Genomic DNA, 144,179 nt, shown 5'->3' with positions numbered 1-144,179 from the left:
AGGCCTCTTTGCTGGGGCCTTCCCACAAACTCATGAACCTATCTGCTTGCCTGTGTCCTTTCTCCTCTACTCTAACTGTTCTCATCAACTTCCCCCCCACTGCATGTGACTTAGGCTTCACATAAATCACTGCATGTGATTTATGCAGGTCACATGAGTCTATTAATGAATGAGAAAGATTTTCCCATTTAAATTACCATCACAAGTATCTATAAGACATCCAGTTTGATATATCCAATGGACAGTTGGAGATGTGAGTCTGGAGGTCAGGAGAGAGGTTTAGGCTGTGTAAGTGGATTTTGAGAATCATCAGGGAGAATAGGAAATTGGCCAAACCACAGCTCAAATTAAAGAAATGCACAGACTGGATTGTAGACCCCATATCAATTTGACCACATATTGGAAAATGGATCAAATATTGTAACTAGGGCATTAATAGACACTAGGGCAGAGGTCTCCCTTATGTATGGAAACCCTGATAAGTTAAAACATGGAACTCCTATCACCATCACAGTACTGGAAGGGGCTGAAATATCAGCCAGACAAGTTAAACTAACAATGAAAATTGGACAATTACCTAAGAAAGAATATACTGTGATAGTTCCTGAATACATCATTGGAATAGATATATTGAGAGGTATGACTTTAAATTTACCTGAGGGGAGATACCAAATTGCAGTAAGGAAGATAGGAATTAATACAGTTTTAGTGGGTAAAATAAAAATGGACCCAATAACTTTACCTGAAGGTGGGCAAGATGAAATTACCAATACTATAAAGGAGTATATTGAGATGGGAGTGTTAGTTCCTACAACCACTTGATGGAATAATTCTGCCTGGTCAGTATGAAAGTCCGATAGGACATGGAGGATGACAGTGGATTACAGACAATTGAATAAGGTCATTCCTTCCTGTATGCTGCTGTTCCAAATACTATTACCTTAATGGGAAGGATCCAGAAATATGATGAGATTTGGTATGCAGTTATTGATTTAGGTAATGCTTGATCTTCTGTCCCAATAGATTATAAAAAATGGGACCAATTTGTTTTTACTGGCAGGGCCGACAATATACTTTTACATGCTTGCCACAAGGATATCTGTGTAGCCCCACTATTTGTCATAGGATTGTGGCTGAACATTTAGATGAATTAGAGCTAGCTGGTATACAGCTTACCCACGATGATACGATACAGGGAAAAAATGTAAAAGAAGTGGAGAAGGGTTTGACACTTTTAATTAAGCATATGAAAAGCAAAGGTTGGGAAATTAACCCTGCAAATATTCAAGGGCCAGCTCAAACTGTAAAATTTGGGGGTATACAGTGGAATAAAGGATTGCAAGAGATTCTCTCACGAACCCAACAAAAGATTCAGGATTTTCCTATCCCCACCAAGAAGAAAGAGCCCCAAAAGTTTATAGGATTATTTGGATATTGACAACATCACCTACCACATCTAGGACAAATTTTGAAACCCTTATATAACATTACTAGAAGAAATATGAATTTGATTGGGGACTTGAGCAGAGTAAAGCTTTTGAAGAAGCAAAGGCTGCTATATGATTGGCCCCAGATTTATGGCATATATAAAGTGGCCAGGTGGAATTACAAGTGATTGTACAGGATGAATATGCAAACTGGAGTTTATGGAAAAAAAACAAAGCTGAAATGTAGCCTTAGGATTTTGGTCTAGGAAACTCCCTTCATCTGAAATTCAATATACCCCTTTTGAAAAGCAGTTGTTAGCTGCATGTTGGGCTTTGGTAGAGACTGAACAACTGACTTTGGGCGATGAGGTAATATTAAGACCTGGAATCCTGATTATGACTTGGCTAATGAGTACCCCAGCTTCTCGCAGAATTGAGCTTGCTCAAGAGACTAGCATAATTAAATGGAAATGGTATATTCAAAATAGATCTAAAACATGCAAAAGTGGAGTTTCTGCTTTACATGAATCCAAAGCAAACATATATACTGACAGAAATGATACACTCCCTGAACTAAAGCAGTAGTTGGTACAGTCCTTGGTAAAATGGAATGAGGGATATGATGGATTATCTGAAAAACAAAAGAGATGTGCATGGTTTACTAATAGTACAGCAAAATATTTGGGCCACAAAAGACATTGGAAAGCAGTAACCTATAACCCATGTATGAGGTGGACTTTGGAAAGTACTGATAGGTGGAAGTAGTCAATATGTTGAACTTATGCCAGTACATCAAGCTATTAAAACAGAACAAGGAAGACAGTGTCATATATTCAGTGATTCATGGGTGGTAGCTAATGGGTTAGCTACATGGATTCCCATGTGGAAAAATAAAAATAGGCAAATTTATGACAAACAAGTCTGGGGCAGAGAATTGTGGGAAGATATATGAGGCATGTCTTTGCCAATTTGTCAGTTTTTCCATGTAGATGTTCACGTGGCCCTCACAACACCAGAATGTGAGTACAGTGCACATGCTGATCGACTAGCAAAGATTGCTACTCAACATATTGTCCCTATTCTGATACCAACTGATGATCTAGTACTTGCAAAATGGGTCCATCAAACAGCTGGCCATTTAGGAGTCCAGGACACACACCAGAAGGCACAAGACTGAGGTGTTAGTATCTCTCATTCATTGTTAAAACAAATAGCAGAGGAATGTTATATATGTCAATTGGAAAAGGAACAAACTGTTCCTCTGGTAGTAACTGGAGAGATATCAAGGGGAAAAGTACCAGCCCAAGTTTGGCAAATAGATTATAATGGACCTCTACCCCAAGATATGCAAATTTATATGTATTTATGTCAATATCTATTCAGGTGTACTAGTAGTGGCTTGTCCCTATAAGAATATGACCCAGAAAAATACCTATAAAATTCTAAATATTTAAAGTCTATATTGTGGAACCCCAATGCAAATTCAAAGTGACAATGGGTCACATTTCAAAGGTAATTAAATGAAGAGGTATTGTGCATTAAACTATAGAACAGATATGTCATATTCCATATTATCTGCAAGCATCTGGGTTAATTGAAAGATTAAATGGATTATTGAAAGAACAGTGAAGGAAGTTAAGTTCTAATAATTCTCATCAACATTGGAAAGATAATTTGTTCACTGCTTTACATAATTTGAATAATAGACCATTGGGAGGAAGTACCCTTCTAGCCAGAATGATGACCCCAAGTGTGCAAATTAGAAAACAACAAACACATAAGATCCCAAATATTAAGTATTCAGCGGTGAGGCCAAATATCCCAGCACCATATCCAGGGACACCTGGTTCAGCAGGATATGATTTACATTGTTTAGAGGACTTTTGGTTGGATAGAAAAGAAATAAGAAAAATCTCTACTGGAATATGTTTGAAAATTCCTAAAAATCATTTTGGACAATTTACCTAAATCAGGATTAGCAGCCTGAGGAATACATGTATTGACTGGAGTGATAGATTCTAATTATGAAGGAGAAATTATTATGACATCCCAAAACTTGGGTGAGGAATACATACAGTTTTGTAAAAATGATAGAATAGTTCAAGTGATTATTATTCCTTGTGAAACAATACCCCTTGTGAAAACTGACCCTCCTACTGAAATAACTAGCAGAGGAACCGAAGAGTTGGGTTCTACTGATAGAATAAAATTGGGAGCTAAAGTATGGATAGAATGGAAGCCAGACGATGTTCCAAAGGCTTTGGAAATTATAGCACATGGGAAAGATAATACTGTAATTGTTGTTTATTCAGGAGAAGATGATTACAAAATTGTACCCTTAACTCATATATTCTATTGTGAATGAAGCTATGATAGTGGGTTTTTGGACTCCAGAAGCACAGCTGACCCTGTATCCACCCTGCTTCTGGTATTGTCTCTTGGCTTCTTTTTAACTTTTTGTTTGTTAAACTTGTTTGCTAGGTTTGTTTCTTGCAGGCATAGTACCCTCCACCTGCAGATGCCTGATTGCTTAAATCAGGTGTCGTCCCCCACCACTGTCCAGTGTGTTGTGTCACCCCTGTACCTAGCATCAACCAAGCTCCAGATGCCAGCTATACAACTGATCTCTCTAATGGGACCTCTTGAGGCAGGGACTGCTTTACCTCCAATTTCAGCAGAAGGTAGTTATGGAAGAAGAGACCTTCACTGCTTACCCCAAGATTTTGGGCCCCATTCATTCAAGGATGAATGATGGGGTGCTTGTGCTGAAGCCCCACCCTAAAATATTGTTTTATGTGCTTATTTTGTATGATCCCTGTTACACTGTTGTAAAGTTCTGTTGACACCAGTTGCCTAAGATATTGTTTTATACGCTTATTTTCTGTTATCCCTATTACAATTCTGTTGATACTAGCTGTCCCACCAACCTATGTAATGAATACAAAAGATCTTGGGGCCATATGTTCATTAATAGGCCCATGTGACCCAATTAAATCACATGGAAGCCTAAGTCATGTGGTGGGAGGAGCTTGCAGAATGAGTGGAACAGGGAGGGTAGAGCAGAGCTAGGAGGAAGTTGGTGAGAGCAGTTAGAGTGGAGAAGAGAAGACAAAGGCCAGTAGGTAGCTAGGCTCGTGAGTGTTTGTTTGTGGGAAGACCCCAGAAAAGGGGGGAAGGTTTGGGAATGGCTTTGTCCCCTGTAGTGCTAATGTGTTCTTGGCTACTTTGACTGATTTGGCTTTCTGGTATTGGAACTTGGCTTTCTGGTGTCTGAATAAATGATTTTCTTCTGCCTTCTATATGGAGAGTCTCTTATACTTTGCGATTCAGAACTACATGGGCATATTCATAGTCACTGTTGGTGCTGTGAATATTGCTGTGGTGACAGAACATCTTAAACTCAACCTGCCCTAAACCAAACTCATTATTATACCCCCAAATCATTCCCTTCTCCTAACTTCCTTAGGGCACCACCATCTTCCTAGTGACTGACTCACAACATGAGTGTCATCATCAGCTCTTCACTCTCTCACCCCTTGTATCCAATCTGTTGCCAAGGCCTATTGATTTTATCTGTGTTAACATCTCTTGCATATTTCCTCTGACACTGCCACCACCTTGGTACAGCCTCTTATCACCTCATACCTGGACTATTACAATGATTTTCTGGTTGGCCTGGCTTCAAGTCTTCCCCCATTCCAATACATCCTCCACTCAGCTTATCAGAGTGATCATTTTGAAGAACAGATCTGACCATGTCACCTACTCAACGAACTCTAGTGCTCCCAGACACCTCTAGAATGCCCAGTACCTAGCGAATACACAATATGAACAGCAGTACAGCAACCATAATAGTTGCCTGCCCCCCTTGCCTTGTTGATGTAATTTTCTAGGACTCTCTGTTTTTCTCCATCTCTGTCTTTCTTTCTCTTTCAGCTGATAAGTGGTCTCCAGTCCTCCAGTATGTAGTTCCTGTCAACTTGCCCTCCATTGTCATGTTCCTTCCCCTTGATTTCTAGGAGACCCCCCCTCCCCCTACTGTGTATCACATCTTGGCTCTGTTTGTTGACTTTGGTCCAGCTTATCCAGTTCTCACCTCTTCTGACTTTCCCCAACTTGGATTTTGTTTATGTTCTGGCTTGATCAACTCACAGCCTCTCCCTTAATGACCTCAGACTGTTTTGACTTTGATTCCACTTGAACACTAAGCCCTAAGGGCCCTAGGCTCTGAAAGTCTCAGGCTTTGATTAGGGTCTGGGCGTAGCTTAAGTGAAATCTACATGATAATATTTTGAATTTTAAAAAAAGTTTTAGCTAAAAAATTCTTAAAGTGCCTCTAGTAAAATGAAGGGAAAATAAAACCAGCAGTAAAGCAAAACTGCTTATTTTGGACTAAAACTAGGCTGTGACCTTGTTTCTGTCCATCCTTTGTTTTCAAAGAGGACCAGTGACATCATGGGTGATATTTTGATTTGCTCTCAAGTACTGGATTTAAATGAGGCCGAGTTGCACAGCCTCACTCACTTCTAGAGTCATCAAAGTCCAATGGCAAGACAAAAGTCAGAATGACTGTCTACAGCCTGGGATCCTGGGATGCATTGGATGACCTTGGCATCTTTAATCAAGCTCTAAGTGACCCACAGCACCTGCTTCAGCCATGTGCATGGCCATTGGAACATTTCACTGGGAAAAGTCTTTACATGCTTCAAGTAGACATTCCCCTGACTCATTGACAGATTTGAGGCCTATCAGTTACCCTCAACTTGGTTTAGCCCATCTGCCAAGATGATTTTAGTGATGTGCATGCTACAGTTTCTTAGAGCTGTAGGTAAGAGTTGAGTGCCAGGTGGATACCAAAGATGGACAAGCAACTGTGAAAAGGGCTCAGCACGTCCTCATACCAGAGGTACCAACCCTCCTTGAACACCCTATATCAGTCAACTAATCCCTTTGGGAATCAATTTCTCAGTCTGTTAACTGGAGAGGATTTGACTCTGAGATCCCTTCCAGTTACAAATCTATGATACTAAAAAATAAAAATTATACAAACATTGACAATGATAGAAAATGTTTAATAGAATTAAGAGAGATTGATAACTTGGCAAATTTTAGGCCCGTAGGTTTGAGTGGAATGGTTTTGGCTCCTGTGAAGATGGTCCAGGAACTGGCAGGGACTATCACTACCAGCAGGGGTCACCAGAGGGCCATCTGAGTCAAACTTGAGCTGCTAGCTAGTCATTGACACCTGCGCTGGGGAAGATGCTGACCTTAGAACACAAGAAAAGTGAAGTAGAAAAGTCTGGGATTGGGAGAGGGGTTTGGAAAGGGTCAGAGGTATTGCAAGAGAGGTGATTGAGGTCTTGTCTCAGTAAGCCAAGAAAACAGATTCAGAGAAGAATTCAGAATCACAGGGCAGATTCTAGAGGAGGTACCAGATTTGATAGGTTCACCTATTAAACAGGTTAACCCCTGACAAGATCCTGTAGAAGTGGCAACGTTGTGGAGGCACATTTCACCCTTGTGGTCCACCTTTCACCAGTTCTTATAGGAGTTGCTTCCTGGCATACCCATTACCTGGCTGGGATTTAAGTAGAGCTTGGTAGGAAATGACCAGACTGTTCCCTTATCCTCCCCACTCACCAACTCCACCCATCCCTGAGTTTTTAGGTTCATGTGAGTTGTGAGGACTCTCACCTCAAATTTATTTTGAATGTGAGGGACATTTTTGGAAAATGGTACCAAACTGAGAGAGACCTCTCCCACAATGATTCTCCTTCCCTGGATTCCCCAGAAAAGTCCCACAGCAACAGAGGAGAGATTTTTGAAAAGGGAGGGCTGAGGAGATCAAGAAACTTGGCAGCCCCTTCCAGCCTAGAGACAAGGACTCACTCAAAATAGATCGGCGGGAAATGGAAACATGGCAGAGCATGAAGGCAAGGTCACAGAAAGGGTCAAGCGAAAGCTTGGCAGGTCCGAAAAGAGGAACCAAATCACTTGGTCTTTGAAATCTAGGGCACAGGGGAAGGCTTAAAGGGAGCGAGCGCCTGGCTCCCCCACCTCTGAGAAACCAAAGATGGATTAGACATTTCTATGAAAACATATACTAAAAATAAACATTCAAGTTACCAAGGGACATTGCAGACTCTCCTTTGTTAAGGATCTCAAAGAAGGGCCAGATTCTTATCTGTTTGAGGCCATTTAGTTGGAGCCTGGTCAGACAAGGGGAGTCCAAAGTTCCTTCCAGCCCCAAGAGTCTATAACCCAGTGGAGCGCCCAGCTTCCAAAAGTCTGACATAAGAAAATGACTGCTAAAGTGGAAAATATGACTGTCAAGAATGGGAACCTCATCTTTGTGAACTCCTAAGAAGTGAGGCCCCTTTCTAATGCCTCACCTCTGTAAGAGTCTCCCTGCTTGTGGCTGTGGACCAGCACCGTAGCAGGCATTTGAAGGCATTGTCCTGTCCTGGAACATGCAGGCACCAGCTGAGATTCCACTCCCTTCTCTCTGGTTACTTAGATTTAGAAGGACACCCTCATTATTTGAGACTCCACTGGTACAAAATCCCTGCATTCCTGCTAAAGAGGATGCTGGAATGACTCATGATTCTTTATTCCATTGTAAATTATATGAGAAGCAGTGAGGCGTAGTAGAGATACAGGGCAGGCCTCTGAGTCAGAAAGCCCTGGGTTCCAACCTTGCCTCTCTGTAGCATACTTATTACATATAAACTGTCTGACCATGAGAAAATCTCCTAATTTCTCAGTGCCTACAAGTAACTCCCTAAAACTGCTATTCAGTCCTATCTGACTCTTTGTGACCCCATATGGGTTTGTTGTTTTGTTTTTGGCAAAGATCTGGGAGTGGTTTGCCATTTCCTTCTCCAGTGGATTAAGGCAAACAGAAATTAAGTGACTTGACCAGGGTCATGCAGCTAGTGTCTGAGGCCAGATTTAAACTCAGGCTTTCCTAACTCCAGGCCCCAGTGCTCTATCCCCTGAGCCACTTGGCTGCCTCCCTTTAAATTGTAAGGTACATGTAAATTGGTGACACAAATTTATGGAAAGAGTTTCCATACTGGGAGAGCCCCACACTAGTGAAAACACAGAAGGATGGAAGACCATCCTTCCCCTCCAAAAAAGAAAAAATGCATATCAGGTAAAATGGAGCCTGGGAAACCCTTGCCTTATATCTTCATATCTCAGGTCATTCTACCTAGTGTTTAGGGTTGAGGACTAAGAGAACCTTTCACTAGATACACCCTTGAGTGAATACAAACTACCTCTGTGCAGTGCCTGCTGTCCTATACAAGGCTCATAGCATAAGCTGATCAACCATGGATGTGTTCCTGGCACTTCAGAGGCTTTTGAATGTATGAGCCTTTCCTTTTGGCTGCAGAATAAAAAGCAAGAAAAAATTCCTCCTCAATCTTCCATGGCTTGAAACCATGGGCTATTTCTGGAGGATTTAAATGCCTGGAATTTGCCATAGAATCATAGAATCTCAGTGTTTGATGGGACCAAAGAGATCATCTGGTCCAACACTTCCCTGAAGCATGAATCAGGAATTCTTAATTTTCTCCTATTAGGTTGAAATCTTTCTCCCCATGTTGTTCTTAGTTGTGCCTTCCATGGCCAAGCAAGACAGAGCTAATCCCTTTTCCACCTGGCAACTCTTGAAATATCTGAATGCTGGCATCATATACCTAAGCTTTTCCTTCTCCATGTCACGATCCACAGATGCCACGGTTTCTAGTCCCTTCAGTTCTTGGGCTGCCCTCCTTTAGGAATTTAGAGTCAACATCCCTTCTAAAATATGGTTCCCAGAATTGAACATTTCAGATGTTGTTGTCATTCCTGTTGAATCATTTCAGTCATGCCCAACTCTTTGTGACCTCATGTGGGGTTTTCTTGGCAAAGATACTGGAATGGTTTGCCATTCCCTTCTCCAACTCCTTTTACAGATGAGGAACTGAGGTAAACAAGGTTAAGTGACTTACCCAGGGTAATACTGCTAATAAATGTCTAAGACTGGATTTGAATTCAGATCCTCCTGACTCCAAGTACTATCTACTGGGCTGTCTAGTTACCCAATATTCCAGATATTGTCTGACCAAACAGGATGCAATAGGGGGTTGTATTCACTCCCAAGACACTTTGCTTCTGTTAACACAAATGAAGATTTCTTTAGGCTTTTTGGCTGCTGTGTCACATTGGAGACTCACAATGATCTTATAACCACTGAACAGTAGCAGCAGCAACAGTTAGGTTGTTTTTACTTGACTTTCTAGCTATGTGACTCCTCTTCCTCATCAGTGCAGTTGATTTAGTGAAACCCAAGTGTAAGACTTGATATTTCTCCCTGTTAAGTTTCACCTTGTTAATTTCATCTGGTCTTGTCTCTCATCCATCCCAGATTGATGTTACCCACAAGTTTGATAAACAGCCACCTATGCCTTCATTGCTAGTTATTAGCAATGCTGTGAGTCATTGGTAGAAGTGGCGAATGGAGTGTGGTCAGGAACAGATCCAAGAGTTGTGCTGGAGATCTTCTTCTATGTTGACATTGGTTCATTAATTAATTAACTCTTTGGATCCAACCAAGCATCCAGTTCTAAACTCATCTAATCATATGCCTCCATTTGGTTCCCAGTTATATTGTAAGAGGCAGAAGCAGACATGTATTATTTCCACAGAAACCTTCAGGTTGGATGATATGACTTTCGAGGTTCCTTCTGACCAAAGTTCTATTCTGATTCCTCTGATATGGGGTGATCTTCAGTTCTTAAGCTAACAAGACTCTAGCTCTGTTCCCTTTGCTCCATGCTTTGACCTCTCTAAGTGTATAGATAAGTTGATTACCAGTAGGCCAGATGCTAGGTGATGAATTCTTTGAGTATGGCAACATACAAAACAATGTATTTTTTTTTTCTTAGTCAAGGTGATGGGGTGGAAGAAACAACAAAAGGGGGCATAGAGTCCTGCTAGAATCCTGCCACTTTGAAGCTGTCGGTAAAGACTGTTGGTATTCTAAATATAAGGTCCTTGTCCAATCACTAATAAGTCAACCCACCACTGGAGGAGCAATTCTGTTAATTTTGATATTTTCAATTTAAATGAAACCAGGAGATAATAATGAGGTTGCAGCTAGGTAGAATTACCACTCCTAGATTTTCCTTGGAGGAGAAAATTAAAGAAGCAGTAGAGTTGGGTTTTAATGCACATCAATTTCATGAGATTCTTGGTCATCCTCCATTTCACCGCTCATGATGAGCATACACCAAAAAACTGCCATAGAGGTCATTGTAGTTAATGTGCATCTCTTGCAAAGGAGACTACAGTAGAAAAAAATCAATGAACAATGAAACAAGACCTCTCAAGGGTGTGCTAGTAAATATTTAATGATCAGATTTCTGAAGGAAAAAATGAAGTATACTTGACACATTTTAAAGTTTAACATATATTATCCCTTTCTTAAATCTAGACAATAAACGAAACAATAAATCAAGTCATGGTTTGTAGCTTTGGCCCATTTATGAGGTATAAATGTTCACATGGAAAACTTAACAATTTTATAATCCTGTGCCCTCCCCAAATTAAATCAACAAATACTTTAATACTAAGTGACCTATACAAAAGGGAAGAAGGTAAACAATGTGTTAAAAACATATATAACTTAAGATAAAAAAGCAGAAGAGAAAAAAAGATTGTAGACTGCAGAGAAGTTTTATGTCTACTTATTATGTGTATTTCCTCCAAAAACACAGTCAGTAGGCATTGGATCAATCAGCAATATTTACACTATTTGCCAGACACTATGACTAGGTGTTTTGTACACAAGTACGAAAGCAAGACATTCCTGTCCTCGAGCCCATGCCCCAAATTCTACTAGACAAATCACATCAAATAACACCACAATATCTTGGCAATATTTTAACATACAGAAATTAACTAATCACAAACAAGGAGGTTTTGTTTTAAGCAGCTGCCAGTGTTTCATCAGAGCATGTATTTGTTGGAGCAAAGGTCAAAGTGAGCACCAAATTAAAAAACGAAAAATGAGAAGATATAGTCTGCAATCCATACAAAATAGCTCTTACCTGACCTATTTAAACAATCTGTTTGATGACAAAAAAGAAATAGGTAAAGGAACAAACAACAATACAGCTGATCTTCATTTCCTTCAGAAATTTCACTTATGTAAATCAATTACAGGCCAAAAGGGATTAGAAACTGCCTCAGCCAGCAACAACTTGATCTCCTGGAAAGATCTGCTCTCCTTGTCAAGGAGAGAGAGTTAGCAAACAAAGCAAACACTGGATCAGGTTATAAATCATTTTGAAACATCTGACAGAAAAGGATGGGGGAAGAAGATGAGTAATATTGCCTCATAAGACAGTGAGAAATAGTGTCAGGCAAACAAGTTTTAAGACAGCTTGACCTGAGAACCAATTAAGCCAGATCATCCAAGAACATTTAAAGACGAACTAGAAGAAGAATAATAGCAAATGAAGTGGAAAGATCTTTGAACCTGTCTTTCACAAACTTTATTTTCCACCAGTAGTAATTGTCACCATATCTGACCTCTAACAGTCTCCAAGTGTATTGCTTCATCATCATCATCATCAATCATCACCATCACTGGCATGCCATTCTCTGAAGTTGGTGAAATACTTCACATACACAATGTCTCATCTGAGCCTACCTTAATGTAGTTTGAGATCAGGTTTAGGATTCCAAAGTGTAGTCCAAGGAAGAGCAGGAGACAGAATCAGCAGAAAAGAAAGAAGTTTTATGGTAGGGAAATATTCACAATAAGAAAGACCTATGAAGGACACAGTTCTGCTGGGAGCCTCAGTGGAATTGGACACTCTAACCATGGAAAGTGTGGATGGCTTTTATAGGGTTCTTATCTGAGTTAAGAAGGATGGGGCTTTGGGAGGATCGAAGAGAGAGTCCTAACTAGGTTGTTCAGGTTAAGATTCTTGGACTGGTTCTGATTTGTATGGGGTAGGAGGGAACGCTTGAAAAATTGGTGATTAGTTAATATTCAACTCCTCAGTAGCAGGAAAAGGGTTTTCAGTCATTCCTGCAGTCCCTACTTTGACAGGTGCTCAGGAGGAGAAAGTGAGGTTGGTGACCTTGCGTCCCTCTCTCACTCAAAACAAAGTCAAGTGCAAGTCATGTCATCATTTCTCTGATGTCATGGTCTTCTTCGAAAACAAAGGATAAACACAGACAGACTTTGACAGGTGACTCAAGAGATTTAAACCTCCTCAGTCATCTTTGGGATGGGGAAACTACTGCAGCATTCCTAGAGTCTCATGAGGAAGTGGAAATGATAGGAAAGAAAGCAAAGCTAAGAAAAGCAGGGCCTGTTTCATTTTCATTTTTCTTTTGAGTAAAGTTCCTGATGTCCAGTAGCAGATGTTTAATGAATTCTTGTTGAATTTAATTGAATAGAGGACATGACTTTTAAGACATATAAGAAAGAGAATTTTTCCTGTATAGAATAATCGTGTACTTCCTTGATTCCTGCATACAAACAGAACATAACTTTCTACTTGTCACACTCCTCTTTATCCCCAATGTGCATCCATACAAAGGAGAAGGGACTAAAAATAAAACTAGTAGAGTAGATGAATAGGGTAAATATTTGTTGTTTAGTTGTTTTTAATCATCCAACTCTTCTTGACCCCTATTGTTTTGTTTTGTTTTTTGGCAAAGACACTGGAGTGGTTTGCCATTTCCCTCTCCAGTTCATTTCACAAACAAGGAAACTGAGGCAAACAGAGTTAAATGACTTGCCTTGGGTCACACAGCAAGTTTCTGAAGTCAGGTCTTCCTCACTCCAGGCCTAGCACTCTGCTGGGTCACCTATAATGTAAATGTATTTTACCTGTAATTTAGCAAAGTATGTGAAAAAGCTCTCGTACTCTCCTTGTGGAAAAGATAGAAAGATGGAAGTAAAATTAATGTATTTTCTAAGCTGGTTGCTTGACCAGATTTAGAGTAAGCATTGATGGTTCAACTTATCTTGGAAGGAGAGCTCCAGGAGAGTATCCCATGGATCTGGGCTTAGTCCTGGGCTCTTTAATATTTTTGTCCATGACTTGGGTCAAGGCATACACAGCAGGATTATCAAATTTACAAATTATGAAAAGCTGGAAAAAACAGCTGATGTATTAGATAATAGAATTAAAATTCAAAAAGAACTTGACAGGTTAAAACAGTAGTTTGAATCTATGTAGTCTTATACTTGGGTTCAAAATAATCAATTTCATGAATACAAGATTTGATAGGTAGCAGAAAAAGATTTAGGCGTTTTATGAGGCTGTATGTTCAATATGAGTCAATGTTGTGATATGGCAGTTAAGAAAGTGAATGCAATTTTAGGCTGTGTTAAGAGAAGTTCAGGGTCTTCACCTAAGGAGGTCACACTCTTTCTCTAGGTCAGACCACACTTGGAATTTTGTGCCAAGTTCTGAGCACCACCTTTTTCAAAAGACAGTGACAAACTAGATAGTGTCTAGAAGGGTACAAGCTAAGATTGAGTGAACTAGTTTAGCCTGGAGAAAAGACTTATGAAACAACATGATAGTTGTCTTTAAGTATTTGAAGGATCATTGCATGAAAAAAGAGATTATCCTTGATCCAGTTAACCCCATGGAGCAGAACAAGGACCAATAGAGAGAAGTTCCCTTATTAACTCACTATCCCACGATCTACAGCAGCTCTTCCAAATCTTTTCATCTCTCCTCAAACCTCCCGTGACTCTCCTCCCCCACCCTTTCAGTTTTTAACCCTGCTTTATATTTTACAGAAAAAATTGAGAACATTTGCTGTGAACTTCCTCTTCTCTCTTCCTCACTTCCCATCACTCAGATGCCTTCTAGCACTATCCCATTTACTCAGTCTCATATGTTGAAGTGGCCTTACTCTTTCCCAAGGCTAATGCCTCTACTTGTTCAAGTGGTCTCATTCCATCATGTTTCCTCCAACAGATTGCCTTCTCTATCATCCCCATGCTTCCACTTCTTTTCTTTTCTTAACTTTTTTTTTTACTGAAACTGAAATACACAATACGAAAAGAGAGACATATAATAAACTGAAATATTGAAATTTAAATATAAAATAAGAAAAGAACAAAAAACATGTCATGTGCACAGCAGAATGTAAGAGAGAATTCAAAATACATAGTGATAAATTTCCATTTCCAGAAAGTCTATATAATAAATACTCCATGTTGTGTTGAGAGTTGTCCATCTTTTCTTTGCTTTTTTGTTAGTTTTCCTTTTTTCTCTGTTGTGTACTTTTTACTTTGTTTTGTTTTTCTCCTTCCTACTCCACTTCCCCAGAAGGCTACAAGTAAATATGGATATATTTATGTATAAATATAGATATATAGATACACATATACATATACACATACATACATTCATACATACATATATAGACATATACTTTCTCTAACAAATTCTACTTCTGGTCTTTGATTTTATGTTTTTGTGTATCTCTTCTTTCCTATCCTTCCTAGCTCATACACTACCTTGGCCCATTACTTAACCTGCCCTCCTCCCAAGGATCCCTCTCTTATCCTCTCATTCCTATAAATCTAAACACTAGTCTATACCCCCATTTGACCTATTCCCTCCCTCTTTCCTAGCTTCCTCTTATTTTCAATCTTTCTCAATCAACTGGCTTCTTCCCTACTATCTGCCCATGTCTCCTCCATCCTGAAAAAATCTTCTATTTTCACTAATTGTCATACTATATATCTTCTTGTAGCTAAACTCCTTAAAAAGTCCATCTAGCATAGGTGTCTCCACTTTCCTCTCCCTCTCTTCTTAACCCCTTATAATCCAGTTTCTAACCTTGTCATTCCATTGAAACTGCTCTCTCCAAAGTTACTAATGATCACCTTGTTGCCAAATTTAATGGCCTTTTCTTAGTCATCATTCTCCTTGACCTCTCTGTAACCTTTGACATTGATCACTCTCTTCTCCTGGATATTCTCTTCTAAGTTCCTGGGACAGCACTCTTTCCTGGTTCTCCTTCTCCCTATCCCACTACTCCTCCATCTCCTTTGTTGGATCCCCTTCCAGCTCATAACCTCTGATCTCAGACACTTACTAGCTGTGTCATCTTGAGCAAGTCATTTAACCTTGTTTGCCTTGGTTTTCCTCATCTATAAAATGAGCTGGAGAAGAAAATGGCAAACCACTGCAGTATCTTTGCCAGGAAAACTCCAAATGGGATCCCAAAGAGTTGGTCAAGACTGAAAAGGATGAACAACGACAACGGCAACAACAAATTTCCCAAATGCAACCCAGCCAGTTCTGTTCTCTTACTCAGTTCTAGGTCTGACTCATCTTCCGTGAGCAGTACTTGTCCTAGATTTAAGTACTTTCTTGTGGAAGGTGGGGTTTTAGTTGTGACTTGCAGGTGGATCAGAGGAACAACTGTTAGATGTATTTCAGCTGAGAAACACCTTTAGGAGCATGAGTATTCTATCCTAGGGAGAGTTCCCGCTATTCCATTGGTATTCTGTGGAAAATTGTAACCCTTTATATATGGGGGATTTTTCTTTAGTATGTAATCCTGCTATTATAATCGACTGCTTTTAGCTTTTAATGACTACTACTTCACTTAGTGTGGTATAAGATATATTGGTAAAAGCTAAGATATGATTGAACCCCAAATTCCACAAACCTGGATCTATCTGAGATGGTGCTCTGGGCAACACCAGTAACTTGGCTGCTGCCATGTTTCTTTGTGAATGAATACTTGCCTGATATGCTATCTCTTTCCCACCAAAGGAACTCGTTTCCCCACTATTAAGCACCAGTCTTCTTGTGATGAACCTCCTAGTACCAATTACTGAACCTCTCCAAGACCAAATACCTTCCCAGGAAGATAAGATAAACAAACTGACCTCAGCAATGAAACTCATCATGTATTCAGGGCAAGGAAAAACAGAGTAAGCCTAAAACATTCTGAGTTTGTCAGAAGGTGGTGTTCTCAAGAGTGACTTTTATTCCCCTCAAAATTCATGGTAGAATTTTCTCTATAGGAAACTGTGTTTTCATTCTTTGGTTTCTCGGGTAACAATGTTTTGTTTATCTGATGTCTTTTTTCTATTTTTGGAAGTGTACAGGGCCCTCTTTCAGATATTTGATTCTCCTGGAGGGTTTTCCGCATGTAATGAGAGTTACTTCTTCTTCTTGGCCTTTTGGGGAAACGCATTTTGTGTTTATGATCCCACAATGTACCGTTTGCAGAAATGGAGTCAGGCAGTAGATGTTTAAGGAAGTCATTTGGAGGATGACGGTGATGAGTTAGTAGGGCATCTCAGACAGAGGAATGGAATGGTACTTGCTAAAAGGTGTGGAACGTGGGATACCTCCAGTACATGTACCTGACTAAAGGAGAGAGACTGAGTCAGAGGCTAATGGGAGATGAGGTTCGTTAGATCACTGGGATCTAACGAAGAACTTGATGCAACAGTAGGGCAATACTTACTGGACAAAGAACCTTTCTACCGTACTTCCTACCATACTTTGTATCCTAAAGAATTTTTCTACCCTATTACCCTAGGTGGCATAGTGAATGGAGTGTGGAATTAGAATCAGGAAAACCTGAGTTTAAACCCAACATCAGAGACATACTGCCTTTATGACCCTGAACAAGTCTTTCAGCTTCATCTATAAAACTGGAAGAATAATAGCATCTACCTCACAGGGTTGTGATGAGGATCTATGTAGGGGACAGAGACAAGATGGCAAAGCATCAAAAATGTTTATAACTGAGCTCTACCATACAACTCCTCCAGACAGATCTAGAAAATGCACCTGATCGGCAAATAATAGCTAGCATTCAAAAGCACTTTGCATGTTATCTCATTTGGTACTCATAGCAATCTGGAAACTAGGTGCTATTATTATCCCTATTTTATAGCTAAGGAAACTGAGACTCAGAGAGGTTAAGTGATTTATCCAGGGTCACATAGTGTCTGAGGCAGGATTTGAACACATGTCTTCCTGATTCCAAGCCCAGTCCTTTATCTATTGGGTCACCAAGCTGCTTCTATGAAAAAAATAATAGCGAGTCATTTTCTCAGGCTAGGTTGGCAAAAAGAGAGAGATAGAAAGGTCTGCATAACTGGGGATAAAGTTTAGCCATGTAACCCAAGTACCAAAGTCTCTTGGTAAGAAACTGTCTCCTCATGGTGAAGATCAAGGTCTTGCATCTGCATGAGTGGTGATGTGTTGATGAGAGAGGGAAAGAAGAGAAAACTGGTCTCTTCAGGCTCTTGAGTCTCTTCTGGCTTCTAGTTTCAAGAGAGAAGATGGATGATATCAATACAACTTCAAGTTTCTGAAGAGAGAAAAGATACTGGGAAAAAGCTGACATGAGAGAAGCTGGGAGTCTCCCACTGTGTTCCTTTCCGCAGTTTTCTATACTAAAGATTGGGAATCTATGTTCTTGGTGAGCTCTGGTACACACAAACACATTTTCTTTCTCTCTCTCTCTCTCTCTCTCTCTCTCTCTCTCTCTCTCTCTCTCTTTCTCTCTCTCTCTCTCTCTCTCTCTCTCTCTCTCTCTCTCTCTCTCTCTCTCTCTCTCTCTCTCTCTCTCTCTCTCTCTCCATGAGAGCTCCTTCACTCTATATAGTCTGATATATATTCTCAAATGTATACTTTTCTCTGATTTCAGTTTTACTCTTGACTTGGATAAATCAGTTTCTTTGCTATCTGCTAGGTATACGTTCATTATGGAACTGACATTTGGTGGGAAGGGAGTCAAACCTTGGTTATAAAGCTTGGGTCCTCTTTCCCTGTTAAATAATAGCAATCAGGAAACTACATCCCCTAGACTTATAATATTTAAGATAGTAGATAAATATAATTCTAGTTGGGTACTTTCTCTCTCTGAGGAGAGCAGTGTCCAAGCTTCTAGCCCCAACCTCCTGCTTCCCTTCCTTGCAGGAATTAAAGTATTTGTTGGAGAAGGATAGAGGGAGATGATAGAGACTGCTATTTTTTGACCTCCCTACAAGCCACACATAACATTCTCATACTACATGTAGGGGCCACCCTCCATAAAGCCAGGCATAGCTATGTAGAACATTCCATCACAGGGAGACACAGTGTACCAGGTTTAAAAGAAGTCCAAGGATCCAGCACAGAGGGATTTGACCTTGTGCAGTGAGTAGAATTAGTACCAACTGGCCCTTCTGTTACTCTCCTGTTCTGGGTCACAGATCTAGGGTAAATTGAAAAGAGAACTTGCTCCTAGGATCCAGTCTCCAGCCCTGTCTGAAACCTATAGCAGAATAACCAGGGCAGGAATCCCAGACTAAAGGTGATCCTGTAGTTCTGACACTATGTACCAACAGAATTTTCCAGCAGTCAGGTGGTTGAATCCAGCACTAGTCTACTGGAACTCCAAATGAGGCAAACCCATAGGCATGTTGCTCAGACCAAAACTCAAGGTAGGAACTTGCAAAATTCAGACCAGGAACAGTTTTGTCAGATCCTAGCAGATCCACTTTGTCCTAGATAAGACTACTTTGGAAGTACTGAGAGTTTACAGCTGGTGGCTGTCAGCTGTCTCTGAGATCCTAGAATAACACAAAACTCAATAGTCAATGAAAGCAGCTGCAAGACCGAGAAGACACAAGCTTAGACCAGACATTCCCTTATGAGTACATAGAACGTGACCCTAACATAAGGTTTAAGACAAAAAGTAGACTAGAAGAAAGAGTAAACAAATAAACAAACAAAAAAAAAGAATTTCACTATTAAAGACTACCTACTATGATGACAGGAAGGCTCAAGCAACAAAACCAGAGAAAGAGAATGACTTTAAAACATCTACAAAGGAAAATACAGCTTGGATACAAGGTCAAAGAGAATTCCTGGAAGAGATAAAGCAAGAATTTTTAAAAAAAGAATTAAAAATAATTTTGTAAATGAAATGAGAATATCATAGGGGAAAAAAATTAAGAGTTATGGAAGAAAGAATTAGATAGAGAATTAAAAGCACGGCACAAGAGATATAAAACTTTACACAAGCAACAAACTTCCTAAAAAGTAGAATAGAACAAATAGAACATAACTCCATGAGACAACAAGAAATATTAAAAAAGTAAAAAATTAATTTATGTACAGTGTTTTGTAAACTGTACAGTACTATACAAATGCTAGCTATTATTACATATGTCTAGCAGTGACATTGCTAGGTCATTGGATGTCCAAATTTTAGTGACTTTTGGGATATTGCTACATTGCTTTTCAGAAAAACTAAACTAATTTACAACCCCCACAACAGTGCATTAGCATTCTTGTCCTTCCACAAAAACCTCTGATAATTGTAAATTTCCACCGTTTTTTTTTTTTGCCATCTTTGCCAATATTATGGGTTTGATATGGAACTTGAAATTGTTTTAATTTGTATTTTTCTTATTATTTGTGATTTGGCACATTTTCTTACAATTGTTGATAACTTGATTTCTTCTCTTGAGAACTGCTTATTCATATTCTTTGACCATCTATTTACTGCTGTTTCATTAGGTTCTTGTTCTTATATATTTGAATCAGTTCTCTATATGTCTTGGATATAACACTTTTATAGGAGAAACGTTTAAAGATATGTTTCTCTCCAATTAATTGTTTCCCTTCTTATTTTATCCACATGTGTTTTTATTTGGGCAAAAGCTTTTTTTTTTTTAGTATGTACCCCAAATTATTCATTTTATTTCTTGTCATCCTTTTTCTCCTTTGTTTGATCAAGAAGTTTTCCCCTATCCATAGTTGTAAAAAGGTATCTCCTATTATCCTCTAATTTGTTCATGATATAATCCTTTATATCTAGTTTATTATTGTATATGGCATGAGGTAGTGGTTTAATGTTAATTTCTGACAAAGCTGCTTTCCATATTTCCCAGTAGCTTTTGTCAAACAATGGGTTCCTACCCCAGTAATTGGAGTCTTTGGATTTATCAAACACTAGGTTCCTATGTTCATTTGCTTCTGGATCTTAGGTTCCTAATCTGATCCACTGGTTAAATTTTATATATTTTTAACCAGTACTAAAAAGATTTTGGTGATTACTACTTTGTAGGATAGTTTGAGATCTGTTATTGCTAGGCCTACTTTTTTCTCACTTTTTTCTTCCATGATTTCCCTTGAGATTCTTAATCTTTGTTCTTCCAGATGAATTTTACTATTTTTTTCCAGCTCTCTGAAGTAACCCTTTGGTAATATGATTGGTGTGGCATTTAATAAGCAAATTAATTTAGATCTCATTGTTAATTTTATTATATTGGCATGGTCTAACCACAAGTAATTAATATCATTCTAATTATTTAGGTCTGTCTTTATTTCTGTATAGAATTTTTAAGAACCGTGTTCATAGAATTTCTATATGTGTCTTGGTAGGTGGTTTCCCAAATATTTTATATATTCTGTAGTTATTTTAAGTGGAGTTTCTTTTTCTATTACTTCCTGCTCAATTTTTTTGATAATACACAGAGAGATTGATGATTTGCGTGGGTTCATTTATATCCTGCTACTTTGATGAAGTTGTTAATTATTTAAATTAATTTTTTACTTTAATCACTAGAATTCCTTAAGTAGACCATCACATTATCTGCAAAATCAATAATTTTGTTTCCTCTTCACTTAGTCTTATTTCCTCAGGTAGTTTTTTCTTGTTTTATTGATACAATTTGTATTTCTAGTGCTCTATTAAATAGTGGTTGTGGCAATGGACATTCCTGCTTTATCCTTGATTTTATTAGAAAGACCTCTGGGGGTGGAGCCAAGATGGCAGAGTAGAAAGATGGAACTACTATAATGTTCCCCCCCAAAACCCATAAAATACCTGTAAAAAATGACTTTAAACAAATTCTATAGCAACAGAAGCCACAAAACAGAGATTTCCAGCCCAGGGCAGCACACTGGGCTCAGAGTGGAGTGCAGCCCATGTAGCTCAGCTCATCCTTGGCCATGTGGCATAGCATGGACAGGGCTGGACCAGGCTTCAGGGCACAGAATTCTGGGTAGCAGCTGCAGTTCTCACATTCCTCAACCCACAAATGCCAAAGATAGCTTCAAGGGTCAGTGTAAAAGCTCTTTCACCTGGGTGAGAAGGGAATGCAGTCTGGCCCTGACCCCAGGGCAGCAGTAGTTGCTGAGGTATGAGTGTCCATTTTAGAAGCCCTCAGCCTAAAGATTCTGGGGGAATCAAGTGACTGATCTGGATCTCAGCCCTAAGTGGCAGTCCTGGAGTGAGGATGAGGACTGACTGGTGGAGCTGGTGGAGGCTCTCAAGAGGGAATTCTACTTGAATTCTGCCCATATCCTGGGCAGGAAAGCTTGTGGTTGCTCCCAGACAGTGCGCAGGCCAGGAGAGGAATAAATTCCTCTCCCTTGATTGTGCCACCTTGGAGGAACTGAGAACTTACAGGTCCCTAGAGTGTACCCTCCACTTGTCAAAGGACTCAAAAGTCAAGAAACTGACTGAGACAATGTCCCCAAAAAAGGAAAAAACAAGACTATAAAAGGTTACTTTTTCAGTGAACAGATATTTTCCTCCATCCTTTCAGATGAGGAAGAGCAAAGGATACCATCAGAGGAAGACACCAAAGTCAAGGCTTCTGCATCCCAAACCTCCAAAATAAATATTGCAATGGTCTCAGGCCATGGAAAAGCTCAAAAAAGATTTTGAAAATCAAGTAAGAGAGGTGGAGGAAAAATTGGGAAGAGAAATGAGAGTGATGCAAGAAAATCATGAAAAGAAAGTCAACAGCATGCTAAAAGAGACCCAAAAAATGCTGAAGAAAATAATGTCTTTAAAAATAGATTAACACAAATGGCAAAAGAGATCCAAAAAGCCAATGAAGAGAAGAATGCTTTAAAAAGCAGAATTATCCAAATGAAAAAGGAGGTTCAAAAGCTCACTGAAGAAAATAGTTCTTTAAAAATTAGAATAGAACAGATGGAAGCTAATGACTTTATGAGAAATCAAGAAATTATAAAACAAAACCAAAAGAATGAAAAAATTGAAGACAATGTGAAATATCTCATTGGAAAAACAACTGACCTGGAAAATAGATTCTGGAGAAACAATTAAAAAAATTATGGGGCTAGCTGAAAGCCCTGAAGAAAAAAAGAACATAGACATCATCTTTCATGACATTATCAAGGAAAACTGCCCTTATATTCTAGAACCAGAGGGTAACATAAATATTGAAAGAATCCACTGATCACCTCCTGAGATATAAAAAGAAAAATTCCTAGGAATGTTGTAGCCAAATTCTAGACTTCCCGGGTCAAGAAGAAAATATTGCAAGCAGCCAGAAAGAGACAATTTGAATATTGTGGAAGTACAATCAGGATAACTCAAGATCTAGTAGCTTCTACATTAAGGGACTGAAGGGCTTGGAATATGATATTTCAGAAGTCAAAGGAACTAGGATTAAAACCAAGAATCACCTACCCAGCAAAACTGAGTATAATACTTCAGGAGAAAAAATGGTTATTCAATGAAATAAAGGACTTGCAAGTGTTTTTGATGATAAAACCAGAGCTGAATAGAAAATTGACTTTCAAACACAAGAATCAAGAGAAGCAGGAAAAGGTAAACAGGAAAGAGAGATCATAAGGGACTTACTAAAATTGAACTGTTTACATTCCTACATGGAAAGATAATATTTGTAACTCTGGAGACTTTTCTCATTATTTGGGTAGTTGAAGGGATTATATACATATAGACAGAGAGCACAGGGTGAGTTGAATAGGAAGGGATGATATCTAAAAAAATAAAATTAAGGGGTGAGAGAGGAATATATTGGGAGGAAAAAGAGAAATGGAATGGGGCAAATTATCTCATAAAAGAGGCAAGAAAAAGCTTTTTCAATGGAGGGGGAAAAGGGAGGAGGTGAGAGGGAAAAAATGAAGCTTACTCACATCGCATTTGGCTTAAGGAGGGAATAGCATGCACACTCAGTTTGGTATGAAAATCTATCTTACACTACAGAAAATTAGGGGAGAGGGGGAGAACTGGGGTGTGGGGAAGATGATAGAAGGGAGGGCAAATGGGAGGAGAGAGTAATTAGAAGTAAACTCTTTAGGGGAGGCACAAGGTCAAAAGAGAGAATAGAATAAATGGGGGGGCAGGATAGGATGGAGGGAAATATAGTTAGTTTCTCACAACATGACTATTATGGAAGTCTTTTGGATAACTACACATATATAGCCTATATTGAATTGCTTGCCTTCTCAGTGGGGATGAATGGGGAAAGAGGAAGAGAGAGAAGTTGGAAATCAAAGTTTTAGGAACGAATGTTGAGAATTATTTTTGCTTGCGACTAGGAAATAAGAAATACAAGGTAATGGGGTACAGAAATCTATGTTGCCTTACAAGAAAGTAGAGAAGATGGGAATAAGGAAAAGGAAGAGTGTGACAGAAGGGAGGGCGGACTGGGAGAAGGGGCAATCAGAATGCACAGTGTCTTGGGGCAGGGGAGGGGAGAAATGGGGAAAAAATTTGCAACTCAAAATTTAGTGGAAATGAATGTTAAAAACTAAAAATAAATAAATACATTTAAAAAGAAAGGTCTCTAGCCTTTCTTCATTCCATAAAATAGCGTCTCTTGCTTTTAGATAGGTACTATTTATCATATTTAAAAAACTGTTTATTTTTATGTTTTAAAAAATTGACTTATTTATTTTTAACATTCATTAATTTTTTTTGTTCCAAATTCTCTCCCTCTCATCCCTCCCACACCCATTGAGAAGGCAAGCAATCAATTTTACATGAGAAGTCATGCAAAACATATTTTTGTATTAACCATGTTGAAAAAAAAGGCAAGAAAAGTGAAGAAAGTGAAAAAAAGAAATGCTTTAGTTTGCACTCAAGAGTTTCATCAGTTCTCTCTCTAGAGGTAAATAGCATTTTTCATCATGAGTTCTTTGGAATTGTCTTGGATTATTATATTGATTAGAGTAGCTAAATCCTTCACAGTTGATCATTATTATATTACTCTTATTATGGAAAATGTTATCCTAGTTCTGTTCACTTCAGTTTTCATCAGTTCATAAAAATCTTCCCAGAATTTTCTAAAACTGTCTCACACATCATTTCTTATAGCACAATAGTATTCCATCACAATCATATGTCACAACTTGGTCAACTATTCCCTAACTGATGGGCATAACCTCAATTTCCAATTCTTTATCACCACAAAAAGCTGCTATAAATGTTTTTGTACATATAGTTCCTTTTTTCTTTTCCTTTGATCTCTTTAGTATACAGACTCAGTAGTGGTATGTCAAAGGGTATGTACAGTTTAATAGCCCTTTGGATATAGTTTCAAATTATCTCCAGAATGGCTGAATGAGTTCACAACTCTACCAATAGTGCATCAGTGTACCTATTTTCCCTTATCCCTTCCAGCATTTGTCATTTTTCCTTTTCTTAGCCAATCTTAGGGGTGTGAGGTGGTGCCTCAGAGTTTTTTTTTAATTTGCATTGGTCTAATCACTAGTGATTCAGAGCATTTTTTTATATGACTACAGATAGCTTCTCATATTCTTTAACTATTTACCAATAGGGGAATGACTCTTATTTTTATAAATTTGGATCAGTTCTCTATATATTTGAGAAAAAAGGCTTCTATTAGAGAAAGAGAAACCTTATATTTTTCCTCAGTTTACTGCTTTCCTTCCAGTATTGTCTACATCAGTGTTATTTGTGTCAGAACTTTTTACATTTATGTGATCAAAACTATCCATTTTATTTCCCTGTTCTTTTCTATTTCTTGTTTATTCATATGTTCTTCCTTTTTCTGTAGATCTGTTAGGGAAATTTTTTCCATTTTCTCATAACATACTTGTGATATCATGTGTCTAAATCACGGACCCATTTTGAACATATCTTGGTATATAGTGTAAAAAGTGGGTCTATGTCTAATTTCTGCCAAATTGCTTTCCAGTTTTCCCAGTAATTTTTGTTAAATGGTGAGTTCTTGCCCCCAAAACTTAGATCTTTGGGTTTATCAAACACTAGATTTCTATGGTCATTTACTACAATACATTGTGTACCTAATCTGTTCCACTTTATTTCTTTGCCAATGCCAGATTGGTTTGATGGTTACCACTTTGTAATATAGTTTGAAATCTGATCCTTCTAGATCACTTTCTTCACATTTTTTTAGTTGATTCTCTTGATATTCTTGACCTTTTATTATTCCAGATGAATTTTGTTATTATTTTTTCTTGCCCTATAAAATAATTCTTGGTAGTTTGATTGTTATGGCACTGAATGAGTAAATTAATTGAGGTAGAATTGTCATTTGTTATGTTGACTTGGCGTACCCATGAGCAATTAATATTGCTCTCATTATTTAGATCTGTTTTTATTTGTGTGAAAAGTGTTTTGTGTTCATATAGTTCCTAGGTTTGTCTTGACAGGTAAATTACCAAGTATTTTTTACTGTCTGCAGTTATTTTACATGTTATTTCTCTCTCTCTCTCTCTCTCTCTCTCTCTCTCTCTCTCTCTCTCTCTCTCTCTTCTTGCTTCTCTATAGTTATAGAGAAACATATCCAAATTTTACTGTAACTTTCTGGGAAGGAAGGGGAAACAGAACAAAGTAAAAAAGTGCACAACAGAAAACAAAAGAAAACTCACAAGGAAGCAAAGAAAAGTTGGACAATTTCAACACAGCATGTATCATACAGGCTTTCTTGAAATGAAAATTTATTGTTTTTCAGTCCTTTTCCATGTTCTGCTATGGACATGATATGCTTTTTTTCTTTCTTACATTTTTTGTACAATATTTAAGCTTATGCTATGTTTTTGTTTCTTTTCTCTATTTTGTATTTGTGTTCTGACCTTTGAGTCTAAAATAAAATATAATAAAATAAAAGACTCGTTGTCCCTATCTTGCCCTGGCTAGAAAGTACAAGGATCCCACTTTGACTGGCACATGAACTTTGACGTCCTGTTGCTGACTGGGGTTGTTTTGTCCCTTCTTAGCCGCTGCTCCTGAGGGTTTACTATATTAATACCAGAGGATCAGCATGGTCCACTGCAGTTCAGAACTCCTGAGGGCAAGAGATCCATCAACCTTAGCCTCCCAGTAGATGAGATTGAAGACATGCAGTCACACACTAGGAACTTCAAAAAATGGTGTTGTTGTTTTCAACAGAAATTGCTGTCAAACATTGTCAAAAGCTTATTCTACATGTATTGGTGTAACCTTTATTTTTTTAAATAAAGGCCAGCTATTATATTTATAGTTTTCTAATATATATCAACGAAATGTTGCATTCTTGGTATAATAAATACTTCACCTCTCAGTCAATAGCAGCTATGCATAGATCTTAAAGTTTAAAGGGACTTTACATCTAATCCTACTCAATTATTTTACAGACAAGGAAACTTAAGTCATTTCATTTTAAAATTTTTATTCCTGAAGACAGATAGGTTTTTGGACTTGGAGTCAGAGGACCTCGGTTCAAATTCTGACTCTGCTGCTTGGATCACATAATTTTTAAGTGTCTGAAGCATGATTTAATAATAATACTACTTACATGGGGCTTCATATGTGCCAGGCACTGTACTAAGTGCTTTATAATTATTATATCATTTGATCCTCATTCACAACAACTCTGGGAGGCAGGTGTTATGATTATCCTTATTTTTAGAGCAGAGGAAATTGAGGCAAACAGACGTTAAGTGATTTGCCCAGGGTTACACAACTAGTGTCTGATGCTGGTTTTGAACTCAAGTCTTCCTGACTCCAGGCCTAGCACTCAATCCATTGTGCCGCCTAGCTACCCCAGATTTGAGCCTAGATCTTACTGACTTTAAGTCCTGAACTTTTAATTACCGCATCTCTGAATTTAGGCATGGAAGATGGGGCGTATATTTTTACATAAATGAAGAGAGGCCAGGTAGAAGTAATCTAGGGAGGTTTTTTGGAGGATGTAAGTATGGAGTAGTTTTTGGAAAAAATATGAACTCAGTGAGACAAGAAGGAATAGCCAAAGGTAGATGTTCTAATAAAGTGTTGAGAGAAGAGCTTTTCTGAGTAACTCACATTGTAGGGTGTGTACAATGGGTGTGTGTATACTCCAAGGGAGTTTACAATGTTATGGAGGGCTGTTTGACTGGAACAGAGAATACAAAACAAGTTGTGATTACTAATAAGGAAAGTTTGCTAAGAAGGGGAGAATTGGAGCAGTCCCAATTGTACTTTTAACATGATAACAACAAAGCTAGCAATTATATAGCATTTTAAGGTTTGCAAAAGCACTTGTACACATTATCTCACTTGATTCTCATAACAATTGTGAGATGTAGGAACAATTATTATCCCCATTTTACAAGTGAAGAAATTGATCTCAGAAGAAGTTAAGTGACATGTCTGGGTAGTGAGTATCCTAGGCAGGTAGTGAGCTAGTGAGTGTCCTAGGCAGGATTTAAACTCAAGTCTTCCTGACTCTAAGTCCCGACTAGGAGCCATTGCAAAGTTCTAAAAAGGAGAGTCATATGTCCAGAATTACCTTTAACTAAGATAATCCCTGTGGTCTTGAGTAGTACAGACTGCGGAAGGAAGTGTCTGAAGGTAAAGAGGCTAGTAAGGCTTTTGCAATGGCCTAGCTAGGCATTTGTTGGCTGCCAGTCAATAACATTTATTGAGTGTTCACCACATGCAGAGTACTATAACTAGGTACCATGGGAACAAAAGGCAAAAATCAGACCCTACTGACATCCTGAAGTTTACAATTGTGAAGTCCCTGGTCCAGGGTCCTGGATGTGGGAATGAGGAGAGTCACATTTAAAGAAAGAAATGGCACATGGTAACAGAATGGATGTGTGGCATGGGGAGAGAATTGCTGAAAGTAGTGGCAAGTTTTTGTACCTAGGCAGAGAGAAAGAGAATTCTCTAGACAGGAAGGGCAGGAAGGGACTGAATCTAAGTGGATTCAGTCAAAGGGCCACACTTGATAGAGGGCCATGTGTGACCTTGAGGTCAAAAGTTCCCCACCTTTGGAGATACATTGCAGAGAGAGAAGATGAAATATAGTGCTGGAGAGAATTTGACAAGGATTATTGTGAGAATCATTCACATATAAGAGATAACTGAAACCAAGTGTGCCGCTGAATTCTCTGGAATAAGTGGTGTGGAATTGAAGCAATGAAATTCCTGATATGGGGACAATTAGTGATAATGGGAGAAAAGGGAAGAGAATAGACCCTGATCTGTGTGGTCAGAGAGATGCTGGAAAATGATAATAAATGTTATCCAATCTGGTAGGTACAAAATAATATCTCAAGGTTGTCTTAATTTGCATTTTTCTAATCAATAATGATTTTATGTGACTATAAATTGTCTTGATTTCTTCATTGGAAAACTGCTTATTCGTATTATTTCATATATAATCATCTTTTTTATTATATTATGAAAATGCTTGTTTTATTCTGTAAGTTAAAAGCAAAATAAGAAAGAAAATGATAATAATCCCAATTTTGAGACTAGAAAGGGTTTTAAGGAGGAGAGGATGTTCAGTCTTGTCAGAAGCAACGGACAGAGCCTGGTATATTTAATCTTGTCCAAAGGAAGTCACTGCAGACCTCAGCAAGAGAAGTTTCTGTTGAGCTCTAGTTGTGAAACCAAACCTGTTTTATTGAAATGCGTGGGCCTGTGTGGGCTCATGAAGGCAAGAAGGGGAGTCTTTCAGAAGAAAATACAATATGACTGGGCTCCCCTCTAAGAAAATCCAAAATCCCCAAACCTCAATTTACAGAACTCAATGAGGGGCTATTTTCAAAAGGTTTTCTTTTGCTTTAGCAAACCATTCATAAAAATTTGGTTCATGCACAGGGTGAAGTAGCTTCTACAAAACAAGGTGTACCAAGACAAGAGAGTCTTGGACTACACCTTCGATTTTGTTGTTATAGGGAACTCTTGATAAGGAAACTCCCTCCAGTGGGCAACTGCTCGCTAATTATAGTCTTAAGGAGTTGTTAAGGGCATTGAGTGGTTAAATGGCTTGTCTAAAGTCAGAAATGGGACTTGAGCTCTGGTCTTCCTTCAGTTCACTAAACCACCATAGGGTTTCTTTCATATTGTACTGAATGAGCCCAATTCCAGAGAAGTAGTGAGCGTACTGTCCTGACTGCTGAAACTATCCTCCATATTTTTGGAATGTTTTTCTGTGTAGGATTCCTGCCTACCAGCTCTCTTACGTGACTTTGTCCTGATTGTTTCTTCTAAAGCAATAAGACCATTCTTCTCTAATATACCTTCTCCAACTTGTGTTCACAGGTCTGTAGTCTAAGCAGGCTGCTGTTGGAGACTCTTTGTAGGAGGGTAGGAGGGGTGTTCTTCCTGCTGTCTGATCCAAGCTTCCAGTTTTCAAAGAGGAAGTGAGGGCGGAGGGGAGGACAGAAGGGAATGCAGGAATGACATCCAACTGACTGTGGGCTTCCCAGACTCCCTCACCAAGGCAGTACTTACTCAGCTCTTGGTTTTGACCTGACAGTATTTTGTTGCTTTCATCATTGAAGGAAGGAGTGTTTCAAGGCCTTTTCAACAAGGATCTGAATTCAAATAACTCAAAGCCTAAATTCAGAGGGGCTATGGAGAAACACCATCTCCTCTCCACACTCCCCACTCCTTGTCAGTGAGCTGACAGGTTGATTACAGTGCAACTCAATCTTAAGACTGTAATATTATGTTTGAGACCCTTATACAACACTCAATAAATCTGCTGGAACTAAATAAATAATGAATTTATTTAAGTCCATGTACAAATGAAATCCAATACAGCTATTACAAAGCATTTTTTTTTTTTGCAAAAAAAAATATCCATACAGTGATGTGAGCTACTTTGTTACACTAGGATTTTATTGGAAGAATACTGTCCAAAACACTTAGTGGCACACACGCATTCACAGAGATTCCATGCAAGTGGAATGTGAAAAAGGGCACCTCTGGCCCTCTATAACCTCCCTTCTCCTGCATAGTGGCTTTTTGCCTTGACACATTTAGATAGCTAAGACCAAAAGGATGACTGGGATTGAATGAACTAGGTAATTCCCTCAGTTCTCTACTTCACTTTCTGTGTGAGTCTATTATGGCCTCAGATTGTGGAAGGGGAAACCAATTACTTTTCATACAGGACACAATTTTAAAACCTATTAAATGGGAGCACAATAGAAATAAGTGCCTAGAAGAAAGCAGGGGCTTACTTTGCTCCCAAAACCAGACTTCTATTTACAAAAAGCCAAAATTCTCATTTACAGCTTGGTCTCTATAACTTGAGGCAATGGTAAAGAACTTGTTCCCGCTATCATTAATCTACTTTAGAATTCAGTTTTTCTTTGAGAGCAGCATAATGGAAAAGATATAACTTTATCCATAAATATGGAGTCATGTGTGTATGCATATATATTAATTTTTCTTTTTTATATAAATGTATATATACAGATAGATATGCTCTCTATATAGCAAGTGCATATATACTGTGTGCATATCTATATATCTATAATCATACATTGACATAGATATATATGGACTGTATATATGAGGAAAGGCTTGCTTTTAAAGTAGTAAATAATATTAAAGACACACACTTTATTATGACATCTGAAAAAAAATCCAATGAAATGTTGCTGATTGTTATACCAGTACAATGTTAGAAAGCAAATACATTGTCAGATATACAAATTCACAAATTACAAAAATAACCTCAAACAAACCCAAACAACATATCTCTTACCTTTCCACTAGTGTATCCTCTACACTTTCTCACCTTAACCAAAACCATGAGTCTCAATTGCTTACTTTACACTGTAGAACACTAAAATTCATTCAAGGTACTGCCTAACTCTTACATAGTGCATCCCAAATGTTTAATCTTTTTTCCAATTGAAAAGGTGATTTAACTGTTATGAATATAGCTTTGATGGGGATGTAGGAGTTAAAAATGTCCATTTTCTCAACTCAGAGAGCAGTTTGTCATAGTTACAACACTTCCAATTAATATCATGCCATTCTCTGCTCTTTACATGACCAACTCACAATAAAACCCATACACTATCCTTCCAATGTGGGAGATGCCCATTTTAGAGATCAGAAAACTGAGGTGCAAAGAAATAGACCTCAGGGTCCTAGAACTAGGACCAGACTCCTACCATCAATCCCCTGATCCTACCCTCTTGTGCTTTCACCTCCAAAACCACCCACTTCTCCACTATGATTCCACATAGTTGTTGGCTGTATGCCAAATGAAGAGGATTCTTTTTCTTTAGTTTTACTTGAGGGGTATCATTGCTATAATGAAATGGTAGCAATTCACCATGTTTACCTTTCTCCACTTTCCTTTTTCCCTCAGATCTAACGTTCTTTTGAGTCATTGAATTAGGAAGCTGGAAAGGGACTTACAGGATAACTTAGAATAACCTCTTTACAGATGAAGAAAGTGAAGCCCAGAAGGGTCATGAAATAACCATGATAATGCCACCAGCTTGTGGCAAGAGCTAGCATTAGAAGTGATGTCCCATCAATGTCTCTCTGGTTCACTGCTCTTTCCACTAGGTCACATGACTCATGTAGCTGGGTCTCAGGCAGAAAACCACCTAAGTTTCCTTTTCCAGGAACAGTAACAACACTCAGACCAACAGCCAACACTCAGCACCATGCTACTTACTGCCTTTCCCTCACTATGTTCAGCGCTACAACACATATTAAAAGGAAACATCCACAACTTTGCAAACCATCTAGTAATGAATAAATTATTTTTAAAGGTTACAATGCATTACATTCACTCTGGACATACATGACCTATGCTCACAGATTAGCTATCAATAGTCTGACAACTTTCTAGAAAATGATTGGAAGCACCAACAGAAATAACCAACAAAGTTGTGACAAAAATCATTAAGATCATTTGAGTAGAGATTATTATTAGTTGTTTTTTTTTTTTACCAAAAGAAGGCCTCATCTTGGAATTATAAACGTAAGCAGATATAAATTTATCTTTCTACAAATATATATATATGTATATATATATATACATATATATATGGTTTTTATGGAGTACATAAAACAGCATTCTAACTGAGAGGTGGTAGTGGCCTCAAACGCATTCATTAAACATTATGAGACTACAGTATTTTTTTTTAAAAGACCTCTCTGTAGAGCATCATGGCACAACTTTGTAGCTGCACCCACACCTGAGAACTAGAGCTAAATATTTAATAGAAAAGAAAATAATATTCTTTATGCAAATCTGTAAGGTGGGGTTTTTAAGTGAAAAGCCATTATAAATTCAGCACATTTTCTGTTTTTGAATGGATATGCCAACGCTTCACTTCAGAAGGAAAGATGACCCCAAATACTATAATTAGTAAACGGATGAATACACTCTCCCCTTTCCCTTCTGACCCAGGCCCTGCTGCCCCCCTCCCTTTCTCCATCCCTGGAGACACAGTTCCCTGGCTTTGCCTCCTGACAGAAGCTCAGCTCCTGCCTCAGGACTGGTGATAGTGATGGTAGTGGTGGTGGTGGTGGTGTTCATGGTGGTGGTGATGCTCGTGTCTCTGAATGACCGGGATGACGTAGCCCTCATTGGTTAAGACAGGGGGTAAATCCCGGATCACCTCATGCTCCAAGACAGCGGGCTGGGAGTGAGTGGCTTTCAGTGGGGAGTGGGCATCCTTGGCCTTCTGCCGATACTTCTTGTGAGGGTGTGGTTGCTGCTGGAGGTGGTACACGTCCTGAGCTGCCGGGGAGGGCGTGGCTGGCAGGTAGTAGTTAAATCCTTTCCCTGGCTTCCCACTCCCATTGCCACCTGTCATGGCTGGCATTTTGCCAGAACCCTTGGGCGACTTCAGGAACTGTTTCTCTTGGCCTTTTAACCTTTGTTGCATCTCCAGGACCCTCGGGCTGGGCTCAGCAGCCGGGACAGAATAATCTACAAGCACCTGTGACCTCCGGTGATGCACCATGTGGGCCTCGGACTCCTGGGAACGTGACCTGTTTTGGGAATGGGAGGGTCTGCCATGGTGTTCTTGTTTGGGTTGTGCTGGAGGAGAACCTGCAAATAGAAGGGGATAGAGAGTCAGGGCCTTTCTCCAAAGCTCCCTCTGTGTGGGAATATGAAAATGCATACAGCCAGTGCTTGGCACATAGAGGTGCTTAGTAAAAATGTTTACTGATTGACTGCTTGATTGTCATCTTGCGGGCTTTACATGCATTCACAGATTTTAAGCTTGAGGAACCCCCAGGGGGCACCTAGCCCAAATTCCTCATTTTTTAGGCAACTAGGAAGCATTTTGGATAGAGCATTAGACCTGAAGTCAGGAAGGCCCAAGATCAAATCCTACCTTAGAAATTATTAACTATATGACCCTGGCAAATTCCCTCCGCCTCTTTGCATCCCTATAAAATAGGGACAATAAGTAGCACCTATCTCCCAGGGTTAGGATACTGGTTAAGGATAAAAGAATTTTTGAGAAGTACTTTGTAAACCTTACAGCACTATATAAATGCTAGCAATTATTATTCAGATTAAGAAAGTAAGCCCCAGTGATATTGAATGCTTTTAGTGGGTTCTCTGACTCCAAATGCAGCACTCCCTTGCACCATGACATTGTATCAAAGGTTAATTTTCAGAAAACTGGAATTGACTCCTTAGATACATAAGCTATGGAAATGTCCGAGAAAAATTGCCTGAAAATGGCTTTGAGTACCTGTGTCTGTCATTAAAGGTTTTAAACGCAGATTCTATCTTGAATAACATAGGAAGGAATCCTTTCAAGGCAGATCATTCAATAGTGGGCAAATTGTTTATCCATTTTTAAGAATTCCCTTCAAGTCTCCTTTTTTTTTGTCTTAATCTCTGAACTTATCAGTATAGAAAACTCCTGGTGAAGACTTCCCCTCCATCAATGCAGATCAACAAGTGCTCTATAATTTATAGCCTGAGAAAGTTTCTGGCAGTAATAAAAGGTTAAGTGACTAATCCAGGGTCATACCAACAGTGATATCAGAAATGGGTCTTGAATCTTCAGCATTCTGACCCTCAGGTTGTTCCTTTACCTCCCATGCTGTCTCTTGAATATCCTTCAAATATCTTACATGAAAGTCAGTTTAAATTGATTTGGTACAATTTTACAAAACAGGTATCATTCCTTTCTAAAGTGTTCATTTGGTGTTCTTTCCCCCCTCTACGCACAAATCCCACTGTTGATGGAAGAGGTATCCGGTAGGAAATACCCCTTTAGTAATGCATTTATCTGACCTATTGTTAGAAAAACAGGATGGAGAAGTCAAACTGTTGGTACTTCCCGAAGGGGGAAAAAACTTCTAAGTTTAGTTTGGATTTCCAAGTAAGTCATTAGGTGCTTTGGATGTTATGCCTCACTGTTTTGCTAATCCCCTGGGTCAGGATATTTCAAGAACATTTCTAAATAGTGTTTCCACTCCATGCTATTTAGATTAAAACAATCCCTCTGCTTTTTCCCTTTTGCTTTTTTTTGGATCTTTAGAGACTAACAAAATATAGCAGAAAAGACTAGAAAGAACCAAGAGCAAAGCAGGAAGCCCTTTGCTAGAAGCTCCCTTTTAATATGTTAGAATAGAACATACTGGGTGAAGAAAAAGGTCAGGATGAAAACGTTTTGTTGTACGTTAACAAAGGACCACCCACACCTATGTGTGTTAGTTATTTTCTACCCTAAATGCTCACTTGAATTATACAATGATAATAATGATCCTTGGCATTTAGAAAACTTTCATTATTATCCCCATTTTACAGATGAGGAAAATAAGGATGAGAAGGGTTAAGTGGGGCCACACAGTGAGAATCTAAGATGGGATTTGAACTCAGAAGGATTTAAATATAGGTCTTCCTAATGCCAAGTCTACCATGCTATCTACTGCCCCCACAGTGGTCTATGCTGCACTTAGCTGTCTATGTAGACGAGGCCCAAATAAATAACAGAATCCTCTCCTTCTCCTTAAAAGAATGACTGTGCAGTATAATCTCTTTATCAACTGGAGTATATTGACTGGTGCTTAGTTACCCATCATTATAGATTATCTTTACAATGGCTAACTGACCATTTTTTTGGCCTGCTGTACAGGGGATTCTTGTTTGGGTACCAGGTGTATTAGATGCTTCTGAAATCCCTTTTAGATTCTGAGTTTCTGTGAAAATTTATTGAGATAAAAATCTGGGAAAATCTAGAAATTCCACGGGATCTTTCTTCCACCTCTTGATAATATTATTATTTGACATAATAAAACAATAGGTTGCCTTATAAGCTGGGATGAAAGGATGCCATTGGCCTTTTCCCACAGGGTACCCCATGGAGAAATGTCCTGCTACACTGAGACTTGTTGGTATATGAATACATACTTTATCGTAGGTAGATAATTTATATTATATATAAGCATATGGAGGCAGCTAGGTGACTCATTGGACTTAGCGCTGAGTCTGGAATCAGAAAGACTTCAGGTCAAAACTGGCCTCAGATACTATCTGTGTGACCTTGAGTAAGTCACTTAACTTGTTTGCCTTAATCTGCTGGAAAAGGAAATGGCAGACTACTCTAGTGTCTTTGCCAAAGAAAACCCCATGAACTGTATGGTCCCTGCGGTCTTGAAGAGTTGGACATGACTAAATCGAGGGTTAGGGTTAGAATCAAGTCATAGGAAAGAGAGGCTAGAAAGATGCAGGTATCCAAGTGAGCTTGCATTAGTTTTATAAACCACATATTCAATAAATAAATATGGCACGAGCTTCCCTGAACTCTGAAAGTATTGATAAAGTTCAATTTTATTTTAAAGGAGCTCCAGAAATCCTATTCCTGGTTAGCTTCTGGATAATCCCCATTTGGAGGTGGCTTGTGTCTGGTGTAGAGTGTCTACCTGGCCCAAACTTTGAAGTGTAGTTTTCAATTCCGGCAAGATCAAGGTAATGGTTCCTTCTCTCAGTATTTTCATCAACGCAGTACTGCTCCCGCACGGTGTAATGGTGGTGGTCATTGTTCGGCCTCCTGTGTGGGTAGGAAACGAACAGGACATGGATAGGGTAGTTACAAGACAAAAGCCATACTGAAGTAAAAACCTGCACACACGCATCCATAATCCCTACTTAAGTGTCTGTAAGAGGCTGTGTGATAAAGTAGAAGCAATGTTATTCTTGAACTCAAGAGGTCTACTTGGGAATTCCAACTCCAATATTTATTATCTGTGGGACCATTGTTAATTCACATAACCTTTTTGAGTTTTATCTGTCAGATAAGGGTAATAACATTTGTACTAGTAACCATGCAACTGCTGCATGAGGAGTAGAGAAGAAGGGTTTCCAAAAACTTAAGAGTGCTGTATAAATGCAATTTACGAGGATGATGATTTTGTTTATACTTAAAGGTTAACAGAAGGCTAGTTGAGGTGTTAAGGCATTACATAGCTTGCAATGAGATAGGTTAATTTTGGAAGCTAAAATGATTAGCCTGAGATCGTTGAATTAGTAAGTAGTAGAATTGGGGGGAAAAAAAACCTGGGAAAAATGAACTGAGAAAAAAAAAAAGAGCTGCAGCTAAGTCCAGTGCTCTACAGGCAATGGACAAGTATTCATTAAGCACTACTATATGCAAGGCACTGTGCTAGGTTCTGTGGATACTTAGACAAAAAAGTGAAAACAGACCCTGTGCTCAAGAAGCTTATATTAGAGTGGGGTAAACAGTAGATATGTATAGAGGTGTACATAAGGTGCATTCAAAGTAGACCCAAGAAAACCTTACAGTGGAAGATACCAGCATCTGGGGGAATGAGGAAAAATCTTCTGTAGAAAAGGATATGAGTTGAATTTTGAAGGAAGTTGGGGGAAGCCAGGAGGTAGAAATGAGAAGGAAGAGCATTCCAGACACGGGAGACATCCAGAGCAAAGGCACAGACATGGTAGATAGAATGTTATGTCTGAGGGACAACAAATAGATCAGTATGACTGGATCATAGAGTGTGTTAAAGAGGATAATGTGTAACAAAAACTGGAATGACATGAAGGGGCCAAATTGTGAAGAACTTTAAATGCCAAATAGAGTGATTCACATTTGATCCTTGAGTAAGAAAGAACCTCGTGAGTTTACTGAGGAGGGAGGTGACATCGTTGGATGTTCACTTTATAAAGATAACTTTGGCAATGGAGAAGAGGATGGAATGGCCCAGGGGAAGACGAGATAGGTAGACTAATTAGGAGATTACTGTAATAATCCAGGGAAGAAGTGATGAGGGTTTGAACTAGAATGGTCATAGAGAGAAAGGGAAAAATACAAGAGATGTTATAGAGCTAGAAATGACATAATTTGGCAATTGATTGGTTACGTGGGGTGAATGTGTATAAGAAGTCAAGAGTAATACTGAGATTGTGACCCTGGGTGACTGGAAGGATAATGTAATTGAGAAATGTGGAAGAGGCATGGATTGGGGTGGGGAGAAGATAATGAATTCTATTTTGAATATACTGATTTTTGAGCTGACAATGGGATAGCTAGTTTGAAATATGTAACAGGCAGTTGGTAAAATGAGATTGAACCTCAAGAGAGAGATGAGACCTGCATAAATGGACTTGGGATAAATAAATAAGGAGTTGGATAAATAGATGCTCAATTTCATCAAGGTGACAACTGTATTTATGGGAACTGACGAGATCATGAACTGAAAGAATATAGAGAAAAAAGAAAAGAGGGTCATTGGAGAATCCACTAAGAGTAGTCAGTGTGATGTGAATGCAAATCCAACGAAAGTGACTTAGAAGGCACAATCAGAGAGGTAGGAGAAGATCCAAGAGAGATTAGTATCATGAAAACTCAGACAGGAAAGAAACCCAGAGGAGAAGGAAATCAATAGTGTCCAATTCTGTAGAGAAGTCAAGAAGGGTGAATAAAAGGCCATTGGATTGGACAATTAAGATCACTGATAATTCTGGAGAGAGCAACTGAAGTTGAATGATGAGTTTGGAAACCACTAAACTTAGTTTTCTCATATCAAGTTGAAAAGGAGAAGAGAGATACAGGACAATAGCTAGCAGAGATAGCAGCATCTAGTGAATATTTTTTTTAAGAATGAGGGTGATTTAAGTGTGTTTAAAGGTAATAGAGAAGGAACCAGTAGACAGGGAAAAAAATGAAGATTAGAAAGAGAAAGAATGATAGTAGAGTCTATCTAAAGAAGATGTGCAATATTGCCTATAATGGAGAATCAACAATTTACAGGAAACAAATCACATGATAATACTGTAAACACTGATATTTTGGGGGATATCATAGTAGTAGATTGCTACAGTACATTTAGACACTTTAAATAAATAACACGTATAAGAGGAAAAACAAGGAAGAAGTGAATTATTTAAGGGAAGTATTTTGTGTTTCTAAATATCTTTTGATCAATGGACACATACACCTGCTCATTTAGGGCCATTCCAAAATGGAAGACTGTCACTCTTTGAAAGAGACTGGTAATAATGCATATGCCATCATCTCTTAACTTAAGCCTAATGAACACATCAATGAACCAACTAGAAAGCTTGTTTTGATTTTTTTGAAAAGTAGAGAAAAACCAACAGGGCAGGAATTTGTTTATTTGACTGAGCTTAAATCAGAAACCATGTGTTCATAAGAAGAATGGAGCCCCTGGTTCTTGCATATGAAGTATAATGATCAGAGGGTCATCCTGAACTTGCGACATCTTTTTCTGGTGGGCACCATTTTTTTAGTGTTGGGGCTTCTCACTGTGTGTGACTTGATCAAAAATGGAAGCTTAGCCCTGTTTGCTACTATCTCCATGACCCTTCCTCACATAAGATGAAACCAAGGCACCTTCTAGTCAAAGGACTACAAACTTTTCAGTGTCTTACCTGACATGAGCAGATAGTCTCTTGTCTGCCACCCTCATTTCTTCAGGGTGCTCTCCTTCGGTTTTACAACGAATAGCTTCTCTATCTAAATGACACATAATTAAAACTGCTTTACAATGAAAAGTGACATTTGGCAGTCCACCAACACACCCATATGTCAGGCACACTTACCTGAATGTCCCTCCTTCCTCTTGTTGGAAGGTTCTGGGCTCACAGTCAGTTTCACTCGGAGTGTCTTACTATTGGTGGAGGAATGGTTGACTGAAGCATCTACAACTTCATAAATGGTGTGCATCAAGCTGGACATATCCTTGTGTAAGGATCAAAACAAGAGAATATCAGTATCCAGAATTAATGAGCATCTTCTCTCCAAAAACAAGCAGCTAGGTGATGCAGAGGATAGATACTGGGCTTGCAATCAGAAGACCCATCTCTGCGAGTTCAAATCTGGCCTCAGATATCAACAGTTGTGTGACCCTGGGCATGTCATTTAATTCTGTTTGCCTCAGTTTCCTCATCTGTAAAATAATTGGAGAAAGACATGGCAAACTACTGCAGTATCTTTGCGAAGAAAACCCCAAATTGGATAACAAAGAGATGGACCTGACAGAAATGACTCAACAACATATATCTCTAAACAGCTTAATGTTAATCAAGCAAAAAAACTCATGCACACATTCTCCACTTTGTTTTTCATTTTCAATTCAGTGAAATAGCTCTGATAGAACTCTAGCATTATCTATCTAGTAGTCAGGGATAGAATTTCATCTTTTTTATAGCCTTGAGTTTAGTTCCAGCAACTCCAGAGAAAAAAGAAGTATTCTCACTGCTGCTGGCATGACATATCTCTAAATGACTGAAATTTCAAACAGATTTTGGTCTCAACACAGGTTTGTTTTTCTCTTACTCCTAGCCCAAACCCGAGTTCTAGATGCCTAGTTCATTTAGGAGGCTAGGGTGATCATGTTAAAGTGCTTTAGCCATCTGAAGCTAGGGAAAAAAGATCGAAGGACCTTCAACACATGCCACTGAACTGACCGTGGGCACTTGCAGGGCCCTGCTAAGGGAATCACTGCTATCTGAGGAGGAAATAAAGCAGAGCACCATCAAAGGAGGCCATTGGCATGGGCACAGAAGAGAAAGAGAAGAAAGTTAAATAAGGCAGCTGTTGTGTTAGGGTGTGTTTGGGATGCCTTTTGACTGTTCTAAAGGTAGCTAGGTGACTCAGTAGATACAGAGATTTAAGGGAAACCTAATTTCAAAATCTGGCCTAGAAACTTAGTAGCCATGTGACCATGGGTAACTCACCTAAACTCTGTTTGCCTCAGTTTCTTTTTCTAGAAAATGGGGGTGATAATAATAGCACCTGCCTCTCAGGGTTGTTGTGAGGATCAAATGAGGTAATAATTATAAATCCCTTAGTGTGGTGCCTGGCACATGGTAAGCTCCATATTAAATGTTAGTTATTATGATGCTATACATCCAAATCTTGGTTGATTCTGACCACTCCTACAACTACAACCAAGCAAAGTTGTAGTCTATCCTTCCAAGTGGTCAGTCTATTTTCCAGGTCAAAACAAATGTTACCTCTTTGGTTACTTTTCCACTGTTGTCAAAATCATACAGGGTAAATGTCCATTCCTGACGATTGCCATCTTCCACTGAGACATCACACTGCAGTTCCTGAAAATAAGGATTTCTTTTTTTTACTAAAAACCAAAAATCCTCAATAGAATATGCGACATTTTTGCCATGTGTAGTAAAAAGCAGGAGCATGTTTCTGTGCTAGTTTTATAGAACAAAATGGGAGGGTGGACAAAGTGAACAATTTCTTCCATTTATTTTATGATATGCATATGCTTATATGCTTTCTGTTGATCTATCTGATCTTGTTTAATTATAAACAAATACCTAACTAAGCAGATATGATATATGAAAATCCAAATTTATAAAACAGATTAAAAGATTATTTTCTTCCTTTAGAGTATTTTAATAAAATTATTCCATTTACAAAAATTCATTTGGCATTAGGTAGCACAGTGGATAGATTGCCAGTCCAGCAGTCAAGAAGGTTCATCTTCATGAGTTCAAATCTGGCTTCAGACACTTACTAAATGTGTGACCCTGGAAAAGTCACTTCATTCTGTTTGCCTCAGTTTCCTCATCTGTCAAACAAGCTGGAGAAGGAAATGGCAAACTGTTCCAGTATCTTTGCCTAGAAAATCCCAAATAGAGTCACAAAGAGCTGGACATGACTGAAATGACTGAACAGCAACAAAAACACTGGACTGGGTCAAGAGTTTGGGTCATGTCCTAGGCCTTCCTCTTACTGAGGTAACCTCATTTTCTCATCTATAAAAATAAAGTGTTAGATTAGATGGTCACTGAGATTTCTTCTGGGCCTTGATATTTTATGTTTTTTTCAGAAGATGTCTACTGCATGCAGTGAAGCATACCTCTATGGTATAAAATCTATATGAGTTTTATGTTAGAGTAAGGCCTTTAATCATTTGTAGAAAATAACCTTTAAGGACTGAAGGAAGGTCTCTTGGGCTTGTAATTTAATCTTTATATTACTTTAAGTAAGAACATTAAATATTCCAACAGAAAAATCTTTACTTCAGAGAAAACAGTGGACTAACATCTTTTCCCACCTCATTCTGGATGGGGGCTAACATTTCAATTTATCAGATGTGGAATGCAGAAACCCCCCTTTCTGACTTTCTCTTGGAGTTTCTACTTTGGCTATGTAGATTCATGTGTCCTGACGTTGTCAGTGAAATCATTATTCCCAATTTGCAGCTGGGAAAACTGAGCCTCAAAGAAAATTAAGGAACTAAGTTATAGTACGGAGAAGAATGGGGGAGAGGGGACTAGGAAAATAACTCCTACCTCTGGGTGCCACACTAATGCTGTATCCAGCAGTCTGTTGTATACATTGTTGATAATGCCAAGAAAATGGGTTATCTGTCACATATTATAAAGTTAATAATTAATGAGCATCACTTTTTTTAAATTTAGAAATGGAGTAGAGGGAAGAAGGAAAAGCAACATCTTTCATTTCCCTCTTCCCCAACTGTAGCTTACCTTGCAAAATAATAACTTTTTATTCCAATAATACCAAATAACTTACAATGGGCACCTTGTGCATGAGCCAAGGAATTCTAAATTGTTTGCTAAAGTTTACTTTATATCACTTCTGTAGTGCAAAATGTGTAAAGCCAAGCAAAATACTGAATTTCAAAAATATTTTAATGCAATGCAAAACAATTTTAGCCTTATTAGCAAAATTCCATGGCAGAATCCTTTACCCCCTACAAACCTGCCAGAATTTAAAGTCAATTCCATCACATTTTAACACATTGTAATTTGCTAGAGTATAAAAGAGAATTCCGTTCCTGAAAAAAGTCAAATTGGAACCCAAATTTGAGGATCAATAAGTATTTGAAACACATTCAGAACGTGATGAACTAATGTAGAGAGAAAGAGACATAGTACAAATAAAACAGATAGACACAACATACATCAATATTTAACCGCTTCTTCCCCATTCCTCGGTTTACGTCTTTATTTGCAATTTTTTCTCCATCTTCTAGATTAAAAGGCTGTATGTAACCTTCACATCCTTCTACTTTCTCAGGAGGAAGGGCAACTGTGAGACCAAAAAAAAAAAATTGGTAAGAAGAAGAGTATAGAATCTCTCAGGCTTAGTTATTAATTCAACTATGCTGAATAAACGACAGTGGGGGCCAAGTTAGGACCATTCTCCAAAGATTCCAAGGCTGTAACTACTGGTTGGACTAGCATATTCAGTCAGGAGTCAGAAATATGGATCTATGTTCTTGCCTTCTTAGCTTCTCTCACCCTAGCCCTTCAAGGCCAGACTCTAGGCAAGAGAAGAATAAGGAAAAGAAAGGGTTTCCTTAAGCCTCCTTTACCAAATAACTTTGATTGGCTCTTTTAACAAGATAATGAAGATCCTGTTGGGGAATAAATGGTTCACCACTAAGTGGATGGTATACAGAAGGAATGGTCCCAACTCATTTACAGAACCTTTTCATCGGCACCTAGAGATATGATCTTGTCTCTCATGGTTCCTTCTCTAGGGTAGTAGAGAATAGATTTAGGGGCATAAAGAGAGAGGAGAAAAGGGAAACAAAATGGTAGATGGGCAAGGTAGTATTTACCAACTCACAAGAACCTCATGAATGATCACAGAGCTTTTGTAACTTTTCCCCTATTCCTCACTCGTTCTATTTAGTTAGTTTCTCACTCCTTCCAATTTAGGGTTCACATTAAGGGACTCTAGAGTAGAATACAAGGAGTACTCTAGAGTGTAAAGTGAGAAGATCTGGGTTCGAATCCTGGCTTCTACAGCTTATTAGCTGTGTGACCAGGCCAATCATTTAACTTTTCAAAGCTTTAGTTTCCTGCTCTGTAAAATTCTTTCAAAAAAAAGTTTCATTGTTGCCTTTTTTTTGGTACCACAATCATTTTCCTTTGATCCTTCTCATCCTAAAAACATCCTAACAAGCAAAAATCCACAGCGAACACTTAAGCATGGCTGACATAGTAAACACACTTGATGTTCAACATTTATAGTCACCATCTCTACACTGAGAGGAAGACTGTTGCTTCTATCATAAGGTTGTTATGAGGGTCAAATTTTGAAAAAATTATGTAAAAGAACCTTGTGACTATTAGTTACTATATAAATGTAGACTTCTGTTATTGTTATCACACATCATCCAAACTTATAAAAATCAGTAAAATTATTCTTAGACAATTCAGGCAAAATTTTGATTCTCTGAAAGTTCAGGCCTGTAAGGTACGGGGAAATAGTAAATGCTTAAAGCATATTGTAAGCTGCTTTTGAAGAAGGAATTACTTAAAATGAAAATAACAAGTACGTGAATAGAAAAAGGTTAGCACTAAATGCTAGTTAGTTTAACATCTTTAAATTGCAAGCACTCTATATTTTTAACCAAGGCATCAGTCCTAGCTCTGCTTAGGATTTAAATGTAGGAATGCTGGTTATTTGAAAAGCTGATGAGGGTCTGCATCTCAATTCAGATTTCCAAAAGGCTATTAATGCTTCCTCTAACTCTTGAATACACTTGTGGATGTTTTTAAAGTACTGGACAGGAAAGTGGACTTTTGAGTTTTCTCTCTAGCTGTGAGAGCAAGATTATGTACTTACCCTCCAGGGGGCATTGGTCCTCCCGAAAATGTCCCTCTTTCAGATCTCCATTCAGTAGCTCCTGCAGGGAGAACAAGGCCCAGCTGTAAGTGAATATGCAGGATTTCAGCTGCAGCCCCAGTGAAAACAAACAGTTACAGGCAGAAGCATTTCCTACATCTAGAGGTCTGAGATGGGAGATCTGGGAACAAGTCCCATCATATGAACCGAACATCTGCAAGGGTTATTGTGTTACACTGTCTGGGTCCAAAAAATTTAACAACTGCCAAATCCTTTATGCCTCATTCAAGTTTCAGATTTTCAGAAATCAAAATACCACACATACTCTATTATATCGTCAGATTTCATTGTGACAGTCTTTATGACAAAAATAGGTTTGCTCAGTACATGCTGGCTGACATGTCAAAGGAGGCAATTAGAGAAAACACTGGTGAAAATGACGCAAATGGCCTTCACTCATCCTTGCACCAAAAGAAAGAGCTTTGTACTCCATCAGCCTCAGATTCTCCATGTTGGCCACACATTTTTCTATCATCTGATGACAATGATACAATACAGCTGAAGATCCATTGCTAAGGAGGAGAGGAAGAGGGAGGGAAGGAGGGAGACAGAGAAAGACAGAGAGAGAGAGAGAAGAGAATGACAGAGAGAGAAACACACACACACACACACACACACACACACACACGCAAGTTTTGGCAGAAAGCTCGGCCCCCTTCCCATCCCTGACCCGCCTGATGACACTTTCTTCTGGAGTAGAATGTAAGGAACTTAATTGTCCTGCTCAGTGATGCAGTTGCCATGCGCAAATCTAGGGATGCTGAATTTCTCAGGGCAAAAAGTTGTCTCTGAGTATGAGGACATGAAAGGTGAGCCCTTTTATGGATTTCCATGGGGTTTCTAAGGGCCAGAGTGAGGAAGCCCCTGCCTTAGAGAGATCTCTAATTCACTCCTGGTAACAGATTTCTGGATCAGATATGGGTGTGGGGGAAGACTTCAAACACAGGTAAATTAAGTTAGCCAAAAAACAACATATAAATCTGATAATGACAAACAATTAATAGATTCCCAAATGAGAAAAAGTAATATAGGAAAATACTATTTTGAAAGCACTCTTAGAAATCCTTAAACAATAATTAAAAACAATGTAAGACTCTTGCTCCACAATTAGCACAGAGTTATTATTTTTCACCATCTTTCTGTTTTCATGCAAACCCTAACTACTAACACTATGTTCTCAATAATAGCCAAGTCATGCTCAGAGGACTGGCCCATGCCATGTAGTGGGGTTCCATCCTAAGACAAATCCAGTAAGGACATCCTAAAAGTTGCTGTGTAGATGAGAAACTGATCTTTTTGTTCCAAGCCTTAGCTGAAAATATCTCCACTGGATGAATATTGGCCTCTGAAAATGTGCCATCTCTCTCAGGTTGTTTCGGAGTGAATAATTACTGCGCTTGCTTAACTGCTTCAGACATTACTATCATAATTCCTACAGTTTTATTATTTCTTCCTGACAAAGAGCTTTATTCTGTGTAACTTGAGAAACCTCATAATCTCCCTTTCCGATCTTCTGTGTGGCTTAAGTCCCAAAGCATCAGTGGCGCTCCCCGTAGAATCTGTCTTGGGCAGGAGGCCAGAAGGATTTACCCCAGCGAGGGCTTCTCAATTCTCCAGCTGCCTCCCTGTCGGGGTATTGCATCATGAAAATGGTTTTATCTCCAGCCAGATGCCCATAAACTGCACGCTGCCCACAGATGGAGGTAAATAGCCAGAGAGCTCTAGGTCCCTCCTGCAAGCAGCTGTCATTAATCAGGGTCCCCAGCAGGAGAGCAGCCAGGAATGTTCCCCAGCACCAGACAGGGCCCTTTTACAGTTGCCCTCTGCTGAGTCCACATGGATGTTTATGAAGGGCCAATAAACCAGAGCTGGGAGGACTCCCCAACCCCCCCCCCCCCCCCCCAGCCAGGCTTCAAAATCAATGTCTCAATAAAATCACCCCTCACAGTAAATTTTGAGTATGCCTTGTTATTTAGTTAACTAGAAGTTACCATATTGATCCATCTCTTAAAAAAAAAAAAAGAGAGGGGATGGGGGTAGGGGATGGCAGAACGGGCAACCTTTTCAACTGAAAGGTTAAATTCCAGGAAGAAAGCTGCTGCATTAAGGAAGCACCGGCTTTGTGGGTTCCAGGCCAACTACTGCCTAGTGTATTACCTCACCATATGGTTGGGGTGGCTCTGGGCCCTCATCTTCTAAGGGTTTCCATTCTGTTTTGGAATGACAAGTATTTGTGTTTGCCGAAACTCAATGAGGGAGGCCCATCTCCCCAGAAGGGCAGCCAGGACTTCTAATGAAAGAAATGCCAATCTGCAAGGGTTTGGCAGCCCAATTGGGCCCGGATGGAGGAGTGAGCCATCCAGCCTTTAAGAGGGAAAGCTTGACTCTCTCCTCTTCTGCTTTTGTCTCATTAAAGACACACAAACCCCCAAAGGACACCGAAACGTTAATGAAATCCATCACCTTTGCAAATGACTGGTTGAGCCTTTGTTTATAGTGAAAGCCGGTTAGGGCTTTATTCTACAGTTACACACAGGGGCTGCACCACAAGGACAGAGAGAGGTCTCTGATCGGGCTGATAGGCACTTGGAAAACAAACAAAAGAATCAGCTGGCTGTTTGTTCCTGTTTTTGCAACATCACTGCCAAGCATCCTTCAGCCGGGCCTTTTACCAGCCTTTTAAGTGATATCGGATTACTCTGAGGTTTTCAATGCTAAGGACCCGGTGACATCAGCCAAATCTTCAGCTCTCTCAACCCACCCCCGCTGGTTGGGGGAACACTACAGATCTTTGTTTCAACCTTTTCCTCTCAAAGAAAACCAGGCAAACTTATCAGACTATCAGAAATTCCACCTTTGGGGACTTGCACATGTCAGTCAGCAGGACTTAAAAAGAAAGGCAGCAGACTCCACAGAAAGGTTGAAAATGCAAAGCTGCTTAAAAAAATAATTAGGTGGCTTTGTGATAAATGAAGAAAATAATTACAGGAGTAACATTTTCCTTTGGATGATGCAACAGCTAAAATTAAACTGAAAAGAAAACCCTCCCCTGACCCTGTCCCCCTCTCCTGCAAAGTGTGCAAGTTGTGATTTTACAAAAGTTTGGAGGAAGAAGATTTTAGACCATTATATAAGATAAGAGGTCCCATTTCTCTCTCTCTTTCTCTCTCTCCCTCTCCCTCCCCCCCCCCCCCCACTGATTTAGCACTCAAATAGCTACACAGCATGTTATAGGCATCATCTTATGTGAGCCCAGAGGAGCCAGCATAAACCAGCTAGTAAGAGCCAATTGTTAAATTTTCAACATGATCATTTACACCTTAGAAGCTGGCAAATACTACAAATTGGGCCTTGATTTATTATTGTTCTGCTGATTGTCCAAACTTTGGAAAATGATGGAGAAACAGTTAATAATGCGGATTAAACTTAAAAATATATTATTCTGGGGCAGCTAGGTGGCACAGTGGATAGAGCAACAGCCCTGGGGTCAGGAGGACCTCAGTTCAAATCTGGCCTCAGATGCTTAGTAGGTGTGTGACCCTGGACAAGTCACTTAACGATGATTACCTTGAAAACAAAGTACAATATTACTACACTACCCCTTCCTGAAAGCCAGTTGTTAAATATTTACCACATATCCCTCCGTGAGGTCCGTAAGCCAATAAGGTATATTTTAGATTTATAGGTGGAGAGAGAGAGACGGAGAGGGAGACAGAGACAGAGACAGAGAGACAGAGAGGAGTGGAAGAAAGGAGAATGACTTTTCCAAGGTGCAGTGGCTGCTAATATCAAAAATACAGGGGAACCCAGGTCTTCTCGATTCCAAGACCAACACTATAGCGACTCTACCATTGTGGAAGTGCCATTGCTCCAAGTGAAAATGAGGAAGAATACAAGGAGTTTTCCTTAAATGACTGAGAAGCAAGCAAACTTTGGAATATTTTTCAAGTAAATAGAAAAAAGGTTCTTAATGTATAGCAGGTCTTGACCATCAGTCAAGGAAAAGCGTGGAAGGTTAGATGTTTCATGTGACATCCTACTACTGTGAATGATATACATTCCTTACTTGGAGGTCCATTAGATTTTTGCAGTATCACTGTTGTACCATGTCAACGTAAGGTCAGAAAGAGGTCATTTATTAGCTCAACTTTAGCAGTCAGGAAGAGTTCATCCAATGCCTTCAAAAACTCCAACCCCTTCTCACCAGTGTGAGGAGTCTATCATTATATAAAGCCCTCCTATAAATATTTTGTGGGATGAAATTAAGCATGCTAACTTTGATAAGGGCAAAAAAGCAATTGTGATGAAAAATGGGATAAAATCTCCTGACAAGATTTCTGAGATAATCTTCATAGTACCTCCTCCCAAACCCATACCGTTGTTATTGTTCTAGGTCCCTTTTATGATTGTGGATGATACCATCATGTATGGGTTGACATAAATTTGGAATCAGTTCATTTCCGCAGGCAATAAAAGTACATGGACTTGAAATGTCATCCATTTTTCTTATTTTTAAGCATTATTTCCTTTCTTCCATTAACACTGCCTTGTCAACCTAGAAAAGTAGCCAACTGAACTTCAAAAGGCTCTGATTTACCACACCAGCTCAAAAGACTTCAAATATTTTGGCTAGAGTTACATATCTAATGAATTTAACTTGGGGTCATATCTAAACAAGTTTCTTACTTAACAAACAACCTCAACTGCCCAGAACACAGGCACCAGAAAGATGTTAAGGGTTTCTTTGGGTTATCTGACTGCATTTCATCAAGAGTTCATATTCTAATGGATTAAAAAAAAGCAGTAACTTTTCAAAGAAGTTGGCCCTTTTTTCAAATAGCCTGAAGATACTTTATGAAAAGTTTTTTGTGTATATTTTTATAGAAAAAAACAAACAACCTAACTTGTTTGTGGCAAGGAATAACTGTACTCCTCATCTGTGACTGCCTGGATTTAGATGAGGGGGTGGTAAATCTCACTCTGTGAATGGATTATAGTCCAGAAACTAAAGTTTTGTTTGAAAAGCTCCTTTACAAGTAGACGGCCTGAGCCTTGGAATTCAGTCTTCTCCACTTGAACAATGTTTAAACAGTTTGCAAGTCAAACCACAAACACCTATTGAACCTTAATGCACCTGAATTGTAATTCTAATAATAAGATGGAGCCTTACCAGGATAGTGTCCTGGATCCAGAGTCAGGAAGCCCCAAATTCAAGTCCATTCTCTCATACTTACTAGCCCTGTGACAATTAATAAGCCATTTAACTTTACAGGCAATTCCATAAGGCTATAAATTATAGACCATTTGTGATTTGCATTAGTGGAAAGAGTTTCCATACCAGCTGTTCCAGTACCAAGGAAATAACATGTCCCTGAGTACGATGATACAGATGTACTCCCAAACTGGGATGATGTTAGGAACACATCCCTAGCACTCTAAAGAAGTACCTTTCCCAAATTGCAAGAGCGGTTCTGTTGGGCCTCAAGTCTCCCTTGGGACAGTGGCTTTTGGTGGGAAACATGCCAGTGGTAGGAAACTGGTAGGAAACAGGAACTTTGCCAGTTGCTCAGATGTGGGGATTCTAGAAGCTGAGGGGGAGATGTTCTGGAAATGTATAGGTCTTTTGTGAACCAGGAGTTGCCTAAATGTAGTTTTCATTGAAGCCATGTGGATTTTATAAACAGTTCACCCCTGGTCATGCTCTATTTTCAGCTGATTTGGGAGAGTCAATATTCTCAATTCTCAGTACTAGGATGAATCTTTAATAATTAAGGATGAATTGGTTAAGATGAAGGATCCTTCAGTCATTCCTCTGTAATATCACCTAGAATACAGTTTCAGCTCTAAGGTCACATCATCCAAGAAATGCTCAGTGTTGTCACAGTATTGAGTATGTATAAATAATTTTATCATGAGATAACACAACATAGTTGAAATTTTAACATCTTTTAATAATGGTAGCTTCAGATATAGAAAGAAGTTTTTCATACTTTGAAAAATGATCATAAATTAAGAAACAGTTTGGGAATTAAAAAAACAGGAAAGATGGTTTCTAGATTAACCAAAAGGTAAGCAGATTTCAATCAATCAGTTGACAAGTGTTCATTAAATGTCTATGATATTCTAATCACCGTGCTAGGGTTGACCTTTCATACAGGTCTGGTTGATGAAAGCTTATTGTTGTAGCTATTATTAACAGTAATAAGGAAAGGCAGCAGCCTTGAAGCTAGAAAGACCTGCTTTCAGCTCCTGATTAGGACACATGCAGTCCATGTGACCTTAGGCGAGTTTTAGCCTCTCGCTATGAGCAGCTCTAATGCTCAGAGAAAGGGACCATCTGTGATGGTAGCAAGAGCATCCTTACTTGGAATTTCCCTACCCTGTGGCTTCAAGGCTACGTGGAGCCTTATAGGTCCTTGGGTGTGGTCTTATGACTGAGTCCAAGTTTTACAGAACAAATCCTTCTATTAAGGACCTAGAGGGCCACGCATGGCCTTGAGGCCACAGGTTCTCTACCCCTGACAAGTCTAACCTCTTCCTATTCCTAATAATGATAATAAAAAGAAAGTATTTACATTTATGACTAAAAATTTAATGCTGCAACGATTTACTTTGTAAACTTACTTTGTGTTTGCTGTTAAGAAAAATAACAAGAAACTATAAATTTATTGTTTTAGTTAGGTAAAACAATTTAAACGTCTTTTTGGAAGGGAGTGATGGTTTTCCTAAAATTGGCAAAATATTATCAATATACCTATGATCAATTACTGAACTGGAGATGGTTTGCTCCCCATGACTTCAAAAGAATCTGCTTCAAATATTTTTGCAAATAAAACAAATAAACCATTGTTCCGTTTTCTAATGTGCCATAGATGCAAAATTAATCTTGAGGGAAAAAAGGGGCCAGAAAGAATTAGTGCTTTTAAAATGCACAGTCTGTTCCTTCTAAAATTACATCTGCATCTATCTCTAGGTTGTGAAGAACACGTATTGAGGTTATATGACAAATGACTAGAATGTCCTTTTTTGTTGAAAACAATTAAATCTAGTCTTGAATAGAGATTTAAATTGTGATTTAAAGGAAACCCAACCTAGTTCCAATAAATCTGCCCCTCTCCTGATCGAAGGCTGTTTTTGTTCAATAGAAGGGGCCAAGAACTTTAATTACAATTTATTAAATTGTCTGTAGATCATTTACATCTGGCTGGGTTGGCCACACTAAAACAGATGTGATGCAGTGGCTCAGACTCCAACAGCTATTTCCTAAGTACTAAGATCTCTGGGTCTCCAAGGGCTCCAGGCACCGGTAACTATTGAGAGACACAGCCGTTTTTTCCCATTGGCTGGTTTTCCCCTTTTCATGATCAAAGCCAGACTGACTCTGGAAACTGTCCCTGTTTAAAAAAAAATGCTTGGATGATCAAAGTTCAGTCTTTCACATTATTCTCAGCATGTTAGCAGTTCTCATACAGGCAAAGTGCTATCATTCCTATATTTACCACCTCCCACAGCACAAAGAACTCAGCTATCGTCTCCTCAGGCTTCCAATAAAAGAACATTGGAGGTGGGGGGGATGGAGGGGGTGGGGAGGAGGATGAGGAGATTTAAACTGTGTCCAGTGTTACTCCACATTTATAGCAGATCTGGGCTAAGTACAAACCATTGTTTGCTGGATCCTTGTACCAAGGCTTAATTCTTTACATATTCTGACTCAAGTTTGGAATATAAATTACATTTCCCAATAACAGCTAACAATTGCTGCCTTTATAAGCAGAAAAAAAACCCCTTATAATAAAAGCTATATTCCACACAGAATGAAAGTGTTCCAGTCCTTTTAACAGGAAACCATCCCAGAGGAGTTCTGTGGATTTTTACACTGATGTTTCAATCACTTTGGGGGGAGGGAAGGAATGGGGGGTGGTGGTGGTGAGAAATCAACAATCCTCAAAGATTCCATGTCTGATGATTAAAACGTTGAAAATAAAAGTCCAATGTCTTGTTCAAGGCTCTTTCCAGGCTTTAGGCAATCAGTTTGGCTCTAGTTTGGTTGTAGCATTTAAACAAAAAATTCAGTTTAATGCACACCATTGTAAAGGAGTGGACAATGGTGGGATGGTGATAACTATTTCCTGATCAGGGAAGTTTCTTCTTGGAGGGGGAGGAGGAGAGGCCGCCAAGCCTGGAGAGGTTAGCACCTCTTGCTCTTTATTTTCCTCTCCTTTCAGGCATCTTGCTCAGTGCTTTGTAGCACAGAGCTGACTGTTTGGCACCAGGAGGCTCTTCCCTGGTAAAGCCTGTTTACTATTACTGAGACAATAGTGGCCTTTGACACTGAAGTGTGACCCTACAGGATCTCCTGTTTACAAGGAGCCTCTGAAAGAGTTTCAGAGTAAATATTTTCCAAGTGCTCTACTGAGCAGGGGCCATTAGGATGCCTTACCTCATTTTAAATAAGATTAGAGAGCTCCCAAATCTCCCACATAGTGTTTGAGTATTGGCTGAGCTATTAATAGGTACAAATTATTATTAAATACTTATGTTGTGCTAATCCCAGTGATTTGGGGGCACTTTCCAATTGTTTGGAGAACAGCTTAATCTCTCATGGGGCCACGATTCATTTTCTACTCATAATTGCCATCTTTCATCAATGCGCAGGCTCCTAGGTGGCCAAGTTACCAGATTCTGCTTGGTTCTTTTCCGGCAGCATTTTCCCCAATCTGATGTTCCTTGGCATCATTCTGTTATTTTTATAAAGAAGGTGAGGTTACCTTCCATCTATCTTAAGTATTTCTTGTATGTACTCAGTTATTTACATATTATGTCCCGCATTTGAATGTAAGTTCTCTGAGGCTAGGGATTATTTTTACCTGCCTCGATATACTCATCCCTTAGCACAGTTCTTGGCCCTTAACAAATGATCATTGGCACTTCATAAATGCTTATTCATTAACTAAATGACTGCTCTCCAGGATAAGGTGGGATAACCTTTACAAAACAAATGCCTTCTCAGGATGCCAGGCACTGGTCATTTTGGATCCTAGGGTGATTGAGAATCTCTAATCAATCCCTCCCCCATGCCTAGGAAAAGTGCAAACAATGCAGATTTCTCACTCCACAGGTTCTGGGCACAAAGTAGATTGTCCCCTGAGAGGATCCGCTCTTCCACCGCTCTCATGAGGATCTGAGCCTGAGGGATCATCGATCGAACATCAATTCAGATGTTGACATTTTACAAATAATGGTGAAGTTAATGATGAAAGAGAGACTAACTTGATTTAATGAATGAACATCTGGCTCTAGAAATCCAGCCACAGCTATCTGAACAAAGTCAGGGAACGGTGATATTCCTCCAAAATTTACATAGGATGTTGTAAAGCCACCATCCACTCTCACCTGACCACTGACCCATGAGGAGTCGTACTACAAAGGCCAAGGATACCGCCAACTCCAGTCTTCAAGGTCTTGGAAGGAAAGTAGAGATGTGAGAGGGAAATCTGGGGCCAGACAAAGAAGAAACTGATTGATTCAAGAAGTCAGACCCAGGAGTCAGAATGAAGGTCTTCAAAAGTCATTTTCCAATACATAAGGGGGTCAAAAGAACTGTAAACTGGTAAGAATCACATAAAATGCTCCAAATTCATAACAATAAATGGGAATCAAAACAGCTGCAAGGTTTCACCTCATACCTGATCAGTTGTCAAAGATGAGAACCATCACTGCTGGAGGGATAGTGGGAAAAAAAGGCATACTACTGAATTGTTAGTGTATCTGTAAATTGTCCAAACATTCTGAAAAGCAATTGTACTTAGGCTAAGAAAGTGATTAAATGTCCAGAGATTCCAGTGTTGGACATATACTCCAAGAAAGTCAATGATAAGAAGAAAGGCCCCATAAACCCCCAATATTTATAGCAAAACTTTTTGAAGTAGCAAAGAACTGGAAACATGGTAGCTGCCCAATGATTGGGGAATGGAAAAGCAAGCTATGGTATATAAATGAAATAGAATATTATCGTGTTGTGATAAACAGTGAACAGAAACACAGAAGCATGGGGAAAACTTATATGAACTGATTCAAAGTAAAATAAGTAGAATCAGGAAAACATTACACCAGATAACAACAACAATGTCAATAAAGCAAAAGCAAAGTGAACAAACAAGAAGCCAATTAACACTGAATGCCGTGAAAGTATAAGGACCAATTCATATTTTTTGGTTTTTTTTTTCAATTGTGTCTGACTCTTTGTGAGGTGGTTTTGGTGTTTTTTTGGCAAAGATACTGGAGTGGTTTGCCATTTCCTTCTCCAGGTGAGGAAACTGAGGCAAACAGGATGAAATGACTTGCCCAGGGTCATACAGTTATTGAACTCAGAAAGAGAAGTCGTCCTGACTGACTTCAGGCCCACCACTACTCATTCAGCCACTTAGCTATCTAATGATAATGATGCCCAAGCCTTAAACAAGAGTTATGAGAAGGTAGCTAACTTCCTCTCCTTTTTTTTTTTGTAGAAGTGGAAGACTATAGGTATGGAACAAGGCATATAATATCTCATTTAAAACATTTTTTGGTTTAGTTTTTCTAAAGTATTTTTCTCTTTTTAATGTTTTGTAACTCTCTGGGAAGGGTAGGGCATACATATTGGAAGTATAGATGATAAAAGAATGAAATATATAAATAAAAATTCATCTTAAGAAAGGCATAAAGGGCTGTTGCCTCCTAATCTACTGTTATTGTCACTTCCACTTTCCCTGCTTTTTGTATTCGTGCTAAAAGAGATATGCATATTATCAAATCCTGAGTTAAGGGGCAGCATGTATATGCTTGCTCTGTGTGTGTGTGTGTGTGTGTGTGTGTGTGTGTGTGTGTGTGTGTGTGTGTGTGTGTAGAGCAGCAGTGGGAATGACTATGCTCCTAAAAATTACCAAGTATTTTGAGGCCAAATAAATAGTGGCATTAAATCTTTGATAAAATAGAACATAGAAACATGTAAACCAAGATTTGATTAACTATTCATGAAAGACTGTCTAAATTTTTAAAAAAATTAAAAATCGCTAAATACAGCAATAAAATTAATAGCCTTATTAAAACCTGTACTCATACACTACTACTTGATGCAAGCAAAAATTAATAATTTCTTTTCTATTTATAAATAACTAAACAGATGAGTATTATGCATTGGATGGTCACTGTCTGACAACCTTCCCTGGGGAATCTGGCTCTTTCTTCTGGGACATATTGGCAAACTCTAAAGAGGCAGGCTGAGACTGGAAGGAGATAATCCTTTGCTGTTTCATATTCCTATCTCATTCTTTCTAGAGTAGCTCATAACATGAAAGGGATTGACCTAAGCCTCTAAAGTGGAGACTTCTTTCCATGATGAGGGTCAAGATCTACAATCCCTTCACTCACGTTTCAAGTTGAACAGGAACTCTTAGCTGATTTTAGCAAGGACTGACTTAACAACTGTCTCTTTTTCTTCCTCATTGAAATTACTAGATATGGCCAGCTGCTCACAGTCACCTACCTATGCAGCCTAGGGAGAACATTGTGAGGTGTTGGACAGACAGAGGAAGGGGAATGCAAGAATGTTGTCCATGGGGGAAGAGGGGAGGAAGAATGATTAGAGAGAAAGAAGAAAAACTAGGAAAAAAACTGTCATGGAACCCAAGAGAGGAGAAAGTATCAAGAAAATATAGTGGTAGCTGAACAGTGATAGATAAATGATAACTAAGTGGATTATATAGATGATAGGTTGACAGAAAGGTAGATAGATGATAGATTGGTAGAAAGGCAGATAGATTAGAGAGATAATAGACTGATCGATTGATTGACCAATAGATGATAGGCATATTGGTGATAGATGAATTGAAAAATAGATAGTTGATAGACTGAAAGACAGAACATTTCTAGAGAACTGCTAAGTGCTGGGAATATAAAAACAAACCAAAAGAAATAATGTCTCTGACCTTCAAAGTGCTTACATTCTAATGAGACGTTAGGGGAAGCTAAAACATAAAAATACCAAAACTGAGAACAGTTTTTAATAGAGTATTGTGTGTGTGTGTGGGGGGGGGGTTGATATCAGAATTCAGGATACTGAAGGAGTGGATGTGGAGGAAATGAAAGCAGTGAAAGAGTGTAGAATTTGGACTATTTTTTTTCCCTAGAAAAAGAGAGAAAAGCTAGCTTTAGGGCTGTAGCAGCTATTGGTAAAAGGCTGTTTTTAAACTGGGGAGATCTGAGCATGGTTCTAGGAGGAGAGGGAAGCAGGCAGAAGAAAGGGACAGACTGGAGATGAAAAATTGAAGCCTGAAGAAAGACATGGGATTTCAAGGTAACAGATTAACTTTGGTGTATTTTTTTAAAAAATTGTCTTTCATGAATAGTTAATCAAATCTTGGTTTACATGTTTCTGTATTCCATTTTATCAAAGATTTAATGCCACTATTTATTTGGCATCAAGATACTTGATAATTTTTAGGAGCATATTCATTCCCACTGCCGTTCTACACACACACACACACACACACACACACACACACACACACACACACACACACACACACACACACACACACACACACAAGGAGGTGAAGTCACGTGTTGAGAGAGGGGGTAGGTGCAGAACTAGGATCTAGTAGAGAGAGAGGTCTTGGAATAGTTGCTGTGAGGAGTGTAAAAAGTAGTCAGCTAGAGACAACAGCAGCAGAGAAGAAGCAGTTGTGTTTCTTTTTTACGCTTAGTAAATGCCTGTCGTCCACTGGTCAGTTATGCTTGGCATTGTTTCCTGATTCCTCCTTTGTATTATGCCTTACCACTCCTGTTCCCAGTCCTGTCTTGAAACAAGCTAGTAGCATCTCATCTTCTCATTCAATATCCAGTAGGAAGTCACTGCTCTGCACCTAGACTATGAATTTAGAAACCTGGTTTTACTTGGCTTCATACTGAGAGGAAGCCAACTTCTTCCTCCAAACTCTGCCCCTAACTCTTGATTAGCTTCTGTTACCTTCATTCCATAATCTTTATTTTGCCTTGACTTTGATCTCACCCTCCATTCAATTTTTATAGTGATTTTTTTTCTGTGATTTGATGGTGATTTGAGAAGTAGCAGGATACAATGGCTAGAGTTCTAGAGTCCAGAAGACCTGGGGTTACAACTTACCTCAGACACTTCCTAGCTGTGTGACCATTTAACCTCGCAGATGATGGCAGTGCTCTTAAGACTAAGGTATGGACAGATTATGATCTGAGTTTGTAGAAACAATGAAAACATAACTATCTCTGGCTTTGTTGCCATTTCTTCTGTCTGGAATTGATATTTAACCTTACACAACACTTGAGTCCAGGTTTCCAATAAGGCTATAAGCTTGCTGAAAGCCAGGACTTTATCTCATATTTTTTTGGATCCTCCCCCAATGTTTTTGCATATAGTTGGTGCTGAGTTCACTCTTTTTTCCTAAATCTGCTTCCTTGAACTTCACAGTTTCTCTCACTGGCCTCCCCCTTCACCCTCTTCCACATTCAAAAGCTTGACATTCTCTTTGGCGCTTTCCAATGCCTCACCACTCACTGATTCTATCTACCCATCACTGGAATCCATCCTCTCTGCTCTATTCTCACTACTGCCATGCTAGCATAGACCATCATTAGTCCTTTGCCTAGACCATTGCAATAACCAGCTAACAGAGCCATCTGCTTCTAGTCTCTACACTCCTTCCACCTTTCACCTTCATAGTAAAACCAGAAAAATCTTCCATATGTACACCTTTGCTCAAAAATCTCTCACTGTTCTTTACAGCCTCTCAAGTTAAGGTCAAAGTCCTTTGTCTGACATTCAAGACTCTAAAATCTAGTGCTTTTCTAGCTTTCCAGTTTTACTTCACATTGCTCCTTTCCTGCCCCTTCCCTCCCTCACCCCACCACTGTCTTCTTGCCAACCTGGACTACTTTCCGTGCATCTAGTTTGGCATTGGCTTTCCAATCTCCATTCCTTTATTTGTCCTGTTCTCTGGCTCTGGGACTATCTACGCTTCCTTCCCCTGTTCACTAGCTGAATTCCCACCCACCATATAGAGGGAAACTCAAATGCTGTTTCTTCCATGAAGGTGTCAGTGTTCCCTCCTGTCAGTGATGAACCTCTTGCCACCTGTCTCACTTGGTCATGAGCCTTTCTAATGCATTTATCATAGGACATGGCATATTATATATGCTCTATTATACATAAGAGAAAGCCTTTCCGTAGAAGGTGGGATGAGATTTAAAGGAAGCCAGGGAGGTCAGTATAGGAGTTAAGGAGGGAGAGTGTTCCTGGCATGAGCCACAGCCAGAGAAAATGCTTGGAGCTGAGGGATGGAATGTCTTGTCTGTAGAACAGCCAGGAGGCCAGTGTCATTGGATTGAGAAAGTATATGTTGGGGAGTAAGATGTAAGAAAACCAGAAAGGCAGGAGGGAGCAAGGTTATGAAGGGCTTTGAATGCCAAACAAAGCATTGTATATTTGCTTCTGGAGGCAAGAGGAGCCACTAGAGTTTAGTAAGGTGTGTGCGTGTGTGTGTGTGTGTGTGTGTGTGTGTGTGTGTATGTGTATGTGTGTGTGACATGATTGGACCACCACTTTAGGAAAATCCCTTTGGTGGGTAAATGGAGGATGGATTGGAGTGGGGAGAGACTTGATGCAGGCAGACCTACCAGCAGGCTATTCCAATAACCCAGGCATGAGATGATGAGGACCTATACTAGAATGATGGTTGTGTCAGAGGTGAGAAGGAGAAGTTCAAGAGATGTTTTCAGTTGGTTGGTTGTTATCCTTCGTTCTCGAAGACGATCAAAATGACATCACCATGATAAAGTGAAATTTCAGTGTGTATGACTGTGGCTGATCAGACCAATACGAGCTTGGAATGCTCTGCCACAGATAGGCTTACAGCCTTGTTGGGAACATGGACAGGCCTTCAGCTTTATCATGTACACACTATGAGCCTGGGAACCTGGACCCAAGTGTTGTGTAAGGTTAAATATCAATTCAAGACAGAAGGCAGGCCTAGGCTACAGTTTGGATACAGAGGATGAGAAATAAGGAGTCTAGGATGACTCCCAGATTGAGAGCCTGAGGAACTGGAAGGGTGGTGTTTTCCTCTACAATAATACAGAAGTAGCAGGTGAGGACAGTTTAAGGGAAAAGATAATGAGTTCTGCTTTGGATATATTGAATTTAAGATGTCCACTGGACATTGATTTTTGAGATATCTAAAAGGCAGTTGAAGATGCAAGACAGGAAGTCAGCAAAGGGACTGGGGCAGGACAGGTAGATTTGAGAATTGTCAGCATTGTTTAATTGTTTTCGGTTGTGTCCAACTCTTCATGACGTCATTTGTGGTTTTGGTGAAGATACTGAAGTACTTTGTCATCTCCTTCTCCAGCTCATTTCACAGATGAGGAAACAGACAAACAGGGAGAAGTGACTTGCCCAGGGTCACACAGCCAGTAAGGATCTGAGGCCACATTTGAACTCAGGAAGATGAGTCCAACACTATGTGCACCATGTCACCCAGCTACCCCACCTCATTATCAAGATGATAATTAAATCTCTGGGAACTGATGAGCTCACCAAGTGGAGTAGTATAGAGGGAGACTAGTAGAGGATCCTGAGGGGGACACCTTCGGGACAGGTAGAGGGCATAATCTGGAAGAGGATCCAGTGAAGGAGACAGAAAAAAAGGAGTCAGACAGGTAGGAGGCAACTCAGAGAATGGCCTAGAGCACTGAGTGATTCAGAGATTTGTCCAGAGCCCCACACAAATAGTACATGTCAAAGATGAGACTTGAGGCTAGCTATCATACCATGCTGTACATACATACATACCTGCATACATACATACACACACACACACATAAAACTTTGTACTTGCCTAGTTTGACACCCCCACTGAAATAAAAATTTTATTTTCAGCAGGATGTGAAGGTTATCAGCAAATAATCTATTCAATCATTGCCTGATTCTGGGCATTTTCTCTGACTGTATCCCATATATATGTGTGTGTGTGTGTGTGTGTGTGTGTGTGTGTGTGTGTGTGTGTGTGTATGAACACACATGCCTTGCACTTGCCTGGTTTGACCCTCTCCCTTGGAAACAGACTGTCTTTTCTGCAGGATGTGAAGGTTGTGAGCAAGTAATCCTTTTATATTCATTGCCTGACTATGGGTATTTTCTTTGGTCTTATCCCACGTATATATGTGCATGTACACATATATACATTAGTGCATACATATACAGTCACACACACATGTGCATACATGTGTGCATATTATATATATACCTAGTTATAATTTTACCTATGAATCTATGTCTACATCTACAAATGGGTGAGGACTATGAGGAAGAATGGTTCCATGATTTAGGATCATAGGATTTCAAGCTGGAAGGATCCTTAGAGATCTAGTCCAACTGTCTCACTTTATGAATGAGACACTGATGTTCAGAGAAATGGTGACTCACTGAAACACCACCAGGGAGTAAGTGGCGGGATCATGACAGTGTTCTCACTCCTCTACTCCTCTACTGTTGCTGCTTAAAGTTAAACAGTCAGTTAGCAACTGCGCCACAGCTGGAATGCAGGTCTCCAGATGCCTTAGTCCATTGCTTTCTTACAAATCCTATTGGCATGTATTAATGTCACCAAGACTTGTTCTGCCCAATCCTACAAGAAAGAAATGTAGGTTGAGCTAATGGGAGTTTGGCAAAACCAGTGCAATTCGAAGTGCATTTTGTCAGAAAAGAAAAAAGTAACAACAAATCCTGATGTGCCCCTTGAGTGACGAAAATGAGGATTTTATTTCCACCCCTGGTATGAAGCTTCCAGGCCTTGCTCTTTATTTCATGTGTATGTTTCTGGCTGTATCTCCTAGTACGGGGGACTTGGCCCAAGCTGGGAGACCATCTCTCTCACAGCAGGGCTGTATGCTCTGAAGAAGGTCTCTGGAATGTGGAACAAATCCCTTCAGCTTTATCAGCTATCGCGTGCACACCATGAGCGTGCTGGATGGGCCAGATCTTGGAATGGAGTGTTAAGAATTCACTGTGATCGCCAGAAACAGGGTGAACATCCTGTTTGAACTGTGAAACTCCTTTCCCACACTACTCTTGGCGGCCTTTGATATGGATTTGCTCTGTTTTCTTTGCGTTATCCTGTGGTCAGTAGGTTTTGCCTAATAGGCAATGTGAGTCTGGATTGAATGTACAGAGATTTTATGCCCCACTTTAAAGCCACAGAGAGAAGAAAATCTGGCTTGGAAGCCCATACATACATCAACTCTGTTAGCGGATTGAAATAGCCCTGCCGTTTTCCAGTGGGGACGCTTATTTTCAGTTTTCATTTTATTCAGTTGAACAATTTCCCTTGGAGTTGCTTCAGATAGGGACCATCTGTTTCATTTGAGCATTGTTTGTATTATTTGACTGATGACGATATAGAAATATGCATGCTAAATATGCGTGTTAACATGTAGGAGACCAAACAGGTGGGTTACCAAGGTTCTACAAAGTTGTGTCTCATGCCTTAGCTCACTGGCAAAATTCAGAAAGGCATCGGCAGCCTTCCAATTGGCGATGACTTTTTGCCCTTCCTCTTTTCTCTTTAATGTTTACATTCTTTTAGGTTGTTCTCTCAAGAAAGGAATCATTTTTTGGCTGTACTGTGCTTCTTAAGAAGTTTCTTGAAACAAAAATCTGTGGAAACAGTTCTTTTTGTTTGGTACAGGGGTTTTGTGGATTCCAAGGAAAACAGACCACCCTTAAAACACTGGAATGTGTTTGCTCAAAGATTACAGATGAGCCTAGCCTTGAGGATACCTAACATATGTGATATACATATTTTTCAAAATAAAGGATGTAGAGAATGACTGCATTACCAAAAGAATTCTTTCTTTTAGGAATTCTTTAAGTTAGGAGATGTCCCATGGCACTTGAAATGGGATTTTAGTTTTTCAGACCTTTGATGAAGGGATTCTTTGCCTTTTTTATGGGTGTCCTGGACTCCTTGGCAGTCTGGAGAAACTTAGGACCACTTCTGAAAATAATGTTTGTTAAACGTCTAAGATAAAATACTGAGCATTACAAAAGAAATCAATTATATACTGAAATACGGCTATCAAAAATAGTTCAAAAACATGTTCACAGACCCTAAGTTAAGAACCCCTGCTTTGGAAGGATTACTACTTAAAGTGAGGTCCATTTACACTTGCTTGGTTTGACTCTTCTTTAGAAACATATCTTGTTTTCAGCAGGATGCAAAAGTTCTTAGCAAGAAATCCATTCATTCATTGCTTGACTCTAGGCATTTTCTCAGACTGCCCCCCATGCCTGGAATGTTCTTCCTGCTCATCTCTGCCTTCCTTCAAGTACCATCTAAAATCCCAGTTTCTATGAGAAGCCTTCTTCAAATTCCACTTAATTTTAGCACCTCTGCTAGTATTTCTTATTTATCCTGTATACAGGATTACTATTTCTACACCACCATTATTTACATTATTATTTTTACATAGTTACATATTATTTTTCCATAGTTGTTTGCATGGTGTGTTCACCATTAGACTGTTAATCCCTCCAGGAAGCTTCCTTGAGGAGCTGTCCTTTGCCTTTCTTTGTATCTTAGGTGCTTAGTACAGTACACGGCACATAGTACATACTCAAAAAATCTATGTTGTCAAAGCAGTTTCAGAAAACTGAATGCCTGTATTTTTGAAGATAAATCAGTCTGGTTCAAGAGAATATTTATGGTATAATCAGCAGACTATGAGTATCCTAGCTTGGCTGGAGGGGAGAATTCACATAAGGGGTTTTGGAAAAGGAGATTGAAGCTAAATTAGGTAGGGCCATAAAAAAACAGAGTAAGGAGTTAAGCTTGGGATATTGGGACAAAATGAAACAGTTCTTGCCTTTATTGATAGATTAGATAGATCTAATCTATTCAAATGATATTCTTATAAGAGTGACCAGAAAAGAAGAGTTAGAGAAGTCCAGGCAACAGAAGATATCAAAAAAGGACTGGGAGGATGAAGACTGAGAAAAGGTCATTGGACAGCCCTGGAGGATACCAAGCTCGGGTAACCTTGGAAAGAGTATCTTCATGAACTCTAGTGGTGGGGTGGAAGCCAGACTACAAGAGACTGAGAAATGGGTGTGAGAAGAAGAAGTAAAGGCAAGGAGTGTAAGTGGCTTTTTCCCTGTTTGGCTATGAAACAAAGAAGAGAAATAAGAGAAGACCATGAGGACCTAGTAGGACCAAGTGATAAGTCCTCAAGGATAGGAGTGTGATGATTAAAAAGGTTTGAGGGACATAGTTTCTGGGTAATTTAATCATTTTATTAATAAGGTCAGCATATTATTAATAAAAGGATAATCATTTGGCTATCTCTCTCAGACCAAAGATATTCATAGTGCCAGGTTCACAGTTTATATATCCTTCAAAGAGTAGGTGTTCAGTGAGGGGCTGGGAGCAACATAATGTCACCCCTGAACAAAGAGACTTATATCTATGCCCATACCACCCCCAGCCTTGGGCAATCTATTCAAAGAATTTATGCCCTCCCCAAACCTGAGCAGACCACAATGGCTACTCCACCAGGATAAGATCTTGAACAAGAAAGTTAGTCCAATCTCATTATCAGCAATGTCCTTCCAGATACTGAACTTTTAAAAATCAGGTCTTTAGAATATGGGGGAACTCTGGATCTCCCCAAATAATTGGTTATTAATAATCATTTCTCTCATGGGAAACCTAGAGGGGCAAAATGGTAGAGAGTGATTAACTTGCAGTCAAGAAGATGCAGATTAAAATTCCACCTCCGTCAGTTCCTGCTAATTATATGACCCTGGGAAAATCCCTTAACATCTTTTGTCCTCAGTTTCCTCAATGTGAAAAGTGAGGGAGGTGGACTTGGATGGCTTCTAAGGTCCCTTCAAGTTCTAAATCTCTGATGCTATGACCAACTCATGTATTTTAGGCAATGGAGGAGGAACCAGTATATAAAGAGATTGAATGATAGAATGGGCAAGTTGTGATAGCAGACCAGATGGGGTGGGATCAAGAGTACAAGTAAAGAGACTGGCAAGGAGGAGGGTCACTTCTTTGTCAGGGATTGGAGGCAGGAGTATTAGAAAAGACATTAGGATAGGCACTGAAGATCCCCAAATATGTGGGTAGGTGTTGGGGTGGAGAGAAAAGCCATTATGTTTAGGGAATTCCTGTTCAGATCCCCTTCCAATTCTCATACTGTACAATTCTTAGTACATCAGTGTGGTTGCAGTGAGGTTCATTTAGGGAAATTTGGAAAAAAAAGGGCAAAATTGTAAAGGACCTTGACTGTGAGACTAAAGAGCTCTTGGACTTTATACTGAGTTCAGTATAAAGGAAGGTTCTTGAGCAGCAGAAATTAAATGACCAAAGTGGTTATTTTAGGAAGATTAGTCTGACTGCAGGATCTTTTTTGGCACCGACAGGCATTATCCATTATTTGCTAATGTCTGATCTAACATGTGTTCAATTTCTAGCAGATTCTACATTTTAACAAAACACTCTGTGGTTTTCCTAAGACCTGACTAGTACAGTGAACCACATGTTTCCTGTGTATCCAGGTGAATACCTAAACATATTTTATCTCTTTTTAATACAAATGAAAGGAATTTTCCAAAGTTCTACAGAAGGCACTAATAGGATACTTCAAGTGAATGAATTCTAAGCCTGAGCTGATCAGTTTCACATCCTGTCCCTCTTTGTTGCTGATATGCTATGGGAGTTATGAGTGAGTACTTCATCACCATATTTGGCAAGTGGTTTGATTTTTTTTTCAATATTCTTTTAGAACGCATTTAGCATTTCTGGTTTCACTTTGATAGTGCAAAGTTTATTTCAAAATAAAGATTTGTTTTCTCATAGAATTCTGAGGTTTTTGCTTGTATATAAAAGAATTTGGAGTTTTAGTGTTTCTTTCTTCCTCTGATGACAAGTGGCATCATACTGTTAATCCAATGGAAAAGGCTTTGCTTACATATAAAAAAAAATCTGTCAATAGTCTGACTTTAGTTGTTTAAAAGTTAAAGCTGCTTGGCTTGCGTGAACTGGCTTGTTCAAAATACTTGAGAAATGTTGATTTCTGATTGTCAGGCTGTCACTGTGAAGCTTTGGAGATCTTTGGATTCATGTTTATACCCAGCAAGCTGAGAGCTGTTATTAGAATTTCCTATTTTCCATGAGTTGCCTTTGGGAATCAACATGTATAATTTTTCTTTGCCATCCCCATTCTCCACTTAAGGTGACTGCTAATGAAGATAATGTATAGTAATTACAGAAAGAAAACAAAACACAGGAAACCTCCAGCATGAATGGAATGATACATTACTTAATTAAACAGATTTAATAGATGACTATAAAGAGGTAACCTGGCATGGTAACCAGGTCAGTCATTTTTCAGTCATGTTTGACTCTTCATGACCCCATTTGGGATCTGAGAGTGGTTTTCTACTTCCTTTCTTCCTTCTCCAGATCATTTTCCAAATGAGAAAATGAGGCAAACAGGGTTAAGTGACTTGCTCAGGGTCACACAAGTAAGTGTCTGAGGCTAGATTTGAACTGAGGAAGATGAATCTTCCTGTCTCCAGGCCTAGTGCTCTATCCATTGCACCACCGAGCTGTCCCTGGCATGGTAGACACAAGGCTGGAATTAGAATTAGGAAAACCTGGGTTCAAACCCTGCTTCTGACACTCACTAGCTATGTGACCTCGGGCAAGTCACTTAACTTCTGTCTGCCTCAGTTTCTTCATCTGTAAAATGAGGATGTTGGACAAAAGGGCTGAGGTTCCTTCTAATTCCACATCTATGGGCCTTGGGCCATCAACATTTAGTTTTTCAATAATGTGAGTGATAAATCGGGTGGTGTTTAAAACATTAAAGATACATTTGTTAAGAAATCTATGAAGGCAAAGTAGAAAGCATAATCACAGTGTGCACATTTGTAATAGTTCTCATTGATTCAGACTGAAAAGGGTCTACTGCTGCTAATGAAGCCAAAGCGTCCAGTCGGATCAAGGTGTATTGGGAATTCTAGATGTTCCCAGGGTTCATGGTCCTTTCACCCCAGAAGTTTCTCTACCATCATATTTGAGAACAAAATATCAGGGAAAGGTGAGAGGGTAGGGGTACATAAATAAGTATACTAGTTCTCTCCTTGAAAAATTGTATATAAATCAAACCATATTTCTAGTTTGACTTCAGGGGGAGTATGGCATGTAAAAGAATCTTGGGGTAAAATTTTTTTTATAAAGTAAAAAGTTCTCTTGTAATGGAAATAAACAGTCCTTGATTTATCATTTTTTGTATGCTGAATCTTTATGATGTTAAATTTCAAGATTCCTGGTTTAGGACTCAGAGGATCTGGGTTCTAATGTTGATTCTGTCACTAACTGTGTAGTCTTAGACAAATCCCTTTCCTCATTTGGTCCTATTTCCTCATCCCTACAAAGAGAGTCTAAAAGCAGATTTTGAATTATAAAGCGTCTTCAAAACAAGACACTATGGTATTTACTCAGCAGTAAATTGAATTGAGATGATTTTGTAAAAGTTTATTTAAACAATCAGATGAGGTAGAAGAGTAGTTACAAATTTTCTTTTTATTTCTTTTTTATTTTTCCCTTTTCTTTTATTAAACTTCCACTAGATTCTTTTTTTTTTAATCAAGACAAATGTATTCATGTATTTTTATAAATATTCACACAATTTATACTAAATCACTTGAACTAAAAATGACAAATGGCAAATACTAGAGTACTTCCATATTGAAATAATCATTGTAACAGTAATTTGGGATTTCTTTAATAAACAGGACCCATATAGAGAAGAGGAGACACTGACACTCCCTAAGCAAAATTTAATCTCAACAATCTTAGGACCTGGCACTTCCTCAGTCCAGAGCATCCTTCAGTCTATGTGACCTTCTCACCCTGAATTATACCTCCATCTTCTCCCACGGGTGAGTTTCTTCTATGGTCTCCATTTCAAGAGGAAAGATCTAGCTTGGCCATCCTTCATTCTCCTCCACATTTTGCTTCTGACTTTTTTTTTCTTTTTTTTTTTTCTTTTGTAATGTTTAACAATCACTGCCATACAATTGCGATTTTATCCCTCCCCACCTACTCCCCACTACCCCCCTCCCTCCCCACGACTGCATACAATTCTGTATAGATTCTACATATACTTTCCTATTGAGTATATTTTCACTATAGTCATGCTATGTAGTCAGACTAAGATAAATGAAAGAAATCGTATAACAAATCAGAACATGATACACAAACACATACACATACACAAACATGATCTGCTACAATATGTGAGTGACTTCCATATTTCTCTCTCTGAGTGTGGCAGGCATTTTGCCTTGAGATCCTCCATTGGGATTTTTTTTTTTTTGGTAAGAAGTTCTTGTGTTATTACAAAAATCTAAGTCTACCAGAAAAAACTCTCACACACTGTGGTTGTTGCTGTGCATAAAGTTCTCCTGGTTCTGCTCCTTTCACTCAGCATCAGGTCATATAAGTCCTTCCAGGCCTCTCTGAAGTCTTCTTGTTCATCATTTCTTATGGCACAATAGTACTCCATTCCATTCATATACCATAATTTATTCAGCCATTCCCCAATTGATGGACATCCCCTTGACTTCCAGTTTTTGGCAACTACATAGAGTGCTGCTATAAATATTTTTGTACATGTGGGACCCTTTCCCATTTTTATGATCTCTTGGGGATATAGTCCTAGTAGCGATATTGCTGGGTCAAAGGGTATGCACATTTTTGTAGCCCTTTGGGCATAGTTCCAAATTGCTCTCCAGAATGGTTGGATGCGCTCGCAGCTCCACCAACAATGAATTAGTGTTCCAACTTTCCCACATCCTCTCCAGCATTTATCATTTTCTTGTTCTGTCATGTTTGCCAATCTTATAGGTGTGATGTGGTACCTCAGAGTTGTTTTGATTTGCATCTCTCTAACCAATAGTGATTTAGAGCATTTTTTCATATGATTATAGATAGCTTTAATTTCTTCCTCTGAAAATTGCCTGTTCATATCCTTTGACCACTTCCACTAGATTCTAAAATGAACATATCAGTAAATTGTTATTTTCCTAGAAAGCACCTTGAACTTTCTAAAGTTTTGAACTGTGAACTTTTGAAATACTTGTAAGTATGTAAGTCAAACTTTAGCCTCTAGACACTAGGCATTGGCAGCTAGGTGGCTGAGTAGACAGAGTGCCAGGCCTGGAGTCAATCAGGAAGACTTATATTCCTGAGTTCAAATCTGGTCTCAGACACTTACTAGCTGTGTAACCCTGGGCAAGTCATCTAACACTGTTTGCCTCAGTTTCCCCACCTTTAAAATGACCTGGAGAAGAAATGGCAAACTACTCCAGTATCTTGGTTAAGAAAATCCAAAATGAGGTCATGAAGAGTCAGACATAACTGAACAAAAACTGTGGTCATTAAAGTGTTTGGCTCAATACATTGTTCCTCTGTAAAAAGTTACCTTCTACTTAGACAAGCCAGTTAGTATTGTCAAGTCTATATTTAAGCCAAACTGGACTGCTCACTCTTACTCACTGCCTTTTCCACACACAACCTCACTTACTATCAAATCAACAAGAATTTATTAAGCATCTACTGTGTATTAAACTCAGAGCTAAGCTTAGGGATACAAAGAAATGGTTTTTAAAAAAAAGCCCCTAAAACAAAAATCTCTGAAACTCACAATTTTTTCTTAAACATGAAACAAAATTTGTCATCAGTCAAATGACATCAATTCAATTAAAGGCATTTACAAATTACCTTACGCAGAAAATTATTTTGTGTTTATAAATTTTGGCATTTTATACAATCTGCATGCAGAAGCTCACAATATAATGAGATAGACAATCTAATGCAGACTATGTACAAATAAGACAAATATAGGACAAGATGGAGATAATTAACAGGGAGAAGGCACTAGCTTTAAGGAGGACTAGGATAGGCTTCTATAAGGTGGGACTTTAGCTGGAACATGAGAGGAGCCAGGAAAGCCAGGAGGCAGAGATGAGTTAAGAGGAAGTTTCAGATGAGGGGGCAGCCAGAGAAAATGCCCAGAGTCAGAAACTGGAGAGTACTGTTCCTGTCAACAGCCATGCCCCCATCCTCTCTCCTTTACTACTACAATGACCTCCTAATTGACCTCCCTATCTCAAATCTCTCTTATTCTCAAAACATCTTCCACAAAGCCTTCCAAGTGATATTTTTAAAACCCAAGTTTGACCATGTCACCTTCCTCAATAATAAACTCTCAGAGTTTCCTATTATCTATAGGATTAAAATACACCGTGCTCTGTTTAGCATTTAAAGGCCTACACAACCTAGTCCCCACTGACCTTTACAACCTTACATTATATATACCCTTACACACCCTAAAGATAGCCAAATTGCCCTTTTTGGGTATTTCTTCTGGTGCATCACATATGGACTCCATCTTCCATCTCCACATCTTTGTACGTGTTGTCCTCCATGCCTGGAATGTACTCACTCCTTACCTCCTTCTCTTAAAATCCTGAATTTCCTTCAGAATTACAACTGAAGGGCTTCTCTTCCCACCTCCAAGAAATTATTTTCACTTATTTTCTTATATGATTTGTATTTATATTTAGAATATAAGCACCTGGAAGGCAGATTCTGTTGTATTTCTATGTACTTCCAGTGCCTAGCACAGTGCCTGAAATATGGTAGACACTTAAATACTCAACGAGCTGATTCATCGTTCTCTGCTTTCCTGCCTCTACCTTCTCTCATGTTTCTCCTCCGCCCCTCAGTAAATATTAAGGCACTATATAAAGATGATGATGATGATGATGCCTGAAATGGAATCCCAGGGTTACTGTGAGGGTCAAATGAGATAATAATGGTGAAGATGGTGATGATGTCTGCCTGCTGAAATCCCTCTCTTATTTTACATCAGGTATGATCTCTTCTGCGACACGTTCCTTGATCACCCCAGTGGGAAACGCTTTCTTCATGCTTAAACTTCTCATAACCCTTGGTTTGTTTATCTCTTTTGCATGTACTACAATTTGTCTGGTATTACAGCTATTTCTGTATATGAACAGAAACTATGGGTAGATCCTACAGTCGTGGCTTAAACATGGCAAATACTTGAAAGATACATATTGAACTGTACTGAAATAACTAGTTTTGTAACACTCTTGGGAACACTTTCTTAAATGAGTCTCAAGAAATTTTTAAAGCAAATTGTTCATTCAAATGAACATTTACAATGCATTCAGTAATTCCTCCATCATACCAGGTCTGCCATTTATTAGCTCTATAACCTTGAACCAATCTCTTTGCTGCCCTCAGCCCCACCCATAAAATAGGTTCGTTGATGAGATGACTGCCAAAGTGACTTCTGGCTCTAAATCTCAGGATCTGATTTCTTATTAGCAGCCACTTTTGTACATCTCTGGTATAATTATAATTGATGTTTACGGTGATCTGGAGGTGCTATCTATTCTGAAATACCTTCTTAATCATAAAGGCAAGACAAGGAATTAGGTTCAGTTTTGGTTTTGGTGTTAGGTACATTTTAATCCTTTGAAAATTGATAATCCTTTTATGGTGTGTAAGGGCATGAATGCAAAATAATGAGACTAATTTGTTGACAAAAGTAAGAGAACTTATACGTCCAAAAGGATGGTGTTTTTCAATAGGGCTGTTTGTGTTTTGTAGTGGGAAGAACCCTAGATTTAGCATATTTAACCTCTCTGAGCCTGTTTCCTTATTTGTACAAGGAGGAAAATGATGCTTGTGCCACCTTTTTGCAAGATCTCCCTGAGAGGCACTTGCCAGTGCTTGAAAGTTCTGTTAGGGGACTGTATTAAGAGCCACATACCTATACACAGTTGTTTGCTTATTGTCTCCCCCACTGAACTATGAGCTCCTTGAGAGCAGGGACTGTTTTTTGTCTTTGTATAACCAGTATTTAGCAGAGTGCCTGGCATGTTGTAGGCAGTATTAATAGTATTTATAAATTAAATGCTAAAAGTATTAATAAATACTAACTGATATAAGAAAACCAGACTTATTACATTATGGTCCTAATTTGTTGTTGTTTGTGTTGTGTGTTGTTGTTGTTTTTTTTTATGAGGCAATTGGGGTTAAGTGACTTGCTCAGGGTCACGTAGCTAGTAAGTGTCAAGTGTCTGAGGTCACATTTGAACTCAGCTCTTACAGACTTCAGGGCCAGTGGTCTGTTCACTGAGCCACCTAGCTGCCTGTCCTACTTTGTTTTTGACCAAAAATAGGGATGTTGAGCAACACTCATCACTCACTTCACTCAGCAGACTTGAAGCTGAATGCCTTTTAGTTGTTTCCAAAAATCAAAACCACTCAAAAAAATGAGGATTTGGCACTGGTGGCTATTCCAAATAGCATTGCTTTTGACTTAGATGCCAATTCTCAAAGAGAAAGTTTTAAAAATCCTTTTAGTGGTAACAGCTTCATTGGAATAAGGACATCATTCCCCCCAGGAAAATTCATTTCATCCCAGAATTACTGTTTATGTGCCTACTATGGGCAAAGTGCAGAAGAAAGTATGAAGATAAATAAGAGATGGTCATTTGCCCTCAAGCAGCTTATGTTCTAGTAAGGAAGTTCTGCTATGGTTGTTAAAAAATTTTGATGATTTTTATGGTTCCATAGAAGTCTTGTACATTAAGGCTTTCTAATTTGTCCTTTTCTGTGAAAGGCATCATAAAAACTTGGGAGGCATCATGGACTTCTTGCAGAAGCATCAGGTATTGACTTCTCTGTTCTCATAATGTTTCTCTAGATTACTTTTTTCCCCATGCACATTAGTATTACCCTAATCCTCAATGCATTTGTGGTCTCATCAACATAGTGACTCTCTTTAACATCAAAGAACACAGTCCATCCATGCCTGCCCATCCTTGGCTATGTGTTCCCATAAGCTTGCTACAGAGGGACTTATCCAATGTTCTTTGTTAGAAGGGATGGCTTTTTGGGTAGGAAGTTGGGTAGGGAGTTGGGGAAGGCAGGAGGAAAGCTATATTTGGAAATGAACGTTATTTAAAATCTGAAAGTATCACTAAAAGCAATTTCATTGAATTTTTAGTCCTTAATCAAGCTCTTCTTTGCATCTGAGCAGATCCTGAATGGCATTGTGCTCTTGTAGGGTATCAGCCTTGTCATGAATAGTGAATAATAAGAGACCAGTCTACGGAGGACCCATAAGAGTCCCTGTGTCACCTTTTAGCAACAGTATTAGAGGGTTGTTGTTTTTGTTTCTTATTCTGCCAAAGAGATAAATCATTAATCAGCTCTGAAAAAAGGTGCCCCCAGCTAGAGCAGAGGTGAAGAAAATGGCTGTCTTCTTTGGCTTCACTGGAGGCTTTCCTTGCTGCCTGGTGATGACAAGTGTATGGTGATGTATGGTTCTAAAATTATGAACAGCTTCCTGTGCCTAGTGAGCTGATCTGGTGGCTCCCAATGAGGCGTGCTACATTGAAAGTGCCTGCGTCTCCCCCAAAATGCTCTTTCTTCAGAGAACTCTGACTGAGGTAGACAGACTAAAAAACATTTCTGGGGGCTCTTTGGGGAATTACTTCCCCCAGTCTCATTTCCTTTTCTTTCTTTTATTATATCATTTACATATCAGTTGAATTCCTTTTATGTACCTGGTCAGAGAGAATGAGGAGCTTGTCTTGGGACATTTACAAAAATCCTCCTTTTCATTAAGGTGTTCATTTTGACTAGCATCACTCTCATCCTGAATGCTCAAATGTACATATGTTTTGACACTGGATGAATAAATGAAAAAGTGTTTATTTAGTTACTATGTGCTAAAGGAGGCAGCTAGACAACTCAGTGAATAGAGTCCCGGGTCTGATGTCAGGAGGACCTGAGTTCAAATCTGGCCTCTGATACTCATTAGCCATATGACCTTGGGCAAGTCACTTAACCCTGGCTTGCCTTAATCCACTGGAGAAGGAAATGGCAAACCCCAGTATGTTTGCCAAGAAAACCCCATGGACAATACTGGCATGCTATGGTCTGTGGGGTTACAAAGAGTTGAACACAACTGAATGACTGAACAACATGTGTTAAGTGCTGACGATACAAAGAGAAAGGTTAGCTAGGGGTGGGGAACCTGCAGCCTCAAGGCCACATGTGGCTCTCTAGGTCCTCAAGTGCTGCCCTTTGTTTGAATCCAAATTTCACAGAACAAATCCACTCAATAAAAGGATTTGTTCTGTAAAACTTAGACTCAGTCAAAAGGCCTTCAGGTCCCACCCCTAGGTTAGGCAGTTCTCATTCTTAAAGAGCTGAGATTTAATGAGGAGAGACACATCTAGGAAAGTTTGGCTTCAGGGAAAATGGATACCTTTCCCTCTGGGATGCTTGTGCCTTGGTTTCTCTTTGGGAACTCTCATAAATTCTTTTGAAACAATTCATTAACAAGCATTTATTAAGCTAGATCTAGAGTTGGAAGGGATCCTAAAGTCATCTAGGACCAATCCTCTCATTTTACAGGTAAGAAACTTGAAGCTTGGAGAAATTAAGTGACTTGCCCAAAGTTATGTAAGTGGCAAAGGTGAGATTTGAACTTAGGTCCTGGGGCTCCAAGTTCTCTGTTCTTTCTACTATAAAATGTCAAGCACTGTACAAAGCACTGGGAATAGAAAGACAAAAAGAAAAGGTCTTATCTTTAAGGAACATAAATTATTTGAATGGAGCAACACACACAACACTAAATACAAGGTAACCCTATGGATTACTCAGCACATAGAAAAATATGATTTACTAAGTAGCTAATTTTCAATAATCTACACAATTAACACCAACTCCTTTAACCTTTCCTTCTAGAGACAAGTGTCTAGTCTTTAAGTGTTATCCTCCTCAACACTCTTCACTCTCCTTTTCTACTGCTTCTACTCTTGGTTCCTTCTTAACAAGCAGAGTCCAGAAATGGAAGTATAGTGAAAAGGACTTTTTCCAGATCCTAGAAATATTTATATAGTCACCCTTCTATTACTCTGTTTCAACATCATGTCAGATTTTACAATAAAAATGCTCATAAAGGCAATAGTGAAAAGCAGTGTGAAAGACCGAGTCAGGAGAACTGAGTTTACATTCTGTTTCTTACATATTATATGATCTTGGGCAAATCATTTAACCTTTCTGTACCTCAGTTTCCTTATATGTAAAATGAGGTTAGATTCAGTGATTTCTAAAGTTCTTCTAGTTCCAGATCTCTTATTCTAGAAACCATTGTATAGTCTATGATATGAAAGTAAGGAAAATTGGAACAGGAAAGGAGGAAGGGAGAAGGGAAAATTTAGGAAAAGGGGGCTAGCTACTAGGCACATACCAAATACCCAGTGGCTACAGTGTCATCTTTGGTTTTTCTTAAAAGAACAGCTATTAGTAAGAGGTATCTATAACTGACATGAAGTGAACAGGACTTTGCCCCCAAGTTTGCCCCAATAGTATGGAAGCTTCTTGTGGGCAGGGACTTATTTGTTTTTGTCTTTGTATCCCAATACCTGGCACGATGCCTGGCATGTAACAGGTGCTCAATAAATGCTTGTTAATTGACTTACTGAATGATACAGGAGGTTCTCATCTGGGAAAGGTGTGGTAAGTCTTCTCCACAGTTACTCTCAGGTTCCTCCCTCAAGGCTCATCTCTCCAGCTAACTGCCCTGAGGGTGAGGTCAGATGGTCCTTGCAGACAACTGTCCTGTGTGCTGCCATTTCCTCCCACTTCCATTACCCTCCCAACTGTCTTTGTTCTTGGTGGAGAAGACATTCCTGGTTACAGCTCTGTAATAGAGTTAACTAGGTGGTATGATGGATAGAGTGCTGAGCCTGGAGTTAGGAAAACTCCTCTTCCTGAGTTCAAATTTGGCCTCAGACACTTATTAGCTGTGTGACCCTGGGCAACTCACTTAACTCTGCTTGCCTCATTTTCCTCATCTGTAAAACGAGTTGGAGAAAAAAAAGGCAAAGTACTCCAGTATCTTTGCCAAGAAAACCTCAAATGAAGTTACAAAGAGTTTGACATGACTGAAGCGACTGTATGACAAAAGTAAAGAGAACACTGGAGGAAAGCTATTTCAGGAAGATGAGAGAAACGAGGGCCTGTGATAGGGTTCGTCAACTTGCTTGGGTGACTTTCCAATGGCAGTTAGTTTCCAGCTGAGTTTATAATGAAGAAAAAGTAATTAGAGAGCAGGTCCCAGAAGACTGATGGTGTAGATACTTCCCCTAGTGAGTACAAGTCTACTTGACTGGCAATAGTATTTATCAAACGAAAAGTAGGAAAATACTTTTTTCTCATCAAACCGAGTAGGTGACCTAATTGGTTTAATGTCCCCTGCCGGGGCTGCCCAGAAGCCTAACCAGTTTGTCTCATTCCAGGCTAGATTTCTATTTCCTACCTCCCCCTTCTATGCATAAGTATTATGCTGAGTGCTAGAATATAAGGATGAAAACCTGTGAACAGAGTTCTTAGGACAATAGATCCAGGAGCTGGGAAGATCCTCAAAGACCACTTGGTCCAACCCCTTAATTTTCCATGAATGGAAACTGAGTTGTAATATGTAGTCTTGGGTTTGGAGTTCTCTGGTTTTCAATCCCAGATTTGTTCCTGGAAGTCTACGGAACAAGTCACTTCACTAATCTGGGCCTTGAATTCTTTATCTGCCTTCTAGATGAAATTCAAGATTTCTTTAAACTTAAAATCTAACTCCTGTGTCTTAAAAGAAAAGGGAAGCAAAACTTTCTGGCACAGCAGCCAGCACGAATAAAAGCAGGTGGATGGAAAAGGCGAGAGACGTAGGCTCACAGATCCAAATAAGGGGACTGGAGTAAATGATCTCTGTTTTCTTCTGGCTCTAAAATCTTAGGATTCTCTGATCCTAATAAAAGGAAACAGAGTATATGTGACACATGGGTAAAACAGTAGAGTGTGTGGACTGGATGATCTGTGTTTTCAGGTACATCTGTGACTGGCTGAACAGCTGTCCAAAGTATATTTGCTCATTCCTTCAACAAACATTTTAAAGTGTCTACAATGTGTTAAATCAGCATACAAAGCCTTGTGCTGGATGTCAGAGGAGAAACAAAGAAACAAACTATAATCTTCTCCTTCAAGGAGTTTCCAATCTAGTAGTGGGATATGCTCAGATAATTTAAATAATAATTAGGACATGACTGGGCAAGTAGGTGACTCAGTGGCTAGAGCACAGGGCTTGGAGTCAGGAAGACCTGAGTTCAAATATGACCTCAGATACTTAATAGCTATGTGACTCTGGGAAGTCATTTAATCTCTGTTTGCCTTAATCCAGTGAAGAAGGAGGTGGAGAACCACTCCAGTATCTTTGCTAAGAAAACCCCATGGATAATATTGGCAGGCTATGTCCACAGGGTCACAAAGAACGGGACATGACTAAATGAGTGAACAACCACAAATTAGGACATGATATGTACAGGATAAATTGGAGATAATCCCAGAGGGAAAGTGCTGACCTCAAGGAGGAGTAGGAAAGGATTCTTGCTCTCTTATTCAGTCCTTTCAGTTGTGTTTGACTCTTCATGACTCTATTTGGGGTTTTCTTGGCAAAGCTACTGGAGTGCTTTACCATTTCCTTCTCTAGCTCTTTTTCCAGATGAGGAAATGGAGACAAACTGGATTAAGTGATTTGCCCAGGGTCACACAGCTAGGAAGTGTCTGAGCTCAGATTTGAATTCAGGAAGATAAGTCTTCCTGACTGATTTCAGGCCAGCAGTTTTGGGAACTCTTTTTTTTTTTTCCCAGTGGAGTTGAACTTCGCAATACATCAATGCATTTGATTTTCTTCTTATTGATTGTAGGAATGCTAAGGGTCCAAACTAAAACCAGAGCTAGTTGTTAGCAGTGCTCTTACACCACAGCAAAATTAATATTAGACCTCACATTTCCATGGAACTCTCAAACCGACAAAGCATTTTTCCTTACAACAATAATGCTTGTGAAGTAGTCTTGGCTTTCCCCACTCTAATCCATCTATCTGTCAAACCCCCATTTTAGAGAGGAATAAACTGAGAATCAGAGGGGTGAAAATCACATGCCTAAGATCATATGACTAGTGAATGGCAGAGACTTGAACTCAGATCTTCAAACTGAGGTCTGGGTTTTTTTCCACTACATCACACTGCTCCAATGAAGAGGATAAAAATGTGAACTCTGAAAGACTACAGTAATAATTATGAATTATTCTTTTTCCTAAGCCAGAGTTACAGCTGAAAAAGTTCACAGAAAGCTATACTTAGATGAAACATCTATATCCTTGGTGCCAAAAGTGAATTCCTCACAGCGTTTTCCAAAAAAATCCTAGCCAGAGCCTGTATATTTGAGAATTCTATTTTCTCCAGGGGGCAAATATTTACTCCTACGCGAATTATTAACTTCATCCTCTGGATTCAAGAGGAAACGAGATCATGGTTATATGCATGTATGTGTGTGTGTGTGTGTATGTGTATGTGCGTGCACACATGAAAGGATCCAAGAACATTGTGTTTTAATAAAAACCCAGTTTCACCTACACAGAGCCATAACTAATGTTTGGCAAACATACGCCTTCCTTCATAGGCTCTAAGGTGAGCCCATCAAATCACTGGCATTAAGACTGCATCATATAGGATTTAGTTATATCAGTCCATTCAGTTTTTCATGGTCTTCATTTGGGGAAAAGGTCTAATGGATAGGTTCCTGAACATATAAGGTTAGAGGGAAATTTATAAGCTTCATCTTTATTTTTGTGTAGAATTCTAACTTCTAAGAATTAACTAGTATAGTGGGGGCACACTGGTTTGGGGACAGCTAGAAATGCATTGTGAACTCTTTATATGAATCTGACTGTCTGTTTCTACCTCAAGAGTTTGTGATGGTCTGGCCCACTTAGGTGATTATTTTTTTAAACCAGAGTTATAACTAGAAAAGTTCATAGCCTGGGCCCTCCAGCAAAGGGAAGTGATTACTTATTTACAGGGCGCAGCTAAATGGTACAGTTGATAGACTGCCAGGATGGAGTCAGGAAGACTCCTCTTCCTGAATTCAAATCTGTCCTCAGACATTTATTAGCTGTGTGACCCTGGGCAAGTCACTTAACCCTATTGGCCTCCATTTCCTCATCTGTAAAATGAGCTGGAGAAGGAATGTCAAACTACTCCAGTATCTTTGCCAAGAAAACCCTAAATGGTCCATGAAGAGTTAGCCTGTGTTGATCACCCACAAGAATCTCTGGGCATCAGCTTAGCATAACTGCCATCAGGGCAAATTTATGTGTGGGGTAGGAGAGTGACAAGGGTACAAAAGATATTCCCTCTTCAGGAGGAGTATGGCTGTCTGGTCCATCACTTAGAATCCAGGCTTCACCCCTCAGGGGTTGGCCATGGAGAAGAAAGGAGAGAGGGACAGCAGAGCAAGCCCTAACCAGTCAGGAGGAGAGGTGTGACCATGGCACCTATCCCCCTCACGTATAACTTAATCTGCACCAAAAACACAGTGAAATAAATTTCAAAATGTGATTAATATCATCTGTCTCCAAAAATAATTTCAAAGGAATTATTATAATGAAATAGGATGTTATTTTTCAAGAAGTTTGTTTTTGTACAAAATTCCAGACTAATAGCTCCCAAGAATGGAGCAGAATCCCTCTTTATTTCTCCTAGATGAACACAAATGCTCATTTGGCATAATTAGGAACTAGACAGTTATTACAATGCTGTAGTAATGATGATGAGGTAACAGCAGTAGACACACTTGTTCGGCCTTTTATCTGTGGATCTCAGTGACTTACAAACAGTAATTTAAAAAAGCTTCTCAGTGTGACTGAGATACAAGGAAAGGGTGAACAGTAAGGTCTGGACACTGTACTGAAGGGACAGTCAGAAGATGTGGGCTTTATCACTCATTGGTCGTGTGACCTTGGGCAAGTCACCTAAATGGCTCCTCATTTCGTTTGTCAAGTGGGGATAAGTCCTTCCTCCTTCCCTTAAAGAATTCTCTCAAGAATTAAGATAATATTTGTGAAAATGACCTGGAACTATGAAAAACTATAAAAATGAAGTTATTATTATGAACTGCTTTTATTGTTACAAAAAAGGGTTCTACAGGACTGAGGAGCATCTTGGGATTTAAAAAGTTTTTTAAAAGTTTTTAATTTTAAATTAATTTAAGTATATGTATATAATTAAATTTTTCTAAAAATGGAAGCATTAATAAAACTTTAAAAACAAGAGCAAAAACTTGTACAAAACACATAAACAAACATATAATTATGACCCTTTGTTAGCCCAAGAAGGTTAATGCCAACTTGGAGGAAAGTTTCCAGTAAATTGCCCTTAGGGATCTGGCTTAGTGCCAGATCCTAAACTGTTCAACATTTTTGTCAATTTCTTGGATGAAGAAGAAACCTGTGAAATCTGAAAATGACATGAAACTGGGGTAAAGGAACAAGCGTTTATTAAGCTCCTACTATGTGCCAGGCACGCTCTAAGTTCTTTATAAATATCTCATTTGATCCTCATAGAAACCTATGTGCAATTATTAACTCCATTTTACTGTCGATAAAACTGAGGCAGGTAAAGATTGAGTGACTTGACCAGAGTCACATGGTTAGGAAGCAGCTCTGCCCTAACACTCTAGTTTTCTTGCACCTCCTACCCCACCATGTACTCTTTGAAATCCTTTGACACTGGCCTCCTTTCTGTTCCTTGAATAAGACACCTTACCTCTTGGCTCTGGACATTTTCACTGGCTGTCCTGCAGGACTGGAAGGCTGTCTCTTCTCATCTCTGTCTCCTAACTTTCTTAAAGTCTCAGCTAAAATCCCATGTTCTATTGGAAGTCTTTCCCAATCCCTCTTAATTCTAGAGCTTTCCCTCTGCTGATAGCTTGTTTGTACTTAGCTGTTTGCATGCCGTCTCCCCTATCAGTCTGTGAGCTCCTTGAAAGCAGGGAACTGTCTTGCCTATCTTTGTATCTCCCACTTAGCACAGGACTTGGTACACAGTAGGCACTTAATACATATTTAGGGATTGACTAATTGAAGTGATTGAAGCTGAATTTGAACACAGGTCTTCCTGAATTTAGGCTTTCTGTTCTATCCACTGTGCCATCCAGCTCCCACTGCAACACTGGAAAGGACAACAAACATTTTGCAGGACTGAGTTCAGGTCCAAAAAGATCTCAAAAGGCTATAACCATGGACTGAACAGAATAAAATGAAATTTAATGTTAATAAATGAAAGATTCTACCCATTGGTTTAAAAAACCATCTTCACAAATATAGTACAGGATAAAATATAGTGTGACTAGATCACTGTTTTTGTTAGAAAGATCTAAAGGTGTCAATGGATTGAAAGCTCAATATGAATCAACAGTGTGACACGGCAGCCTAGAACTTCAAAAGGTAAGACTTGGCTACAACTGAGTAAAGTAAGTAATGAATCTCTCTGATGTGTTTGTATTATCTGAAATCCCACTGCATATTTCCATTGGGCTGGAACCAATGACTTTATTTTACATAATTTAAACTCTGAATCATACAAATTCAAATACATATGACCATTTTGGGGATCCATTGTTCCCCCTGGTTTGTGTTCCATTATTTAAGCAATATTCTGATTAATCATCAAAAAAATTAACTGATAGTGAAAGTCAATCTAGGAATATAATTTTCTTCCAAAGCACAAATTCTTCACTTGAATAACATCTGTATCTTAACATTTTTTCTGACTTTGGTTTCTTCCCTTTGATCATACTGTCCACTGGACAAACTTCCCAAATTCTTGGAGTCAGCTATGACCAGAAGATAGCCCACTGGTATGGTTGTGGGCCAGATACGGTTCACTGGGACCACCCAAGTGTATACTCTGAGCAGTCCTGAGTTACCTCTGGAGTCTTCTCAGAGTGGCCAGGGAACTCTGCAGCAGGTGGGACACCACTGATCAGGGTCTTTTGAAGGGCAAATTTCCTTCTCAGTCATGACTGTGACTTAAGTATCCCTTGGTCAATATCTATAGCACTTGATGACCTTTAGAATCACTATAATTTTTATAGCCCCTCTTTTGGTACATAAGGACTCCTAGTTTCAAGGAAAATAATAATGAAAACAACTGTCCAGATGCAGATAACTGAACCAATTAAGAAAAAACCCCTAAGTAATCTTTTAATAAAATATTGAATATTGATGCTTGAGGAAAAACATATTAAAAAAGAGGGCGAAGCCAGTGATAGAAATTTTAGAGATGATGGAGGGGACTTTGGGATGCTTTAAAAATTATTTTTTTAATTCAGAACTAAAACACCAAAAAAAAAATAAAATAAAATAAAAGATACCATTTCTATATATATAACAATGCAAAAAGAGCACTCTATGAAATAATGAATATACATTTTACATTTCTTGCTTAACATACATGTATTGCTCATATATAATGAATTCTACAAACTAATTTCATAACTGTCTTGCTTATCTGCGTTTCTCTCTGTTCTCTTCTATGTAGGTTTAAAATATATACGTGTGTACATACATATGTATATCAGTGATCCTCTTTTTTTGTTATCACTACTTCTACCTTGGGGGGACTTTTAAGAGATTTAAGACCTAGTTTGATGAAGTTTAATTTAAAGGCTTTCCTTTTCCCTTGTATAAGAGTGTCACTAGCATTACTTGTACACTAAGTAGTCTGCTTAGGCTTATTTTGGGGTGTCATAAATGAAATAAACAGGGATATATCAATAAGAAACTTTTTCTCATGTAATTGAGCAAAAGTTATTAGTAAAATGGGAATGGTGTTAAAGAAGATGTATGGGAGAGAAGGAATTGCCTAAGGGGGAATTAACTGTGTCTAGAGCAAAAAAAGAAAGGAAAAAGAGTACGGGAATACTTTGAGGGAATAAGTCATTTTTATTATTATAAATGCCCAAATTAACTCTAAAGGACATATGAAGAAAAATGCTATCTGCATCCAGAGAAAGAGCTGATAAATAGAAGCATGGATAGAATAATTTTAGATATATATATATATATATATATATATGTATATCTATCTATATCTATTAGTGTATAATGGTAGCCATCTCTAAGGCGGGGGGCAGGGGTGTGGGGGGGAAGAAGAAAGAAAAAAGAAGAAATTTAAATGATAACTTTATTATGTGATGAAAAGGGATAGCAAGTTGTACATAACAGTTTTGCAGTTTCATGTGCAATCATCTTTTTTTATTATACTATATTATGGAAATGCTTGTTTTATTGCAAAATTAAAAAAAAATAAAATAAAGAGAAAACTTCATAAAAAAAAGATTGTAAGGTCTTCGAGGACAGGGATTGTCTTTCTGCTTGCATTTGTATTGTCAGTGCTTAGACTAGTACCTGGCAGATAGTAAGTACTTAATAAATCTTGACTTGATTTGTGGTCCAATGGGGCAACCCCTCCCCCACCCCACAGCAGAGGATTTCATTTGAAAAGAATGCATACTTTTTTTCAGTCCCTCCCCAGCTTCCCCACTCCTAAGGTTAGTACTCACCAGAGAGCAAACATTCAATAAATATCCCTATTTGACTCAGTAGCTTTCCCTTATCACTGTACATGACAAGGATAAATGACCTACTCCTGTTAACATTTTTTTTGAGAATTTAAGTGACCAGATCTAATGACTGGAGCCTCTGGTGGGAACCTCAATAAGGACCCCCCACAGGGTTAAGAAAAAGGTCTTACACATAGTAGGTGCTTGATAAATATTTACTGAATTCCAGTGAGTGGGAATTTTCATAAAGATACTTGTCCACTGGGAACTAAAACCAAAAACTGAACTTAATCCAGGTTTTCAATCATTCTTCCTCAGGCTGGGTTTGGCCTATCCATTTATATACTAACAATGCTATATATCTCATTACCCACCATTTGCTTCAGACACATATGGGGTTTCTAAGGGAACCAAAGTAGAGTAACTGTTTCAAATTCCCCCTTTTAAAAAAAAAACATGGTATTTTGAAACACCCATCGTACTGCAAATCAGAAGCAATCACAATTCCCAAACTGTGACCAAGAACCCATTTCTACTGGTGACAGTGAGCACATCTGCCTCTGTATGTCTAAAGAAATCAAGTTGTTTTTTTTCTTTAAAGAAAAGGAAAAGAAAAAAATCTGTTAAGGTAATAAAGGCACATTTTCTACATGTTCACCATCTGAGTGGAATTTGATTTCAAGGTGATCTGAAAGCCGGGTCTGTCTGGAAACACTAGGGCAAGCTTTGAAGTCAAAGTCTCCGTTTCAACAGCTAAACAGTTTCAGATGTGACAATGTAGTTTTATGGGCTTAATAATACCTACATATGTGCAGTTGAGGTCCACAGAGGGTAGATTACAACAATAATGAAAGATGGTTTCCATTCTAAAAGGGGCCTACTTTTCAAATGTTATTCTGAACTTCTGATTTTAAAATGAAAGGCTTAAAGGGCTATGAAAACCCAGGCATTCTTCCTGGAGGGGTGGGGGAGGGAAAAGGGGTAGGAATACAGAGTTCCTGGGTAGAAACTTCTAGATCTTTTGGTATGTTTCTTTTTAAATTACACGGAAAGGCCAGGTTTTTAAAGGGGCTCTACTACATTTCTTTTTCTGTTCTACTTATTCAGATACTTGCTTTTCATGAACCAAAAAACAGATGCTAAATTTAAAAGTATCTTATGTTCTATCATTTTCCATTATGCTCCACTGGGGAGCCTAATAGTGGACTAGAAAAAAATCAGACCACCCTTTTTGTCCCTCTAGTTTCTGTTTCCCCTCTTTGTCCACGACTGACCCTTTATTCCCAGTCCCTATCAGATCTCAGTGTGACTGAAGGGTGGGAAATACATTATCATCATCATCATCATCGTCCCCATCATCGTGCCCTATCTGTGGCAGAGCATTCTGGGCTCACATTGGTCTGATCAGCCACAGGCGGACACACTGAAGCGTGACTTTATCATAGTGATGTCATTTTGGTCCTCTCTGAGAATGAAGGACAACAGCCACCTAACCAACCAACCTCATCATAATGATAAATAGCTCCCATTTCTGTAGCACTTTGTGATTTACAAAATGCTTTCTTTCACAATCCCACGAAATAGGCATTATATTATTTTGCTTAGATTACGGCCAGACATACTATGTACAGGACACTTGAACAAATACCTTTTCATTTGATGTTCACAACAGCAATGTAAGGTAAGCAGGACAGGTAGGAAGTACTTAGACCCTCAAATTCATCTGTGATCTCATAGATCTACACCTATAAGGGTGTTTGCCACTTAGCTACACCTGCCCATCTTGTGCCACCCTAATACATTTGTTCTCCTGTAAATTTGCCATAGGGCAGCTAGGTGGCACAGTGGATGGAGTGTCAGGCCTGGAGTCAGGCAGACTCATCTTCCTTAGTTCAAATCTGATCTCAGACATTTACTAGCTGTGTGACCTGGACAAGTCACTTACCCTTGTTTCACTCAGTTTCCCCATCTGTAAGATGATATGCCAAACCACTCTAATATCTGTGCCAAGAAAACCCAAAACGGGGGAACAAAGAGTCAGACATGGCTGAAATGACTTGACAATGACAAATTTGCTGCTGTTCTCTATATTTTCATATCATAGCTCTAGATAACTCTCTCTAGAGCTAGAAGGGATCTTGGAGACAACCTCATCACTTTAAAGATAAGGAAACTGAGGTCCAGGGAAGTTGTCATGAGCCCAGGGTTCCACAGGCAGTAGGTACCAGGTGGGAGTTAAACCTAATCTTCCTATAAATTCAGTGCCAGAGGTTCCTCCCACCCAACATGCTAGGGGTCTTCCTTGACTTCTCTTGATATCACAAGATCTACAGACCATATAGGCCATCCAGTGATTATCCCTTGCTTGGTAATGAATACTTTTATAGGGTATTACAAATGAGGAGACTGAGGCTCAGAGAAAGTTAAGTGACTTGCCCAAGTTTACACAGCTATCAAGTGACTGAGCTGGGACTAGGGCTTGAATCCAAATGTTCCAAGCCCCAATCAAATGCTGTATGAATTACACTATAATGCATAAAATAAATGGCATCATGGGGCTGTAACACATATATTCATACACACAGATATACACCCTTTGATTCTAGAAATTTGCTTATTAATTCAACAAGGATTTGTTGAACAACTACTGTGTGCTTATCAATACACTAGAAACTAGTTCACTGGGTTTGTGAACCAAGCTAAGCTTGTGAGTTTGATCTCCCAGAGTGTCAGACAGCTTTTCCTTGTCTTATAGCCAATCTCAGGAAGCCATCTAGAAAATCTGTGCCACTGAAGATACCAGGGATGGAAGAGAGAAATTGGAGGTAGATCTTCACCATTGGAAAAACTGCTCAAAGCATGTGCCTTAACAGTATTCTGTGTATATGAAGAAGATTCATAGTCAATACTAGAAGCTAACCTGGAACATAGATGCTTGCTGACTAAATGACTGACCAGAGAGTTCCATGTACTAGCGACATCAAAGGATCATTCTCTATACCTATTCCTAAATAACTCCCCTGGCTCCAGCAAAGGATTGTTGTGAAAATCAAATGAGATCATAGGATCTTAGATCTAGAATTGAAAGAGATCTCAGAGGCTATGTATTTCAACACCCTCATTTTACAGATGAAGAAAGTGATATACAGGGAGGTGAATAACCAGGCCAAGGTCATAGAACTAAGAAGTCTGAGAGTAGAGTTGTGCTACAAACATTTAACAACCAGGTCTCTTGGTGAGAAAGGGGGCAAAATGTTTCTATTAAGCTTAATATGTATTATTAACATTTTCTCCATTACCTTCCTGTCTAGAAATCAACAAAACAATAAAACAAGTCTTGATTTATAGCTTTGCCAATTTCTGAGACGTAAATGTCCACATTGAAAATTTAACAAGTGGATCCAGTTCCAGTTGGTTCCAGATCAACTCTTGTATCAGAAACAGGATTTAAACCCAGTTTCTCTGATTCTAGAACAAGTATTATTTTCAGTCTACCAATATGGGAAAATGCTTTGAAATTGGAAACTAAACTAAACCAAACCAAAAAACTCCCCTGAATGTTGTGAAATTACAATGATGAAGTTTAGACTGAAAGAATAACAATAAAAATGCATCAGTTCTTCTTCTTTTCAGACTTGGGGGACTATGGATGTGGGATACTGCATATGAATAATGATGGCCCTGGCTGAGGAGCTGGCTAGCTTTGCTTAACTGCTTCTCCCTCTCCTTTGAAAAAAAAATTTTTTTAAATAAGAGGTGACTTTTTGGATGGAGTAGAGGGGAAGTATGGACTGAGAAATGAATAAAATATAAAACCAGAAGCTTTTAATAAATTTTAAACCTTTAATGCAATACAAATGAAAAGGTTTTTTTTTTATTACTTTAAACTTTAATAATTTAACCCAATTTTCTAAAAACCTCACAATTTCTATTAGTTCTTCCTCCAAATTATCAAGTCAGTCTTCTAGGAAGATTATAGTATTAAGAGTCAAAAGTGATTTCAGAGTTTGTCTGTTCCATTCCCCTCATTTTATAAATGGGGTCATCAAAGCCCAGAATATGATCCCACTTGCTAGAAGCTGTAAAGCTAGGAAGCAAAATTTGAATTTGGGTCCTTTGATTCTAAACATGGAGATCCTCTGTTTCATACCTTTGTTTCAAATGTACAATTTGTCATCTAATAGGCAAGGTGATACTAAAAGTAAATGTCTGTTATTTTCTAAATTATTATAAAGTGTATATACACATACTGCTGCTGTCAATCATATTATTTTCTTTGTACTTTTAAGCATGCACAGAAATCAAATTTATACAGCCTACTTTAAAATCAAAGCAAGAACAATGGCTCATTAGAACCTCAAGCTCCATTAAAATTGTTTCTATATTTGAAAAAAAATCTAACTTCAAACCTTTTATTTTTAGAGTTGGCTTAATTGAGTTGTGTTGTTTAAAATGAACACCCACAATCACTCTATCTTTGTTCCCAGTACAAGGGGAAAACTCATTGGGACAATTTTTTGCTTTCTTCCCTGGGTGTCGAAACCTCATGTTTCCTATTTCAAAGGAAGATTAATTCCAAAGCTGGAAAAGGATCCTACTCCATTTTACATTTTTAAATTTAGAAGGCACCATATATTAAAGTGCAATGTGAATGTACTTAAGAAAGATAAACAAACTGAAAATGTTGAACTGGTTATATTTGATTACAGCATTAGGACCCTGAGGATTAAGCTTTTTTGAAAGAACAGTAATAAAACTTTTTTTTAAAGCAACCTACATAGGTTTATGTGGAAACATACCTTGCACACTACAATTTAATAACCTTTAAACCCAGCTCTGTTGTTGTTGGCTAGAAGCTACATGAGATCAAACGGGGAATGAAATCCAGCAGACTAAGCCAAAAACGTCTGCAGTAAGCCTCAACTTCAACTCATGGTATTTTCTTTATGCTTTGATATCTGGCAACAAGGACTTAGATGAATTTTAAAGGGCCAGAGGACTATAAGTAATTCATGCAAACACGAACCAAAATCCCCCAATAAATTAAAAGAATTTGGTCAGGACCTCACATGATAAAGATTAAACACACACACACACACACACACACATACACATAGATACATAGCACATATATATTATAAAAGAACTTACACACCTCTATTGATGTGTGTGTGTATATATATATATGTATGTATGTACATACATACATATATATATACATATGTATGTATGTATTATCTTGTATCAGGGATAGCAATAGTCCTAAAACAGCACAATGGTTTGAGAAAATCCCAGTTTGAACAGGAAGAACTGTGAATGACAGAAAACTGCTTACAGCATTTCTCACACAGTGGTTTTAACTATTATAAAGTTAGGGACATCAGGAAATCCCTAGTATTTCTTAAAATAAAGATGAAACTCAGTTTTACCTTTTAATACTTGAAAGATGGAAAAGAACTCTGCTTAACTCCTATGGTTCAGACTTCAAATGATTCAGATACGAACCTTGGAGACAGATACATGTAGTCTGTATTTAGGTTAAGAGGGGGTAGAATTACATAATAGACTGAGGGCTGAAACTGATGTCACAATGACTGGAGATAAATCCCACTTGGGATAATTATTTGTTGTATGATCACGGACAAGTTGTTTAACTCTGTCAAAGTAACTTCCTGCAACTATAAGTTATAGATACTTTGGTGGAGAAAGTTCCTGTACCAACAAAGTCAAAGGTTCTTGGCACTGATAACTAGATATAGATAAAGTTATGGGTATAGTTATAGATATAAAGTTATAAGTATAGGTTCAATAGGTTTGGATATAGGTATAATTAATAGGTATAGGCATCAGTTATAAGTATATAGTTATAAGTATAGGTAGAAGTATGGGTATGGGTATGGGTATGGGTACAGGTATAGACATGGTATAGGTACATATAGGTATAAGTATGAGTATAGGTATAGGATTAAATATAGGTCTAGGCATGGGTATAGATATAATTATAGGTATATATATTATATATATAGTTATAGATATTATAGGTATAGGTATAATCATAAGTATAGGTGTGAGTATAAGTGTAATTATAGGTCTAGTTACAGGCATAGGTATGGGTATGGGTATAGCTAAAGATATAAATATAATTATAGGTATTACAAGTATAGATATAGGTATGGGTGTATGAGAGAGTTTCCTCATCAGGTAATTCCTACACCAGTGAAATCACAGGTGCAGAACCAACCTCTCCCCTTCCATAAATAGCACATAAGCACATTACCTTAAGGTGTGATTTCATCACATCTCACAAGTTTATAAACCAAGTGGGCAATGAGATAGACTGTGTCAAGAAAAAGAATCTTAAGAAGTTGGTCAACTCAGAGTCCAGCAGAGCCCAGGTGTGGTTGGGGGTGGTGTTGGTGGGGACCTCCTGTCCCATCTAAGGCACTCTCATTTTGGTAGCCCCAAGCCTGATCCTGTCATGACAGATCCTCCTCATATTCCTCTGTCACCCACTGATCTGGGGGAATTCCTAGCTGGTGATGGCCTCTCCTGCTTCCCAGTCAGCTCAGCACCTTTATTCTCTATACTGACTTTTCCTCTTGGTTCTTGCTGGACTTCAGAAGAAAAAGGGAAAGAAAGGAGAGAAGAAACAAAAATAGAAGCCACCTGGTGGGAAAAAAAAAGTCCCCAAGAGATAATCTCTCAGGGAGTGTTCTCATCTATGAAGTCAGGAAAACAGCATTTGCCCTCAGCTCCTCTCGCAGGAGTGTTGGGAGATCTAATGAGAAAATGTTTGTACAGTGCTTTGAGTTCCTTGGATGAAAGGCACTGTGTAAATACAGAGCATTATTATCTTAATTGAAGGCTGGAAGCAGCAAATATAGTTAGCAGTGCTTTGACTGGGAGGCTCTTCTTTTGTGGGAAATGCTTTGATTTATAGCTGAAAACAGTTCAGCACACAACTCCTGCGGATTGGAACCCCTGCCCTAACTTTTACATTCCTCCCTCCTCTCCACCTCCCACCCCTCCATCTATGAGGCAGTTGTACATTCTTCACTCCAAATATACATCCAACACACAGTCAACGGGGGCTAGTATGTTGGTACTGTATAAGAAAGAGTTAAAGAAATAAAGTAGCATTCCCAAATGATGCCCAAACATGACTGGGACATTACTCTATCCTCTGCCTGTGTTTGTTTTTATAAAAACCATACTTGGTTGTGTCTTAAAATACGTTCTAGATCTTTTTTGGATAATTGAATGAAATGATTCAGGAGCTATATTTACCTTTGGTTCTAAAAATAGTTAGTTGTGTTTTTTTTCTCTTTTGAAATAAAAAACATGGGTCATTAAGAAAAAAATCAGTGGAATGAAAGCAGATGGCAATGCAATCCACTGTGTGGGTTTCAGTCTGCTGGGGGATGCCAATCTCCTCCTGTAGCCTCCACATCCTGGAGCAGAAGCCCAGGAACTCTCCAGAGTCAAGCAGGGTTAGGTTAGGTCAGCAGATGGGAGAGCTCCAAGAAAAATCAGATGCTTCTGGCATTGGTGTTGGTCCTTCAGCAGGTGGCACTCTCTCCTGAGATAAAATTGAGTGTGGTGTAAAGGAAGCCTGGCGGAAGGGAAGACACCGACACTACTTGCTTCTGCTCACAGACTCTCCCATGGATGGGCCCTGGCTTGTGAACATGCAGGTAAGTTGGGGTTTAGTGCCTGAGCAAAGTCAAATTCAGGTAAGGACGGTCAGTTACAGTTCCTTTTCAAGCTACAATGAATAGGAAATTCTGTTCTACAGCTGACGGGCTCCAATTTACAGAGTTTGTTTGGAATACAGAATACATTTTTTTTTCTCTCATAAAAACAGTGTGATAAAGGACTATTTCATTCAATCTTTTTCAGTCATGTCTGACTGTGACCCCATTTGGGGTTTTCTTCGCAAAGAACTGGACTGGTTTGTCATTTCCTTCTCCAGCTCATTTTACAGATAAAGAAACTTAAGGCAAACAGGGTTAGGTGACTTGCCCAGCGTCACATAGCTCGTAAGTGCCTGAAGACAGATTTAAACTCAAGGTAAGTCTCCCTCACTCCAGGACAGACACCATTGTACTACGCAGCTGCCCCTGATAAAGGACTCAGAAGGTTCTACAAAAACCTACTTGGCCTACCATGTGGCAATTACTTTAATGTATGCTTCTATTTATCATTGCCTTATGGGTTTCCCCTGTTTTCTGTCTTTTGTTCCAATCCAGTCCCAAAAGCATTTATTAAGTACTTATTTGCCAGGCTCTGGGGATACCAATACACTATGAAAACCAGTCTTGGCCTTCAAGGAGCTTATCTTCTTCTGGGCTAACAAGGGATAATTTAATAATTTAAGGAGGGTGAGAACAATAGCACCTAGGGGGAAGATTTACGAAAGTTGTGCAGGGAAATCTGAGTGACCTTTGACCTATTATCAGATAGCCAGCATGGTGGAAAGAATAATTGCTAGACATGGTGGGAGGACAGCCAGGTTCAAATACTGCCGCTGATACAGGTTTGTGATGGGGAATGAAATCACTTAACCTCTGATGAACCTTGATCCCCAAAATGAGTTTAATAAAAACTTGCAGTCCCTACCTAATAGGATTATTGTTTGGGAATGGTTGTAAAAACGTGAGTTGTCATATTATTTTTGTGGGGGCCAACCTTATAGGATTTAGAAGCAGTCAAGAAGCACCAAGCCTGGAGTCAAACCCATCTTCAGACTAGCTAGTGTGACCCTGAGCATATCACTGACCCTCAGTCTGCCTCAGTTTCCTCAACTGTTAATGGGGATATTACCAGCACATAATTTGTTGTGCAGATCAAATGAGAGGATATTTGTAAAGTCCTTAGTTCCATGCCTGGCATACCGAAGGCCCTTCATAAATGCTTGTTTCCTTCCCTTTCCCATCAAGGGGAGAAAAGAGCGGAAGGTTTATTCCAATCTCCACTTTACCTTTTGTGGGCCTTGCTTTCCTGATGGGGCTTAACTAATGATAGATAATGTCCCTTCCTGTTCTAAATTCCATTAATTTATTATTATTGTTATTAATTATTATTATTAATTTTTCCATTGATCCTTCCCCTTTCTTCTTGTTTTTCAGTCATTTTAAGAGTTATTTTTTTCTCAGAAATCCAGAACAGCTCAAAGGAACAATCCAGGAAGAAGGCAGCCAGAAGGCAGAGAGAAGAGAAAGCTTTGGACAAGTAGAAGAGCCTCATTAATCACAGAACTGGAGAACTGGAAAGGGAGGAACCTCACTGGCCATTGAGTACAATCTACACACAAAGGAAATCTGCCCTCTAGAGGTTGGACAAGGGATTGTTCAGCTGCTGCTTAAAGATCTGAAGGGATGTGGGGGGGGTGGGGGGGTGGGAACCCCGCAGCTTGTCAGGCAGCTGGTCCTACCCTTGGACAACTCAAACTAAATTGACTTCTTTGCAACATCTATCTATTTCTTCCTTGTTCTGCCTTCTGAAACCAGAAAGACTGGGTCTAATGCCTCTTCCACATGACAAGTCTTTCAAATAATTGAATGAATGAAAAGAAACCCCCAACATTTATTAAGCACCAACCATGTACAAGGGAGCAGCTAGGTGGTGCAGTGGATAGAGGTCCAGGACTGAAATCAGGAAGACCTGAGTTCAAATCTAGCCTCAGAAACTTACTAGCCATGTGTCCTTAAGCAAGTCACTTAACCCTGTTTGCCTCAGTTTCCTCATCTGGAAAATGTGCTAGAGAAGGAAATGGCAAACTGCTCCAATATCTTTGTCAAGAAAACCCCAAATGGGATCTCAAAGAGTCAGACACACTAAACTACTCAACAACAACAACAAAAACCCATATGCAAAGAACTGTCCTAAGCCTAGGGATAGAAAATCAGAGTTGGTCCTTGCTCTCATGGACCTCACATTCTGATGAGGAAGACAACATCTGGGTTTCAGCTGCCAGTCAGATGGAAAGGTTCCAGGGTCCTTTGGTTCCAGTGGCAAGAAAAGCAGATGGCAATCCCTTTTCTTCAATGCCATTTCCATTGATAAAATCATATCTGTTTCTTATTTTGAACAATTTCACAGTTAAATAAAGGCTCTTGTGGGCTGATGTGGAAACATAACTACAATTTATAGTCATTCTCTGGGACAATCTGAGGAAGGAATGCATTAGCACCATGAATACAAGCTCCCCTCCTGACCACTATTAGGGGAGTTTCTGGCCTCTTAGGGAAAAGAACATTTAGTGATTTGGGAATGATTTCTCTTTGCAGATCTAGGGGAAGGCCCTCCCCAGCCCTGAGTTGGTTTAGCTATTTATAGTATGAATGTTGATAAATTGAGTGTTCCTAACTTGGGAAGGACTTTCTATCCCTTTCCACCGGACCATGTGAGTAGATGACTACAGAGCCAGTACCCAAATAATCAGCGAAAGGGCTATCAAGATTATTCAGTGCAAAACTTTCTGGAGTTGCTCAAGAAAGTAGAGTTAGATTGCAAAACCTTTGGGTTATCCAGTTTTCACTCATTTTCTACAATGGGCCTGCTTGACCTTCTAGAAGCATTTGATTTGTTAAGGATAGTCCCAGGCATGAGTGTCTCACAAACAAAAGTGAAGCATCTCTGTTGGTCAAGTTATAAACCAGGAGATATTGAGCTCATCTAAAGGGGCCATAATAAATGAATGTGGTGATTTTTTTTAATAGACAATGCTGGATGGTAAATATTTTGAGGGCCCACCCTTAGAATTGGTCCAGCAGAAAGAGTCCTGCTCGATAAGGAGTCAAGATCTTGAGTTCAAATCTGGACTATCTTCAACCACAAAATAAGGGGGTGGAACCAAACGGCCTTGAAGCTCCCTTCCAACTCTAAATCTATGATCCTATGAATTTTCTTTGGGGTCAGGGCCTCAAATGTTATAGAAGTGAATGAAGACGATATGATGAGCCCATCCTCAGAAGGACACTCACTTTGAGTCTGTGGGACATGACCTACGCTCAAGGTTCCATGACCTATGCTCAGGGTTCTGAGGCCATTGGCAGAGTCGCATGCATTCTGCAGCCATGGAAGGAAGCTAAACTTGATCCATGTGGGATCAAACCCACCAATCTGGTTTTATTAGTACACACTCCAAAACCATAGATCAAGGACTCAGAGTGAGCACATCCCACTGCCCAGGACCACACTGGGTTGCATTGCATTGTCTTTATATTGCCTGGCTGAGGGCATCAAGCCTTGCCTTGTGGGAAGAAGAGAGAGAGTCTGATGTTAGTCAATTGCTTTCTATCAAACACCATGAGGAGTCAGGAGCCCTCACTGCCCCTCTAAGCACTAGGAAAACCTCAGCAAAGCCAATAAAGAAACAAAGCAAACGAGATACTTGAACAATGGTTCAAAATCAATCTTTCCTCTGTCCTGTTGCTCAATTTGCCCAATCCTGGTGATGCAACTTCTTTCAGTCTAGCCTATTTCTTGCTCAAAGATCACTCTGGAGCTCACAGATTGAACAAGTCCCCACCCACCTAGCACAGAGTAGATTTAAATACTAAATAGTAATTGTTTCTCTTTTATTCAGGAACCCTGAGGGTCTTCTCCTCCCAGTTTGATTTTTTTTTTTTATTAAAGGGGCCATCCCTTGAGCAACTACTTAAAGAAGCCTATTCATTGAATGGGTGTATCTCCCTCAAAGTGAGAATGCTATAAAACCTTAGCCTGAAAGGGCCAGGGTCTCACATTGCAGTGTGCCATCTTCAGTCAAACTGATGAATATCAGGTCAGTGAACCTTGATGGCTCAGGAGAAGAAAGTAAGGTTGGTGACCTGTGCACAGTCCTCCCTCACTCAAAACAAAGTCAACTGCAAGTCATGTCATCATCCTGATGTCATGGTCCTCTTCAAGAATGAAGGACAAACACAGCAACAACAGCCTGTGAGTCTATAGGCTAAGAACATATGCTGGAAGACAGCAGGAGAGAATTCTCAAAAATCAGGGGAAAGTAAAGGAAGTCAGTGTAAATTCAGAGGCTGAAAGGAACAGTGGCAAGTGATGGATCAGTTTTCAGACAAACAGGATGGTGTCAATTTTCTCCCTGTAAAATTATGAAATCAGAGAAAAGACCCTTCTAATTTTAGAAGAGTTTTCTACATTAAGTAGCCAGAAAAAATACATACTGCTAGTGTTCATTCATTCAATCAAGAAACAATATATTCAGCAACCATTATAAGATAGCATAGTATCAGATGCTTTGGGGAAAAATACTGTTAATATTCATTCATTCAACCAACCAAGAAGCAACTTACTCAGTAACTAGTCATAGTATCAGGTGCTTTGGGGAGTGAAGGGGCTGGGAAAAATGGAAAAAATAAATAGAAACCACTAGCTTTTAAGAAGTTTCTCATCTACTTAGGAGAGACATGGCTCTTATATGAGAAGTAACCATTGCATATAAGCAAGTGGCAGTCACAAAAGTGCAGTGAATGACTCAGGAATGCATCAACCATGTCAATGACTATCATAAACCACAAATTAAACACAATTAGGATTTTTGTAGGTGGTAATTGTTTAGGTTTATTTGATCTGTATTATAATGGAATGCTATTAAAGTTATGAACATAAGCGTGTACGCACAATAGAGTGAAAATTGAGTTCAAAGCTAACAGAGAAGACATTATGCAAAGTCAGAAAAAAAGTGATTCAGAATCACAGAATTAAACCTGATTGTTCAACTCTGCACCTTCTTCCCTTCCCTTCTCCTTTTCTGTTTTAGCTGATCTTGGGTATAATCCAAATGCAGAATCATAGCATGGTCATTTACAACGGGAAGAAACTTTAGGGATTGTCTTATCCATTCCCCTCATCTTACAAATGAGGAAATGGAAGCCAGGAGACATTGACCGATTCACCCAAGGGTGGACATGTAATAAGTTGAAGAGTCAAGATCTGAATCCAAACCCTGTGCTCCAAATCCTGGACTCTTTCCCTTTTACTACTACCAAACTGGATGACCTTTTTGGGGATAGATTATTCTAAAGAGGAGAAGTTATTATGGTGCAGCCCATTTTAAAGAACAACAAAACCCCAAAATTTTCAGAGAACTAAGTATTAGTATTGTTTATGAAAGCTAGAGGGTTTTTAAAAACATTATTGAGTCAGGGAGAAGTGTGCCTTCTAAAATTAATATCTTCTTTTGCACATAGTCGTTTGCATGTTGTTTACCTCATCAGACTGAGCTTTCAGAGTAGAGATTTATTTTCTTGTGGTCTTTTTATCTCCATGCTTAGCACAATGCCTGGCACATGATATAGTAGCCAGCTAAGTCCTGGGGCTGTAGAGAGGAAGACCTGAGTTCAAATATGGTCTCATTTACTAGCTGTGTGACCTTGGACAAGTCAATGTGACTTCTTCGGTTTCCTCACGTGTACAATGGGAATAATAGTAGCATGTACTTCTCAGGGTTGCTGTGTGTATGTGTGTGTGTTCGTCCTTCGTTGCGGAAGACCATGCCATCAGAGAAATGGTGACATGACTTGCACTTGACTTTGTTTTGAGTGAAGGAGGGCTGTGCAGGTCACCAGCCTCACTTCTCCTCCAGAGCCATCTGAATCCACTGACCAGATACTCAACAGGATGAATGGAAATGACCCAGGATGAGGCAACTGGGGTTAAGTGACTTGCCCAAGGTCACACGGTTAGTAAGTGTCAAGTGTCTGAGGTGAGATTTGAACTCAGGTCCTCCTGACTCCTGCACTGGTGCTCTGTCCACTGCACCACCTAGCTGCCCTCAGGGTTGCTGTAAAGAGCATATGAAACACTTAGCACAGTGTTTGGCACACAGCAGGTTGATTAATAATTCTTTCCTTCCTTCTTTCTTTCCCTCCTCCCTCCCTTCCTCTGTTCCTCTTTCCCTTCTTCCCTCCTCCTTCCCTTCTTCTCTCCTCCTTACCTCCTCCTCCTTCCTCCCTTCCCTCCTCTAGCCCTCCCCAAACCATTAATAGAATTTTAACCCAAAACTCTTTCCTTGGCCAAGTTATCCCCAAACTAAGCACAGTATAACTTCTCACATCAAAGGAAGTCTTAAGCCTTTTAAACACTATACATAGTGCATGCATTTGCAACCACTTTTTAAAAATGGGCTAGAGAAGTTAAGTCTTAGCCTGTCAGATATAATACCAAAACCCAACCATGATGACTCTAAATTCATTCAAATAAAGGGTAGAAGGGACAGGACTGGTTTTTTATCTCCAACATGTGTGGAAATTTACTTCTTGCCTGAGCCAATATTCTAGGAAATACATTGAAATTTTACTTGTGTTGTCTTGTTTGACTTATGATTTTTCTTGAAAGGAACACAATGTTCTCCTTCAGGTTCAGATGCCCATCTGCAAACCTTATGGGAAAATATTTCAAAAATGGATTTATAACTGATAGGCCAAACCAGCAATCAAATCAAAATAAAATAAATGCATTTTTATTGAGCCTTTACTAGATTCAAGTTTCCTTTGGGGCCAGTAAAAAGCTGCAGATACGTACACCCTTCAAACTTTTCAAAGAGTTCAAACTCTATTTAAGAAATACATGGTTGGAAAGTCAAATAGTGATAAACATAAAAGAGAACCTAGGCTTAAGAGACAGAAGGGACTTTAGGGATTATCTAGTCCAATTCTCCTAATTTTACATGTGAGGAAACCGAGGGCCAGGGAGGTTACATTGCAAGCAGGAAAGGAGTAACTGCCAAATGATGGATAGGAATTCAGGGAAGTCAAAAATCACTGTAGGCTACAGTGTTCAGAGAAGCCTGAGGGAAGGAGGAGAAATGAAAGATGGACCTCCAAAGATGGTTTGGATTTGGATAAAGAGAGGGGCAAAATTCCAAAGGAAGGAAGGGTGTGAGTAATATCATGAAGGGAAGGATAGTCTAGGACTGATGTGAGGGATGATGAGGAGACCAGCTTGGCTGAAACAGTCAGTCCATACAACAATAATTAATAATAATGACAGCTATCATGTATAGAGTATTGACTATGTGCCAGGCACTGTGCTGAGTACTTTACAATGGTTACTTCACTTGATCCTCAGAACAAGCCTGGGAGGTCGGTGCTATCGTTGTTCCCATTTACAGATGAAGACACTGAGTCAGATGGGTTAAGCGATTTGCCCAGGATCACACAGCTAGCAAGTGTCTGAGGCCAGATTTGGGCTTTGGTCTTCCTGACTCCAGGTCCGGTGTTTTCTCTGCTGTATCACTCAGCCGTCCCAATTATTTTATTTTTATTAACGGATAAAGCCTGGGGGAGTGGCACTCAACTTACAGAGACCCCTGAATACCAGGCTAAGGAGTTGGTACTGTGTCATGTGGACAATGGGGGGGGAGGGGTCATTGATGATTTTTCGAGGAATGACACAAAGCTCTGGAGCCCAAAAAAAGGTTTTAAGATTATCTAATCTAACCCCATTATTTTAAAAGATGAAAAAAGAGAGGTCTGGAAGGAAAATGACTTGTCTGAGTTCATGAAATGAATAGACATCGTTTAGGAAGACTACTCCGGCAGCATTGTGTGGGATGAAAGGATGGGTTACTTAGGAAGTTATTACGGAAGTTGAGCTGTCAGTCATGAAGGCCTGAAGCAGGGTAGTAACAATGGAGAGATAAAAGAAGAGATAAAGGCAAGAGACATCTCATGTGGATGTATTAATAAGACATGCCTGTAGTCCCTACCTCACAGGGTTGATGTAAGGATCAAAAAAAGATAACATTCAATGAAACAAAATGATAAATATAATAAATAATGGAACATCATATAAATACCAGCTATCATCATCATTATTGCAGGATTTAAAGATGAAAGTAGATTTAGAAATCATCTAGTCAAGTCAACATAATTAAATCCAACAATCCTTCACTAAATATGTATTAGAGCCTGGGCACTGCATTAGGGGCCACAGCAGGCCTGCACAACATGTATCCTGGGACGCTTGTGGTCTGTCAAAGGACCCGAAAAACGTAGGGTTGCCACTGCTCACTCTCCTGTTGGTCATGTGGCAACCAACCATCATCAGTCTGACTCTAGTTTGACCTATCTGCAGCCTGAAGAAGTTTAGCTTCTTTTATTTTGGCCCCTACCTACCTCCAAACTGTGCAGGTCTGTGCTAGAGAGTCAAAGATAAAAACTAAACAGTCCCTGCCGATAAGGATCTTATATTCTGTTGGCAGGAAACAATCCTGATAGATAAATACAAAACATACACAAATTAAGTCAAAGTAATGGAGGAGAGGCAGCTAGATGGCTCCATGGGTAGAGTCCGAGGACTGGAGTCAGGAAGATTTATCTTCCTGAGTTCAAATCTGGCCTCAGACACTTGCTAGCTGTGTAGCCTTGGGCAAGTCATTTAACTCTGTTTGCAATAGTTTCCTCATCTATAAAATGAGTTGGAGAAGAAAGTGGCAAACCACTCTGGTATCTTGGCCAAGAAAACCGCAAATGGGGTCATGGAGAGTCAGACGTGACTGAAAATGACTGAAAAACACAATTGGGGAAAGGGGTGACTAGCAGCCTGGGAAATCAGGAAAGGCTTCAAGGTGGCCAGTGAGCTGAGGTTTGAAGGTAGATAGAGATTTCAAGAGGAGAAGATGAGGAAGCCAAACATTCCAGTAATGAGAGATGAGCCTGGGCAGCATCTCAGAGATGAGATTCAGAGTACTGTGTACAGGGAACACCCAGCAGACCAGTTCTACTAGAACAGAGAGTTCCTGAGGGAGAGTAATGTGGAATCAGTCTGGAAAAGAAAGTTGGAATCCAATGGTAAAGGATTTTCAATTCCTTAATTTACAGATGGGGAAGCTGAGTCCTAGGATAGGGAAGTGACCTGCCCCAAATCATAAAAGCAGTAAGTAGTAGACTCATGATTCGAACCTAGGTCTTCTGAATCTATTTCCATTACTAACACACCTCTTCAATGCTTCTACTTTGCAATACATCACCTAAAACTGTAATAGGAGTACTAATGGGCATAAATTGAATCTCCTTCCCAATTTAAATGTTAACAGCTAGTTGAAGAAATTCAGGACATGATGCATTTATACTTGGTAGGTTATTTTAAATAGCCTGCCATATGGTTATACAACTCAAAATTTGATTAAAGTAAAATCTAATTAATCCTATGAATTGGAAATTCTTTTACAATTTGCATTTTTGAAGTTGGAGATTACCCAAATCAAATCAGGGCATTGCTGTAAGGCATCTTGTACATATTTGAGACTTAGAGTTAGGTGGCCCAAATTACACCTTTTCAATCACAAATGGCTCAAGATATCATAGTTTAATGTCACTGATATTTTATGGAGGGACATGGAGAGCAGAGAATATTGAGGAGGAGAAGAGGAAGGAGAAGATAAGTAGGTGGGAGTAGATGATGAAGAAGAGAAAAAGGAAATCATTTTGCAGATGAAAAAACAACAGTAGAAATCTTCTTCCAAGAATGGGAACACAATAAATCAGCTTCTTTATGAACATGTAAAGTATGTCTTAGGCAGCACAGTGGATGGATCACTGGGCTTGAAACCAGGAAGACTCACCTCCATGAGTTCAAATCCAGTCTCAGACACTTATTAGTTGTGTGACCTGGGGCAAGTCACTTAAGCAAAATTGCCTCAGTTTCCTCATCTATAAAATGAACTAGAGAAGGAAATGGCAAACTACTCCAGTATCTTTGCCAAGAAAATCCCAAAGGGGGTCACAAGGGTAGGACAAGACTGACATAAATGAAAAAACTAAGCCACTTTACTGACTTTGTACACTTGGGCTTAGAGCCCAAAGGACTTGCACTATACTTCAGAGGCAACACAAAACTTAGATTTTGAAGGCAAACAATGAAAATACGCAATAAATCCATGGTGAGCTCTTTACAATGGTAAAGTGAACAAGACCAGCGAAGCACTTAGTAGGATACCAGCTCCTCCAAAAACTGCCCATTGTGCCTCTCATTTTTTCTCTACTGTGCACAGTCTAGAATGTGTATAATTGTAAACCCAAAAGTTAAAATGAGATTACTAACAAAATCACATGAAATCCTAAACTCATGAAGGTTAAATGCATGAATGTTGAGGATTGACTGTATACACACAGATGTATAAAACATGTAAAATCCCAACTTAAGAAGAGTTTGGAGATTCTTTCCCAGGTAGCTGATATCAAATACATCTATAAGTAATAATCTTGGTTCTATCACACTTCACACATTACAGTTCTACGACCAGAGAAAAATCTGAGGTTGACAAGTTATTTATTAGTATCTAAAGACAATCGTTCTTTCACTATTTTCCTCCTGTTTCATCCCTTCCTACAATAACTTCCCTAAGAACAAGCAGTCCTTCTGGGAACAACAAAGAGTCCTCCAGCTCAGGAAACTCCACAAAGCATCATCATCTGTGACAATTAACAAGCTCTCTGCCCACTGGCATTTCCAATCATCTGAGCCTGATTGGTTAAAAGACTGTGTCCATTCAAGACCAGGCTGCTCTGACTTGACCATTTCTCATATTCAGGCTCCACTAAATGAGGACCTAGACAAACAACTAGGTGGTAGTCACACCAGAGAGAAAAGCGTCATGGTAGTGGTCTTCTGTCTGCATTGTGGCAGCCCATTTACAGATTTCAAATGCAAATTTTATAATTATTTATCATTTGCCAGGCACTGTGCTAGAAACAGAGAGACAAAGGAAAAAAACTAAACCATTCTTGTCTTCATGGAACTTCTTTTCTATTGGAATGACTACCTCCTCCTTCCCATCTGGGGCTATTTTAGGAATAATGAATCGTTCCAATCAGAATGGAGAAGAATTAGCCAACTTGATGCAAAACATTTCCTGTTCATTTCAACTGTTGTGAAACAGCTGGGCCATGGGGGAACCCAGTACTTTCCTTCTCTGGTCCTTAGTTTCTACATTTGTCAAATGAGAAAAAGTAGACTAGATCATCTAAGTTCTCCAACTGCTCTCAACCTCATGTTTCTAAAATCCATAACTTTTCAATGCATAAGAATCTCTAATCTTATCTATATCTAATAATACATAATAATAATAATCTAATCTCTAATCTCTTTTCTCACCACAGTGCAGAAGGTATAGGTGAAATTCCCTCTATTTCCAAGTTGGGGGGTGGGGGGAGGTGGCGGGAGAAAAGGGAGTCACAGAACAGTTTCATGTCTGTCTTGCTTTACCCTCCCAAAGCCAACAGATGATGAAAAGCAGGCCCACAGATTCCTGGTGCCTCTTGAGCATCCCTCCCTTTTGTCCACCAGATCACATTCCCCAGAGTCAGGCACGAAGAAGTGTTTGAGGAGCATTTGAAGTCACCATTTGCTAGGGCTCCAGTTCAGGCCTGGCATTTCTCTGTGCCCAGAAGCCTCTACTAAGGATTAGAAATGAGCAGGCACACAACAAAGGAACCAAAAAGCACATAATGAATCACACATGGGATTATTGGAGAAGCATCGGGGCTCTGCATTGGAAAATAAATCGGGAACGTCTTAGCTCCCTTCTCCTCCTGGATGCCATGGCAAGTCCTAGCCTGAAAACGAGACCTGAAAGCTAAGAACAGAATGCTGGGAACCCATGAGAAAAGAGAACTGACAGGAAGGGTCTAAGTGCACCCACAAAAGGCAGAGCTCATCCAGGGGTGTAGATCCTATTAAGATAAAAGAATATTTTGTCAAAGGGCAAATGAGAGTGTCAACACCTCAAATTATTTTCAATTGCTTTACCAATTAAAATGAAAGTGAATTGAAAGGAGAGAAAACTCAGTAACTAAACCCCCTTCCCTTTAGGGGGTACTACATACCATACAATCCTGGGTACACATTTAACTTAACCCTTGGATTCCAACACTTATAAATTGTATGAAAACAGAAAATGGAAGAGGGGGCTACCCATTGCTGACAGCACCCCTTGGGCAGAAAGCTCTCTCTGGTCTCATCCTTATCCTGTGAGTCCTGAAGGAGCGTGATGGCTCCCGTTAGTTATTATTCCTAACTCTCAGTTGTAAGCTACAAATACAACCCAACCGCATCATCAGCAGTAAACTCAAAACAGCCCTGACATTTTAACTATCACATAAACATAATCCCAATTTGAATTGTTTCATGTTAAAATATTCTCTGCTAGGAGCTAGCTCCTCCTGACTTCAGAGCTCACAACTAGTTGCAATTTCCTTGGGAAGACACTGTGTAGAACAAAAGGAAAATAAATCCCCCTACTTCAAACTGCCAAGAGCTGGCTATCATTATAAATAAATTCGAGCTAGGGCATAACAAACGGGATCTAACAGACCCAATTTGTTTAATGTTGGCATAAAAGCCTGCCAGCTCGGTGCCTTGCCAAATACTCCCCAGACATGAAAGAAGATGAGGGTTCACATAAACGAGAGCAGTTGATGTAATTCACTTTGAGGGAGAGCTGGGTTTCTGAAAAGCATTATGTCTAATTACATTCAGGTTCTTAATGCTAAGAATTAGCATCCCAAGGAGATGCCCAAACCAAAGCCAATGCTACATTTAAATTTTTAGAGCCTCACCATGGGACTTAGCCAAAAGCAGATCATTTATTATGCTGTGGAAAATGTCTCTAGAGGATTGATGGAATGTCTCTCAACTCAGGTTAGAAATTAAATGATTACTGAGTGTAGCCTTAAAGGAAGGGACAGGATTCCTTGACATAGGCATTGTTTAGCTATTCAAGCTCCTACTGAAGTCCCTTTGCATTAATGGGAGAAACCTAAGCAAATGCTGTCCAGAGAGCCCTTCTAGCTGCTGATCCAAGGAAACAGCACCTAGAGCATTCTGCTCTGCAGCTAGGTGTCTGCTAAATGCTTCTGAAGTATGGATTCAAGTCATGAAAGCTACATAAAGGAGATGGATGGTTCACAATATTATAATTAACTGAGAAGAAGCTCTTCTCTAGTAAGAGGAAAGATGAATAATAGGCACTCAACATCCAAGACTAGGCCTGGTTTCCAAATATAATATTAAGTGCAAGGTAGCTTCATTATGTAGTGTCAAACCCATCTGCCAAATGCTAGCCCATCATGGCTACTTCTTGGAATATAGAGTCCAAAGGGGCTGGGAAGGTATGATAGAATTAGCTTCCCTTCATTCATTTCTCCAGTTCATTGCTTCAAATAGATCTGTGATCTCATCAATATGAGAAATTCCCTTCCTTGCTGTAGACTGTGACCCATCCAAAACTCCTTGTCCTGTGTGTCTCTGGTTCTTGACCATAAACATCCAAAGATCCTCCACAGAGGATGCACCCAGGTACTAGGTCGCTATAGACTGGAAAGTATCTCAGAGGTCACCTTTCCACATCCAATGGGCATTGGTATCTGCAAGCTGTCCACCTGCTGTACTTTGATCTCACCACACAATCTAGTCTATGTCCTTTTTCAGGGATGCATTTCCTCAGTGACAGATGTCAAGTTAGTTCTTTTGCAGTATTTCTAGTGATGTCGGTCATCACTGGAAACACACTGCAGCTCACCTGCATCCACCAGGTACCTCTTGGGTTACTATTGCCCTTTGGGTCACCCACAATCACTGCCAGAGGATACATAGACAACAGCTAGAAAAACCATGAGGTAGTGGGAAATGCTAAACTTGGAGGGCTGAATTTCATTCTTGTGCTGTCCCCAAAGAGTAACAGACCTGGGCAAGATGTTTAAGCTCTCTGCCTCAGCTTCCTCACCTGTAAAAGGCTAGAGTAATACTATCTGATTTGCTTCCTTCACAAGGTTGTATAGATAAAATAAGATAAGGAATCTGAAAGGTATTATTCTCTAGGCACCTGTGAGAGGAAAACAATCATTTTTCCCCCTTCTTTCTATTTTTTTTATTTGATTGCATTAGCACATCAATCATATCACAATTTGGGGGGCTGCTACAATGCATGCTCACATTCTAGTCAGCTTTCTAGTCAGCATGTAAAGGTTCCATGGATTATCACTGGATCTGTTATCTACCCCTATATTTCCTGTGAACATCTATCTTATTCCTTAGATTCAGGATTAATCTTACTTAGCACTTCTCAGTAAAATGGGAGGGTAGCATGCTCACCTTAAACCAGGGGTTCTTAATGTGGGGTACATGAATTCATTTTACGTTTTTCTAATTAAATTTATTTATTTTCAGCTTTTAACATTCACTTCTACAAAATTTTGAATTTCAAATTTTCTCCCCATTTCCAACCTCCTCCACCCCAGGACACCATATATTCTGATTACCTTTTCCTCCAATCTGCCCTCCCTTTTCTCACCCTCCCCCCATCCCCTTCTCTTCTATTTCCTGTAGGGCAAGATAGATTTCTATACCCCATTGCCTATATATTTTATTCATGAATTCATTTTAAAAAAATCTGATAACTGTATTTCCATATATTTAGTTTCCTTTGTAGTCTTATGTATTTTATTTTGTGAATTAAAAAATTGTATACTGAGAATATATTCATATCCATACTATTCACCAGGCTGCCAAAGGGGTCCATGATAAAAGAAAGGTTAAGAACCTATGGACTATAAACAGTGACCCTCAACTCTACACACTTTTCCAAAAATGCTAAGTGCAAATTTAATTCAACAATACTTGAATATCAATTCAGCAAAAATGTATTACATATCTACTGTGTATAAGGCACTGGGCTAGATACTAGGCATACTTGCAAAGACCTGCACAATTTCAGAAACCCACATGCATGTTACATACACACATATACATACACATGTGCACACACACATATACACACTCACATGGCTACTCAGCAGTCATAGTGGGTTTTCACTAAATACCTGTCAATTGATAATCTGGTAACCAGTAGACTAAATTCTGTCTCTAAAACTTAAATGGAAGCATTTCTTTTCACTTAACAATAATCTTTTAATCTGAGAGAGTAGCTGGGTAATTGTTTGCTTTTAAATTACAAAAAAGTTAGTGGTTTCCACTTTTTCTGGGACCTGAAAAAACATAATGCTTTTCTCTTAATGCTTCCCAAAGTGGGAAGAAAGATAAGATTTGTAATTCAGCTCTGTATTTGCTACCAGCAATTCTCTTTATTCTCTCAAGTAATTCAGACATGTTCTTTAACTCTCCTTATGTGCTGTCCCAATGTCTTCCTTGTCTTAATCCACTCCTTCTTGTGTCATGATGGACATGGAGGAAGAGCTGTAAAAAAATGCAGGTTTCTGATGGAAGGGGCCTTCAGTGCAAGCACCTTTGTTAGTAACCTCATAAAGTCAGGGAATATGATTGGAGGGAATAACTATGAACTAGCTGGCATGTGTGCAACCTTTAATTGCCACCACTAGTAACAGCAGTGATCTTAAGAAAGTCATTGAGGCTTGGGTGGACTCATTTTCACCAGCTCTAAAATGGACACAACCTAATTATAATAGCTAATATGTATACAGAACTTTAAGTTTTGCTACTTTACATACATTATCTCAGGGGTTCTTATTTTCCCCATTTTATGGATTAGCTGCGTATTTGGAGGATGACTTTAGGCCAGCCTGGTAGCCTTACTGGGCCTCAGTTTCCTAATCTGTAAATAAAGAAGACTGGACAAGATAGGAGCTGACATTTACATAAGGCGGCTAAAGTATTTCCCAGATGTCACATCACTGAATCTTCACAACAACCCTGTGAGGTAAATAATATTATCACCCTCATTTTACATAGGAAGAAAGTGAGGTTCAAAAGAGGATGAGTGACTTACCCAAGGTGCACAGTTAGGATCACAGGTGGAATTTGAATACTGGTCCTCCTGACTTCAAGTGCAGAAATAATTCCACTTTTTCAAACACCCTCCTAATTTATCTTTATTCAAGAATCTTAGGGGGCGCAGTGGATAACAGATGTCAGGAAGACTCATCTTCCTTGAGTTCAAATCTGGCTTCAGACACTTACTAGCTGTGTAACCCTGAACAAGTCACTTAACCCAACTTGCCTCAGTTTCTTCATCTGTAAATCCAGCTTGAGAAGGAAATGGCAAGCCCCTCTAGGAACTTTGTGAAGAAAACCCCAAATGGGGTCATGAAGAACCAGGCATGAATGAATTAAATGGACAATAGCATCATGTAGCCAAACTTCATTAATGTTTAGAAATAAGACCTTAGATACAGAAGACCTGTATCTAATTTCATGATTTGAAATACTCTTGCTCACCAAATCAATCCAATGTAATGATCTATCCTATCAGTCACCTAGCTCAATGTTACCTAGGCAGGTAAAGGTGATTCATGACAACTTGAAATAAACCATTAAGTTAAAAAAGGTAATAAAGCCTACTTTTAAAATTGACAGCCAGTTAAATGTAGCTGTTTCTGTTAGTTTCACATATGACAAAATTTCCTACTAGTTTCATGTGAACTAAGAAGCCCTGTAAAAAGGCAGATGCTACCCAGTCAGGCCATTTCATGTCAGTCTAAAAGTGGAATATTGGTTTCATCTTGAATTGACTTTCTCTTCTCTCCAACTTTTTTTTCACAAATTTTGAAATAACATACATAAACTGAATCTCCCTTCTCCTCCCCTCCCCTCTTTTCTCCTCTCCTTTCTTCTCCCCTCTGCTCCTCCCTTCTTTCCCCCATCTTCTCTCACAGTCCACATAGGGTATCATACCCTTATTTGTGGCTCTGGCCAAAGGATCCCTGAATCCATACTGAGATATTTTGGGGTTTATGAGCTACATTTCTTTCTTAAGGACCATACCTTAACCTCAAATCATTCTGACTCTCATTGATTGATCAACAATAGGTTCCAGTCCAAGCCCACTGGGTCATCGTTTGGGCCCTGTTTGCTGTAAATGGCAATTGTTTCTATTTTGACCAGAAACCCCAAGGGTCTTCCTCTCCTAGACTGATTTTTTTAACTAGGTGAAAGAGGCCATTCTTCGCTGCATTTCTTACCTAGCCTTAATCACTGAAAGGTAGATCTGGGAAAGACCTTAGCTTAAAAAAGCCTTGGTCCTTCACTGCATCCAGGGCCATCTCCAGTCATCCTGATCTACATCTTGCCACTGGACCCAGATGGTTCCAGAGAAGAAAGTGGGGCTGGTGTCCTTGCATAACCCTCTTTCACTTAAAAGCAATTCACTTGCACATCCTGGTATCACCTTCCTGATGTCATGGGTCTCTTCAAGAATGATGGACAAACAACCACAACAGGATCCATACATCACAACCTAACCATTCCTACCTATTCTAATAAATAAAAATCAAATTACTACATTAAAAATTTCTACTCAATGCAATTTCTACTCAATGCAACTTGTTAGCTTTAAAAAATAGTTAATTGAAGAAAACATTTCTTGTATTTTTTTTGTCAGACCTTTGATTTCAATAGTGTAGGGCAGTCCCAGTATGAAGTCTCCCTCTACAATGATGCAGATTAAATACTCATCTGCAAATAATAATTATTCAGTCAGTAAGTGTAGCAATTACTATGTGTTAGGCACTGTGATAAAGGCCAGAAATACAAAGAAAGGCAAAAGATAGCCCCTGCCTTCAAGGAGCTCGCAGTCTCACGGAGAGGTCATCATTCAAACAACTAAGCACATGCAACATACACATGATAAATTGAAGATAGTTAAAAAGGAGAAGGTACCAGCAACAGATGGTATTAGAAAAGCCTTAAAATCTTAGAGAATTCTTTTTTGGGGGGAGATGGGACTAAAGGATTAAGTAATAATAACAAAATTATCTAACATATATAATGTCTGTTATGTGCCAGGAATGGTACTATGTGCTTTCAAATACTATCTCATTTGATTTTCACAACAACCTTGTGAGGAAGGTGCTATTATGATTCCCACTTTACAGATGAGGAAACTGAGGCAAACAGGTGAATTGACTTGCTCAGGGTCTCACAAGGTAGTAAATGTCATTGCCAAAATTTGAATTCAGGTCTTCCTGACTCAGCACTATGGTGCCACCTAGTGACTAATCTAGGTTCACATAGGCAATATATGTTTAAATAAGAATTTGAACACAGGCCTTCCTCACTCTAAAGTCAGTTCCATCTATAACATCTCAAGTTCATCACTTGCTTCCGTGATTTTTATCAAGAGCTATTTTGATAATCCTTCCCTCCTCTCTCCACTGACTCATATCATGATCCCTCCACAGCTTACTGGACCAGCCAAAAATGTCACCACCTGTCCCAGTAATGTGGCTCTCTGAATTTAATTGGGCTGGTCTTTAGACAACAGATACATGCAGACTGATGCTGGACCCCTCCCTACTCAGAGGCTTCCCATCTTGTTAGAACCTGATAGAACTTGTATTCCCCTGGCCTAGGACTTGAAGAACCCAAGGTTACGTCTAAGCTAGGAATAAGGCAAAAGAGTGGCATTGGATAAGTGAGATTATATTCATTGTTTCCAAAATTAAGCAACATCCATAATGAAATCCATGAAAGCAATTTCCTGTCAGATGTGCAGATCCTAATAGGTAAATGCATCATCTACGAGAACCACAAAGTAAGAATTCACAATTCAGATGAAAGCCTTAAGAGCCAACGAGTTTTGTTGAAGCAGTTCTATCTTAGAGTTCTACATGTGTCACAAAGTTTAAAAGCCTATGTGTAATTTTTCCTCCCCATTTCAGATTTTACAAGTGAACATCTTTTAATATAATTTTCCTTTGAAATACTTAATTCCAAGGTAGGCCCAGAGCTTTTCTTAATTGTATTGTAGACTTAGAGCTGGAATGGTCATCCATGGTCATCTTGTTCAAGTCTTCATTTTACAGATTAGATGAGGTAGCTGAGGCCCAGGAAAATAAAGTGACTGGCCTAAATTCACACAAAGAAGTTCACACAGAACTGAGATTTAATCCCAGATCTTCTAACTTCAAATCTAGTCTTCATTCTGGAACACTACACTGCCTCCAATGACTGCGTCTACGTGCCTTACCTAGCAGGAAGAGACAGGGAAAGAAATTCCATTCAAAATAACTACAGAATGTATAAAATATTTGGGACTTTACCTACTAAGGTATACACAGGACCTACATAAACAAAAACACTCTTTACAGGAAAAAAAAAGAGATAGCCCTAGATAATTGGAAACATATTAATTACTCATGGTTGGGTTGCGCCAATATAACAAAAAAACCAATATTATCTAAGCTGATTTATTTATTCAGTATCATACCAATCAAACCACTAAAGGATTACACTGTAGAGCTAAAACAAAAAAGAAAACCAAAATTCATCTTGAGAAATATAAAGGTCAAGAATCTCAAGAGAAATAATGAAAAAAAAAGTGAAGGAAGAAGCCTGTCAGTACCAGATCTGAAACTATACTATACATACTATAACTGTCAACACTATTTGATACTGTTTAAAAAAATAAAGAGGTTTGTTATTGGAATAGAGTAGGTACACTATATGTAGAAGAAAATGAATATAGCACCCTGGTGGTTGATAAACCCATAAAAATTCCAGTTCTTTTTAGGGAGAACATTAAGTCTTTAAGATGGAAAAGGTTTGGGGATGGGTGTGGGGATCCAAAGGTTGATACAAGAATCAATGGAATGCTATGAGAAAACAGAGAATCTTGGAACAGGAATCAACAATGGCACCCTCCATGTCCCCAAGATGCCTCTTCCCATTACAAAAGAAGAAGTAGTGTAATTTGCAGCAGAATCAAATGCAGCTTGCAGACTTCTGGCCAACTGCTTCACCCGCCAAAGTTGCATATTCTTGTGCCTAGAAGGACTCCAGGCAGGTGTTAGCTCTACCTCCCAGCCAAACCAATAATTAAAAAAAAATCTGTCCTGGGAGAAGATAGAAGATGGAGCAGCTGGCCATGAGGCAGGACATCACCATCACTGCTAGTGATCGAAAGAGGGGCCTCAAAATCCCCCACTTCAAGCTCTTTGATGTTTCTCTAGAGCAGATGGCAAATCCAATTAACCAACTGTCTGAGAAAACGCCCAACCATTCCTTAAAAACATCCCCCAACCAACCACTTCTCCTGCCTATAACCTATCCACCAACCTCCTCTTTGCCCTTGTAAAACTCTTTACTATTTCATTTGGAGTGAAAGGAAATTAGTGCTCAAAGCTTGAATTGCATTTAAATACATTTTCTTTTACTGATGAATACAAGGGAAACACTTTTACAAGGTCTATTAAAATTGGATATTTGGGACACAGTTAAAAAAAAGCCCACCCTCCTTTCCAACTAAAACAACATGGAGGAATTATAGTAATTGGCTTTGGAAATGAAAGAAAAAAGGCACAGCCCTCCTTTTCCCCCAGCTCTACCTCCAACCTAAAATCCCTTCCAGGGGGAAAAAGGGTTCAGCATGTAAAAATGTGGGTTAACAATATGGTGACACTGACACACCCCAGCTGGATGCTGGAAAGCTTTCTAAAATGTAGGGGGAGGGGAACCAAAGCACAGCAACTAGTTTCATTGAGAAGTTCATGACCATTTTAGAAGAATATATAATGTGACCAGAGAACTCTTACTTGATCTCAGAAGTCTGTGTTGAACTTTTATGAACTGAGAGAGAAAGCTTAAGTTATAAGATCTCACTCCCAGGAAGTTTTTATCCTTCCTAAAATAAAGAAATTCAGTGCAATAAAGTTCCTCCCAAGAGAGGAGTTTCATTAGCCACAGAGAGTCAAGGAGGACCTGAAATCTTTAGGACTAGGACTTGTTGGGAGGCAGTATGATCTGAGTCCAGAGTCTCCCACTATATCACTATGCCCTCCTTCATAGAAACCATCAGGGTCCCCACTGCCACATGGTACCTGCTCACTATGTGTGTGGAACAGCCTGTCATAACCAAGAAATCCCAGTGTGCTGCACTATGTTGAAAACTTCCTTTATAGCAGCCACTCTCTAGACTAGTGGTATCAGACTGAAATAGAAATGGATTTCTGTAGGTTGTATATTGATTTAGAAAACCATAAATTAACATTATTTGTGCTGAATTACATTTTAAATTTATTTTGTTAAATATTTCCTAATTACATTTTAATCTGGTTTGGGCCAAACTTGGGAGTTTTACAGACCACAGGGCAATGAGTTTTATATCTCTGCTCTAGACCAGGGTATTGTCAAACTTTTGGTCTCAGTACTCCTTTATACTCTTAAAAATTATGGAAGACCCTGTCCAAAGAGCTTTTGTTTATATAGGCTGTAACTACTAATGCTTATGATATTTGAAATTAAAATACCATGGCATTATTATTAAAATAGTTTTGGCCTCATGGACCTCCTGAAAGGGTCTCAGGGACCACCTAGGGTCTCTGGACCACATTTTGAGAGCTGCTGCTCCAGACTGATGGAGTAAATGAGGCTGGGATGATGGCGGGAAAAGACGACAACATTACCGAGTTTGAGAAGGGCACATACAAGTCTCAGAGAAGACAACCAAGCCACACCTCGGCTTAGCAGATTGAAGCCAAGTCCAAAGGGTGTAATGAGCTGCTTTTTGTTCCTTATGCTGCATTGCTTTTACATTTACGACTGGAAATTGAACCAAGGCAAATCTAGAATAGACTCTTCTTTATTTCCATGTTTAAGTGAAAACAAAATTTCTCTGCCTAATGAATGTTTTTTCCCTGAGAAAGTTAAGAATTCTGTTTCAACTTCCTTGCTTCATGTAAAGGGAATGAGAAAAAAATGGAGTCCAGAGTCATATAACTGATAGATGTCAGCAAATGTTAGGAGGCAGCTATTACTCCAGGCTGTACTGTACTTTTAAAAAATGAAAAATAAAAATAATCCCAAATTCTAGGAGAAGGGGGGTCTTCTTTTCCCTTTTGCTGTATCCTGTCTTGTGGATTCTAACTTCACTCCAAACAACACAAAGTTTAAACTCCAACATGAAAGAGTTTTTGTAACCTCACTACAGGGACTTTTCTATGAGCTTCTAAGAGCAACTAATGGAGAAGAGAAGCCAAAAAAAAACCCCAACAAGAATCCCTAGGTCCCTCAATGGAAAAGATGATGGATGCTGTTGGCTTAACAGGCTTACCCGAGAAGAAGACAATTATAAACAAGAGGTGGCATCCCTGAGCAATTAGAATTTGATAGAAAAGAGATTAGAATTCAGAAAAAAGAAGAAAAAGATCCACATTAAACGTCAATCTTTGATTCCCCTTTTTTAAGAGCAGCCCTGTGGCTTCCCTGGGCACTGATCCATTCTCCAATAGGTACCTCACCTGCAGGAACTTCTGCCAGATGAAAGCTCAAACAGAGAACAGAAGAGACTACAAATGGAATGATTTAAAAGGAAGGGAAAAACAGAACTCCCTCCAGTCCAAGAGGTAACTAACTAACTGTGAGTAGAATGAAAATAGCTGCTGACCAGTCCTCCAGAAGTAATAAAAACAGAGAGCTGATGTTCATTTTCCTTCTCACCCATCAGTGAACAGAAGAACACCTGGCTGCCTGGGAGAGAAGTCAAAATTGAAAGGAACCTATGGAAAACTAAACAAAAATAAGGAAGGCAGAACAGAAGTCCTAGAGGTTATCAGAAATAGGCAGTGGCAATATGGGGAGGCGGGGGGAAGCTCAATGATCAAAAGACCTGAGTTCGAGTTCCACCTTGTTTTTTATTCCCTGGTGACCCTGGGCAGGTCACTTCATCCATGTGGGCTCCCATTTTCTCTTCTATAAAATAAGCGGGTTGGAAGAGATGGCCTCTGAGATGGTGACATTTAGGACTCAGTAGATCCAGTTTTGAATTTGAAGTCACTCCTCAGTTTGGATCTGTACCACTTACTGAACACATTTTTCACTTGCTTCCCCTTGGAGGACAGGGGTTCTTAGATTACTTATACTCATGTCTGATCTAAAATTAACATGTGAGGCAAGAGGCATGACGTCTTCTAGCCATCAATGATGTTTTCTAAAAAGTTCCTCAGAAGTAGGAAAGAGATTCAAGTTGGGGCCCCTCTATGAATAAATCCTTTGAGTTGCCTGCCTCACCACAATGCCCATAGGATCTCCGCGAGGGGAGTGCTCAGCAATACCTTTCCTCTCTTAGAAACAACTGTCAGGTTTCGTTCAACTTGGTAACAAACCACACACTAACACTGGCAGGGTGCCGTGACCGCATTTCATTCTGGACTTCCATAGAGTTCTGGATAATATTTCTCTAATAACTTCATAAGATTATATAAGGCTTTTCCTTCTAAACCTAGTTATTTTTCTGAAGTCAGTTTATGGTTTCCTCACAAGTCCTACTCAAACCCAAACTGGGAGAGGTTTTTGTATGACACCTGCAGGATGTAATTTGGCTCTGTCCAGTTTGGGTCATTTTTCTTTGAAACGTAAGCACTGACTCAACCTGATTTGCTTTCATCAACTCCTGGTTCCTGTTGGAATGACTCTCTGTACACTTCCAGGTTATTTCAGAAAGCTCCAAATGTCAAGAGATAAACTGTGCCTGACTCCCATTTGAAAACTTTTTTCCATTTAAAAAGGCAACAACGACCAGAAGTCACTAACTCACTAAAGGTAGCCAAAAAGACAGAAATGACTTCCTTTCATCAATGGAGAAACAGCATTACAGCATGTCTAGTAAGAACCAATATAGCTAGTAAGGGGCATGAAACTAAATCAAATGAACAAGGAAGAGGTACAGAGAATATGGCCAAAAGGGGGCTTTCCATGCCAAGGGGCCTCTGTGAATATTTCCACTGCCCTCCCTCTCCCTCCCCTCCTACAGAAGAGGGAAGGCTGTTAAATCCTTTAAATCAATTTGATTAAACTGTGTGTTCTGAATCTGGAGCTGCAAACTAAAAAAAAAAATTGGTAACTATTTTGGTGAAATTATATTTGTAATCCTATGCATTTTATGCATTTAAAAACATTCTGAGAAAGGGTCCCTAGGCTTCTCCAAAGGAGTACATGACACATAAATATTGGAGAATTCCCAAATTAAGCAATTTTACAAATATTTACTAAGTTTCCATACATGTAAGCCACTGTGCTAAATGCTGAGGAATACTCCTAGAATCAGCCCAATTCTACTAAAAGAGACTTCCCCACCAACAGAAATCACCATCAGTCTGACTTAGTAAATAAGGAGTTGATCAAGGCATAAAAATGTCACGTGACTTGCTCAGAGCTACAAAGTTGTCAGGGGCAGAGTTTGAACCCAAGTCTTCCAGATTCTTAGCCCATCGTTGCATCTGTTACACTTGGTTGCCCTTTGTCTGGGAATACAAAGTTTAAAATATGCCATAGTCTCTTTCCTCAAATAGTTTTTACATTCTAAGAATGGTTTTTATTTTAAGAGTGCATCTCTGGCTCATTTTCTGTCTGGCCCTCACCAGAGGGCAGGGAGGTGGTGCAGTGGATAGAGTACCAGGCTTGGATTCAGGATACCCTGAGTTCAAATCCAGTCTAAGACATTTACTAGCTGTATGATCCTGGGCAAGTCATTTAACCCCATTTGCCTCAGTTTCCTCATCTGAAATAAGGAAATTGCAAACCACTCCTGTATCTCTGTCAAGAGAACGCCACGATGTCACAAAGAACATGACTGAAAAACAATTCAACAACAACCTCACCAGACAGGTAACAGACTTATTGTTCCCCTGTGGAAAGTCCTGTCCTGCTCACAGTATACAATAACCAAAAAAAAAAAAAAAAAATCCCAACTCTTATCTTGAGGCTCTCATCACCCAGCAGTGTTATCTCCTTGAGAAAAACAGATACAGACTGAGAAAGAGACCTTCCCAGAGTCTGGTTATATAAACACTCAAAGTCCCCCAGAAGCACTTATCAGCTAAGGAAATAAGGAAAGATGGTGTAAAAGATTCAGAAACTGTTGGATCCATCTTAACTACCTACAGATTCCACTGGGTCTCTCTTCTATTTTATTGTTTGGTAATAAATATATTTATCTTCTGCATTGCATTATTGCTGTATCCCATACACAGATAATCAAGATGCAGCAGGGAGATAAATGTGAATAACTGAGGTATATGGGCTTGGGCGGCCCATATTTTTCTGTTTTCCTAAGTTCTCCTGCCAAAGAAATGGCAGGAATTCTCTCAAACATTAATATTGTACCCAGTTTAGATGACAATCCAGATGTTTTCAGTCATCAGGAATAAATTTAAAGAGCTAGTAGTCAAGACCTCTATATAATAGTATTTCCCTCATCATTTAGCAGTTCACGTATAACAGGCACTTCCAAGTTAGAACTAAAAATGAAACCTTATTAACAATTGTCATACCAAACAGGCATAAATACTAAATAGATTTCAATAGATAATAATGAAATTCACATAGAGCTTTAGATTTGTAGTGTTTTACAAATGTTATCTCATTTAATCCTGATAACAACCTTGGGAGGCAGGTGCAACTATTATCCCCATTTTGCAGATGAGGAAAATGAGGCAGATAGAAGTTAAGTGACTGGCCCAGGGTCACAGAGTTAGTAAGTATCTGAGACCAGATTTGAACTCACATCTTTCTGACTCTCTCTTGGTCCAGGACTCTATAGCTACCTTTGTGATTGACCCCCAAAAGCGTAATTATCAAAAGATTATGGCACCAGTGATAAACATCATAACCACTACTTCCACTGATAAAGAATAAATCACTAAAAGTGAGGCGAGAGGTCTTAATAGCTGGTGTTCACCATCGCTCTAACCTTTAAGGACTTATAAAAGGACTTTACGTAAATTTTCAAAAAAAGACTAATGAGAAGGGAACCACAGGTATCTCACAGCTGAAGACATGTAGATTCAGAAAGTTAGCTGACTTACCCATGGTCACAAAGCCAGAAAGGTTCAGGTGTGGAATGTGGACTGAGGTCTCCCCTGATGTCAAGTACATTCTCAGTAGTCCATGTCGTCTTATCATAGGAGCTATGAAATCTTGATGGTTACTGGAATTTTATCTACTGAAGTCTACATTTCATGAGATATTTATTTGCCAAGTTTGATGATTTTTATCTCCTGAAAGGTGTAGTCTTTTATGGAAAATCTGTCAAGTTGTCTGAAAGTTGGCTTTGTATTAAAGTTTCCCACCTCGCACTTAAACCATAATCCCAGATTTTACTGTAATATTCTGTTCTGGATCACAATGACACCATGGTCTTAGAGTCATTTTTCTAGGAGCAAAGATGGATTCATGCCAATCCATCCATCCTTCCACCCAATTGTTCTTCCTAGCATACCCAAGGGAAACTTTACAAAGAATGTTACACAGTCCTGGTTGGGGACTCTGTGTTCTGAGAACACAAAGATTGTTGAACTTTCAACCATATTTTGATTAGCACCATATATTAAACAACTTCACTAAGTGAACCTAAATCTTTTAAATGTAATAATTTGCTATTTGCATTTGTAATAGTTCCTTTGAAATTATGCCTCTTTTTAGACAGATGGCAACTTACAGGATATGTATTCATGAGGACATAGAAGGGGGATGACAGTTCTCTTTCAGAATCTGAATTTCTGATAGTTATAATAGGCCTTATGTTCTTTTAAGGAAAGCAATATGTAAGTTCTTAACTAATAAAACTAAAATTCTGTAGGTAAATAAGCCACAAATATAAAAGTGACAGAGAACGAAAACAAACTGTTACTTAGTTGGCACAAAATTTTTGTGTACATTGGCCGTTTGTTTCCTGCCTATGAATTTTTTTCTCAAAAACTTCCAAAAATCAGCTAATAAAACCATGGCAAATGATGCAGACTAGCTGGAGTGGAGCTGATATTACAGCTCAAGAGCTCTTTGCTTTTAGAAATTGGAATTTTCAGCCTATTGACTCATAAACAATGTAGGACATTTTCTCATCTTACCTCTCCTTTCTGGACACCAGAATTTATCAGTTTGTAAAGTAGCTTATCTTGTAGACATATACTACCTCCAAAGTCAGGAAATAGTCCATAGCATTTACATTTGGAAGAAACCTTTGAGATCCAATTCTATAATTTTAGAGATGAGAGAGGTTGGATGACTTGAAAGGTCACACAGCAGAGTTAGGGTTTGAATCCAACTCTTCTGAATTCAAATTCTGTGCTCTTGTCACTGTACCATAGCCCTCTTGTCCAATCTGCTTTGGAAGACAACTCTTCATTTTGCTTTGTTTCTTCATATCTGACTTCCGTGGGAAATTGAAAGACCATTTTTGAGTTATTTGGAATAATTCTTTTGTGACAGCAATGATGATGGTGAAACATGATGCCATTGCTATTTCTTGTTTAAATTACCCCTCATTTAAAAAAACTTTAAAGTCCCAAACTAAGACTATAAACTTTCCCAACTGGGAGCTAGTTAAATTCACTCTGAGTATAAATCTCCTCTTCACTAGCTAAAACCTCAATGTTTTTCAATGACAGGGTCATTTTGTTTTTAGAGGTCTATATCTTCAACATAAATGTGATGATATCTGAATGGCAGTGATGAATATACATAAATTACTTCTCTCCATAGGCCACTTGCTATATACAACAATTTCGGTCCACATTTTCTTAACATTCAAAGCATCTTAATCTTTTAAAAAGGAAATCACTTTGGGGGAGTTCTCATCAGCTTAGAGGGAGGTGGCTTGGAGGCCTTGCTGAGCCAGACAACACTTAGAGGGACTTCTTCCTCTCTGAAAATGGTTTGTAGCAAAAACTGAACTATATTCTATGGTCCTTCCTTACAGGTCCAACATCCTATGACCTTGTGGAATTCAATCACACAAAAAACTGCAAATGAAATCTCAGTTCTTCAGAAAACTCTTAAGTTGCCAAGATGCCATTCTTAACCACTTTAAGAAAATATCTAATTTTTCTATTTAACCTTAGAACAGCTCACTTATGCCTTGTGACTTTAGGTTACGCAGTTTCCTCATCAATGAAATGTGTAGGTTGATATCAATGATTGCTAAGGCCCTTTCTCCTTCCAACACTTGGTGATTTCTTATCTTTCTATTAAATAATCCGGCCAGGACCTTTATATAACACCTACTGTACCTAGCAGATATGACTAAAGATGGTTTCACAGCTGCCCATTCTAATAGCCTTCCTAGAAGGGCTATGGTATTGTGCCATCTCCCTCTGCTTTTGTCAAGCAGACTTCACCATAATACTTGGCCAGTCAATAAACATTTATTAAGTGCCTACTATGTGCCAGGCACTGTATTAAGCAGTGAGAATACAAAAGGAGGCAAAAGACAGTCCCCACCCTCAGGGAGCATACAACCTAAAAAGGGAGACAACAAGCAAATAAAGAAGGAAGAATTCAAAGCAGGAAGGTACCAGTATTAAGAGGGGCTGGGAAAGGCTTCTTGTAGAAGATAGGATTTTACTTGGGACTTGAAGAAAGCCAGAGATTCCAGGAGGTGGAGATTGGAAGCCAGAACATTCCAGGTGTGGGGGACAACCAGAGAAAGTGCCCGAGACAAGAGATGGAGTAGTTGTTGGAACAGCCAGGAGGCCAGTGGAGAATATGAGGCAGGAAGGCAGGTGTAAGATGATTGAAAACACAGGGAAGTGGGGTGGTCTGGTCTTTGAACACCAAACAGAGGTGAACAAAGGACAGAATGGAGTGGGGAGAAACTTGAGGCATATTAGTTAGTTGGAATAATGAGCTGAAAATAATAAGATGAAACTTAATAGGAATAAATGTAAAGTCTTGAACATTGGTTCAAAAAATCAAAAATCTAAATACAAAATGATAATCAATCTGTCCTAATTTATGTGGAAAAGGCTAAGGGATTTAACTTAACTGAAAGCAAGCTCATTGTGATCCACTGCTAACACACTACCAAAAAAGGAAAGGCTTTACTAATAGAAGTAGAAGACCCACATCTTTGAAGGTGACAATCTCTTCTCTGAACTAGTTAGCACATACATGGGGAATTTTGTACAGCTCTAGCTAGCATTTTAAGACAAACAATGATAAGACAGTGTATGTCACAAGGATGATGAAAGGCTTGGAAACCAAGGTGTACGAGGAACAATTAAAACAACTGAAGATATTTTCCTATCCTTGAGAAGGGAAGCAGAACATGACACTTGTCTTTAGGTGTGTGAAGGGTGGTGATATGGAAGAGGGATCCTGTATAGCTCAGGAAGAAAGAAGCAGGCTAACCTAGAAAGTTAGGAGATGAGAAGCTCATTAGGGACAGGAACCATCTTCATTTTTGTCTTTGTAGCCTCCATGGATGACCGACGAAAAGTTTGAGAAGGCAGATTTTAGCTGAACAGAAGGAAGAACCTTGTCACAATGAAAGCTAGTCAGAAATGGAATAGATTGCTTTTGGAAATAGACAGTTCCTTGTAATGGGAGGAGTACAAGCAGAGGCTGTCAGGGATGTTGAGGGGGATTCCTGAATCAGGTGGAAGGCTGGTCTTGAAGGTCTTTTTCAACTTCAAGATTCTATGGGTTCAAGAAGAATATGAGCATAAGTTTTTCATATCTGCCATAGTTGACACATTGTTTTTCCTCTTCAAGAAACACCTATTCTTTTAAAACAATCCTATAATCAGTAAGATGCAGCACAATTGGTCAAGATAATCAATTCAAATTTTCAGAGGGCTACAATATCAGATACACTTGGGGGAAAAATACTTGAATCTTACTGGTTTGAACATGCTTCTCTTCCTCCACACCCTATTAAAAACAAGTAGGTGAACTTACCTTTATCTAATAGATCAGTTTCCCAAGGCATATAAACTAGGCTAATTCAAAGGGTTTTGGAAACATTTATTATTGATTTGATCACACCCAATGGAGCAGTTAATAAGTGCTTTGTTTTCAGGTAAGGGAGCAGAAGCTAGGGAAAATGAAAAAGACCTAATGTCATAAAGGAAGGAGACTTAATAGCTGGTTAGGAAGTCTTTATATAACCAGTAATCCATAACTACCCCTTTTCTTACCCTGAATACTAGTTTTAATAGGCCATTTAAAAAATGTGCTTTTTTTTTTTAAATTTTGAAGGAGTTAATGACATATAAATGAGAGCTGGATAAGATGTACAAGACCAAGCTTTGGGGGATGGGGAGAGGGAATGAGGAGGAGGGGAGAGGGAGGGAGAGAGAGAGAGACAGAGAGACAGAGAGAGAGACAGAGAGACAGAGAGAAACAGAGACAGAGACAGAGAGTGATAGAAAGACAGAGAGTGACAGGGAGACAGAAACAGAGAGATAGAGGGACAGAGGCAGAAAGAGAGACAAGAGTCAGACAGGTAGATAGACAGACAGATAGACAGACACAGAGAGACACAGAGAGTGCACAAAATTGATTGGTTTTCAACATCTCTCTATCACCCTGAGACAATATGTAATCCATAGAAAAGAAGCAGACAATATTTTAATTCTGCCAAAAATAAGAATGGGTAAATGTCTTAAGTTTATAGATGGAGAAAAATGTTGAGAAAGAATATATAGGCACACCCCCTAAATATTAAGAACATTTACATAGCAGGTAACTTTTAAAACTTTATCATCTTTGCAAATATTTAGTTTAGCAAGATTTTATGTATCCTATGTTGAAAGTGGTAGAACATATCAAGCACAAATTTTATTCTACCACTTTCAATATGTGATTTGATAAATTAGGTATATATGTATGCATACACACACATACACGCCTAGCCTAACCATATCCTCACACACATACATACATACATATATACATATACACTCCTAATATATCACATTCTCACTTCAGTTTCAGGGAACTACACTGGTGTTATGCCCACAGCAGCAAATGACTTTAAATGACTGATAACTATACAAATAAACAAAACACAGAGACCAGAAGGATGATTGTCCTTTTGAAAGTTGCTAATGTCTAAGCCAACACTTGTCTTAAATGATTTAGGTTCAGACTCATTTATGGGAAGAGGGCAGGACTAAATGCTCTGGAGATCAGTTTCATCAGCACCGTCTTGCAATTCCATTAAGTATCATGCCATGAAATCCACTGGAGAGTTTGGGGCGGTGTGGGGGGGAGGGGTGGGGTGAGAGGGGACTGAGTTACTTAGTTTGGCAGTCTACATTGATCACACTAATGGGAGGACTGCCAAACAGCCATTTCATTCTGCCTGGGGACAAAAGTTTGGTGGGTTCTGTTTACCAGATGTTGTCTCCACACATGAACAAATCTGCTGACTCCATGTGCCTGCCATCCACTTTGGCCATACAATCTGGGCTCATGAATGAATCCAAGCCAACTATATTTTTTGGTCAAGCCTGATCTGGCCATAATTGTACAAGCCATCCTATATTCTGCCAGAAAGCTAATTCTGGTATCTGAAAAATGTCAAAGTACTTCCCCTTTTATTTTCTGTAAATAATTTTTCCTATTTCCGGTCAGTTTATGCACATAGGCAAATGCAGAGGTGATGTTCTGGTAAAACTCAGATAGTATAATAATATCTGACACTAATCTAGTATTTTACATGTGTAATCTTATTTGAACTTTACAACAATGCTATGAAATATGGGGATATATTATCATCATTTTATAGATGAGGAAACAGGCTGAGAGATTAAGCAATTTATCCATGGTCACAGTAGGAAGCAGCAGAATTTGAACTCGGCATCTGAATTTTGAATTGTCTATCCATCCATCAATCAATCATTCAACAAGTATTTATTAAATGTCTAAAATGTTCCCAGGGGACATACAGGCTGAAAATGAAACAGTCCTTGCTCTCAAGGAGCTTATAGTCTACCACATGACCCTGATGCTCCCACTAAAGGGGAGATCCTCTCTACTTTAGAAAACTCTTCTTTACCCCAAACACGTCTCATTATCTGGAGACTAATATGTTTCATAACATCTAAATCAGGGGTTCTGAACTGTTTTTTATGTCATGGACCCCCTTTTCAGTCTGATGAAGCCTATGTATGGTCTCAGAATAGTATTTCAAATACATGAAATACAGAAGCTTACAAAAGAAATTAAAATTATATTGAAATACAGTCATCAATTTTTTAAAAGTATTTTCACAGACCACAGATTAAGAACTCTTGAAACTGTATTTCAAAGAGAGAGTGGGAAGGACAAAGAGAAGAAATAAGAAGAGAGAAAAAATGTTCAGTTACACTTCATGTAACAAGGAAACTCACATGGAATGATCCACAACAGTGAATGCATTTCCAATACATGTTAGAAGTTAATCAAAGATTTCATCCAAAGTCTAGCCATGCCAATCAGAAGTCTACATTAACTTCCTAGACCCATGAGTCTTCCTTTCTCTTCCGAGGAACATGATCTCTTTGGTCAGAAAGATGAGGTAAAGTTGGCAAAAACTGAGGGCATTTGCTCTACTAAATGTCTCCAGGTTTTAGCATGGTTGGTATTTCTAGGCACTGGCATTCTTACTTTGATTTAAATGCAAAAAAAAAAAAGATTTTTTATTGTTTTCCACTTTACAGGTAAAAACCTAGTAACTCAGTCTACTCTTCAGGTTGTACCTTTGTCATTTCCAGAAATGTATTAAATCTTCTTAGACTCCCAAATGGGAGAACGTGTTACACTGAATCACCAGGCATAGATACTTTATACTTCTGATGCATAATTTCACACTAGGAACTAGCTCCCTCCCCTATTACATCTGAGTACAATACTGAGATTCCAAATAAGGATGTAAGAAGAATAATTCCTTATCTCTGGAAGAAGCCAGAGCACCAGTACGAGCTTATCACTAGAAAGGAACCAAGTGGAAAGAATGTGTCTTTCCCCTGCCCTGTTAGGCAGCTGCTGAAGCTACAGGCCGGATGGATGGATGGTAGCGTCTCTCACCTGTTTGTCTCGCGACCTGTGCTCTCCGACTCCGAACCTGTCTCCTTCTTCCAAGCCTTTACGATTGCCCACGTAGGAGTTCACCACAAAGCTGTCTCCTGCAACACCCGATCAGCACGGGACACACGGACAACAGACAATCCAAAGAAAGGGGGGGAAGCAAACTATTAATGAAGGCAAAACCACACACTTCCGAGTGGTTATAAGATGCGCTTCCAAAAATGACAAGCTGGAGGCAAGAGGCAATCCGACCTCCGACTCTCAGTCTACCGGCTCGCACCGGATTGGGGGATGTGAGGAGGGGGGTCGTAGGGGCGGGGAAATCCTATCGCTGGAGAGAGCCTGACTTCGAGACGCAGCCAGGAGGGGCTCACCCAGTCTCAAGTGAGGTCCCAAGGTAGCTAGCAGCCTTTCCCCGCCACAGTTTTAGCATTAGCCAAACCGTTCTCCAACCCCAGCTGAGAGGAGTGAAATACACAGAGTCCCGTCTCTTCCAAGAGAGGAAAATCACTCGTCTTTCACATTCCCATATCAAAGGGAGATCAAAGCTTCTCCCTTCGAGAGCAGGAAAAGGTAAGATTTGCTGTTAGATGAGACGACTAGGGCTCAGGAGGAGATACACCGGGTTCCTTATTATCCCCCTCCTAATCCTCCCCGAGTCAGTAAGCCAAGCAGACATGAACCACCACAGCAGCAGGGAGAGCAGCATCTTCTCCCCAGGATCGAAGGCAGCATCCTCCTCCCTCCTCCCAAGCACCCATATGGAAGCGAAGGGACGGGACGAAGCTCAGACCAGGCTAGCACCCAACAGGCCTGTTCCAGGCAATCCGCAGCAAGCGCCCCTGTCGGATCGCCAGTCCACCCACCGTCCCACCTCAGCTCCCTCTTTACTCTCACCTTCTGGGTTTTCTCTTCTCTTGCATGCTGCTGTCGCCAGTTGGCAAAGGCAGAGTAAAAGAGAGGGAGACGAGAGGTGGGGAGTCGGGGGGAGGGAGAGGAGAAGGGAAAAGGGGGGAAAACACAGTTGAAATGTCTGTTTTTCAACCCGCAAAAGGATGCAACATCCCGTGGTGAAGTGCCCATCGCAAGCAGCTCTCCCGCCCTCCTTAATCCCCCCACCCCAGGAGCCCTCTCTCCTGTCCGCTTCCCAACAGCAGCTAGAACTCCAGCGCTTACCGTGTTTGGACTGAAATTTCCCCATTCCGCTCTCCACACTCTTCTCTTGCCAATGCAGTCCGTTCAATCCGTCCTTCTCTGGCGGGAGCCTCTTCTTTCCCCAGGGTTCCCACCCTTCCCACCCACCCACCCCCAGCTCTTCTTCGTGGTTCTGCAGCCGCTACCGCTGGCCCCGACGCGGATTCCCGGCTTGGGACAAGGCGATCATTCAGGTGCAGATTTGTAATCCAAAAACCAGAGGTGAAGCCCGAAAGATCCACATGGAATCCGCGCAAGGAAAGTCACCGTGCGCAGCGGCCGCTGCCGTGGCCAGTCTTTCTCTAGCTCGCTAGTCCGCTCACTCCCCACGCTCACCTCAGCCCCGGTCCTAGGTCTTTGGGAAGGTGGGAGCGAGTGAAAGGGCGGAGAGGTAAAGGTCTTTCACCTAGAGACGACACACAACTAAGGATGCGGAAAGCACCCAGAGATGGGAAGGCGGGAGCGAGAAGCAGCCCCCCTCCGGGTAAGCACTGCCGTGGTGGCGCGGATGCAGATGCGCCAGCGCCAGCAGCAGCAGCAGCAGCGGCGGCAGCAGCAGCGATTGCAGAAACGTGAGAGCAGCAGGAGAAGGCAGGAGGGACCGGAGCCTCCCCAAAAGGCTGGGGGTAGAGGGAGGAAAGCACAGAGAGGCACGGGGGAAAAAAGGAAAAAAAAGAAAAGGTGCAAGGAAGGGGAAAGAAGGAGGAAGAAAAGAAGGAGGAGGAATAAGAGAAGCAGAAGGAAAAGAGGAAAAACCTCCAGCTGCAACAGCGGCAGCGTGTGCGGGCCCCCAGCTGCACTCTGAGAGCGCGCGCCGGGCGCTTGGGGGTTTAATCGCTGCCCTGTGCAGCGCCCCTGGCGGCCGCAGACTGCGCTGCGTACAGAGACCAACTTGGTCTCTCCAGTCGTTTAAAAAGCTGTCTGCTGAACATGGTGGCAAGCCCAAGAGGCTGGCTGTTCACTCCAGGGGGTCTCAGAAGACCGAAGGAGCTAATTCTCCCCCTCTCAGCTCCAACGGACAAGAAAAGATCCTCATTCTGCGGGGAGCCAGAACGACAACCCTGTTCTTCCAAGATCATTTTCATCTTTGCCCCCCAAATGGTATTACGGAGTCTTAAGAAATCCACAGGCACTAAAGCTGTGTCTGCAGACAACAGGGTGAACAGGATAGTGATTCTTGAATTCATTGATGTTGCCAGTCCAGTCGAAAAATCTTAGCCAAAAGATGGACATTATGACGTAAATCACACAATTTGTGGTGCACACGGATCCAGTTAGCTTAGTTAACAAGATGATGCCTTTGTTTTATGCTTTAAAAATAGTATATTTCATATAGCATGCTTTGTATGTAGATATACATTTATTTACATTTACGCACATACATACACAGGCATATGCGCAGGTATAAGAAACAAAAATGTTTTAATCTCATGAACTATTTTCAAGACGTCTAATCTCTCTGGGTCTCAGTTTCCCTTCTCTGCAAAACAGGGTGGGGGAGGAGGGAGAAGCTACCATCTCTCCCTAAATCTATACTCCTATGATTTTGTCAAATGAGAAAATGTAAGTAAGCATGTTTTGCCTACATGAAGGGATTGTATGAAGTTACTATTACTGTTCGTATGTCTGACATTGTAGTTCAAACCAATTTAAGGATTCACACACCCAGAACATTAGAAATGGAAGGAACATTAGAAATAGCCTAATCCAATAGCTTCATCATATTGATGAAGACGCAGAAGTGAAGAGAATATCTATACCTGAAGTCCTACAATTAGCTAACACAACTAGTGGTGAAATAAATCCAGATTTTCTTACTCTTTCCACTCTGGCTCCCATGTAGGAGAAGAGAAGGAAGGAAAAATATGTAATAAGTTCTAGAAAATTTTACTTTGAGAAAAAAGATGTAAATAGTTTGTAGTTAAGAGATATATTCCCTTGACAACCTAGTTAACCCAGGGAACCCCTAACTCAACTCCCCTGTAATCTGATTCAAGAGATCATCACACTTTTATGGCTGTTTTCTTCATCCTCTTCATGTTCCCACATAGAAGGGGGAGACCAGAGAAGTCCAGGATTTGGTTACAATATTATGCTTCCAAATCCTTCTTTTGCTTTCCTGGAATTAAGCCCTGTAACCTGGATCATGCTGTCAGAAAACAGCCACATGGTACAAATGACATTTTCTGTATGCACACACATGAACCAGTAGAGGTCATCGCATACCTCAGTAAGTAAACAGGCAGGATTTGGAAGGGATCCTTGATTGCCTTTGAGAATCCATAAAGGGATTTTCTGCTGCACAACTCAGTATGCTGTCCCTGGGAGAATATTTACATTGATGACCATTGAAGTGAAGATTAAAGACCTACTACCAGCTAAAGTAAATCATTTGGAGAGCTCTGATCCTTTCCCTATTTTCTCTTCTCTCCATCATCTTCCGTTTCTCTCTGCACTGATTCCTTCTCATCTTCAAACACAGTTCTCTCCCGTCCTAAAAAAAAAATTCTTTCATTGACCCTATAGTCCCTCTGACCCCAAGCTGCCATCCTATCTCTTGTCTTCCTCCAAGTGATTTTCTCATCCCCTCCTTTTTACCTTCTAAAATCAATCCTCTGTGGCTACCACTAATCTGAAATTATTTACTTGTTGGTAAGCCTTCTGAACAAACCTTTTCTCAGTCCTCCAGTTTTCCTTGATCTCTCAGCAGTAACTAGTCCTGATGGTCTCTCCTTAAATTCTCCCTGGGCTTCCCCATGTTAAATTACCCTAGTTTTCCCACTTCTGTGATCTTTTCATGCCTGCTTCCCTCTCTAGATTCTTTTCTTTTTTCCAGAGTCTGATACAACTTCTACCCCCTCCCACCACTAAGCTGAGTCCTTGATCTTTTTTTTTTTCTCTGTACAATCCATTTCTTGGAGAAATCATACTTATTCATAGCTTCAAGTATATCTCTCTTGCTGGCTCCTAAATCTGTACCTCTAGTCATTACTTCCCAAGTGAGCTCTGGTTCTGTAATTCCAACTGTCTATAGGACATTTACACTGATATTTCATACTGTAATCTAAAATTTGTTAAGTTTAAAATTAATTTTTTTTCTTTAAACCTGCTCTCTCAGTCTACTAAATCTCTCATTCCCAATGTCCAAATCCCTTTCCTCACTCATCCAAACTTAACATCTTGAAGCAATTCATATTTTTAGTTAACAATCCTTTTAAAGCATTGTAGGGGGGTACAAAATAAGAGAAATAATCCCTGTCCACAAAGAGCTTACAATCGTAAGTGAGAGGGCAGGATATGCACAAGGATAAAAGGAGTAAACAAGGCAATATTCCATATACTCTATTAGTCAATCGACAAGTATTTCCTAAGTGCCTACTATGGTATGAGGTAGGCACTTTGAAGAAAAAATACTGCCCAGTGTAGGGAACTGACTTCACCCCCTAGGAACTCTAAAGAACAGTGCTACAATTATGTCTCATACTTCTGAAACAGAACCTCAGGGGCCAAGAGAATGCAAGTTCATCTCCATGGCTAATCAGAGCACAGTGCTAATGAGGCCAAGGTCACGAGTTCAATCCCTGTATAGGTCAATTAACTTTTCTGTTTTCTGTGTCAATAGACTGCACCCTTGGGTTCCAGTTCATCATCTTGTAAATGTGTCAGAGACTTAGAGTTTGAGGGATCCAGGACTTGGAGATGGGGTACTTAACAAAAATGGGACAAATCTTATAATATGAAAGGAAATAGAAATTAAGGCAAAAGACCAGCACTTTATTTTAGAAAATAGAATGCACAAGAACAGCTCATGTGAAAAAAAGAGCTGATATTTTTGGTGGACTGCAAACTCAATATGACGTGGCAGTCCTCTCCCCCCTATTCCCACCCCAAAGCTAATGCAGTTTTAGCTTAGGTCTTGCAGAAGGGTGTGTGTGTGTGTGTGTGTGTGTGTGTGTGTGTGTGTGTGTGTGTGTGTGTGTGTGTGTGTGTGTGTATGTGTGTGTGTGGTGGCTGGGTCAGATTACATATGGAGTATTGTGTTCAGTTCAGGTTACCACATTTTAGGAAACACATTGCTAAACCACAGTATGGCCACAGGAAGATGACTGGGATAGTTAGGAAATGGGAGACCATGCCATATGAGAATTGACTGAAAGGACAGTTAGCCTGGAGAAGAGAAGACTGGAGGAGAGGGGACAAGGGAAATCTGACAGTGTCTCCAAGGAGTTGAAAGTTGTCTGATGAATGAAGATTAGATTCTCTCTTTGTGGCCCTGGGACGTCAGAATTAAGAACAATTGGTGGAAGCTGAAAATAGGCAAGTTTAGGTCTGATGATAGAAAACATCATAATAATTAGAGCTGTCTCAAAGTAGAATGGACATCTAAGGCAAGTAGATGAAAGAGCCCTTCGTTTGGGGTGGTGGTGGTGAATTTCATTCCTTATGGGGAGACAGGGACCTTAGAAAACCATGGGGCAGCTGTTCCTGAAGAGGTTACCACTACCCCTTCCCCCTGCCCAAGAAATTGGAGCATTTGGTAGGGTTCTTATTTAACCTAATGATTCTTAAGAAGTAGTCATTAAGGTCAGTAGTTTTTTCACTTGGGGCATCAAAGAAAGTTGATTATTGGGGGCTGGGGGTAGAGTGGTAACCCTTGCAAAATATATATGCTTTTAAGGGGAAGGCTAAAGGAGGACTTTAAGCCAATCCCCCCTGCCCCATTCCCCCTCTCCCCAACTCTAAACCTTGAAAGTATCTGTTCTGGAACAGACAGAGATCATCTAATTTGTTCATTTTGCAAGAGGAGGAAATTAAAGCCCTGAAGGGGAAGTACCTTGTCCTATGTCACAGAGGGGCTCCTTCAGCTCTTCTTGATGCTGAATCTATGCTGAGGTGGAGCTAGAGGCTCAAAAACTTGGAGCTGGAAGGAACCTAAGAAACCACTTTGTACAATTCCCCCTCAATTCACAGATGAGGAAACAGAGCTTCAGGGTTAGTGTTTTAGTGGAGACAGGACCTCAGTTCTCTTAATTCTTAGGCCAGGGTGTGTTAGCCATACCATGCAAATTTGGTTGGGGTTGGGAGTGGGGTGAGGGTAGCAAAAGTCTTTCTGTAGCAGAAGTCCCTGGTCTAATGATTCAGAATAAGCAGTTAATTAGATGAGTTGGGCGAGGGGTTCAGTCCTTCCAGACCTGTCCAAGCTCATAACTCCCCCCACCTCTTCCCAATCCTGGGAAAGTTTAAGAAGTTTGGTAGAGTACCCTTCTTTGTCTCCTCCCTTTCCTGCTTTGTGAGATGAGAGTATCCTCTTCCTCTCCCCCCCCCCTCACTTCTACCACCCCCTCATGGGGCAGAAGGTGCTGAGTGGGAGGTGACAGTGGAGAACTCTCTTGAAAGCGTTCCACCTTCTAGTTTAGCCTAGGTGAAGGGCACTTCCTTCCAAAGACAATTCTAACCTTCAATCCTCTTTCCATGTGCTCCCCCTCATTAATCTTGGGAAACTTTGAGGAGTAGGGGGTGGGAGGGGTGGGGGTGTGTGTGTGCAAAACTTCAGGGGAAAGACAAGGGCTCTGGGAGGTACCAGTGACTCAAGAAAGGCTCAAGCTTCCAGCAGGAGTGGAGTTGTTTCCCTCCCCTTCCATCTCTGACTCTATGCCCCCAGCCCCATGCTGAACACCAAATTCTATCCCACCCTGTCTTCTTTTTTAGAAGAATAGAATCACTGGGCTAGTGGCTCTTGTTCTGACTCACTGGGAATTGTCTGCCCTTGGGAAAAGTCCCCATTAGCCCTACCTTAGTTACTTCTCTGGGCACTGTGAAGACTTTACTGCTAGCACCCTGTTCAGGACCAGAATTTCGGAAATCAAAGCTAACTAGAAACCAAGTGTCAATTACATGTTTGTTGTATATTCTGGATGTACATTAATTCCTGCCCTGTTGGAATGAGGGCAAACGAACTAGCTTCAGTCGATCCATTCAATCAATAAGCAGCTAAGTAGAGCAGTGGATAGAATGCTGGGCCTAGAGTCAAAAATACTTAAGTTCAGATATGGCCTCAAATACTTTTTAGGCTTAGATACTTACCTGGGCAAATTACTTAATCTCTCTCAGTCTCAGTTTCCTTACCTGTAAAAGGGGCATGATAATATTACCTACCTCCCAGGGATGTTATGAGTATCAAATGACATAATATTTACAAAGGGCTTAGCACAGTGCCTGACACGTAGTAAGTCTACACAAATGCTGTCATTAAGCATTTATTAATTGCCTACTATGTCAGTCAGTCAATAAACATTTAATAAGTGCTTACTGTATGCCAGGCACTGGGCTAAGTGCTGGGGATACAAAATGCGGAAAAAGACCATCTCTGCCCTCCAGGATCTCACAGTCCAAAGGGGGAGACAACAAGTAAATATGTACAATTAAGCTACACACAGGATAAATAGGAGATAAGTAAGAGAGGGAAAGCACTAGAATGTAGAGGGTTAAAAAAAACCTTGCTCTAGAAGACGGGATTTTCTTTGGGACTTAACAGAAGCCAAGGAAGTCAGTAGATAGGAGGGAGAGCATTTCAGACGTGGAGGATAGCCACAGAAAATGTCTAGAGTCAAGAGATAAAGGTTCCTTTAACTGTAAAATGAGGGGATTGGTCTAGACAACATCTAAATTTTTTTCCAGCCCTGAATCTGGCCTTTCACGACTTAGTTGTTAAGTAGTGAATGTTCCAGACGCACGACTCAATATTGCTGCTCCTATTCTCTACTTCATGGTGTCTGGAAGGAGAGTGGGCTGATGCCACCTTCAGTCATCACAAGATCCAGAAAGGTGGGGGCCCCAGTCCGTTAATTCTGTCAGAAAACCTCTACCTCCTTCTCTCCTCATACCTGGCTGTTAGTGGATCCCAAACTACTAACCTAGAAATTGACTCATTTGGAATTCAAAGCTATTCATGATAATTTTTTGAGACCCACTCATTGAAGCTCATCTTTCAGACCAGCCAGGATATGTCACATCACCTCATATTGTATCATACAATGACAAATAGTATACAATGTATCCAATGCTATCACCATGCCAAGCCATCTCTTTGCACAATCTTACATCCAGACCTCAAGAAGCTTGGTTGAAAAGCACTGGGTAGAAGGGCTTCTCAATCTATGGAGATAGGGATAAGTGTGCTATCATTTGTATAAGTATTAAGTGTCTACTATGTGCTAGGTGCTGAAGATACAAAGAAAGACAATAAACAAACAAGCAATAAATAAACTCTTTCCATCTCCCGACGGAAGACATTGCATCCCTGACTACATTCTCCAGTACCAGTACTCCTCTTCTGTCACCTGCCATACTTGACCAGATACAGCAGGCATGCATCTTGTTCTACAGATTTGCTCTTCTTACCAATTTCAGACCTTCTCCTTGTCTCCATCTTTCAGGGATTCCTCCTCTTCTGAGGTTCATTTTGTGTATCAGAGCTCCCTATCTGGATCCTTGTATAATAAGCTAGTACTTCGAATTCAAGACTGGAATGAAATAAGAAGGCTTTGTCTCATTTGGCAGTTAACAAACATTATCTGCTAACAACAGTTAACATTTAGTAATTAACAAGAGGAGCTTCACCTAGTTATAGAATGGAAAGGATGCTCACCAAGGAAATAGCCTTATTCTGTAGAGCACTGCTTCTCTGCCTCTGTGTTGCCCATGCTGGTCCATGGTCAGAAGTCTAAGGGAACCATTAGAGGTCCTTATGCTCTTGGCCACTTTTGTTGTCAGGAATCAGGAAGCTATGGTGATGGCTCAAGTCTTTGTCTCCTGAGCCTACTAAGTCTGGATCACAGTTTCAATATCTTTTAAGGAAAAATTAGCCTAACGTTCATGGAGTGAGGCCTGAGGAAAAGCTAGTTCAGCCCATGTGGCAGGAGCCTAGGAAATACTTATTGCTCCTATCGATACAATCTACTACATTGATGCCTAGGTCCTAAATGTCTTGCAGAGGACCTTCTTTTACTTAATGATTTTATAGACAACTTTAATATTGAGGATATGAAAAGATTGTTATGGGCAGCACTGAAGGGAGAAAAGAAACAAAACTTCAAGAAAGTAAAGAGGTAGTGTGGCCTAATGGTTAAAGAGCTGACTTTGAAGTTAGGAAGACCAGGGTTTGAGTCCCCGTCTCTGATACATACTGGTTGTAAAACTCTAGGTGTTATGTAATACCTCAGTATCAAATCTTTGCTCCTAACTCCTTTTTTCTTATGGGGGACAGGGACAGACTGTTTAATTTTTCCCCTGATGCCACCTCTCATCAATACAACCTCTTGTTCCTCCAAGTCCTTCTTGGGAAAGAATTACTCTGACCTTTTGGCAGCGAAGGAGGGACATCAACACTTCCAGATTATAGTGAATAAAGTTTTACATTGGGTTTGCCTTTCTCCCAGCTTACATATATCAATGTCTACTCTACTGGGTCCTATTTTTTTTTTCCTTCTCTTCTACCACTGGGGCCCTCAACTCTTATGGCTGCCACTGAGACTCAAGTGGTTCTTTGCTGCTGCTGGGGAGCATGCTACTGCCTACTGCCACCACCCTTGGGCCCTGTGCCTCTGCCCCATGTGTTGGACCAGCTGTAAGGCCTGGACCATGGCTTGGTTACCTTCTGCTGGTGCCTCAGACCAAAATGCCACGGATCCTGGCTGGTCTGCCACATTGATGATGGCTCAGGCAACTCCAAGGGGTTCTGTTCAGCTAGACCAGAGCTTGGTCCTCTTCTCCAATACAGGAAATTCTTCCTGCTGCCAGTCATCTCTAAGTGAGGGATTAAGGAACTCTTCATATCTTGAATTTACCAAGCTAATGCCAAGGCTAGGATGTGTAGCTCAGGATTAATCATCTGTGCTTATAGAAATAGACACAAAGCACAATGTGGTGGTCAGAGACTGTTTTAGGCCAATACATATGCCCTATCTGCCATGTACAAGCAGTCACTTTTTCTGTCAGGATGGGCAGAGACAAAAAGAGACATAAAGAGCTATAAACAGAGAGAGACTCAGACAGAGGTAGATAGTGATGGAAAGACAGATATAGTAACAAAGCCAAAAAGACAGAGAAAGTTACAATTCACTGTGTCAGAGAAGAGTGGAAGCTGTCCTTCTTTTTAAACATTTTAAACTATAAAAAACTCCCCTCCCACTCATCTTCTCCCCATCTGGGGTGCATTTGTCTATCTCCCATTCTGAACAGGTGTCTGGACTCCTGGGGAGGATCAAGCACTGTCCTCTCAAGTGCCTCCCCCAGTGTCCTATATTAAAAATAACAATAAAGTCTATGTGGTGCAGATCCTAATGGCTTCCCGAATGTTATATAAAAAGTCCAAAACAGTTACTTCAGCAAAGTTTTTAGACAATCAATGAATTCTAGTGCCTGGCTGGGGTGGGGTTGGTACCCAGACTTACCACAGCTGGTAGATCTGGAGATCACTATCACTCCCAAATATAAAGATAATGCCTGTTCCACAAACAACAGTTACTACAGTTATCATTTTTAGGACATAGTTCTTGAGACACAGAGCATCAGTCTCTAGTTGCTAAAGGGCCACAGAGAGTTTACTTTAATCTCCCAGGGCCAGCGAAGATGGTTCTCATCATCAGCCAATATCACCAGAAACAACACCAGGCACAGCAACCACCCAGAGCTCACCTTCCTCTGCATTCCTCCTCTTCCTCCACTTCAGGAAATGTTTCCCATTCCAATCCTGCTGCTATCATCAATGTAATTGACGGGTCTGCCTTGACATGTTCAAGAGCATTATACAATAAGACAATTGTGAAACATTTAGCAGTTAACAAAAGGGGCTTTCCTTAGCCATGACATGGAAAGATCCAACAAGAATATAGTCTCAATTCACTGTACAGTTTCCCTGGCTCTGTGTGGTCTCTGGTGGTCCATTGTCAGAAACCTGAAGGAATAATCGGAGCTGCTCATGCCCTTCACTCTTTTTCTACTCAGAAGACCGGAAAGCTACGTTAACGGCCAAAGCCTTAGTTTCCTGGGCCAATTAAATTTTCAGAGAATTCAATTCCTTTTTAGAAAAAATTCATCTAACATGCATAGAGTAGGGCCTTAGAAAAGTCACTCTCGCCGAGCTGTAGGAACTATTGCTCCTATAACACACTGATGCAGATGACTGCTGCTGATGCTACATTTTGTTGTCTGGGATATTGTTGTCTCCCACCCCAGGAAGTCAGATGCTCTTTATGGCCCCAGTTTCCATAAAAGTTCCATTCCCAGTTGCCATAAAAGGCAAAGTCTGACTGCATGGAATCCATAGCTTTGACACTGGCAGGAATGAAAGAAGCCTAACTGGTGTACCATGACGCTATCCCACCAGCCATCACACCAACATTCTTCAGAAGAGGAACCTATCAATGCTTGCAACACCCCAGTAGGATAGGATAGGGTTTGAAGGGTACTCCTCCCCACATTGTGGTAACATTCATTTTGCTCTCCATTTCCATCTCATTCTTATCCCTTGGTGTTTCTTGTTTTTGTGTGTTAGAATGAGAGCTTTGCCAGCCTAGATGGTTAATGCTGAAACTGTGCCCCAGCAGCAACAAATGAAAGGCAGATGCCGCAAAATGAAGCTCTGCAGAATGTTGCAACCAGAGCTATTAAGACGTGCACCTTCTATGAGATTCAATCACCAGTTACTGATTGGAAAAACCCTTTCCCCTGTGATTTCTCTTATCTACATCCAGTTCTACTGTACCTCCTTGCCAGTATCTGTCCCTCTGTGCCCTCTAAAGCCCTAGTTCTTATATCAAGACTATCCTTCATCCTATACTTCTTCCTCTCTCATTCTCAGTCAGCCAAGAAGCATTTACTGTGTACTCTGTGGGACAGCTGGGTGGCACAGTGGGAAGAGTACCAGGCTTGGAGTCAAGAAGACTCATCTTCCTGAGTTAAATCTGGCCTCAGACACTCAGACCCTGGGTAAGTCACACAACCCTGTTTGGCTTAGTTGCCTCATCTGTAAATTGAGCTGAAGAAGGAAATGGCAAACCATTCCAGTATCTTTGCCAAGAAACCCTCAAATGGAATCACAAAGAGTTGGACATGACTGAAAAGTGATTGAACAAAAAAGAAAACTCCCCCTCACCAAAAGTCAGTCTTCTGACACTGACAAAGACCTGGAATCCTCTGGAAGACAATGCAACCTTGATTACATTTTCTAGCACTGGATACTCTTCCTCTTATATAACTTGACATATTTGACCAGAAATAATAGGTTCTTCCATTCTCTCCATTTCTCAGAAGCCTCTGCTTCTGAGGCTTATTCCATGTATCTGAAGCAACCTGTCTGGATGCTTGTTGAAATCATTGACCAGCCTTAGCCTAATCTGCCTTCTTTTCAAAAAGAGTTTAAGAACTATGGTACTGTCCATCTCTGGTCCCTAAGCACTGCTCTCACTCTCTCACTCACTTTAGCAAGTTAATGATCCTTCTAACTTAGTGACCTCCCATTTCATCAACCTTTTCCATTTGCCTGGTTCCAATAGGTAATATTTCACCTTATCTTGTCCAGAACGAGGACTTCATTATTTCTTGACTGTCTCCTTAGCATCCTCCCTACACTCTGGTCATCACCCTCATTTCCCCGCTGTGGCATCTTTGGACTTCACCCATGGGTCTCTTATGTCTTTTAGGTGAGATTAAAATCTATCCAATGGAATTTTTAAAAAGAAATTTTCAAGAATTTTATTTTACTATCTTATTCTCTTCCTCCCTCACCTCAACAACAAGAACAACAGCAAAGGAAAATAAAAACCTCATAACAAATATACATAGTCAAATGGGGCAAATTCTCTCATTAGACATGTTAAAAAATACGGCATTCATTTCTACTCACCTCTTTGTCAGGAAGTGAATATCATGTTATATCTTCTGCCCTCTGGAACGGTTGCTGTCCTTTGTTCTCCAAGAGACCAAAATCTAGCATCACTATGCTAGAGTCAAGTTTCAACATGTCCAACCAAACCAACATGAGCTCAAAATGTACTACCACAGAGCAGGCAGGCAGAAATAGTCCATGTGAACATTTGGGGTGGATTCTCTAAATTTGTGTATCTTACTTTGAGTTCATAGAGAACTGCTCTTTCTCTGATATAGTCATGCCATGCTGAATGGTCCTGTGCCAGTGTCTTCCATGTCACACAATCAGTTTCAAAGTTCTTAAGAGAGACCTTGAGACTTGTCCTTGTATCTCTTCTGATTGCCATCTGAACCCTTGCCCTGTGTGAGTTCTCCATAAAATAGTCTTTTTGGTAAGTGTACGTTTTACATTTGAACAACGTGCGCAGCCCATTGGAGCTGCACTCCCTGAAGCAGAGTGTAAATGTTTGGCAGTTTGGTTCGAGTGAATAATTTATCATTATATCTTTCAGAATTTTAAAGTCTTTCAAAGTTGTTTTTCTATATAATATCACTTTGTTTTTGTCTTTACATTGTTTTCTTGACAAAAATACTGGAGTGGTTTGCCATTTTTTTCTCTAGGTTCCCCATTTACAGTTGAAGAAACAGAGGCAAACAGAGGTTAAGTGACTTGTGGCTAGTAAGTGTCTGAAGCTTGATTTGAACTCAGATCCTCCTGACTCCATGCCCAGAACACCACCTCCCTGCCCCCATAATGTCTGTTATCATTGCATACATTGTTCTTCTAGTTCTGCTAACTTCACTCTGCATCAGTTTATAGAGGTCTTACTAATTTCCTCTGAAACTATCCAATTTTTTGTTTCTTATGACACAATAATATTCCATTACATTCATGTGCCATAATTTGTTTAGATGCTCCTAGTAGATGGACAACCCCTTGTTTTCAGTTTTTTCTGCTGCTACAAAAATCTGTGATGGGTCCTTTTCCCCCTTTCATCTCTTTGGGGGTTTAGGCCTACCTGCAATAGAATTTTAATGCAATGAAACACTAAAAAATATTCTTTTCAAACTTTTTTTCTTAGAAATAATCTTGATATTGAATAACAAAAACAGAAATAAATGAAACTTTCAAAATTTCAACCACATGCTTTTTAAAAATTGCCTAACTGCAATTGATCTGTTCTATCCAAATAGGGAGAATCATTTGTGACCACTGAAAACCACCGAAGGTGGTCTAATCATCCAACAGTACTGGTAGCACAAAAGGTTAAGTTATCTTAACCAGGGTGAACCAAATAAAACCATTAATCCATTGGAGAGATATTTGTTAGATCTTCCTGATTTTTGGAATTTTACTCTAATAATTTTCAAAGCAAGAATTGTCAGAAGGGACTAATTTCCCCATGAGCAGGGGTTGTAATGATTCCGTTCCTCTCAAATCAGAACTAATATAATAGGGATATAGACTAGTCTTGTAATTTCGTTGCCATAGGCACTTTCCGGGACAGGATACTCCTTCACTTTTCCATGGTGCTTTTCTTTAATATAATAGAGCCAGTTAACATGGGAATAATTGCCATCATTGTATAGAAACAGGAGCTCATTTTTGTGCCCTGGACCCCTTTGGTAGTCTGATGAAGCCTATGGACCTTTTCTCAGAATAATGTTTTAAATACATAAGATTACAAAGGAAACAAATTATACTGAAATAAAGATTTAATTTTGTCCCCCCCTCCAAATTCATAGACCCCTTGAAATTTATCCACAGATCCCAGGTTAAGAAACCCTGCTGTAAGGCTGAAAGAGTTGTGGCATATGGTTGTGATGGAATTCTACTGTACTATAAGAAATGATGAGCTTGATGATTTTAGAAAATCATGGATAGATTTGAATGAAATAAAGAAGAGGTAAATGAGTAGAACCAGGAGAATGTTGTATACAGTAACAGTAATATTGTTTTAAGAACAATTTTGAATGAATGTCATTTTGACTGTTATAAATACCCAAATTAACTACAAAAGACATATGAAAATACTATCTACATGCAGAGAAAAAATTGATAAATATAAGTATGTATAGAATGGTTTTACACACATACATTTTACAAAGAGCAATTTTGTTTTAATTATTCTATATGATCTCTAAGTTCTCTTTCATCTCCAAAATACTAAGTTACTTCTAATGACTAGGACCCAACCAGATAGGCTATTATGTTTTTAGTCCTATGGGTTATGAAGAAGGATCTTACATGGTGTACTTACGGAAGTCCTTGGACAAAAATCACAGAGGATGGACAATCACAAATGGGCTATGACCTACAGATAAATACTCATGATTGGAGGGAACCCCCAAATCCATAAGACCACATTCGAGTATTTGGGTATGATGAGGCAGATTGCCACATTATTAAAATTATTTAAATCACCAATTATTTAAATCACCTAGAACAAAAACCTAATGCTCAAGAGCACTAATTAAGAAATTGATAATTTACTTCAATGGGGTCCATAGCTGAATCAAATAAAAATGTTGAAATGTAGCTATTCCTTTTCTGGCCTAGAAAGTGAATGACATGGAACAAAACTAACACTTTTTTATCTAGCAAAATAGTGTTCTATCACAATCACATACCACAACTTTTTCAGCCATTCCCCAATTGATGGGCATCCCCTCAATTTCCAATTCTTTGTGACCACAAAAAGAACTACTATAAAGATTGTTGCACATATAGATCCTTTTCCTTTTTGCTTTTTTTTTCTTAGGGATATAAACTTAGCAGTGGTATACAAACAAAAAAAAAATTGGTTTTAAATCCAGGCATCTAATTCTATAGAAAAAAATATTTAAAAGGAACAAGAAAGTTGAATGATCATTTGTCTTTCTTTCATTAATCAAAGACACCCCTTGTAGAATATTGAATGCTTAAATAGATTTGAAAAAAGGGTTACTCCTGTGGGTGGAAACCAACTCTGAATTGTCAGCAATCAATGAGGGGTTGGACATATTAATGAGGAAGTGGGCAAAAAGTCTTCAGCTCCTCCCGCGAAGAACATGACCTAATCATGAGACCCAGATGCTTCCAACATCTGGGCAAAAATATGGTTTTCCCTTTCATAGGCTGTGACACCTTAAATTCTAATGGAAGTTTCCAAGGAGGGGCTTATTTCCTAAGGACAAGATCTTGCTTATACTTGATTCTATTTGTAAGGTCTCCTAGTCAGGTGGAGTCCCACCCAAGATTGAAAAACATGTGTCCCAAGCATTTAGGCAATCTTTTCTATCAGCAATGTCTTTCAGAGTCAGGATGAATAACCTATGGGGATTGATTTCTGAATGAGGAAAGAGAAAAGAAAAAAAACTTAGTCCTAATTTAATAATTTGTTATTAATATAGGAGAAAAAGAATGATTTTTCTCATCAGCATGGGACCTTTCATAGGTAAGTATATTAATGCCATCAGGAATGATGAGGAGTCTCATGTGCTAATATTCGGGTAGGAGACATGACTGCATATTGATCTATGACTTGGAGTCTCAGAAGATGGAAAAGTTATGGAGACTCATAATCATAATATCACTTGACTGAGAGGTCATTTGAAAGAGACTGACTATCCACTTACAGTATCATATCAGAAAAACTCAAAAAGAAGCAAGGAGCAAGCAGTATGGTGCTTGCGTTCACCATCTAGAAGTCCAGTGAAGGGACAGAGTATAGAGAAAGTATTGGTAAGAAATCCAGGGAAAATACATGATATCATTATGGTGAAGAGCAACTCCCTACCAAATTATTGAAAGACTGTATAAGCTACTTGCCTAAATATATCCCTAGAAAATTGCTGAACCCCTGCAAAGATGATGTCCCAAGTCCACCTGTTTCCCGTGGCAACAGAGAGGACAGGAATGATGGAAATTCAAGAATGACAATGTAATTTACCCATTTATCAGAATTTAAAAAAAGGGGGGGGGAACTGCATGGTGGTGGTTGTTGCTTTTGTTAGTCCTTTATCTTGAAAAGGACCAATGACATCATGGGGTGATGTCTTGACTTTTGTGTGAATTGGATTTAAGTGAGGCAGAGCTGCTCAAAGTCATCAGCCTCACTCTCTTTGCTAGAATCATCTAAGTCCAGTGGCAAGACAAAAATTGAGATGAATGGTGGTGACCCAGGATGCAATGGATGACCTTGGCATCTTCAATGTCTGACCAAACTCTTAATGCTCACAGAGCCTCCTTCAGCTGCCTTCATGGCCACTGGAACAAATTGTTGTCATTCATCTATTCTGTAGGGGGGACGTCTTCACATGCTTGGGGTAGACACTCCTCTAATTTGGTGCTCAATTCATCTCACATGAAGGCATCCTTGAGGGACCTTTGGAGCAAGTCTAGTTTGCCTGACATGGAAGCCTCTTGGCCTTCTACACATGGGTAGGGTAACCTCTTTAGATTGACTTCTTGAATCTTTAAAACTGACAAGACTTTCTGCTACTCTCTTATTTGCTTTGTCGAGATTCTAGTTTAGTCCCAGTGAAGACACCATGAACTGAACCAGTGAGAGGGAAAGGACTTCCTTTCCCCGCTCCCTCTTTTATTTTTTTTGTCTTACCTCAGGAAAATGGGCTTGTGGGTGTCTGTTTCTGTTCTGTGTAGTTTGATCTCCTCAGTTTTCAGTGCTAGAGGTGATCCCTAGTGGACCAGGAATTCAAGCCATAGTGACCTTGGAACCAAAATGTAGAAGTGGTGGGTGGTACATGTAACTGGCCATTCTGACGTGGAAGTCCTGAGAAGCCAATGTGCCTGGGACTGAGCCCAAAGTGCAGTTTGGACTTCAAACTGGAACTGTGATCTATGGGAATCAAGCTAAGATATGAACCTAATCTCCTTCTGATCCTGAATACTGAGGTGGTGCAGGGGCCTGGTGGGAGCAAGATTATTCCTCTCATGCTGAGGGAGGAAGTTTGTATATTTATGATTATATCTTCAGAAGTAAATGTTTCTGTTTAGAAACTAAAAACTAAAAACAAACAAACAAAACTCAGCCCAGGCTCTACCCTAGTGAAGCTTTTCCCAATCCCCTCTTCTGCTGGTCTTCCTTTTCCCCCATTACCTTGTAACCTTTTATAAATATTTTGTAAAACATTTGTAAATATTTATAAAATATGCAAACATTGTAAATAATTATGTAAATATTATCTATATGGTCTATATTGTTCATTTTGTAAATACTGCACATATTATCTTACCAACTCCTTGAGGACAGACTTTGATTTTTGTCTTTATACTTCCTAGCATGATGTCTGGCACATTGTGGGTACTTAAATTCTTTTGATTTATTGATTTATAGAAGAAAGCGTGTTGGCTATGGAGTCAGAGGGGCCATGATTTTGGGGTGCTCATGCAGCCCTTCTTGACCTCAGTTTCATCACTCATGAAACACAGGAGCTGGAAGAAATGACTTTAGATGCTTTGTAATGTTACCTACAGGTATTCTCTATCTGGGATGATATCGAGAAACTAAAAGTTTTTGTACATGAAGGAAAGAGGTGGGGGTGGAGTTTGAACAACAGAAGTGACCCCTAAGTTATTATTTTATTTAAGCTTCATATCATGCTTTCTGAATATTCAATTTCCCAATAAGGGGAATTGGACTATCACAGATAACCCTAAAGCAGTGGAGTTGTACCTTTCAAGGACCCCAAGGATTTTTGCTTCTGAGATCTCTTTGTTAATAGGTGGGGAAAAGGGGTGAAGCATATCCAAGAAGAAGGATTCTTCTTTAACTCTAAAGAAACAGCTACTGCTGCTCTTTTAGTTTGGTTCTGTTTTTGCCTGTCCTTTGCTTTGGAGAGGATCAATGACATCATGGGGTGATGTCTTCACTTGTACTTGAATTGACGTGAGGCAGGTTGCACCAATTCATCAACCTCACCCTGTCTTCCAGAGTCATTGAAGTCCAGAGCCAGGACTAAAGTGCAGATGACTGGTGATGGCTTGGGATGCAATGGATGACCTTGGTTTCTTTAATGTTTGATCAAGCTCTACACTCAACACCTGCTTCAGCTGCTTTCATGACTGTTGGAATTAATTGTTGTCATCTCTTCATTCCATGGTTGGGGTAGACATCCCCCTAACTCACTGATAGGTTTGAAGCCTGTCAGTTGCCATCAACTTGGTTTAGCCTGTCTGTTGAGATGGTTTTACCAGCATGTAGTTACTGAGCATGGTATAGTATCTTGGAGTCCAAGGTGAGAGTTGAGTGACAGGTAGAAACCAAACTCCTGGAAATGTGTAGGATCTAGAGGTCAGGAGATTAGACTAGGAGTTGGAGGTGACCTAGGAGTCCATCAACGAAGCATTAATATCACTTAAGTAACACAGAAAACACCTGCAAAGGGTGACCATAGATTCTCTTAAAAGCCTAGATAGGGGACCATTATAAGTAGAAGTCCCTAGTCCATTTATCCTCCACCTAAGACTAGCTACACCTTGAGCCTTTATGTGGTGGCTTCTGAAGCTATCTTTCCTTCTAAATCAGAAGTAACTTCTTGTTTTTCCTCTTTCAAAAGGTAAATAAGGTTTCATTCAATCTATATTGGTTGCTTTTCACTTGTGTAAAAAGTTTCTTAAATGAGCTAAACTTGCCCTCCTGAGACCTAGATTAAATTTTCATTGATTTCCAAACAGCTTTTAGCCTGTGTCTGAGATCTCAGTGACAGCAATGGGGGTTTGGTTGGGGCATTGTGTGTTCATACTGCCTCCTTGGATTTGTTGCTTTTTCTGTTGAAAAACTGAGCTGATTAGAATTTTCCTGAGCTGATTGGAATACCATCTCTGAAGAGGCACATCCTCAGCTCTGATGTTTCTTCCCTGAACCAAAGCAATGGATAAATAATTCAGAAAAGAAAGAACAAAAGTTGCCCTTTCCTTTACATCCTCTGTCAACTGGGTAAGTTACATTTTGGCAACAGAAGAGAGAAAAAGCCAGTCTGGTCTGGCT

General features: G+C 39.5%; 1 protein-coding gene and 1 long non-coding RNA gene across 3 annotated transcripts; one reads left to right on the top strand and one right to left on the bottom strand.

Moving 5' to 3' along the window:
• Positions 1-30,220: 30,220 nt before the first annotated feature.
• Positions 30,221-126,087, bottom strand: NKD2 (NKD inhibitor of WNT signaling pathway 2). 2 transcript variants are annotated; one of them, XM_072605347.1, is made up of 10 exons: positions 125,242-126,087; positions 124,963-124,992; positions 124,066-124,163; positions 44,570-44,630; positions 42,894-43,021; positions 40,957-41,052; positions 39,541-39,679; positions 39,370-39,454; positions 36,381-36,508; positions 30,221-33,543 (listed from the first exon to the last, which is right to left on the bottom strand). In XM_072605347.1, the coding sequence occupies exons 1-10, from the start codon at positions 125,264-125,266 to the stop codon at positions 32,978-32,980; spliced, it is 1,356 nt and encodes a 451-aa protein (XP_072461448.1). In that variant the 5' UTR covers positions 125,267-126,087; the 3' UTR covers positions 30,221-32,977. The 2 variants fall into 2 exon arrangements, with proteins under 2 accessions (XP_072461448.1, XP_072461449.1); XM_072605348.1 differs by having other exon boundaries at positions 124,963-124,989.
• Positions 90,693-92,749, top strand: LOC140501559 (uncharacterized). The gene is made up of 2 exons (XR_011966232.1): positions 90,693-90,977; positions 92,439-92,749. It is a non-coding gene; the product is annotated as an uncharacterized lncRNA (long non-coding RNA).
• Positions 126,088-144,179: the final 18,092 nt, after the last annotated feature.

The sequence above is a fragment of the Notamacropus eugenii genome, chromosome 4 (genome assembly GCF_028372415.1).
Source record: "Notamacropus eugenii isolate mMacEug1 chromosome 4, mMacEug1.pri_v2, whole genome shotgun sequence".
NCBI classification, from domain to species: Eukaryota; Metazoa; Chordata; class Mammalia; order Diprotodontia; family Macropodidae; genus Notamacropus; species Notamacropus eugenii.
The sequence above is the reverse complement of the archived record's forward strand: the minus strand, read 5'-3'. Positions and strand labels throughout refer to the sequence as shown.

Excerpts from the sequence above, each read along its gene's own strand:
- NKD2 (XM_072605347.1), bottom strand. The coding sequence starts at position 125,266 with ATGGGGAAATTTCAGTCCAAACACG. Across the intron at positions 124,993-125,241 it reads GAAATTTCAGTCCAAACACG|CAGCATGCAAGAGAAGAGAA; the intron begins GTAAGCGCTGGA and ends AACTGGCGACAG. Across the intron at positions 41,053-42,893 it reads AGAAGCGGTTAAATATTGAT|GAACTGCAGTGTGATGTCTC; the intron begins GTATGTTGTGTC and ends CCTTATTTTCAG.